At 49.9% G+C, this 120,332-nt stretch overlaps 7 protein-coding genes, 3 non-coding genes and 3 pseudogenes across 21 annotated transcripts, besides 41 other annotated features; 3 read left to right on the forward strand and 10 right to left on the reverse strand.

The window, feature by feature from the left end:
- Skiv2l-ps1 (superkiller viralicidic activity 2-like (S. cerevisiae), pseudogene 1) lies at positions 5,935–7,342 on the reverse strand (annotated as a pseudogene).
- Positions 12,660–37,728, forward strand: Tnxa (tenascin XA (pseudogene); annotated as a pseudogene).
- Cyp21a1 (cytochrome P450, family 21, subfamily a, polypeptide 1) lies at positions 37,453–40,531 on the reverse strand. The gene is made up of 10 exons (NM_009995.2): positions 40,303–40,531; positions 40,149–40,238; positions 39,654–39,796; positions 39,453–39,548; positions 39,265–39,366; positions 39,090–39,176; positions 38,776–38,976; positions 38,410–38,579; positions 38,238–38,341; positions 37,453–38,153 (listed from the first exon to the last, which is right to left on the reverse strand). The coding sequence occupies exons 1-10, from the start codon at positions 40,502–40,504 to the stop codon at positions 37,885–37,887; spliced, it is 1,464 nt and encodes a 487-aa protein (NP_034125.2). The 5' UTR covers positions 40,505–40,531; the 3' UTR covers positions 37,453–37,884.
- Positions 40,318–41,034: a promoter, noted in NCBI's record as "KpnI/BamHI -700 promoter fragment". NCBI's record gives the evidence for it as "EXISTENCE:reporter gene assay evidence [ECO:0000049][PMID:3491986]".
- Positions 40,318–46,806: a promoter, noted in NCBI's record as "6.4 kb BamHI promoter fragment". NCBI's record gives its function as "drives expression in adrenal cortex and testis" and the evidence as "EXISTENCE:reporter gene assay evidence [ECO:0000049][PMID:1400503]".
- Positions 40,577–40,589: a protein binding site, noted in NCBI's record as "-65 element". NCBI's record gives the evidence for it as "EXISTENCE:protein binding evidence [ECO:0000024][PMID:8413309]".
- Positions 40,577–40,589: a protein binding site, noted in NCBI's record as "-65 element". NCBI's record gives its function as "positive regulation of promoter activity" and the evidence as "EXISTENCE:protein binding evidence [ECO:0000024][PMID:8380897]".
- Positions 40,577–40,589: an enhancer, noted in NCBI's record as "-65 element". NCBI's record gives the evidence for it as "EXISTENCE:reporter gene assay evidence [ECO:0000049][PMID:22217839]".
- Positions 40,652–40,665: an enhancer, noted in NCBI's record as "-140 element". NCBI's record gives the evidence for it as "EXISTENCE:reporter gene assay evidence [ECO:0000049][PMID:22217839]".
- Positions 40,661–40,846: an enhancer, noted in NCBI's record as "-330/-150 enhancer; XbaI/HinfI fragment". NCBI's record gives the evidence for it as "EXISTENCE:reporter gene assay evidence [ECO:0000049][PMID:2843506, PMID:2547598]".
- Positions 40,677–40,688: an enhancer, noted in NCBI's record as "-170 element". NCBI's record gives the evidence for it as "EXISTENCE:reporter gene assay evidence [ECO:0000049][PMID:22217839]".
- Positions 40,710–40,730: a protein binding site, noted in NCBI's record as "-210 site". NCBI's record gives the evidence for it as "EXISTENCE:protein binding evidence [ECO:0000024][PMID:1775136]".
- Positions 40,718–40,729: an enhancer, noted in NCBI's record as "-210 element". NCBI's record gives the evidence for it as "EXISTENCE:reporter gene assay evidence [ECO:0000049][PMID:22217839]".
- Positions 40,792–40,803: an enhancer, noted in NCBI's record as "-280 element". NCBI's record gives the evidence for it as "EXISTENCE:reporter gene assay evidence [ECO:0000049][PMID:22217839]".
- On the reverse strand, positions 45,197–59,565 carry C4a (complement component 4A (Rodgers blood group); annotated as a pseudogene). The gene is made up of 41 exons (NR_160726.1): positions 59,446–59,565; positions 59,153–59,345; positions 58,494–58,695; positions 58,215–58,285; positions 58,047–58,135; positions 57,671–57,753; positions 57,474–57,570; positions 56,835–56,940; positions 56,627–56,759; positions 56,153–56,268; positions 55,891–56,067; positions 55,564–55,749; positions 55,284–55,469; positions 54,482–54,640; positions 53,933–54,059; positions 53,646–53,720; positions 53,199–53,393; positions 53,001–53,106; positions 52,826–52,896; positions 52,497–52,636; positions 52,165–52,368; positions 51,627–51,678; positions 51,452–51,541; positions 51,131–51,339; positions 50,897–50,972; positions 50,637–50,793; positions 50,427–50,543; positions 50,167–50,338; positions 49,740–49,972; positions 49,495–49,662; positions 48,928–48,987; positions 47,875–47,968; positions 47,608–47,788; positions 47,423–47,513; positions 47,219–47,293; positions 46,603–46,705; positions 46,392–46,481; positions 46,216–46,314; positions 45,998–46,081; positions 45,581–45,713; positions 45,197–45,443 (listed from the first exon to the last, which is right to left on the reverse strand). The product of NR_160726.1 is annotated as a complement component 4A (Rodgers blood group), transcript variant 1, non-coding (transcript).
- Positions 45,705–45,725: a transcriptional cis regulatory region, noted in NCBI's record as "A element". NCBI's record gives its function as "contributes to promoter activity" and the evidence as "EXISTENCE:deletion mutation evidence [ECO:0005510][PMID:1400503]".
- Positions 46,130–46,273: a transcriptional cis regulatory region, noted in NCBI's record as "B element". NCBI's record gives its function as "contributes to promoter activity" and the evidence as "EXISTENCE:deletion mutation evidence [ECO:0005510][PMID:1400503]".
- Positions 59,516–59,653: a promoter, noted in NCBI's record as "-142 promoter fragment". NCBI's record gives its function as "minimal strong promoter" and the evidence as "EXISTENCE:reporter gene assay evidence [ECO:0000049][PMID:7877972]".
- Positions 59,516–60,310: a biological region, named in NCBI's record as "C4a promoter region". NCBI's record gives its function as "regulatory_interactions: C4a".
- Positions 59,518–59,758: a promoter, noted in NCBI's record as "BamHI/RsaI fragment for -244 promoter". NCBI's record gives the evidence for it as "EXISTENCE:reporter gene assay evidence [ECO:0000049][PMID:3464002]".
- Positions 59,627–59,634: a transcriptional cis regulatory region, noted in NCBI's record as "conserved sequence containing CpG (-121) site". NCBI's record gives its function as "required for promoter activity; demethylated in expressing males" and the evidence as "EXISTENCE:reporter gene assay evidence [ECO:0000049][PMID:7877972]".
- Positions 59,710–60,310: a DNAseI hypersensitive site, noted in NCBI's record as "DH3-DH4; the nucleotide coordinates are approximate for this feature". NCBI's record gives the evidence for it as "EXISTENCE:in vivo cleavage assay evidence [ECO:0001075][PMID:3474627]".
- Positions 59,755–59,894: a transcriptional cis regulatory region, noted in NCBI's record as "HincII/RsaI fragment". NCBI's record gives its function as "negative regulation of transcription" and the evidence as "EXISTENCE:reporter gene assay evidence [ECO:0000049][PMID:3464002]".
- Positions 60,098–73,008, reverse strand: Stk19 (serine/threonine kinase 19). Its single transcript, NM_019442.3, has 7 exons — positions 72,882–73,008; positions 72,535–72,671; positions 68,551–68,646; positions 68,118–68,257; positions 60,856–60,953; positions 60,619–60,766; positions 60,098–60,429 (listed from the first exon to the last, which is right to left on the reverse strand). Exons 1-7 carry the CDS (start codon positions 72,979–72,981, stop codon positions 60,384–60,386), a joined length of 765 nt encoding a protein of 254 aa, NP_062315.1. The 5' UTR covers positions 72,982–73,008; the 3' UTR covers positions 60,098–60,383.
- Positions 61,265–62,265: a DNAseI hypersensitive site, noted in NCBI's record as "HSS-1, HSS-2; androgen-stimulated; the nucleotide coordinates are approximate for this feature". NCBI's record gives the evidence for it as "EXISTENCE:in vivo cleavage assay evidence [ECO:0001075][PMID:3474627]".
- Positions 61,295–61,444: a protein binding site, noted in NCBI's record as "ab/bc/cd region; contains multiple RslI binding sites". NCBI's record gives its function as "negative regulator of enhancer activity" and the evidence as "EXISTENCE:protein binding evidence [ECO:0000024][PMID:22801370]".
- Positions 61,341–61,359: a protein binding site, noted in NCBI's record as "GAS 2". NCBI's record gives the evidence for it as "EXISTENCE:protein binding evidence [ECO:0000024][PMID:9671750]".
- Positions 61,368–62,130: a promoter, noted in NCBI's record as "750 bp SmaI/XbaI fragment". NCBI's record gives its function as "weak activity as a promoter" and the evidence as "EXISTENCE:reporter gene assay evidence [ECO:0000049][PMID:3165490]".
- Positions 61,368–62,130: an enhancer, noted in NCBI's record as "750 bp SmaI/XbaI fragment". NCBI's record gives the evidence for it as "EXISTENCE:reporter gene assay evidence [ECO:0000049][PMID:3165490]".
- Positions 61,400–61,888: a mobile genetic element, noted in NCBI's record as "described in PMID:3167981, PMID:9337392".
- Positions 61,466–61,515: an enhancer, noted in NCBI's record as "del3 fragment". NCBI's record gives its function as "androgen-responsive enhancer" and the evidence as "EXISTENCE:reporter gene assay evidence [ECO:0000049][PMID:12107189]".
- Positions 61,466–61,591: an enhancer, noted in NCBI's record as "C' delta9 120 bp fragment". NCBI's record gives its function as "androgen-responsive enhancer in testes, prostate, and kidney" and the evidence as "EXISTENCE:reporter gene assay evidence [ECO:0000049][PMID:1779965, PMID:1465381]".
- Positions 61,466–61,630: an enhancer, noted in NCBI's record as "C' delta2 160 bp fragment". NCBI's record gives its function as "steroid-responsive enhancer" and the evidence as "EXISTENCE:reporter gene assay evidence [ECO:0000049][PMID:1779965]".
- Positions 61,472–61,486: a protein binding site, noted in NCBI's record as "HRE3". NCBI's record gives the evidence for it as "EXISTENCE:nuclease protection assay evidence [ECO:0001106][PMID:7789609]".
- Positions 61,472–61,486: a protein binding site, noted in NCBI's record as "HRE3". NCBI's record gives its function as "promotes enhancer activity" and the evidence as "EXISTENCE:protein binding evidence [ECO:0000024][PMID:1779965]".
- Positions 61,472–61,486: an enhancer, noted in NCBI's record as "HRE3". NCBI's record gives its function as "androgen-responsive enhancer" and the evidence as "EXISTENCE:reporter gene assay evidence [ECO:0000049][PMID:1779965, PMID:12107189]".
- Positions 61,477–61,496: a protein binding site, noted in NCBI's record as "GAS 1". NCBI's record gives the evidence for it as "EXISTENCE:protein binding evidence [ECO:0000024][PMID:9671750]".
- Positions 61,488–61,502: a protein binding site, noted in NCBI's record as "HRE2". NCBI's record gives the evidence for it as "EXISTENCE:nuclease protection assay evidence [ECO:0001106][PMID:8865168]".
- Positions 61,488–61,502: an enhancer, noted in NCBI's record as "HRE2". NCBI's record gives its function as "androgen-responsive enhancer" and the evidence as "EXISTENCE:reporter gene assay evidence [ECO:0000049][PMID:12107189]".
- Positions 61,488–61,513: a protein binding site, noted in NCBI's record as "Oligo IV". NCBI's record gives the evidence for it as "EXISTENCE:protein binding evidence [ECO:0000024][PMID:10521447]".
- Positions 61,504–61,518: a protein binding site, noted in NCBI's record as "HRE1". NCBI's record gives the evidence for it as "EXISTENCE:nuclease protection assay evidence [ECO:0001106][PMID:8865168]".
- Positions 61,504–61,518: a protein binding site, noted in NCBI's record as "HRE1". NCBI's record gives the evidence for it as "EXISTENCE:nuclease protection assay evidence [ECO:0001106][PMID:8865168]".
- Positions 61,505–61,532: a protein binding site, noted in NCBI's record as "FPIV". NCBI's record gives the evidence for it as "EXISTENCE:protein binding evidence [ECO:0000024][PMID:7659085]".
- Positions 61,546–61,573: a protein binding site, noted in NCBI's record as "Oligo III". NCBI's record gives the evidence for it as "EXISTENCE:protein binding evidence [ECO:0000024][PMID:10521447]".
- Positions 61,576–61,614: a protein binding site, noted in NCBI's record as "FPIII". NCBI's record gives the evidence for it as "EXISTENCE:protein binding evidence [ECO:0000024][PMID:8865168]".
- Positions 61,892–62,265: a mobile genetic element, noted in NCBI's record as "imp1 (imposon); described in PMID:3167981, PMID:9337392".
- A 92-nt stretch (positions 73,009–73,100) lies between the features above and the next one.
- Positions 73,101–75,292, forward strand: Dxo (decapping exoribonuclease). Of its 6 annotated transcripts, none has more exons than XR_003952077.1 (7): positions 73,101–73,321; positions 73,498–73,859; positions 74,006–74,241; positions 74,331–74,550; positions 74,653–74,788; positions 74,892–75,012; positions 75,092–75,291. XR_003952077.1 is itself a non-coding variant. In NM_033613.2 (7 exons), exons 2-7 carry the CDS (start codon positions 73,504–73,506, stop codon positions 75,240–75,242), a joined length of 1,194 nt encoding a protein of 397 aa, NP_291091.2. In that variant the 5' UTR covers positions 73,124–73,346; positions 73,498–73,503; the 3' UTR covers positions 75,243–75,291. The 6 variants fall into 6 exon arrangements, 4 of the variants coding, with proteins under 4 accessions (NP_291091.2, NP_001157242.1, XP_017172700.1 ...); NM_033613.2 differs by having other exon boundaries at positions 73,124–73,346; positions 74,918–75,012; NM_001163770.1 differs by having other exon boundaries at positions 73,124–73,321; positions 74,918–75,012.
- Positions 75,293–75,330: 38 nt separating this feature from the next.
- Skiv2l (superkiller viralicidic activity 2-like (S. cerevisiae)) lies at positions 75,331–86,309 on the reverse strand. The gene is made up of 28 exons (NM_021337.2): positions 86,239–86,309; positions 86,001–86,104; positions 84,430–84,539; positions 84,213–84,330; positions 84,009–84,123; positions 83,852–83,926; positions 83,513–83,566; positions 83,248–83,429; positions 82,972–83,100; positions 82,627–82,772; positions 82,132–82,278; positions 81,933–82,017; positions 81,754–81,860; positions 81,273–81,419; positions 81,109–81,205; positions 80,720–80,932; positions 80,443–80,553; positions 78,917–79,147; positions 78,049–78,186; positions 77,776–77,913; positions 77,547–77,651; positions 77,173–77,323; positions 76,963–77,089; positions 76,615–76,825; positions 76,401–76,511; positions 76,102–76,320; positions 75,796–75,936; positions 75,331–75,710 (listed from the first exon to the last, which is right to left on the reverse strand). Exons 1-28 carry the CDS (start codon positions 86,258–86,260, stop codon positions 75,510–75,512), a joined length of 3,735 nt encoding a protein of 1,244 aa, NP_067312.2. The 5' UTR covers positions 86,261–86,309; the 3' UTR covers positions 75,331–75,509.
- On the reverse strand, positions 77,914–77,976 carry Mir6971 (microRNA 6971). The gene has a single exon (NR_105937.1). It is a non-coding gene; the product is annotated as a microRNA 6971 (primary transcript).
- Mir6970 (microRNA 6970) lies at positions 81,206–81,272 on the reverse strand. Its single transcript, NR_105936.1, has one exon. It is a non-coding gene; the product is annotated as a microRNA 6970 (primary transcript).
- Positions 86,310–86,495: 186 nt separating the features above from the next.
- Nelfe (negative elongation factor complex member E, Rdbp) lies at positions 86,496–92,477 on the forward strand. Of its 3 annotated transcripts, none has more exons than NM_001045864.1 (11): positions 86,496–86,779; positions 87,016–87,098; positions 88,449–88,518; positions 88,621–88,766; positions 89,530–89,604; positions 89,718–89,755; positions 89,913–90,238; positions 90,326–90,470; positions 90,550–90,604; positions 90,801–90,903; positions 92,193–92,477. In NM_001045864.1, the coding sequence occupies exons 2-11, from the start codon at positions 87,024–87,026 to the stop codon at positions 92,261–92,263; spliced, it is 1,104 nt and encodes a 367-aa protein (NP_001039329.1). In that variant the 5' UTR covers positions 86,496–86,779; positions 87,016–87,023; the 3' UTR covers positions 92,264–92,477. The 3 variants fall into 3 exon arrangements, with proteins under 3 accessions (NP_001039329.1, NP_001039328.1, NP_613046.2); NM_001045863.1 differs by having other exon boundaries at positions 86,496–86,693; NM_138580.2 differs by having other exon boundaries at positions 86,496–86,567.
- Position 92,478: 1 nt separating this feature from the next.
- Positions 92,479–98,619, reverse strand: Cfb (complement factor B). Of its 4 annotated transcripts, none has more exons than NM_001142706.1 (18): positions 98,157–98,619; positions 97,836–98,069; positions 97,133–97,318; positions 96,868–97,041; positions 96,629–96,730; positions 96,391–96,527; positions 96,041–96,179; positions 95,547–95,678; positions 95,335–95,436; positions 95,114–95,251; positions 94,603–94,700; positions 94,142–94,259; positions 93,773–93,926; positions 93,597–93,673; positions 93,324–93,424; positions 93,109–93,237; positions 92,985–93,034; positions 92,479–92,687 (listed from the first exon to the last, which is right to left on the reverse strand). In NM_001142706.1, exons 1-18 carry the CDS (start codon positions 98,215–98,217, stop codon positions 92,678–92,680), a joined length of 2,142 nt encoding a protein of 713 aa, NP_001136178.1. In that variant the 5' UTR covers positions 98,218–98,619; the 3' UTR covers positions 92,479–92,677. The 4 variants fall into 4 exon arrangements, with proteins under 4 accessions (NP_001136178.1, NP_032224.2, XP_006523734.1 ...); NM_008198.2 differs by having other exon boundaries at positions 93,109–93,241; XM_006523671.2 differs by having other exon boundaries at positions 92,485–92,687; positions 92,985–93,050; positions 93,109–93,241; positions 98,157–98,425.
- Positions 93,674–93,737, reverse strand: Mir6972 (microRNA 6972). The gene has a single exon (NR_105938.1). It is a non-coding gene; the product is annotated as a microRNA 6972 (primary transcript).
- Positions 98,620–98,706: 87 nt separating the features above from the next.
- C2 (complement component 2 (within H-2S)) lies at positions 98,707–118,205 on the reverse strand. The gene is made up of 18 exons (NM_013484.2): positions 118,055–118,205; positions 117,677–117,901; positions 115,987–116,172; positions 112,439–112,615; positions 112,259–112,360; positions 111,993–112,126; positions 109,567–109,705; positions 108,472–108,612; positions 102,623–102,712; positions 100,834–100,974; positions 100,617–100,711; positions 100,413–100,530; positions 100,150–100,315; positions 99,968–100,044; positions 99,729–99,820; positions 99,450–99,579; positions 99,284–99,333; positions 98,707–99,136 (listed from the first exon to the last, which is right to left on the reverse strand). The coding sequence occupies exons 1-18, from the start codon at positions 118,098–118,100 to the stop codon at positions 98,963–98,965; spliced, it is 2,283 nt and encodes a 760-aa protein (NP_038512.2). The 5' UTR covers positions 118,101–118,205; the 3' UTR covers positions 98,707–98,962.
- Positions 118,206–120,332: the final 2,127 nt, after the last annotated feature.

Below are 120,332 nucleotides of genomic sequence, written 5' to 3' on the forward strand. Positions count from 1 at the left end.
AAGTGACCATAGGTGTGTGGATTCATCTCTGGGTCTTCAATTCTGTTCCATTGGTCTACTTGTCTGTCAATATACCAGTACCATGCAGTTTTGATCACAATTGCTCTGTAGTACAGTTTTAGGTCCGGCATGGTGATTCCACCAGAGGTTCCTTTATCCTTGAGAAGAGTTTTTGCTATCCTCGGTTTTTTGTTATTCCAGATGAATCTGCCGATTGCCCTTTCTAATTCGTTGAAGAATTGAGTTGGAATTTTGATGGGGATTGCATTGAATCTGTAGATTGCTTTTGGCAAGATAGCCATTTTTACAATGTTGATCCTGCCAATCCATGAGCATGGGAGATCTTTCCATCTTCTGAGATCTTCTTTAATTTCTTTCTTTAGAGACTTGAAGTTCTTATCATACAGATCTTTCACTTCCTTAGTTAGAGTCACGCCAAGGTATTTTATATTATTTGTGACTATTGAGAAGGGTGTTGTTTCCCTAATTTCTTTCTCAGCCTGTTTATCCTTTGTGTACAGAAAGGCCATTGACTTGTTTGAGTTAATTTTATATCCAGCTACTTCATTGAAGCTGTTTATCAGGCTTAGGAGTTCTCTGGTGGAATTTTTAGGGTCACTTATATATACTATCATATCATCTGCAAAAAGTGATATTTTGACTTCTTTCTTTCCAATTTGTATCCCCTTGATCTCCTTTTGTTGTCTAATTGCTCTGGCTAGGACTTCAAGTACAATGTTGAATAGGTAGGGCGAGAGTGGACAGCCTTGTCTAGTCCCTGATTTTAGTGGGATTGCTTCCAGCTTCTCACCATTTACTTTGATGTTGGCTATTGGTTTGCTGTAGATTGCTTTTATCATGTTTAGGTATGGGCCTTGAATTCCTGATCTTTCCAAGACTTTTATCATGAACGGGTGTTGGATTTTGTCAAATGCTTTCTCAGCATCTAACGAGATGATCATGTGGTTTTTGTCTTTGAGTTTGTTTATATACTGGATTACATTGATGGATTTCCGTATATTGAACCATCCCTGCATCCCTGGGATGAAACCTACTTGGTCAGGATGGATGATTGTTTTGATGTGTCTTTGGATTCGGTTAGCAAGAACTTTATTGAGGATTTTTGCATCGATATTCATAAGGGAAATTGGTCTGAAGTTCTCTATCTTTGTTGGGTCTTTTTGTGGTTTAGGTATCAGAGTAATTGTGGCTTCATAGAATGAGTTGGGTAGAGTACCTTCTGTTTCTATTTTGTGGAATAGTTTGTGAAGAACTGGAATTAGGTCTTCTTTGAAGGTCTGATAGAACTCTGCACTAAACCCGTCTGGTCCTGGGCTTTTTTTGGCTGGGAGACTATTAATGACTGCTTCTATTTCTTTAGGGGATATAGGACTGTTGAGATCATTAACCTGATCTTGATTTAGCTTTGGTACCTGGTATCTGTCTAGAAACTTGTCCATTTCATCCAGGTTTTCCAGTTTTGTTGAGTATAGCCTTTTGTAGAAGGATCTGATGGTGTTTTGGATTTCTTCAGGATCTGTTGTTATGTCTCCCTTTTCATTTCTGATTTTGTTAATTAGGATGCTTTCCCTGTGCCCTCTAGTGAGTCTGGCTAAGGGTTTATCTATCTTGTTGATTTTCTCAAAGAACCAGCTCCTTGATTGGTTGATTCTTTGAATAGTTCTTCTTGTTTCCACTTGGTTGATTTCACCCCTGAGTTTGATTATTTCCTGCCTTCTACTCCTCTTGGGTGAATTTGCTTCCTTTTCTTCTAGACCTTTTAGGTGTGTTGTCAAGCTGCTAATGTGTGCTCTCTCTAGTTTCTTTTTGGAGGCACTCAGAGCTATGAGTTTTCCTCTTAGGAATGCTTTCATTGTGTCCCATAAGTTTGGGTATGTTGTGGCTTCATTTTCATTAAACTCCAAAAAGTCCTTAATTTCTTTCTTTATTCCTTCCTTGACCAAGGTATCATTGAGAAGAGTGTTGTTCAGTTTCCACGTGAATGTTGGCTTTCTATTATTTATTTTGTTATTGAAGATCAGCCTTAGTCCATGGTGATCTGATAGGATGCATGGAACAATTTCAATATTTTTGTATATGTTGAGGCTTGTTTTGTGACCAATTATGTGGTCAATTTTAGAGAAGGTACGATGAGGTGCTGAGAAGAAGGTATATCCTTTTGTTTTAGGATAAAATGTTCTGTAGATATCTGTTGAGTCCATTTGTTTCATCACTTCTGTTAGTTTCACTGTGTCCCTGTTTAGTTTCTGTTTCCATGATCTGTCCATTGGTGAAAGTGGTGTGTTGAAGTCTCCCACTATTATTGTGTGAGGTGCAATGTGTGCTTTGAGCTTTACTAAAGTTTCTTTAATGAATGTGGCTGCCCTTGTATTTGGAGCATAGATATTCAGAATTGAGAGTTCCTCTTGGAGGATTTTACCTTTGATGAGAATGAAGTGCCCCTCCTTGTCTTTTTTGATGACTTTGGGTTGGAAGTCAATCTTATCAGATATTAGGATGGCTACTCCAGCTTGTTTCTTCATACCATTTGCTTGGAAAATTGTTTTCCATCCTTTCATTCTGAGGTAGTGTCTATCTTTTTCTCTGAGATGAGTTTCCTGTAAGCAGCAAAATGTTGGGTCTTGTTTGTAGCCAGTTTGTTAGTCTATGTCTTTTTATTGGGGAGTTGAGACCATTGATATTAAGAGATATTAAGGAGAAGTAATTGTTGCTTCCTGTTATTTTTGTTGTTAAAGTTGGCATTCTGTTCTTGTGGCTGTCTTCTTTTAGTTTTGTTGAGGGATTATCTTCTTATTTTTTCTAGGGCGTGGTTCCCGTCCTTGTATTGGTTTTTTTCTGTTATTATCCTTTGAAGGGCTGGATTCGTGGAGAGATAATGGGTGAATTTAGTTTTGTCGTGGAATACTTTGGTTTCTCCATCTATGGTAATTGAGAGTTTGGCTGGGTATAGTAGCCTGGGCTGGAATTTGTGTTCTCTTAGTGTCTGTATAACATCTGTCCAGGCTCTTCTGGCTTTCATAGTCTCTGGTGAAAAATCTGGTGTAATTCTGATAGGCTTGCCTTTATATGTTACTTGACCTTTTTCCCTTACTGCTTTTAGTATTCTATCTTTATTTAGTGCATTTGATGTTCTGATTATTATGTGTCGGGAGGAATTTCTTTTCTGGTCCAGTCTATTTGGAGTTCTGTAGGCTTCTTGTATGTTCATGGGCATCTCTTTCTTTAGATTTGGGAAGTTTTCTTCAATAATTTTGTTGAAGATGTTTTCTGGTCCTTTGAGTTGAAAATCTTCATTCTCATCCACTCCTATTATCCGTAGGTTTGGTCTTCTCATTGTGTCCTGGATTTCCTGGATGTTTTGAGTTAGGATCTTTTTGCATTTTCCATTCTCTTTGATTGTTGTGCCGATGTTCTCTATGGAATCTTCTGCACCTGAGATTCTCTCTTCCATCTCTTGTATTCTGTTGCTGATGCTGGCATCTATGGTTCCAGATTTCTTTCCTAGGGTTTCTATCTCCAGCGTTGCCTCACTTTGGGTTTTCTTTATTGTGTCTACTTCCCTTTTTAGGTCTAGTATGGTTTTCCATCACCTGTTTGGATGTGTTTTCCTGTTTTTCTATAAGGACTTCTACCTATTTGGTTGTGTTTTCCTGTTTTTCTTTAAGGACTTGTAACTCTTTAGCAGTGTTCTCCTGTATTTCTTTAAGTGAGTTATTAAATTGCTTCTTTATGTTCTCAACCATCATAATGAGATAAGCTTTTAAATCCAGGTCTACCTTTTCAGGTGTGTTAGGGCGCCCTGGACTGGGCGAAGTGGGCGTTCTGGGTTCTGATGATGGTGAGTGGTCCTGGTTTCTGTTAGTAGGATTCTTACGTTTACCTTTCGCCATCTGGCAATCTCTGGAGTTAGTTGTTATAGTTGTCTTTGTTTAGAGATTGTTCCTCTGTTGATTTTGTTACCCTCTATCAGCAGACGTGGGAGACTAGCTCTCTCCTCTGAGTTTCAGTGGTCAGAGCAGTCTCTGCAGGCAAGCTCTCCTCTTTCAGGGAAGGTGCACAGTTATCTGGTGTTTGGACCTCCTCCTGGCTGAAGATGAAGGCCCAAAACAGGATCTTTCCCAGAAGCTGTGTTGCTTTGGCCAGGAAGGTGGCCGGTTGTCTGGAGCCGAAGATGGCGCCGCCTCAGAAGCTCTCTGGCTCTCGCCTGTCCCAGAAACTGCTGGCCTCTGTATTCCACACCCTCACCAGTGCAGCCTGCCCTCCGAGGAGTCCTGGAACCAAGGCGGCTCCCGCCAGAGCCTGAGGCAGAAACCTCTTGGGCCAGGCAGACCCCTGTGCTCTCACCAGGATGGTGGCCAGTTGTCTGGAGCCGAAGATGGCGCCACCTCAGAAGCTCTCTGGCTCTCGCCTGTCCCAGAAACTGCTGGCCTCCTAGAGTTCTTTTGAGATCTGTAGCTACGACAAAGCAGAACATTCTGAAACTTCGGCTGAAAAATAATAAAAGAAAGGGGGAGAATGCTAAATCCACTCCAGTGAAGTCTGCATGGTAGGTCTAAAAGCCAGGAAGCAGTCACATGGCAAAGAGTTTCACAGAAACAGCGTCTTGGAACCTTGGCATTCCAATAGCCCATATACTCAAACCCTGTTCCGAGTTAGTCTGGTGCATTGATCTGTGTGCTCTCTTTCAGTATTGTCTTACTGTAAGTGCCTTTAAGGATTGATTTTTACATATAGTTAAGCCTCTACCAGTGTTCCAATGGTTCCAAGTAAATCCTTGAAGCTGACCCTGAGCTTGGAATTCAGTAAGAATGTTACCTATTCAGTAACATTAGTCTGGTGCATTGATCTGTGTGCTCTCTTTCAGTATTGTCTTACTGTAAGTGCCTTTAAGGATTGATTTTTACATATAGTTAAGCCTCTACCAGTGTTCCAATGGTTCCAAGTAAATCCTTGAAGCTGACCCTGAGCTTGGAATTCAGTAAGAATGTTACCTATTCAGTAACATTAGTCTGGTGCATTGATCTGTGTGCTCTCTTTCAGTATTGTCTTACTGTAAGTGCCTTTAAGGATTGATTTTTACATATAGTTAAGCCTCTACCAGTGTTCCAATGGTTCCAAGTAAATCCTTGAAGCTGACCCTGAGCTTGGAATTCAGTAAGAATGTTACCTATTCAGTAACATTAGTCTGGTGCATTGATCTGTGTGCTCTCTTTCAGTATTGTCTTACTGTAAGTGCCTTTAAGGATTGATTTTTACATATAGTTAAGCCTCTACCAGTGTTCCAATGGTTCCAAGTAAATCCTTGAAGCTGACCCTGAGCTTGGAATTCAGTAAGAATGTTACCTATTCAGTAACATTCAAATTCTCTTCTAGTATAGACAGTGAAACTAATTAGGCATTACAATTTACTCAAACAGAGCTAGAAAAGCTCAGGGCTAGTCTACATAGTAATTACTTAGGACAATAGCTGAGTCACACCCAAACACAGGAATACACAATGAGCTAGGAAATAGATGGGTTGTCCCCTGAACCGTACTCAGTACTCGGTACCAGATAATGGCAACAGCCTACAACTGGCCACACACAGTTAAATGCAGCATCCTAACTAACAACTGTACAGGTATTTCCTGACAGCATTTCATTTGCATCTCTCTAACTATTAGTGATTCTTCCTATGCTTGCCAGCTGTGGAGGTTTCTCTTCTGAGACCTAGAGTTATGTTATGTTGTGTTATATATGTCCGTGATTGTTATGTTGTATTATATACATGCCCATTTAAGGTTTAGGGGAGAAACCTAGAGTTCACCAGGGTTATGGAGCTGGGATTCGATCCCAGGTAGCCTGGATCTTAACCACTGCACTGTCCTGCCTGAGTCCTGGCCCTTCTACCAGGGGCCGCTTACCCACCCTGCTCACCTTGACCAGACCCCTGCTGAAAAGCATTTCCACAATCTCCTTAAGGATGGGCAGGATGCCGCTGTGGTGCACACCCAGGCCACAGCGAAGGAGCTCCGACATGTGCAGGACCTGCAGCTCGAGGAGGGAGGAGAGGGCAATGGTCAGAGAAGATGCAGATGGAACCCCTTGGCAGGAGGGGCATGTCTCAGATCACCACATCCCTACCTGCATCAGCAGGAGGGCCAGGTTTCAGATCAACACATCCCTACCTGTATTTACAGACACACACCTGGGGTAGCTGTCAGTGAGAGCCTCAGAGCCGAGCAAGGCAGCACTGCAGGAAGAGGTGGATCTCACTCTTCTCCAAGCTTGTCGTGAGGTCTAGAGAGGTGAGGCCCATCACAGCGTCCTTGGGAGAAGGTGAACACTACCACTGGCAACTGAGCCCGGGTCCGGAGGGAAGCCAGCAGGAACAGGTACACCCCGCGGTCCTGAGGGAGGAGGGGAGGGGATAGAACTTATGTGGAGGTGGTGAAGTCAGGTTCAAGTCAGGTTTAAAACGAGCAGTGCACAGACCTCAAGTCCACTCCCTCCCCGCAGGGACCGGTGCTGAAAGAAGTGGATAGGATGCAGGCTTTGGCAGAGACTGAGTGCTCCCAGCCCTCACCTGTGCAGGCCCACCCTGGTGCATGGGCTGCTTGGCCCTGATGGTCTGGGTGTGCTTTCTCATCCTCTCTTTCTTGGCCTCCACTGCAGCATAGTACCTGAGCACAGGGTGGGTGGCGTGAGACCTCGCACAGGCCCAGTCTCTGCCCCCAGCCCTGAACTTACTCCTGTGTGTGGAAGGCCCCTCGAGAGTCCAGCAGCAGGAAGAGTTCACCCTCCATCTTGGGGCTGTTCCCTGTGAAGAGATAGTGTTCCAGGGGGACCGGCCAGGCAACCGTGCTGATCACATAGATCTGCCTCTGCTTCAGCCGCGTGCAGGGAGGAGAGGGCAGTTTCTTCTGAGGCCCAGAAGTGGGGGCCATGACCTGCAGCTTGATCTCCACTTCTGATCCCACCAATTCAAGACCCAGCCTCTGCCCTGTCCCTTCCTCACTTAGGACCATGATTGTGCCTGTTCTTGCTCAGAAGTTCGGCTGCCACCATCCCATCTCAGCATGTCCCAAGTGGACTCGACACCCATCCAGGTGGGGCTGTTTCCTGGCTCCCAACCCTGACCCCTCTCCTCACTGTAATGGCCTGAGCTGCTCAACCCCAACTGAGGAAGACCACAGTCTTCATCTCTCAAGCACCCAGGACATGGGTCTCACCCAATCCAGTCAGCAAACTCCAGGGCGTTGGGGATGGTGGCACTCAGAAGGATGATGGAGACGTGCTCAGGAAGCATGATGAGCATCCCCTCCCACACGACCTCATGCTGAACACACCGGGAGGCAGGTCAGTCAGGGGGCGAAGCCCACAGAGGATCACGTGATCACCCAGCGTTGGGACTTGGAAATTCCTTCCACAAACAGCAAAGATTCTGTTTTATGTCTTCCCCAGACCCCAAAGAGGAGCCTACTGATGCCCCTTACCTAAAACCTCGCCTGGAGGAGCTGACTGTGACAGATGCCACCCCTGACTCCCTGAGCCTCTCCTGGATTGTTGGGGCCGGCCTGCGGCTCTCATGTCCAGGTTTGAGCATGGAAGGCATCTTGGAACTGAAAGAGAGGGAAACTAGGCAACAAGAGAAAGATGGAACCAAGACAACTAGTCTGATCAAGGTTCAACTTTAATGTCAGGGAACACACTTTATAAAGAAGAGGGGAGGTCCATTCCCAGTCACCTAAAGTTCCTTTGAAGTTGTCAGATCCGCCTTTTAGTAGGAACTCGAGAAGATCACAGTTTGGTGCTAACTCCAGAAGATCTTGGAGAGCTGGTTCAGCCTCAGGCAGGTGGCAGGTAGTGGCACATCAAAGGAGAGGGATGAGAAGCAGCACAGCAGGTGGCTCCACCTCAGTGGTGGATGGTCTCAGCCAGCCTGGCTAGGCTGGAAGGAGGTAACATTTCCCCCCTTTAAATAATATTAAACAAAACTAGACTGAGGCACAAAATTTATTTATGCACTAAAGTCCTGCCTGGGAATTATGGTGGCTAGTGGTCCCGCCTGTCTTAGGATCTCAGATCCTCCCAAACCATCCAATTCCATCATAGGAGGCTACATGCAGCTAGGATGTGTAATAATTTACACAAACATGGCTCTATGGTGTTTTATCAACAACCATGGCCTTTTGGCATGTACCCCTGTCTTAGATTGGTATGATTCCATGATCTGGTTGCCTGTCACTGACTGTCAGGGCCTCATTGCACACCATATTCCCAAATCAGACAAAAGCCACACTGTGTACTAGAATGCTTCTTGATGGACAATAATAATAACTGCCACCTGCGTTGTTGGAAGCAGATTTTACTCCTGTAGCAATCAGGCTGAAGGGTGGCGTTAACTGACCTGCCAGCTTGTCCCATGAATTAACCATCATGCTTCTACAGCGTTCTGTGGAGAGAACCTATGTTTTTCCCTTTCCTAATAAGGTAGCTGTTCAGGATCAAACTATATGCCAATAAGTAGATCCTTTTAAGATACTACAAGGCATTTATTAAGTTCTTTGACATCCAAATTTTAAAATTCTAAAATAAAAGTATGATTAAATAATGTGCATGGGAATGCACTAAATAATATGCACAGGGATATATTTTCCCCCTTCTTTGTCTTTTAAGAAGTTAAAGTATTAAAGTTCTACAATACCTTGTCCTTGAGAATTAAAATTTGTTGATAAAACATATCAAATACTTGAATGTTATACTCAGCATTCATGTAACATGGGCAGTGACTAATAGCACTTTCAATTGCTTCTCTTAAAGAGCAGTTGTAACTAGAAAGCTTGAAAGGTTATTAATAGTCACATGTGCCTAAATTATTTATTTATTAACTTAGAAATAAGAGTATTTATTTGCAGCAATTTATTAAGTATAAGTCCTCAAGAATTAACACTATTATGTGGAAACAAGTAGTAACTGAGGATGCCAATAGCAAAGAAATTGACATGCACAATTTCCAAGAATATTAAAATATTATCTTAAACCATAACTGTTTTGAATATATAAAGAATGAGATTATATATCCAATCTATCTTATATGTAGGACCTATAGATTGCCTGAGATATAAATCTAGCATGGCATTGCTTTAAGATGTCCAGGCAATCTAGAACAATTTATTAAATGTCCAAAACAGCCTTCTTAAAAGGATAGCATTTTTTCTTATGAGTTGTATATGCATAAGCAATTGCAAATTTGAGAATTAATAGCATCTGAGGGATGAACAATCTTAAGCAATTGTGAGCTCTGAGATGTAATATTGACTATTAATATACAAATTAAGGCTTGATTGTTCAGCATTTTAAAACACCATCCACAGCACACAACTAAATTATCTGTGCTGAAACAGGGGAAAGCTCAAAGAATAAGCGTGTGATCCAATTCACATCTACTTACTTCCCATAGAAGGGTTGTTTTTAAACACAATAATTGGGATGCATGAATGCATGAATTTATAGAAGATACAAAAGCATGCATAAAAACAATTTTTAGCTTATCTTTGGGATATTGATTGTCAATCTTATTTAAAATGATGATATGCAATAGATCAATTATTAATATTCTGTAATAAACAAATTAAATGCTGTTTGGAACAAGGAACAGACATTTTGTCAGGTTCCTAAGGCACAATTTTTGTTATAGGTTTTTCAAGATACACGAATATATCTTACAATTCTTTATTAGCACCACAGTAGTTTTAATAGATTTTTGAAACTGTGCTTTGAGGTTAGTGCTACCTCGGCCCCGCCCATTTGCCTTGTCATGACTCCGTGGTCTCGGGCCTGACACCCACTGGGTACCCTGGGGGGGGGGGCGTTTGCCCTAAGTCCTCCTTGGCCCTGGCTGCCTGCCACCCTGGCATTCAGAGTCACTCCGAAAAGGACTCTGGAGTTTAACCCGCTATTGAGCCCCACATCTCTGAAACGGAGGTGGTGCACACCTGACCTGCCTGACGCGCTGCACTGGTGGCAGACCCGGCCCTACTGCCACAGCCACTTCTGTCACCACCACCGCCACCTCAGCCTTCCTCTCAGGCTAAGAAACTCAAGCGAGTGTGACGGAGCACCCTGGGCCTTAGAGGGAAAAATATGGCTACCCCAGCAGGGACGGGGGAGGAGGGGAGCGAGGCTCATGGGCCAATAGCAGGCAAGGCCTTCTCCTGAGTTGGCTACAAAGCCGCCTGCTTTTTGGCAGCTTCTCGCATCACCACTCCCAGGGAAAGCTGAGCACCCAAAGGCCCCCGCCCTGCAGCTGCCAGCAGTCGCTGGAGCCAAAGAATACAGATAATAAAAGGGGGTAGGAAGTCACAGCAGGCAAAATACTAGAAGTTACCTGACTCAAAACAAAGGAATGACTTCAAAAGGATTAACAGGAACCAGATAAATGTTTACAGTAAGGATAAAGCAGCTCTGCCTAGGGTCAGCTAAGGTTTTAAGTAAACTTCCCTTGAGAGGCATTAGCTAATAAAATACTTTCTACTTAGAAAACAATATACACTGAAAAATTCAAACTCTTGGCTTCTTGTATAGAAGCAGAAATGATAAAAATTTCTCACATAATATAGATCTATATTTAGCCATACCTAGAGGCAAAATATTCCAGTTATTACAAACTCACTAGAAGCAAAACCTTTACAATTATTAAGATGCAAAGGAAAAAAAACCAAACTTTTGGATCTATAATAACTATATAAAAAGTAGGCAAGCCAGATTGTAATACCTTTATAAATTCTACAGTCTGATTGACCCTTTATAAATTATGAATTTGAACTTTATTAAAACAGCATCTGGCTAGATCTGCAATAGTGTTCTTTCAGCTAAAAGAAATTTCCTCTGGAGGCAAAGGGGGGCAAGGAGAGCCTTTTTAGGTACCGTTTGTAAGACAAAAGAAAGTCACACAAGTCTCGCTGAGACTGCTCCCAGCTTACTTCCTCCTGCCATGAGATTTTAGAATTACTAAGTTTCTTTTGCAGCATTAGATTATAACTATAACTTTGGGAAAGCAAAACCCAATTTCCAAACAATTTATCACCTTAAGAATCAACATTAAAACTTCACTACCACATTTCGAGATTTGGCTGCCAATTTATACCTATGAATGCATGACAGTGAAAGCCTTAATGCTTCATTAACGAGACATTGCTTTAAGTCTTATCTTAATCTTACTTTCTAGGATAAGAATCACATTAAATATTATCTCAGCTAGAAGTATCTTAGGAGGCCCAGTTTTTTTGGCCTGCTTATGTCACATGTTTGAAAAACTCCTGAGTTGCCCATTTAAGGCTAACCTTCTGTTACCAATGTAACAATTATTTATTCATAACCAATACTTATGAGCTGATTGTGAAGACACGCAGAGCACATTACCAGTAAAAACCAAATGAAGCAGTTTCACTTAGACCAATCAGAAAATATTAATTTTTCTAGCTATAATTATAAAATAAAAAGCACTTTGTCATTAGCTAAACACAATAATCACAAATGCAGAGAATTTTCTTAGGAAAAGAACATCTATCAGCTTTTTCTGCCCCAAAACCATGAGGCTGCAGACTCCCTTTTTTCTTTTAAAGAACAGTTTTTCCAGCAGGGGCCCTCCTGCTGTGTGCCTGATGCTGTGACCACTCTCAGCTTTGCTATACCAGCAGAAAAAGTTTTAGTCATCTTTTATCTTCCAACATGAAAACACAGAACATTCATTCATTCAGACTAGACCTGAACATACATGAATTTAACACATGGAAAAACCGGTGCACTGGACATTAGACAAGACCTTAGACAAAAACACAAAGAGGTAAGAGAACTTTGGCCATAAGGCTCAGAGAGAATAAAGCAGGGCCTACCCCATACTCTCTGCTTCTGGGACATTTTCCTCCCACCTGATGCAGTTTCAGACTGCGGCCAATCCACCTGATTATAAAATCCCTTTTATTAAACCCTATTATTTCTCTCACTTAAAAAAGCAGCTTCTGGAAGCTATGGCCGACTGCCTCCCTGTTGAGTTCCTAGTTCCCGATAACACACTGCTGAACCTAAATGAATCCAGCGCATGCGGGTTTAGCACCATTCCAGCTTAGCCCATACCAACCTTCTTTGGTACGAATTTTCTTTAATTCTTTTCTTCTTTCATGGAGCTCCAAACCAGCAGTGCTTCTTTCAAATGTCCTCTGCCATTCCCAGGCCCCGAGTTATTTCCCCAAATTGTTGGGGCTGGCCTGTGGCTCTCATGTCCGGGTTCGAACCTAGAAGGCATCTTGGAACTGAAAGAGAGGGAAACTAGGTGACAAGAGAAACATGGAACCAAGACAACTAGTCTGATCAAGGTTCAACTTTAATGTTGGGGAACACACTTTATAAAGAAGAGGGGAGGCCCATTCCCAGTCACGCAAAATTCCTTTCAAGTTGTCAGATCAGCCTTTTAGTAGGAACTCGAGAAGATCACAGTTCTGTGCTAACTCTGGAAGATCTTGAAGAGCCGGTTCAGCCTCAGGCAGGTGGCAGGTAGTGGCATATCAAAGGAGAGGGATAAGAAGCAGCACAGCAGGTGGCTCTGCCTCATTGGTGGATGGTCTCAGCCAGCCTTGCTAGGCTGGAAGGAGGTAACACTGGATGGTCCCGGAGGGACAGTTTGACCAATTCATGATCCAATACAAGAATGGGGATGGGCAGTCCAAGGTGGTGCAGGTGCCAGGGCATGAGGACCAGGTCACCATCTCTGGCCTGGAGCCAGACCACAAGTACAAGATGACCTGTATGGCATCCACAGTGGTCAGCGTGTAGGTCGCGTGTCTGTTATTGGGGTGACAGGTGAGTGGACAATGGAAAACTCAGGTAAAACTCAAGAAGAGGTAACCTTAGCTCCTTGGTGACAGGAGTGGGGATGAGGGCCTTGGATGAGAGCCATGGTCAAGGCTGTGGCCCACTTCCTTTCCCCTAGAGCTAGCTCCTAGACAACAGGACCATGGAGTGTTTTATTGTGCTGGTAGCCTTCCAGGTCACCTGGTAGCTATGGTCTCTGCCTCCTGCCCAAGACTGGGGACACAGAACCCTGTTCACTTCTCTGTCTTCTTCTCAGCTGCAGAGAAGAGTCCCCCCAGCCTAACAGAGCCCAGCATAGAGGCCCCAGAGCCCACCAAGGAACCAAGCCTGGGAGAGCTGACAGTGACAGGATCGTCTCCCTGAGCCTCTCCTGGACCGTCCCCCAGGGAGACTTTGACTCCTTCACTGTCCTGTACAAGGAAAATGATGGGTGGCCCCAGCTGATGCATGTCAGGGGCCAGAAGAGGGAGGTCATCGTGAGAGACCTGGATCCTGGGCGCAAGTACAAGATGAACCTGTATGGGTTCCATGAGGGACATCTTGTGGGCCACGTGTCTACCATAGGTGTGACAGGTGAGTGTGAATTGGGGCTTTAGCATATCTCCTTCCTCAGGGATGTGTGGTCAGCTTCTCGGTTGTTTTCCCTATTTTACAAGGCTAAGATTGAATTCCCCTTCACAGCCTTGGCCTTTGTTCACCAGCTGCCTCTGCCTCACTCTGTTGTGAACACAGACACACATGCACACACAATCACACACACACACACACACACACGCACACCCATGACCACATTCACACATATGTACAAACATATGCACACTGACAAACATGCACACAAACCCACACATGTACGTACACACACACACTTACACTCTCTCTCTCTCTCTCTCTCTCACACACACACACACACACACACACACACACACACACACCACTTCAGTAACTTGATGGACCTGTGCTCTGTGGCATTGTTAGATGCTAATGGGAAGTAGGGTGGGCACTTGGCAGGGAAAGTAGCTCACTGGGGACATTTTCTTGGACCCGTCTCTTGGCCTGGACTCTCCTGGATTTCTTTTCTCTCCTTCCTGGCCTCCATGATGTGAGCCGCTCTGTTCCACCATACCCTCCTCCCCACCACAGTGGGCCTGCACTTCTGAAAGTGTGAGTCTGAAAGTAAAAAGCAAGAGGAAGGAGAGAAGAGGTACTATAGGCTGAGAGTCCTGTAAGGGTCCTAATCACAACCAGCCGGCAAGCATCACACTGTGGAGAACCGGAGGAAGGGAGCATAGCCCACAGCGCCCACGGCAGTGCTTTGTGAGACAGAATTCAGTGTTGTTCTGAGCACTGCTGGGCTGCCTTTTTCTGGTTTCGTCTGCTCTGCACTGTACAAATGTTCCAACGTGGCAAGCATTTCTCCTTCCCCTCCACGCATTCCTTTTTAATCACAGAAAAACAGAAAAATGCAGTGTCTCTTCCTTAGCACTCCATCTGTCTTCCTGTCACCCTGGCAATGCAATTCATATCTAATTCTCAAAAAATTAAATTTGCCAGTCCCTAAGCAGCTAGGGAACAAATCACAATGCACACTTGGGTCCCTGGGTCATTGTCACACAGCCTGCTTTCCTGGAGATGTCAAGAGCAGATCACTGTGTGGGGCAGGTCAGGCTGCTCAGCCACAGAGCCGGCAGCCTGTGGCTCTCTGTGCCTGTGACCGTCTAGGTAGAGGAGTCATATCTCACAGTCCCTGGCTTGACAGGTCTTGTTTCTGCCCTTGCTCTCAGCAGACTTCAGAAACAAGGGGCATGGGGAAGCTAGAGTTTGTGACTGGGGGTAAACTGTTAGTTCTTATTCTCAGCTCAGGGTCCTGTCTCTTGTCATTCCTCACAAGGCCATTCTCAACTCACAACAAGGGGAGTGGCTCATAAGGGACACATGTCCCTGCTTTCCCATATCCCCTCTCCCATTCCTTCGCTCATTTTCCCACCTCCCTCACTGTCCGTTCCCATTCCCCTCCCACTTACTGATATGATTCAATAGTCTCTTTTCAAGCCTGTATTTTCATAGTGTGAGGGACATGACAGGTTATGCAAAGCTTGAAAACCAGCAAGTGAGAAGCTCGGTCTAGTGTTTGAGCAGTAACCATCATTAGCAACTGTGAGTGCTTGAGTATCCCATGAGGCCCTGGACTCCATTCCTGGCACACACACTACCACCACCAAACCCACAGAAGCTGAGGTGTAAGCTGTAAGCGAGTTTCCTGCTCTGCACTCTCAGGCCACACACTAAGTCTGCAGCCTGAATGCTCCCACACAGCCTAAGTGATCCCATACAGCCTCAGTGCTCCCATACAGGCTCAGTGCTTCCATACAGCCTGAGTGCTCCCACTCATCCTGAATGCTCCACAAAGCCTGAATGCTCCCACGCAGCCTGAGTACTTCCATACAGCCTGAGTGCTCCCATGAGGCTGGCTGTGCTCTCATACAGCCTGAGTGCTTCCATGCAGCTGGCTGTGCTCTCATACATCCTCATTGCTCCCACACAACCCAAGTGCTCCCATGCACCTGGCTATGCTCCCATATAGCATCTGTGAGCCCATATAGCCTCAGTGCTCCCATGCAGCCTCAGTGCTCCCATACAGCCTCAGTGCTCCCATACAGCCAGAATGTTATCACACAGCCTGAGTAAACCCATACAGCCTGAATGCTCTCATACAGCCTGAGTGCTCCCTCACATCCTAAGTGCTCCCATACATCTTCAATGCTCCCATTCAGCTGGCTGTGCTCCCATTCAGCTGGCTGTGCTCCCAAGCAGTTGACTCTTACTTTCTGGGTGCCTGTTGGATGCTAGTCATTTACCTTGTGACCATACAGTCTTCACTAATCACCATTTTAATGGTCATTTGATGCTTTCTGATGAAAGGCCTGTAAGTAAACCAGTCATCATCCATTGTGGGTTATTTGGGTCCTGACACATTTTGCTGTCATGAAGAATCTTGTTATGAAGCCGGGCGTGGTGGCGCACGCCTTTAATCCCAGCACTCGGGAGGCAGAGGCAGGCAGATTTCTGAGTTCAAGGCCAGCCTGGTCTACAAAGTGAGTTCCAGGACAGCCAGGGCTACACAGAGAAACCCTGTCTCAAAAAACCAAAAAAAAAAAAAAAAAAAAAAAAAAGAATCTTGTTATGAATTCTTCCATGCTGTAACTTTCCCCTACTTTTAATAATTTTCTTAGGATAAATGCCCAGAACTGAGACTATTGGGTCAGAGGAAATGAGCAGTGCTTTGGCTCCTGACACACATGCTCCAGTTGCCTCCTGAGGATCTGGAAATGGGCAGTCTGACTATCAGATGGGGCAGCGAGGATAGCTCAGTCCTCTCCAGCCTCCAGTGACCAGATGGCCGCTTTGAGGCCACATGAGTCCCCAAGCCTTCTACTTTAGGTACTGGGTGTACTTTGGGGACCCAATTCTCTCGAGTCGTAGGACCCTGAGAAGGAGATTGCTGTGCAGAATCCCCAGAGAAGCCACTCCTGGAAGATCCAGTAACGATAGGATCACTACACCCCAGACTCTCCAGGACGGCCACTTTGACTCTACAAAGGCTAGGGATGGGTGGCCTCAGAGGTACAACCTGGAGGCCAGGAGGACTGTGGGGAAACTGGAGCCCAGTCACAAGTTCAGAATGTACCTGTATGGGTCCATTTGGTGCCTTGAACCCCGCTCTGTCCATCATGGGTACATCCAGCCTGGACTAAGAAGCTGTCACCTTGTCACCAGCTACCTGGAAGCATTTGTCCTTAGCAAGCACTTCCTTGTGCCTGGGTCACACCACAGAGCAGGTCAGATGTAACCAGTCCACCTAGAGTCTATCTGCATTCCTATCAAGCTACTCTGTCAGCCTCATTCTAGTGATAGTACTGGACATAATCAACTGAGAGAAGTTTTGCTTTCACCCAGGTTTTGATGGGCTGCCTTGCTCGTTCAGAACCTGTCATGGATTAGCAAACACCTCAAAGCAGACTGGAGATAAAGAGGAAGCTCAGTCTCCCCGTCCTTTTCAATGGCACATCCTAAGCAACCTGGGGAATGTCTACCAGGCCACACCTCTTAAGGGACCCTGCTTCTGCCCTGTCACCTTAGAGACCAGTCATTTAATGAGTAGCATCTGAGGGACAGATGATCCTGACTGTGAGGCCAGTGCACAGCTGAGCCTTGAATAGCCCAGCTTCAGACAACAGAGATGTTAGCACTCCCTGGGAATATGTGACCCAGGAGTCCTCACAGAGGCTCTGTCTCCATGGAAACAGTGAAGGAGGTGCTAGGATACAGTTTTACTTAACTGTACACCCATCCTGTGTATCAGCAAAGTTACAGGTGATGGATCCAGGTGCAGACTGCATCTAATGAGCCTTGAGCCTGGGAGACTGCCAAGTTCCTGAGCAATGGGTTTATTATAGTCACACCAAACATGAGCTTGTGATAGGGAAGACTAGGGACAAGAAAGGACCTAGAAGGGTCACCCAAAACCAGCTTGCTCACAGAGAACCAGTGAGACTGAAGTGTCGCCTCCGTTTCCGACCAGCAGAAAGGAATGACAACACAGCTTTCTTCTCAAAGCAGGAACCTTTCAACATGCATGCAGGAATCTCTATCCAGAAATCAATCTCTCTAGGAATTCCTATATCCTCCGCCCCTAATAGCAATCTCTTATATAACCTCTCAACCACGCCCCATCAGCCCAGTCCACATAACAGCAGTCCATTGGCCAGAATCATCACTTGTCATATGGTCTGATCTTGCATCATGGTGCACCTGCGCAGTTCACCCAGTGGACGTGGCTTATTTTCAGGTGTATAAGGAAGTCAGGTGCAAGTCATAAGACTTGGCTGCAGTCCCGGGTGCCATCTTGGGACTGTTGCCACACCCGCTCCTCACATCTCCCCCTTCTTTACTTATTGGCAGAGAGAATGCCTGTCTTAGGTTGCCCCCTGCGGCAGTGCCCCTTACCCATCCTTGGGAGACAAACAGCATTGGTTTGTTCCCTGTCTTAGGTTGATGACACACCCAGGGAGTCTTACCCCTCATTGACTACTTCTCTAGCATGCCAAGCCACACTTGAGGAGATTGTCCTGTTTCCACTGCCGCAAAAGCCTGTATCATCAAGGCTTGGGCTCTGCGCTGGTGACTCTGCATGCTTCAGATGCACCAGAAGGCGAGGATGCTGATTAATATCAGACACAGGGCAAGTTCACCAATTCTGGCCCACTCTTTCAAGCGGGAGACGGCTGTTAGCAATCCAAAGCTTCTGCAACACCCGCAGATAAATTATTCACAGCCGCGGCAGTTTGTAAGGGATGTGGCCGCAGCTGTGGCTACAGTGGCAGAGATTGCTACAGCAGTGACAATGGCTGCAGCAATGTCAAAAAACCCTCTTAGGTCTAAACAAAGTCATAGCAAAAGGAGCATGAACAGGCAAAGGTAAAAAGCAAGGCATCCTAGTCACAACAGCCAATGATATTCATATGCATTCCAGCACATACTATAATAACAAATATCACTACTACAGTTAACATTATTCTTATAAATAAAAAACACAAAAGGGGGCCACATACAAACAGGCGTAGCCTGAAAAGAAACATTCCTCCCTCCAGCAAATTAAAATACAGAAGTTTCAAACACACTAGAAGCATTCCAAGAAAATTTTTCATTGCCCCGGGCCCCTCCCACCTCCATGCTTAAGTTGGAAAGATCAGTGCAACTACCATTCACCCCACGTAACAACCATACATTAAAAGGATTACTAGCTGCTCCTTGAGCTGGATTTTGATATGTCCAATTATACCCTGAAAAGGAACTAATATGGACTGTACCTATAGAAGGGGAAAAAGAAAATAATTCTTCAGTGCCCAAGCTACTTTTCTAGATTGACAGGTGGTCCAAGGTGGAAGGGAATCACAAACACTCCTACAAAAGGGGCCCATCTAGGTTGGGAGGGTATAGTGCCATTGTCCCTGGATATACTGGCAGACCACAACCCTCACACAAGTCTGACATCTGAATCGGTAGACTAAGAGTATGGGTGAAGGGTTACTTGCAGAAAATATGGGTGACCCAAATGCAGGTGTATTACATAAAAGCCAACCTCCTCATGAATAATCACTCACAAAAGAGCCATCCTTGGAGTTTTCTCCAAATCTCCTGAAAGTAATTGCTACTGTTTAGCTAGTATTTGGAAAGACTCTGAGTTTTGTAAGTTTCAGGAGCTTCTTGAGACTTGTGAGTTTTCTTTACTTCTTGAGTAAACTTTTGTTTAATTTCTGAATATTTTGCTGTGATATGTTTTTGAGAAAAGGCCTCTCTACATAGCCATGTCTGTCCTGGAACTCACTATGTAGACAAGCTTTACTTGCAACTCAGAGATCTGACTGCCTCTGCCTCTCAAGTACTAGAATTAAAGGCACACATCACCACAGCAGACTACTTCCTGAATTGTAATGAGCTTTTCTCTGATAGGAAATGCTTCAGTTCTGAGGAAATAGCTACACAATGCTGTCTTTCTTTCTCTGGCTTTCACACATGCACACACACACACACACACACCACTTTTCTGCAGTGTTCCCTGACCTTGGAAGGAGGGGATAGAAATGCTTCATTATTTTCTTCCATCTATTGCTGAGTATATGACAGAGCAAGTGTCATTTTGTTTCAGTAATTTCACCAGTTGAGTCCCTACAGTCTACCTCTAATTGCAAGAGATGCTTCCTTCCATGATAAATTGGCATTGCTAACCACTGTAATCCATAGATGCAGACAGATTTTAGAAGACCATTGGATAGGTATATTATATCCATTTAATAAAACAGCAGCTGCTGCCTCCCCATCAGGGCCTATGTCTTCTCCAGCCACAGTCTTCCCCCCTGGTTTACAGTATGAGATGTAAATTCCCTCCTGAGGCACAGACCTAATTATGTTGTCCCCATAAAAGCCATGCCTTTATGTTGTCCCCATAAAAGCCGTGCCTCTATTGTGCTAGTTGGACCTGCAAGGGTGGCTCTGCAGAATTCAGGGGTGACAGACAAGCAAGACTGCTGGAGTGAATTTTCTGATAGCGCCCCTCATGGTGCCTGTCTGTAATATAAATGCAGACCAGCAAGAGGGGACCTTCCAGTCCAGTGTCCATCTGGTTTCTCCATGTTCTGCAGCAAGTGTGCAGGGTCTTCGGCGATAGAGATGTACTATCTAATTTAATGTTGCAAACAACAGCCTTAGCTTTGGGGGGTTCTTAACCTCAACCTCATAGGAAAGTAACCTGATCGATCCTCCTATTGGATTTCCATTCACCAAACTTATAGATTCTGGACATCTCCTTTCCCCTTGATGGAGGGCATCATCCCTAGGCTCTTGAACTTATGACTTTTCTGTTCTTCAGACGGATTTCCAGATAGTCAAAATCATTCAGAGATGGGCATGATGTTATCTATGTAACCCAGTGCTTTCATAGAGGTGGACTGAATAACAACGAGGGATTCCAAGACCAAAAGCAGGACTGTAAGGACAGCCTTGGGGGAGTGCTCTGAAGATCCCCTGTTGAGCATTCCGAATGAATGCAGATTGATCTTGGGAACCCAGCAGCAAAGGTGCTGGCAAGGAAACATTGCCAAAGCTCAACACAGTACAAAATGAGATGATCGTTTTCACTTGTCGTGACCAAGAGAGGTATGTTAAGTACATATAGATAGAATAGTTGCACCATCCTGCCTGGCCTTGCGTAGCACAAAGACCTCTTCCATACACTGTCCTCCTCATCCCAAGATACTGTTGCTTTAAGACCACTGTGTATCTCTTTGTACTTGATGGTCTTGGAGGACCAACTCAGGCCCATAGTTGTACTCCAACCTACCATGCCTTCAGTTGGACTGGGTCCCCAGTTCTAACAAGCTCCTGGCCAGCAGCAACATGGGCTGATGTAATTTGTTTGTTTGTTTAATGGGTTTTGGGGGGGGGTGTTTGGTTTTTTTTCTGTTTCGTTTTGTTTTTAAGATTTATTTATTTATTTTATGTGAGTACACTGTAGCTGTCTCTAGACACACCAGAAGAGGGTGTCAGATTCCCATTACAGATGTTTTTGAGCCACCATGTGGTTGCTGGGAATTGAACTCAGGACCTCTGGAAGAGCAGTCAGTGCTCTTAACCACTGAGTCATCTCTCCAGCCCATGAGTTTAACCTTTAAAATCAACACCATCCATGATTTCGGTCTTCTGTGGACTGCTACTTGGGAGTGAAACCTGTCATGAGTTCACTCACTAGTGCAGCATTTGGCTTTCTGTTCACTTTCCCCATAGGAATTGTCTGTACACTAATATCAGCACATTTTCTTTTGCATGACCAGAACAGATCCTTTGCTCTTCCTTGTCTTTCTCTCATTCCCTCTCAACTACTTCTGTATTTATAAAAGTCGTTTACATACTGTTCAGAGTCATTCTGAGTTCCCAGAGACTCTGACTCAGGAAGACCACATCCCATCCTGGGTCCCCACAAGCCACTGAAGCACTGTGTAGCTCTGGCTGACCTAGAGTTTGCTATATAGAACAGACTAGCCCCAAACTCACAGAGATCCACCTGCCTCTGCTCCTTGAACACTGCAATTGAAGACATCTGGCTGCAGGTCTCTTTCTTAGCTCTCCTGGGAACACACTTTTATCTGACTTGATGGGCTGGGTATCAGTGTTGCTTCTCTTACTCCTGGTTTCTTCCAGCAACACCGTCTCCATTCTGTTGCCTCCAAGGCCCTGGTATTTATGGGGACTAAGTGTCCCTGTTGGCTCCTGCGAGCCATTTTCCCTGTTTTGCCTTCAGTTATGAAGCTTTTGTCTTGGGGTGGGATTGGCTGCTATAATGCTGTTTCTCCATCTCCACTCAGATTAATCCCATCTGCCTCTGTTCCCCAGCCACACAAAGCAGGGCTGTTGGAAGCTTTCAGTTTAAGTCTTTCCCAAGCTGTTCATGTGCTGACTGGACTCAGTCATTACTAATGAATGCCCTGCCTGCATACTGAGCCACAGATTCTCTTCCTCTCTTCATGGTGAGACCACTCACAGAGGTCAGACCTAAAGTCTGTTGTCTTCCACCCTTCCCTGGCCCTTAATCATCTAGTTCCTGCCAGGGCATCTGAGATTTTGTATCCTACGCTAGGCTCTTTATCATGGGTCCAATCTGCACTCTCTTTGTCTTGCATCCTGCCATCTGTAAGAGACAGTCAACAATGCCTCCATCTTGTCTTCTTTTCTCTACTTCCCCTGGCCCAAGCCAGAGACTCATGAGCAGAGAGCATTGCAATTCCTCCCTTGTGTGGGCAAGTTCTTTTGCAGAAGGCAGCTGAGTTTCAGTTTCACATCTTTGCCTATGAAGAGGTCACTCAGCTGACACTGTAGCTTGCTTACCATCTTTCCTATGTGTTACTTTTCAGAACTGGAATACACCCTCGAGTCCCTTGACTGTTTTGCAGACAAGCTTATATTTATGTAGTGTAAACCATTCATCAACCATATCCAACTTAGGAAAAAGGAATCCCAAGTTTCTCACTTGGATTCTCTCCAGTTATGTTGGTTGACTGTACTGGGGTGACCTGAATCTATTCCCACCACATGAGGCACTGAAAACAGACCCAAAAAACAATTCAATCCAAGTCTAGCGTAGTAAACCAACATGCCCAGAGGGGTCAAATGTAGGAATATGATGATACCGGACTAAAAATAGATAATCACTCAAACCTAACTCCAACCGAGGTTACAGCCCCCACAAGCCCTTACCTTTTTTCCTGGAGTTCCTGTGCAGCTTGCACCTGCCAGATAGTTACAATTGTTATGCTTCTCTTGCACGCGCCCGACTGGCCAGTAAGAACGATGCTGCAACAGGATCCTTCCGCACACGTTTATTGGGAGAGCTTGATTGCAGAGGCGAAGTGGCCCCAAGCCCAGAACTGGTGCTGCTTATATAGACCTAGGAGTGGCGTGTCTCACACCCGGATTGGTTATGCATGGGTTATGCTTACCACCTCATTTGGATGCCTACATCTGATTGGTTAACTTGTCTCTCATCTGATTGGTTAACTTGTCTCTCATCTGATTGCTTGACTTGTCTCTCATCTGATTGGTTAACTCGTCTCTCATCTGATTGCTTGACTTATCTCTCATCTGATTGGTTAACTTGTCTCTCATCTGATTGGTTAATTTGTCTCTCATCTGATTGGTTAATTTTGGTTAATTCTCAAAACCTCATCTTAGCAAAAAAAAAAACTTTACTGCCTATGTATGCGTGGTGGGCAGTGGTAGCCAGCGCCACCCTGCAATGGCACATGTGGCTTCCCACATCTCCCCCTTTTTCTTTTAATAAAATGAGGCTGGTCTAGGCCTGTGCATTATGTCCATCCACCGTGACTCCTGTTTTAGGTCATTCCTCTAATGTCACAGCCTTACCTGTCATAGGGTAACCCTATCGCCACTGGGCCCCATGTCTTAGGTTGGTCTGTGCATGAGGAAAGTTGCCCGTCTCTGGATACCGCAGTGCCGTGTGACAATAACTGCTAAATGACCTAGGGCAAACTCTACAAAAGAGGCCAGCCAATTTTTAAAAATAAATTAGTGGGGAAATCATGATCACCCTATTGCATGCAATGAGGAAACCTCAACAATGTGCAAGGGCTGATCAATGATTGTCGAGTCTCTCTCATCCCAGTGCAATGGATCCATATATCCTTGGGGTGCAAGAGCAGAGAACTCAGATGCCGACTAATTCTTGAGCATAGATAACCAAACTTCAGGGGAGGCGCTGTTTTCAATAGCTAAAAGTGCCTGAGTTATAATCACCTTGTCATGTTTTTTTGGGGGGGTTCTGAATTCGTATACCAACCAGAGCATGAACACCAGTCCACAGCATATGGCAGCACCAAACAAAATCACTCCCACCCATTCCTTGAAGTAAGAAAATGCAGAGGTAAGCCAAGAGGTAAAGTCTCCAAGGGTCACTTGTTCCACTCTGGTCCCATTAAGGTTCAGGATCTGTATCTGCAGCCTCGTCTGCAACCTTTCTAGCTCCTGCGACCAGTTCCCCTTCAGATAATTTGATAGATCTGTACTTCTAATAAAAGAATTATTAATATACCTATTGGGAGTAATGCACACATGCTGAGTGGATGCCACACAACTCATTTGTATGACATCCATCATCTGTTCCATGTTATGTTGTAAAATATCCACTCTCTGATTCACTAACATTAACCCTGAGGCGATATGAGAATCTGCCCTTTGCAGGGTAAGCAATGCCTCAGACGATTTTTTCTGCTATCTGACTTATGGTGTCAGCAGTATTAATTTAATGTGCCCAATTAGAAATAATCTTTTTCTTTAAAAAATATACAGAGTGTAAAAGGTTTATCCACATTATGCACAAAGCATAGTGTATAATTTAAACGAAAACTAGTACTCTTATACACCCGTGGCTCTTGAGGAGTTTGTCGTGCATAAGACACATCCAAAAAACATTCCTTTGCAAAAAACAAAGGCTAGGTAGAAGAATTGGAATGTACTGGTAAAGGTACTGGCCGTGATCTTACTATGGCCCACAAAGGTATACTTATCCCGGTCTCAATCATCAGGAGTAAGAATAGCAGGATCATCTTGGGATTCATCTTGATCTTTCACGGTCCTAGTCAGTCACATCATAACCCAAAGTGGATTTTCTTCACCCTGTGGAAAAACACAAATAGCTCCCCGGTATCTGATTAATATAGGATCCGGGCCATACCATTTATTATCAAGGACGTTTTTCCATTTGACCATTTCATTGGGCAATTGAGGCCATTGTCCGTGCCTTTCAGCTGGTGATCTTCCAGCATCATCCAATTTTTAAAAATTAAGAGTAAATACTGTAAGGGATAGAGCCATCTTTGGCAGCATAGCCTCTATCCCCCCTTTTTGTTTTTGCAAATATTGTTTCAAAGTACGATGGGCTCTCTCAATGATGCCTTGGCCCTGTGGATTATTGGGCAACCCAGTAATATGTTTCACTTGCATTTGTTTAAAATTGGCTAAATTTAGAAGAAGTATACGCAGGACCATTATCTGTCTTTAGCACTAAGGGCTTGCCCCATGCAGCCCAAGCCTCCAAGCAGTGAGATATGCCATGAACTGCTTTTTCTCCTGTCAATGGAGAGGCATGTAGGACACCAGAACTGGTATCAATGGACACATGTACATATTGTAATTTCCCAAACGCTGGGATATGTGTGACATCCATTTGCCAAACATCAAGGGGTCGCAATCTGCGAGGATTAACGCCCACTGAAGGTGCATTAATAAATTCTACACATCTACCACACTGTAGGACAATATCTCGAGCTTCTGTTCATCTGAGCTTAAACTTTTGTCATAATGTAGAAGCAGGGACATGATAAAGTTGATGAAAGTTCTTAGCACTGTCTATAGAGCTTTGTGGTAGGAAAACCATATCTCTGGTGGCTGAATCAGCAATTGCATTTCCCTTAACCATAGGTCCAGGTAATGATGTATGTGCTCTAATATGTTGAATATAAAAGGGGTGCTCACGCATCAAAATACAATCTTGTATTTTCATGTAAATTTCAGATACTGGACTAGACTGCTTAAAATTTCCGGCAGTCTCTAATGCTAGTACAGCATTAACCACATAAACAGAATCAGAGATAATATTTATGGGCATAAGAAATCTTTTAAAGACTTCTAAAACCACCAAACATTCTACTAATTGAGGGGCTCCTGGTGTAAATTGCAACCTTACAGCCTTTTCATTTATCATATAACTTCCAATTCCTGTTTTGGATCCATCGGTATAAATATCAACGGCTCCCTTTATAGGAGCATTAGTCATTACCTTTGGATATATCACTGGATGCAATAGCATAAAATGTAATAAAGGATGTTTAGGATAATGATTATCAATTAAACCAGAATAACTGCATCTAAAAATGGCCCATTCATCTATAGTCGCACACAACATTTGCATTTGTGCGGCAGTATAGGGAATAATTATGCTATCAGGCATTTTTCCAAAGTGAGTAATTGAACTTTTTATACCTTTATGGGCCATATTTGCTACCATGGTAGGATAATACTCTATAGTCTTATTAGGGGATATATGTGGATGTATCCATACTAAAGGGCCATCTTGCCATAACACAGCAGTTGGCAAATTTATGATTCTTAATATGCATAGGTACAAAGGTTCTTGCTCATTTATACGATTTAACTGTGCTTTTTTGATAGCTCTTTCCACCTTCCTAAGAACATCAGAAGCCTCAGGTGTTAATTGTCTCAATGAGGTGATATGTGATTCTCCTTCTAAAATTTGAAATAAAGGTTTTAATTCCGAAGTAGGGATCCTTAAATAAGGTCTAATTCAATTTATATCTCCTAATAATTTTTGAAAATCATTTAATGTCTTTAGATGATCTTTTCTTATACTAATCTTTTGTGGGGTGACACACTGTAGAGTAATAGTGGCTCCTAAAAAAATGACTAACATTAGACTGCTGTACTTTTTCTGGTGCAATAATCAAGCCATTATTTTTTAAAGTTTCATTAAGCAATTCATAAGCTTGCTGTATACTTTTTCTTCTTCAGTTCCACAAATCACAATATCGTCCATATAGTGACAAATTTTTAAGGAGGGGAAACCATCTCTAACTGGTTGCAAAGCTTTTCCTACATATAACTGACATATAGTAGGGCTATTTGCCATTCCTTGGGAAAATATCCGCCATTGATACCTTTTGTCAGGCTCCATATGATTAATAGAAGGCAGGGTAAATGCAAATCTAGGTTGATCTTTCTTATTCAATGGAATGGAAAAGAAACAATCTTTAATATCTCCTACTATAATTCTCCAATCCTTAGGTAGAGCTGAGAGTAGGGGGAGTCCTCTTTGTACAGGACCCATAATTTGCATTTGTGCATTAATGGCTCTTAGGTCATGTAACAATCTCCATTTACCTGACTTTTTCTTTACAACAAAAATAGGGGTATTCCAGGGTGATTGTGTGGGTTCCACATGTCCCAGGTCTAATTGTTCTTGTACTAATTCTTTAGCTGCTTTTAACTTCTCAGAGGGGGCTGGTAAGATGGCTCAGTGGGTAAGGGCACCCGACTGCTCTTCCGAAGGTCCAAAGTTCAAATCCCAGCAACCACATGGTGGCTCACAACCATCCGTAATGAGATCTGATGCCCTCTTCTGGTGTATCTGAAGACAACTACAGTGTACTTACATATAATAAATAAATAAATCTTTAAAAAAAAAAAAAAAAACTTCTCAGGGGGTAAAGGCCACTGAGGCACCCACACCGCATCCTCCGTATGCCATGGAATAGGCAAAGGCTCCTCAGCGGCCCCTAGAAAAAACCCAGCCCTTTCTTATCTGCTTTTTCTGTGGCTTTAACTGGTGAAATTCTACCTTGTAAGTTTTTTCCAAAACCTAGTCCAGATATATATCCCATTCCTTTCATCGTTTCCTTGCTTTTCTGAGAGTAATCATTAGTCAATATAAAGTTCATGGCTGACAACACATCTCTTCCCCATAAGTTTACAGGTAAAGGGAGTACATAAGGTTGAAAAAGCCCTGTCCTTTCTTCTTTATCTTTCCATTGTAAGGATTTTGCACTTATAGTTGGGGTAGCCTCATATCCTAATCCTTGTAAGCTATGTGACGATTGATTAACAGGCCAAGAAGCAGGCCACCAATTACTGGATATAATGCTTTTATCTGCTCCTGTATCCATTATACCTTGAAAGGTTGTTCCTTCTATTTGTAATTGTAAAGTGGGACGATTATCCAAATCTAAAGATAGGTATGTCACATTAGTTCCTGTAGAACCAAATCCCTTATCTCCTCGGGAATCCTGGCTACTAGGGAACATGTTATGCAAACTAGGAAGAATCAGCAATTGAGCAATGCGATCTCCAGGAGAAATGGCTACGATACCTCAGGGTGCAGAACACATAATCTTAACTTGTCCCTCATAATCTGAGTCTATAACTCCGGGATGTATCATCAATCCTTTCAAAGCAGAAGAGGACCTACCCAATAGTAGGCCCACTGTATCCTTTGGTAAGGGACTTCTAAAATCTGATGAAATAGGTTGGCACCCCATTTGAGGTGTAAGAATTACTCTGGAGGTGGCACAGATGTCCAATCCTGCTGAACCCAGAGTGGCTCTCCTTGGACTCTGGGTGGCCTCATGGACACTGTGGTCTGAAATGCCCCATACATTTGGGGGCCCTGGGGATGGGGGCCCCTTACTCCGTTTTTTGGCTGTTGTACTTTAAACTGAGGTATTGGCCTTCCTTTTATATCTCTGACTGATCTACATTAATTTGCCCAATGTCTTCCTTTCCCACATTTTGGGCAAGTACCTAGTACTGTCTTTTCAAACCTACTCTTTCTACCCTTAGTACACTACTTTTGCATATGACCTGTTTGTCCACAATTATAGCAGGTTATTTCTTTTGTTTGCACCATCAAAACTGCGGCAGCCAATCCTGCATTTGAAAGGGGTCCTCCTATTTCTCTACAGGCTTTCATCCATGCTTGTAGTCCTTTCCCTTTCCATGGCGTGATAGCATTTCTGCATTCTTTGGTACATTGCTTGTAAACTAATTGTTCAATTAATGGCATTGCGGCCTCAGAATCACTAAATATGCATCCTGCCTCTTCCATCATGCGAGCCACAAATTTAGAGAACGGCTCATTATTTCCCTGAATAATTTTTGTCAAGTTACTAAATACCTCTCCTCAATTAGGCAATGCTTTCCAAGCTTCCACTGCTTCCTGATTGATTTGATCATAGACCTGCACTGGGTATGCTAATTGATTGTTTGTCCATATACCCTGACCTGTAAGCATTTCAAAGCTCCATGCTGGTTTCCCTGCAGTAGCATTAGCACGGGCCTGACTCAAACACAGATCATGCCATATAGACTTCCAATCTAGATACTGACCCATCGTAAGACATGCCTTTACCACACTCATCCAATCAAAAGGAGTCATGGCATTGTGAGCCAGTCTATCAATTTTGGACTGAGTAAATGAGGCATTAACTCCATAGGTCCTTACTGACTCTGCTAACTCTAACACCTGTTTATGTGATATTGGCTCATGATATCACTGTTGAGCATGATCCTGAAAAACAGGAAAAGCCTGGCATATTTTTTGCAACCCTCTAGGAGTGCAAAAAGAGTGACCGTTGCCAATTGCTTTCTTATCTGCATAAGGCAGAGTAGGTGGGGGAGCCCCGAAACTCCTCCCTATTGGACCAGATCTTTCTGCCTCATACTCCGCAGCAGCCTCCTTCAAGTCTTCCTTCTCCCCTGCTGGTAATTCTGAATCCTCTGAGCTAGACAATTCTAACAACACAGAGTCCTCGAGAGGAGGGTAAATTAACTTAATTTTCTGCTTTTTATTTTTTATACTATCTTTTGTATCTTTACATTTTGGGTGTTGACAATTAAGGAAATGGCATAAAATCAAGGCAAGAAAGATAGCAAGCAGCACAACCCCAGCGCCAATTATCGGATCTATTTCGTAGGGGAGGATGCCTCTCAGAGACTCACATTAATTTCTTTATACTTACCGGTACCACCGTTCCCCAGCTGAAGAGCTCTGAATCCACGCTGGATCCTTCTCAGCAGTCTGTTTTACAGGAACACTTTATTAACCACTCCTTCCCCGCGATGCAGTTCTGAATCCTCCCTGTTGCAGGAGGTCTTCGCTCGTGCCTGAAGATGTTTCTTTTCCCGGTTTCAGCACCACTTCTTGCACACGCCTGACTGGCCAGCAAGAACAACGCTGCAACAGGATCCTTCTGCACACATTTATTGGGAGAGCTTGATTGCAGAGGCGAAGTGACTCCAAGCCCAGAACTGCTGCTGCTTATATAGGCCTAGGAGAGGCTTGTCTCACACCCAGATTGGTTATGCATGGGTTATGCTTACCACCTCATTTGCATGCCTACATCTGATTGGTTAACTTGTCTCTCATCTGATTGGTTAACTTGTCTCTCATCTGTTTGGTTAACTTGTCTCTCATCTGATTGGTTAATTTTGGTTAATTCTAAAAACTTCATCTTGGCAAAAAAAAAAAAACTTTACTGCCTATGTATGCGTGGTGGCCAGCAGTAGCCAGTGCCACCCTGTAACAGTACATGTGGCTTCCCACATGCTTCCATAACCATGCTGAGGCCTTTTAAATCCTGTAAGCTTCAGGACTTTCCTGAGAGAGACTCAGAGGGGATGTTTCAGTTGGGAGGAAACAACTACACCAACTTCTGCCAATCCCACTCAGACCCAGCAGGGCATCCAGAGTCTGCTATCCAGTCAGGATCCCGAGGAGCAGGCTGCCTAGAAAGGCCCACAGCAGAGGCAGCAGCCTTGGAATTGTCCCTGAGCATGCACTGTCCCAGGACTCCTTACAGAGACTCTGTCCTTGTCCGGTGCACCCAGCCCACGAGGGAATAGCAAAGAGCCTGGCGTTTCACTGTCACCTATAAATGCACTCCATTGACTTAATTTTGTTTTTAATTTTTGATTTTCAAGACAGGGTTTCTCTGTATAGCCCTGGCTGTCCTGGAGCTCACTCTGTAGACCCAGCTGGCCTCCAACTCAGAGACCCGCTTTGCCTCTGCCTCCCAAGTGCTGGGATTAGAGGCGAGCTCCACCATATCTGGCTTACTTATTTTATTTCATTTTATTTTTGATGCAATGTTAGATTTTAATTCCAGTGCATCAATTAGTTCACTCCACAAAGAACCCTATGCCCTGATCTGGACGCTCTGGAGCCAAGTGTCAGTTGTTCCCAGCCAGAGACCTCCAACAACTAACTCATCTGGAAGGACTGTGTCTGGGAGGGGTGGGTCAGATTGCTAAGGAGCTGTTCCAGCCCAGACTGGAGCAAAGTTGTGAATCCAGTGAGGAAGGAAATGGCAAGGAGAACCAGCAGAGGGAGGCACAGAGCAGTGGCCACATGGGGTACAATCACGGGCATCAGGTGTTGGATCAAGGGAGAAATCACGTGGGCATGGGTGGACGGAGCAGGAGTGGAAAGCCCAGGTGGGAGCTAGGAATGGCAGGGTAGAAGGCACAGAAAAGAAATGTCACTGTGGCCAGTGCAGTTCTGCTCCTCGGAGCTTTGATTTTATAAACGTCCTTTGTGTGGGAACTTAGGAAATAACCTGTCCCCGTAATTGTCTATAACGAGAGGAGGAAGCTACGACCACACAGGCAGAGCCCATCGTGACCACTGAGCCTCCTCCTAAGAAGCCGCACCTGGGAGAGTTGACTGTGACAGATGCCACCCCTGACCCCCTGAGGGGCGTCTCGTGTGCCCCATGTCCACCGTGGGCATGACAGGTGAGTAAGGAAGTTTCCAAACGAGGTCAGGGTAAAGATCTGAGCCCAGCAAGCAAGCCCAGCAAGGATAGCCAGTTTGGGGGGGGGGGTGGCAGGGCAGGAGCTATGTGGGGCACGTTCAAATGAGACAAGGAATGGAAAGAGAGAAGTCATATGGGTGTTGGCAGAAATCTGGGTGGGGTCTAGGAATGGAAGTCTGGAAAGACAGAGGTGATGTGGTGGAGTCACTGCTGCTCGTATTGTTTATAAATGCTTCTTTATATTCCAAGAACAGAGAAGAGCTAATGTGGTGTGTGTGTGTGTGTGTGTGTGTGTGTGTGTGTGTGTGTGTGTGTGTGTGTGTTCAGCTCCAGAGAAGGAAGCTCTGACCACACACGTGGTGCCCACCACAACTCCTGAACCCCTCCTAAGAAGCCGCACCTGGGGGAGAGAGCTGACTGTGACAGATGCCACTCTTGACTCCCTGACCCTCTCCTGTACAGTCCCCGAGGGACAGTTTAACCAATTCCTGATCCAGTACAAGAACGGGGATGGGCAGCCCCATATGGTGCCTGTGAGCGGAGACCTGGGTGAGGTCACCGTCTCAGGTTTGGAGCCGGCCCGAAAGTACAAGTTTCTACTCTTTGGACTCCAGGATGGGAAGCGCCATGGCCCTGTCTCCACATAAGCAAAGACTGGTGAGTGAGGACCTGGCATCAGCTCCCGTCCGCTGCTGCCCCTTGTGGCAACTGTTGGAATTTCACATTTCAGTGTCCCACATTCCAAACCTTTGCTGACCCATTTCTTTGTCAGATCTACCCAAATTCATACCTCCCTCTGGTCCTTCTCCTTACTGTCTTTAGAATGAGGAAGGCACACTTGCCTCCTTTGCTGGCGGCTCTTTTACCCCTACCCCTGCCCAATAACCCACCAAAACCAGAGGACCCAAACCAGAGCCCGTCACCCCTGCAACTGTCTGCTCTACACTCTCTAAGCAGTCTCCTCTCCTCTCCAGTCTCTGTTGCAAAGCTACTTCCTCGTCTTGGGGAGCTCACTGTGACAGACACGACCCAAAACTCCGTGGGTCTCTCCTGGACTGTTCCTGAGGGTGAATTCGACTCTTTCTTAATCCAGTACAAGAACAGGGGAGGGCAGCTCCAGGTGGTGCCTGCAGCAGCAGACCAACGTGAGGTCACCATCTCCAGCCTGGAGCCCAATAGAAAGTACAGGTTCCTGCTCTTCGGCCTCATAGGCCTCAAATGGCTGAGGCCTGTCTCTGTGGCGGGCACCATGGGTGAGCCCAGGGTCCACCTCCCGCCTTGTGAAGCTCCCATCCCCAGGGCCTTCCAGGGACTAATTTTGTCTTCAGTCTGGGACTAAAGGTCTTATCAGCAAAGGCAAATCTCTGCTCCTGGGCCAGGCAGGACCTCAGCATTTTGTTCACACTGTTTCCTTCCACTTCTGCTGCCAAGGGAAAGCAGCTTTTAGGCTTGGCTAACCTGGGGTCAAAGACCAGGCCAGTCCTTGCTAGCCACATGGTATGGGTAGGCCACCTGCTGTGCATCACTACCTACCTCCTCCCCTGTGTGACCCACAGCCCACTGCTTCCTGTGTCACTTGAACTGCTCCTTGTGTGACAAGTATCCCACTGTCTTCCTTCTTCCCAACCCTAAGTCAGGAGATAGAAAGGGAGGCCATGGCTACAGAAAGACTATGGAAAATTCTGGTACTTTTGTGCCCATGACTCAGCACCAAGAAAGGGGTAGGGTGGGCCCATGACCCAACTCCCAGGTCCGTGATTCACCCAAGCCGACTTCAGGGCCTGGAGCCCTCAGATATACGTCTGCCCCACCAAACCCTCATTACACTAGCTCTTCCAAGCATTGTCTGTCATCTACGAGCTGGGTGTCTGTCCCCAAGGCCACACATGTATCCTTGCTTTCCTCTGAAGACTGTGAACTGAATCTTCCTACCCTCCTCTCAGCTCCCGTGGAGAAGACACCACAGCCCCGCCTCGGTGAACTGTCAGTGACAGAGGAGACCCTCTGACTCCATGCACCTCTCGTGGACTGTGGTCCAGGGTCCTTTTGACTCCTTCCTGGTCCAGTACAAGGACAAGGACAGACAGCTCCAGATGGTGCCCATGGCTGCAGACCAGCAAGAGGTCACCATAGAGGGTCTACAGCCAGGCAGGAAATACAAGTTCCTGCTCTATGGGCTCACTGGACGAAAGCGCCTGGGACCCATCTCTGCCTTGGGAGTGACAGGTGAGGCTGTCCTGCCTGGTCTGAAGACCACGGAATTGACTGGAGTGAACAGGAGAGAGGGGGAGAGGCCTGGCCAGAGCCAGAGAAGGGAGAGTTTGTGCCCACCCCACCCCAGGCGTTGATCGGTCATTTGAAAGAACAGGAGGAGCCAGGCCAAGCAGGAAGGAAAGGCCTTGAGGATTCCCTGCTTTCTCTCTCAAGCCCAGCCATCCCCTCAAGGGCTGCTTCCCACTGCCCTGTTGCAGCAACTTTAGCTCCTCCTAGGGTAGGCTTGCCAGGTCAGTGCACACCTCCCATGCTAGTGAGCCAGAGATGTTTTCTCAAATGGAAAACCACCGAGAAAGCCAGTGGGCAGAGGCCACTGACACCCACCTCAGAAGGGCGCATGGCTAGTGTGTCTTGCCAGGCACATACACCAGCCAGTGCCACCTTCAGCTGCTTTCAAAAGACTCTACGGGTGGAGCCACTGCTGAGGCGGGCTTGATGTGCCCAAGGCTGGGAGAGCAGAAGTGAGTCTCAGGTCCAGATACAGTGAGAGGTAGAGGAAGGACCAACAGCTTCCCAGACAGGAGACAGACCCTGGGGCTCTTCTCAGAGAGGTCTCCTGGGGCACACTGCTGAAATGAGTTCAAGAACTGGAAGGTTCTAGATGATCTCCTCCCTCCCTTTCCTCTCGTGGGCTGCTCTGCCAGGACTGTGAGGTGTCACCAGTCTCAAGCCAGCCTTGCCAGCTTTTCTCTGAAGGGCACGATGGGAAGGGAGGGCCCCATGGCATCCCCGCGTAGATTCTGCTCTGGTTTCTCCCATGCAGCCTCAGAAGTGGACATATCATCCCCAGACCACACCGAGCCCCCTGAGGCTTCCTGCCTGGGGATGCTGGCAGTGACAGAGGCAACCCCAGACTCCCTGCGACTCTCCTGGGCTGTGGCTCGTGGCCCCTTTGACTCCTTTGTGGTCCAGTACCAGGACACAGAGAATCAAACCCAGGCCCTGCTTGTTGATGGAGACCAGGACAAAGTCCTCATCTCAGGCCTGGAACCCAAAACTTCCTACAAGTTCTTCCTCTATGGCCTCCGTGAAGAGACACGCCACGGACCTGTGTCTGTAGAGGGCACCACAGGTAGGGCCAGGCCTGTACCATCCTAGTCTGGAGTAGGAAGGGTGGAAGGTGGCACCCTAAAGTGGCTGACACAGGGAAGGCCTGTGGAGTTTTTCACCCAGAAAGAGTTGAGGCCATTTGCCCTCCACAGCCCCTGCCTCTGCTCCCATGTCGGGCCACTGAACACCCCTCCTGTGGCTCTGTTCCTCACTAGCCCAACTTTACTGACCAAGAGGATCAGGATAAGATGACAAAGGGACATGCTCTAAACCTTAGAACTGGTATGCATGTCTCCAAACCCTTTTCTCCTACCCACTTCCCACATTTCCAGTTCCTGCTGGTCAGGGCCCTGGAGACCCCAGCCCTGCCTATCCCAGCTCTCAGTGTCAGATGTGACCACCAGTTCTCTGAGACTAAACTGGGAAGCCTCAATTGGGGCCTTTGACTCTTTCCTGCTACACTTTGGGGTCCCCCTACCGAGTATCCTGGAGCCGCATCCTCGACCTCTCCAGCGAGAGCTTATGGTGCCAGGCTTGCGGTACTCGGCCATGCTCCGGGACCTGCGTCCTGGGACCCTGTACAGCCTTACTCTATATGGACGGGGTGGGCTGCACAAGGCAGACAGCATCCAGGGAACTGCCCGAATGCTAGCCCAGATGAGGGCCCACAGGAGCACCAAAGAAAGGGCTTCCTGCTTTGCGGGGTGGGACCCAGCATGTAACAACCTGTGTGGTAATGGTGGGGGTGGGGGAGGGAAGGGTTGAAAACACATAGAGAGTGACACCTGTCCTGAGGAACCTACCAGAGAAGGTAACAGGCCTCTCTGGAGCCAGAGCACCCAAGGAGAAAAGGCAGGAGCCTGCCTATCCGTGCCTTAGCGGCTCTACCCATCCCTTATGCCCCCAGTTCTGGAGAGCCCCCGGGACCTGCAATTCAGTGACATCGGGGAAACATCAGCCAAAGTCAAATGGGTGCCGCCAACGTCCAGGGTGGACAGCTTCAAAATCTCCTACCAGCTAGCAGATGGAGGTGAAGACCCCTTTCCTTGCCCTCATGACCTCCTTGGCTCTCCTCTCTTGCCCACCTGCTGACAGATGGATAGGAGGTAATGCCCCTCCCACTCCTAGCCCCACCCCTTCAGGCCTCAGCACCTGGCAGGGCTGTGGACTACCCACTGACTGACCTGGCACTCGACACCAATTACAGACACCGTGCGTGTCTTCAGAGTCCTAACTTCACCTCCCCAGCCAGCATAACCTTCACCACAGGTATAGCCATGGCTGCGTGTGGGTCACAAGAGATTGAGGAGAACAGACATGGGCCTCATTTCTGTCTCTTTCCATCCTTCTCCTTCCAGGGTTAAAGCCCCCCCAGGACTTGGAGGCCAAGGAAGTGACTCCTCGCACGGCCCTGCTCACTTGGACTGAGCCTGAAGTCCCACCCACAGGCTACCTGCTCAGCTTTGACACCCCTGGAGGACAGATTCAGGTACCCCACTTCACTGGCCATCAGCTTTCCACGCAGCTCGATTTGGAGGTGCCAAATCTGGCTCTCCTAGAGAGTCTCCATCTGGACCTCCACTGACATGTCTGTCCCTCGTCTGTCTCCAGGAAATCCTGCTTCCAGCAGGAACCACCTCGCACAGGCTTCTGCGCCTCTTCCCCTCCACCTTCTACAGTGCCCAGCTGCGGGCCATCTGGGGCGAGAGCCTTACACCTCCCGTGCTCACTTCCTTTACTACTGGTACTGGCTCTGGGGTTTGAATTGGGGGGCGGGAGTGCTGGGGTCTGAGGTTTGGGGAGGAGAACAGACAGACTCTCCACCTCCTCTCCGCAGGTGGGCTGCGGATCCCCTTCCCCCGGGACTGTGGGGAGGAGCTGAAGAATGGGCCCAGTGCCTCAAAGACCACCACCATCTTCCTCAATGGCAACCGTGAGCGGCCTTTGGATGTGTTCTGTTACATGGAGACTGATGGAGGCGGTTGGCTGGTGGGTTCCATTCAGAGCCCGGCTCCCTGCTTATCACTGTGTAGCACAGGAGACGATGCAGGGGAACCACAGGCTGACTTTGGCCTTGACTGCTTTCCAGGTGTTCCAGCGCCGCATGGATGGACAGACGGACTTCTGGAGAGACTGGGAGGAGTACGCCCATGGTTTTGGGAACATTTCCGGGGAATTCTGGCTGGGTCTGTGCTTCATAGGGCTGGGGAGCCAGGGAAGGGATGGCAGTCCAGTGAACCCCAGTACCCTGATGAAGCATGCTCCACCCCAGACAACGAGGCCCTGCACAGCCTAACACAGGCTGGAGACTATTCTCTGCATGTGGACCTGCGGGCCGGAAAGGAAGCCGTGTTCGCCCAGTATGACTTCTTCCGTGTAGACTCAGCAAAGGAGAACTACCGCCTACACCTTGAGGGCTACCATGGGACTGCAGGTAAGTGTGGGCACAGATGGGGTGTGAGCAGGTGGGCATGAGGCGGGGTGATCCTCACCATGCCTTCGCATCCCCTGCCAAGCAACTTTATGAGCTACCACAGCAGCAGTGTCTTTTCTGCCCGTGATCAAGACCTCAACAACTTGCTCATCTCCTGCGCTGTCTCCTATCGTGGGGCTTGGTGGTACAGGAACTGTCACTACGCCAACCTCAACGGGCTCTATGGGAGCACAGTGGATCACCAGGTGGGGGCCGTGGGGACCACAGGACTCCACATTGGGATCTGGGTGACCCGGGATGAAGTCCTCTCACATGAAGGGCTGAACTCATGCCTCAGAAGCTCAACTGTGAAATGAGACACTCATGCCAACCTTGCTGAGGAAATCTGAAGAGACCATTTATTACTGGGCAGAAGGCACCAGCTCAGGGATCATGGGAGAGATAGCTGGACCCTGGGAGTCACCTACAGGAGCAGGGTGGGGCTGGATTAGGTGGCATTGATATGGCGCTGTCTTGACTCTCTTCCCTTGACAACCCTCTCCTCAGGGAGTGAGCTGGTACCACTGGAAGGGCTTCGAGTTTTCTGTGCCCTTCACGGAAATGAAGCTCCGACCCAGAAACTTCCAGGCCCCCACCAGGGGCACCTGAGCCTGCTGCCTACCTCACTCACACCCCAGTAGAGAAGAGCCACCGTGCCTCACCGAGGAAGCCTTCTCTGCCACAATCTCACAGCACCATGTTTACGGGGGGGGGGGGGGAACTGAGCAATAAAGGAGAAACTTTAAAGAGACTCGTCCTATCCTGTCAAGGACGCTCACCCTGGTCTTGGGGCGCCAGGTTTCTGGGCTGCAGCCGCACCTGGAAAGGAGGAATCGGGAGATTGATGCCAGCATAAGGCTGGGGCTGCAGGGAAGGCAGGGTTCCATCTGGTGGAGGCAGCAGAGTGAAGGCCTGCAGCAGACGAGCCAGCACCACAAAGAGCTCCAGCCGTGCCAGAGGCTCTCCCAGGCACACGCGTGCCCCACAGCCAAAGGATGGTGTTCTGGGATTCTTCCCAGGTTCCAGGAAGCGATCTGTGGGTAGTAGATGGAGAGCTAGAAAAGTTTGTCCCAGCAGAGGCCGGCCCTCTCCCGCTCCCTTTCCTGTGTGCCTCATACCTGGCCAGAACTTGCTGGGCAGTTCCCAAACCATCTCATCCAGGTTGGCGCCTTGGATGTTGGGGATGATGACCATATCCTTAGGGATGTCATAGCCGGAGATGCTGAGGGAAAGGTGGAGTCAGGAGCTGTCAAGGTCTTCCTCCCTCAACCCTTACCCCCAGGGAATCACCTGCTAGCCCTAGTTGCACGATGGGGCAAGGCCAAGGGCACCACAGGCCGCAAACGCAGCACCTCGGCAATGGTGGCCATGAGCAGAGGCAGCTGCATTCGGTTCCTGTACAGGAGCTGGGAGCCTGGGCCCAGCTTGAGGTCTAACTCTTCCTGCAGTCGCTTCTGGATCTGAGAAGGAGGGGCAAGGCTGAGCTCTAGGGACCAGACTTTGCCCAGGTGGCTCACAGCTGCCCAGCCTGCAGCTCCTCCCTCCTGCCATCTAGCTGACCCTAGAGCCCCCTCTGTGAGCATAGCCCAGGCCAAGCAGTCAAGAGCAGGGCAACTGGATCAAGGTTCCAGAAGGAGCAGTCTTCCCACAGTGCACCTCAGGGTGGTGAAGCAGGAAAGCCACAGCCCAGGAGAGCGTGGTAGCCGTGGTCTCGGTGCCGCCGATGAACAGGTCCACCACCGACATGTGCACGTGCCCCTCGTGGAGCCGCTCTTCGTCTTTGCCATCCCTTTGCTTCTCCACTCCCTGGAGCATGTAGTCAATCATGTCTTTCCATTGGCCTGCAACCAGGCTGTCCTGCAAAGGCAGGGGAAATTGTGTGTCCAGCAGTGGTGGCGGTCGGTGGGGGTGGGGGTGGCAGGCACATCACTGGCTGAGGCCAGAGGAGCTGGTGCCACTGCAACGCCCACCTTGTGCCGCTTCAGCTGCTGCTTGACAATATGGTCCCGACTCTCTTGGATCTGCTTCAGCTTCTGGAGGCCTGGGTTGGGGAGGAACTGGGGCAGGAAAGAGAGTCAGCTGCAGGGTGGAGACTGGTGGTCCCCTCCCCCACAACCCAGGGGAGACTGGGCTGCAACTCCTCACCCTGAGAAGGGGAATTATCGTCAAGATTTGGATGGACCAGTGGTTCCAGGCTTGCAACAAGTCCTGGACACAGTCGTGAAGGGTCTGTACCAACGTGCTGTCCTGCCGGAACAGGAGGGCATGCTTTGAGTTCAAGACCCGCAGAGGGCCAGAGGGGGGTTAGGGGTGGGCAAGAGGGTAACATGGACCTTGTCTCCAAAAGTGAGGCAGGAGATGATACTACAAGTGAGGAAGGAGAATTCCTTATGGATGGCCACGGGGGTGCCAGCCTGGGCTCGCATGCGCTGTGGAGGAGAGACAGGCTGCAGAGGCTGTGGAGTCAGAGTGGTACTGGCGGGAGAGGGAGGCTGACCCCAAGAGAGTCAGGCTACTACAAGAGCTAGCCCCACCTCACAGAACTCCTGGGTCAGCTGCTCTATCAGAGGCTCCATGGAGTCTCGCATGCCCAGCATCAGGGCTGAGCGAGAGAGTTTCTTGTGGGCCTTCCACATGAGAGAGTAATCCCCCAGGGACAGGTCCAAGTCCATCTTTCCTGCAGGAGAGATGGTAGAAAGAAAGACATGACCACAAGCTACCAAGGAGGCCAAAGGCCACACCAGGTGGATCTCTGTAAGTTTAAGACTAGCCTTTTCTACATAGTGGTTTTCAGCCCAACAAGGGCTCTATAGTAAGACCTAATCTTAAAGAAGAGGGAGTGGTGGAGGAGGAGGAAGAACAGGAGGAAGAGGAGGAAGAGGAGAAGGAGAAGGAGGAGGAGGAAGAGGAAGAGGAAGAGGAGCCATCGTGCCTCACCGAGGAAGCCTTCTCTGCCACAATCTCACAGCACCATGTTTACGGGGGGGGGGGGAAGGGAGGGGAAACTGAGCAAGGGTCCTAACCCTTACCATTTAGCATATGGGGTCGGCCAGCAAAGTCCACCCACTTTTGGATCAAGGCCTCCTCAATGGTTCTGTTAGAATTTAGCACCACCACATCTGAGGGGAAAGGACAATGTCAGGCAGGGAAGAGGGGTCACATCAACACAGAAGACTGGCTTACCTTGCATCCCCAAGCGGATCCTGTAGATGGGCCCGAGTTTCTGAGTGAGGCCAAGCAGGTAGATGGGAAGGTTAGGCTGTAGGAAGTGCAGAAAACCCGGGGCCAGAGGCGGGAGGTGCAGCTTCCGGAGCTTCCATTGGCCCCACAGCCAGCGGGTGCCAGCTAGCAGCAGCAACAGCAGCAGCAGCCCAGGTAGCAGCATGGCCCAGCACTTGTGCAGGGCCCTGATATGGCCTTTTATAGCCCCCAACTCCAGTCCTTTGTTCTGCTGTGGCTCTGACCTTTGCTTCAGGTCCCTTCCTGTTCCCAACACAGAACAGTATGTTTTCACATTGGCACAGTCCCCATCAGCCTTGGAGAATCTGTGGATCAAAGATGGGACCATCCATCAAGAAGAAAGGAAGGGATGCAAGACCCTGACCTCTCTGTATCGCAGTCAGTTTCCTAACTCTGTTTCAGCCAAGTAGGCGGAGAGTCCACTGGAGCCGGCCCCTCCCACCATACCTCCCCTTGGACCAGCTGAGTGGAGTGCATTTGTTCTAGAGAAAAGAAATGAATAGCAGTCTCTGCCCAATACGCCTTTTGGGTATTATATTTTATTGATTTTATTACCACTACTGTTAACTTTATTTTTGTGATGCCCGGCCAGCCCTCCACTGCCAGCTGCATCCACAGTCCTAGACCCTCTTTTGTTAGTTTGAAAAAGAGCCTCACTAAGTTGCCCAGGGTACCTTGAACTCACCGTGTAGCTCAGACAGGCAGAAACTTTGCACCTTCCTTCAGCTCCCCAAATAGCTTGGAATGCAGACATGAGTCACCTGGCTCCTTGTGCAATTCTTTGTTAGACTTCCCTTTGGTTTGATGTCTGGGTAGGGGTGGGGCATGGCAGAGGGTGTTGTGCTTGTGTGTGGTAACCACAGGTCAGCCTCAGTTGGTCTGTCCAAGGTACAAGACCCCTGAGGGCTCATTTTCCTGAACCTCCCTGATTCATCCAGGCAAGCTGGCCACTGAGCCCCGGCTATCTTCCTGCCTCTGCTTCACCATTTCTCGAATGATGAACATATACCACAGGGCTGGCAATGTGGTTCAGTGGTTAAGAGCCCTGGCTGCTCTTGCTGAGGACCTGGGTTCAGTTCCCAGCACTTCTGTGGCAGCTCACTACCTTCTGCAACTCTATTTCTGCAGTTCCACTGCCCTCTTCTGGCCGCAGAGTGGTACTGCATATTCACAACGTTCACATGCATGTGTACTAACAAAACACAGAGGGGCTTCTTTGGTTGTTTAGCGTTACATTTACTTATATTTCTTTTAATGTTCTAGTCATCTGCTCTACCTGTCCTGAACTCTAGGGTCTATAAGCACAATGTAACTTCCAATTGATCCCCAATTGTCTGGCTAACCCTTGGCTTACCTGGGCAACAAAGGAGGGGCCATTGTCTGACGAAAGTACCTTAGGGATGCCAGATCTTGGGAAATTTTCCTCTAATATCTTCTTTGCCACGATATTGGCTCACTCCTTCTTAGTGGGGAAGGCTTCGACCCACCCTGAAAAAGTGTCTATCAAAACTAATAGATATTTATTACCGTACTTGGCTGGTTTAACTTCAGTAAAATTTACTTCTCAGTATGCCCCTGGCCACTCACCTCTTAGCTGCTTTCTGGGGGCTTTCTTGTGGTGCCCGGCATTGGGGAGGGCACAGGCTTGGCATTTACTAACAATCTCCTGGGCAACGTTGGGCAATCTTATAGCATAGTAGCTTGAGCTCTTAACAATTTCTTTGAACTTCTTAGTTCCCAAGTGTGTGAGCCAGTGTAGATTGGCTCCATATTGTTGTCCTTCTTTGGTAGGCAGAACCGAGTGACCATTTTGGGTCTTAGCCACTCCCTGGGGAGTATACCCACATATCTCAGGTATTTTGTCTATCAGTTCCTGATCTTCTGGAGTGTAGTCAACGCCTGCGTCTTTGAGTTCATAATGGTCTAACAGTTCTTTTTTTTTTTTTTTTTCTCTAGCTATGAGGAACCTTGGGCAGCCTGTTTGGCAGCGAGGTAAGCCATCTGATTTCCCTTCGCTATGGCATCATGGCCTTTCTGGTGACCAGGGCAATGTATGATGGCCAGTTTTTGTTGTTGTTTGTTTGTTTGTTTGTTTGTTTGTTTTTGGCAAGTGTATGGCTTCTAATAGGCTCAAGATTTCTTCTTTATTTTTAATATCTTTCCCAGCAGATATGAATAGCCCCCTTTGTCTGTAGATCGCCCCATGTATGTGAGCGGTGGCGAAAGTATACCTGCTGTCTGTGTAGATATTAATGTTCTTCCCTTCTGCCGGCTGCAAAGCTTGGGTGAGTGCAATTAGCTCTGCTCTCTAGGCTGTCGTCCCTTCAGGCAAGCTGCTGGCCAAGATGGTTGTTTTCCGTTGACCACTGCAGCCCCTGCTTTTCACTTACCTTCAACCAAAAAGCTGCTACCATCCGTGTACCAGTTGGGGCAGCCTGGCCATGGCCGGTCAGTGAGGTCTTTCCTAGTTCCAGTTTCTTCTGCCAGGATGTCCACTCTTCTTCTTCTTCTTCTTCTTCTTCTTCTTCTTCTTCTTCTTCTTCTTCTTCTTCTTCTTCTTCTTCTTCTTCTTCTTCTTCTTCTTCTTCTTCTTCTTCCTTCTTCTTCTTCTTCTTCTTCTTCTTCTTCTTCTTCTTCTTCTTCTTCTTCTCCTTTCTCCTCCTCCTCCTCCTCCTCCTCCTCCTCCTCTTCTTCTCTCCCCTCTCCCTTCTCTCTCTGACATAGGTCTTACTATGTAGCCCTGACTGGTCTTGATGTAGCTAAGGATGACCTCACCCTGACCCCTCCTTTTCCATCTCCAAACGCTGGGATTACAGGCATATTCCACAATGCCTGGCCTGGTAGCATTGCTTATATGGTCTCTTTCAGTGTCGTAAACACGTTGTTAGGTGTGGTGGTGCTTGCCTATGATCTCAGCACTTAGGAGGCAATAGCAGAAAGACTGAGTCTGAGGTCAGCTTGGGCTACATAGCAAGACCCTATCTCAGAAGAAGCAAGGTTTAGTGTTAGTGTTTGCCTCATAGTGAGAGGCCCTGGGTTCTACCCCTGCACCACACAAAAAGTGCTCAGAAGACAAGGGACCACGTTTTGGAACAATGTGTACCAGCTCCTACCTGCTTTGCTCTGCCCCCACCATGCCTACCATGACCCACAGGCTACACCATATACCACTGCCCCGGTTGTTTAATGAAGTCAAGGCTGAAGAGCTTACACATGTGCAGAACTGCAAAGAGGCAGAACCAAGCTTCAGCAGGCACCCGGGTGCAGAGTCTGTACCTTTAATCATTTGGCTACAACAATAGCAACAAAATGACCAACTGGAGATGACTTACAAAAAAAAAAAACAAACAAACAAACAAACAAAAGCTGAAAACACAAATGTGAAGGAGTTTGAGAAAACCTTGAGATGAGGAAAGGAGAAAAGGAGGGGGCCTTGCTCGTAGGCCTGAGGACAGGAATAGGACAGAGAAGAGGGCTTGCTATGTGCTTGCTAAGGCAACCTTGAGGGTCAGGGCCCACAGGTTGCCAGCTCAGGGAGAAGATGGCTCCCATCATGATAAAGACAGTCCTCCAACCCCAGCCGCCCCAGGAGGGACTGGGAAGACACGGCTGGTTCAGAAGTTACAACTGTTAGAGATGGGGTTTCCCCAGGACCATCCCAGGGGCACTTGATAAGGGAGCAATTGGGAATCTCATAGAGTATCTGGGGTGAGACTATTCCAATTAGGGGGGTGGAGCTTATGGAGATAGGTGACAAGTCCCCCAACTGCCTATCCCCAGACTCTCTCTGCCCAATTATTGCCCCTTTCTATCACAGACTAGACACCACAGATGCTGGGATGCACCTGTAATTCCAGGGAAGCTGAGATCAGGAGTTCAAGGCCAGTGCTGGCTACATAAGACCTGGTCTCAAAAAGTAAAACAAGAAAAAAATAAAATAAATATAATTTGTTTCAGTGATATGGTACGGTTGGCAAAGTGCTTGCCTGGTGTGCACAAAGCCCTGGGTTCAATTCCTAGCACTGCAAAATCCTTGGTGTGGTGATGTGTGCTATAATCTAAGCACTCAAATGTCCAGGTTCCATAGTAAGTCTGAAGCCAGGCTGAGATGCATTATAACCAAACAAAGCAGAAAAACATGTGAAATATCCACAATTCTCTGATGCTCTCCTCACTGATGTGAGCTCTGACATCTGACCTCCTCAGGGCACAGGAACTACCTGGTCCTATTGTGTTCCCCAGTGATGAGCCACTGTGATAAGAGGCTATGGTTCTGGTTGTGGTACCACTCACTGGGCAGAACGGGGAAAGAGACAGACCATGGATCTCTGCAGAATGGTCAAATGGCAGATTCGTCTGACCTTGCTAAATTTCCTTGGTAGAACTAGGTTGCCTTGAATAACCAAAGATAGGCAGACAGGGTGGGGCTGAGTTGACCCTTCAAGATTTGCTTCCCCTTGAACATTCAGGAACAACACAGTCAATCTTTGTCCTGTCCTTTGCCTGGATGATCATCTGGTCAGACCTGAAGGTTGCTCAACTGCAGAGAAGTTGCCTAAGGCCACTGATAACAGAGTCAACAGACCATGACACAATTCAAGCCACCAGACCCCAGGACTCCAAAGGCATGAAGACAGTAGGCTAAAGAGGAGAGATGGCCTGAGGGTGCGGAAACTATGACACCCAGCAACAGGCACCTGGGACACTGGCTACTGGGTCCCAAGATGGCATGAGTCCGAGGCAAACCTCAGGGAGAGCTTTCTGGTCCAAGGCTCAGGCCTGAAAACCCTGGGTGGGTGGCAGACTGCCACACCTACAGACGGACACGCAAGAGGACTTGGCTGTCAAAAAGCTTTTCTTTTATTTACCCTGTAGAGCAGAGCCCCTCATCCAGCGAGGCCCTGACCCTGAGCTGAGCTCAGAGAGCCAGAGTCCTAAGGCCTCACACCTGGCACCCCCGGCTGCTGAACTCCATCAGGAAGTCTTTGAGCTGGAAACAGGCTGCCCGATGGCGGGTGCTCTTGCACATTTGTTCCGAAGGCATCTCCTCAATCCAGGTATTTGAGTCCAGCAAGTACTGGGGGCTGCAGGTGACATAGTAGGGTAAGGACATGTACTCAAGGCGTTTGGCTTTGGAGAGGCAGAGCTAGGTGCCTAGGATCTGTCCCCAAAAGGAAGGTCACAGGTATGAGGAGAGCAAGGGAGGGACTGGGGGACTCACTCTCCCTTGTTGTCACTGGTTTCCCCGTCCATCCCCATGATCAAGTACTCTTTGTTAGGCTCCAAACGAAGGCGGCAAGAGGTCCGGCTCAGGAAGTTGCGGGTCTGACCTATGGAGGCCATGGTGTCCGTTCCTGAGGGAATAAAGAGATGGAGCCATCAGAGGAAAAGAAAGGGCCAGGAGAAACCTTGGGCAGGACTCTGTGTAGATCCTGCTGTTTAAGCCACGTTGCTCCCTACAGAACTTGTTGCTCACTATGAGCAAGCCCAGGTTCCCAATGACCAGGGTCTGGGGAGACAGCAGGATGGTGGGGGTCACATTCAGACTTTGAGATTTCCCATTTCCAAGAAGCCCCACACCCAGACCTCAGCCTCCACCACTCCCTAGCCTGCTTGTCTGCCCATTCCTCCTTCCTACTGAAATGCAGGACTTGGGTGATCTTGGACTCAAAGAAACGGAAGGCAGCTCTGCCATCTTCTCGAAGAACCTTAACCGTGAAGCCTGGGAGGGACAGGGAAGGGGGAGGCAGTCAGGGCAAAGCAGGGAGGCCACAGGTGGGGGTGGGGGAAGAGCAGGCAACCCCAAGAGCACAAGGAGCCCGTGCCAAGGGGAATGGAGGCCGAGGAGGGACTGACCATACTCCACTTGGTGATAATAGCAGGCGAACCTCATCCGGTAGCCGTCCTTGTCCTCCACCCTTCGCTCCAGTGACCTTAGCAGTCGAGGGCACTTCCCTGCAGGAAGGTGTCACATGAGACCAGCTTGCCCTCCCAGCCAATCCCCCTTTCCCCCAACCTGGGTCTCCTCTCACCCTCGGCACACTGGCATACATCTCCAGAGCACAGTGTGGCCAGGAGCTGGCTCTTGGTGGGTGCAGCATAAAACACAGAGCACTTGTGATCTAGAGAAAGGCGGCAAGACATGAGGGCCTCTTGGAGCCCAGGCCTCCCCCACCCCGCGGTGTCCCCGATGAGAGGGCTAACCCCCACAATCATGCTTGCCAAAGCATCCCAAGTGCTCACCAGGGCTGTAGTAGTCATACAGGACAGCGCTGGCTGGCTGCACCAGTCCCACAACCACCTCCTGTGAGGCTCCAAAGCCCACACACTCCCGGGTGGTAGGGACCTGGCCCCAGGATGGAAGATGGAAGCCTGCTCAGGGCCAAGCCAGGGCTGCCTTCAATGCCTTGCCTTGGACTGCTTGCCATGGCCTTGTCTCCAGGATCCTTCATGCTGTCACTTCTCTGCCACTAGACTCTAAAATCTGGTCCCCAAGGCCTCTGATGACTTCACTGCCAATAGGGAGACCTTGTCCCAGGACCTCTGTGTGCTACAGGCACTTCCTGTGAAACCCTCCATGATGTGGGTCAGACTCTGAATCAGTCCTGCCTCCCCTGCTCCCTCCTTTCCCAGGAGCAGGTGCCCGAGCAGGCCCTCAGAGTCTCCCAGTGAGTGTCCACGGTGGACTCCACCTCTCCGTGGCTCCCCATAAACCTTGCTAAGCTGAGGTCACAGCCCCGGCCTCATGGTGACATGTGGGAGAAGCTGTGAGTTCTCTAAGGCCACCTGACACATCTGACCCTTATCATACAGACTCAAAAACCCAGTGTCCCCTTCTGTGAAACTTCTCTTTACTCACCGAGTCAAAGTACAACAGGACATGGGGCCCGTCAGTCTCAAAGTGACTCACGTAACGGTCAGAGAGAGAGGTCAGCTGCAGGAAAGAGGAGGTAGCCACAGGTCAGGGACCCTGGTCATTGTGAGACTGGGTTCAACACTTGGGGTTGCTACAAAGAGGGAGGTCGGCTCCTAAGGATGGAGAGGTGTCTGTGGGTGACTGTACCTTCTCCAGGTCAGCCCTCAGGGCGTGGAATCCACTCAGGAGGGTGATGTCTGCGATGGCCATGCCAGACAGCCCCAGCTTGCCATTGCGCCTAGTGGGAGGAGAAGCCGGATGTATAGACTCTCAGACTGTGCCACACCCCGCCTCTTCCCAACACCATTCTCCCTAGAGCTCTCAGCACTCACCAGATACACACAGTGTAGTGAACTCTGGACTCCCGCTCTTCAGCCACCTTGGGGGCCTCCCTCCTGCGGCGGCTCCGACGACCCTCAAATAGCTGCAGGGGCGTGACAGGCTGCAAGGGAACGCTGGGATCATCTGTGGCTGGCATGTTATAGTCGTCTTCATAGTCTTCGTAGGCGCTCCCTGTGCAGTACAGTGGTGAGGAGGCAGAAGCCCCTGTCAGACCCCCCTGCAGGGGTCAGTCAAGGCCCCCTGACCCCGGGGCTTACATGCATATTCCACAGCGTCTGTGACCTTCACTTCTATCTGAAGGTCCTGGCATGTGGTGTTCTTCATGTCCAGGACGTTGTAGGTACGAAGGATCTGCCTCAGTCAGAGAGGGGGAGAGACACAGGACACATATGGCACAGATTTGAAGGGGTGCCTGGGCTGAAGGATCTGAGGCCCCAACTCTTCCCTTGCCCCATCCCGGACCCCAGTGAATAGCAGCACACCAGGCAAGGGGTGGGATGCAGCTGCAGTGAGGGGTGGAGCCGTCCTGAGAGCCCAGCCTGCCAGAAAGCTGCCTGCTCCTGGCTTCTCTCATAGCCTGGGCTCACACTGGGCACAGCAAAGATGACTTTGGGCCACTGATCCTCCTGACTCCACTTCATTCTGGAAGGGGCACATTTCCCCAGGCTGTTGGCCTCACTGCCATGCTGGCAGTGATCAGAGGGATTAGTGTGACAGGAGGCAAGAGTTACCTGGGCCAGAGGAGGGAGCTACCAAGACATCTATGGGTGCCCTGGGTCAAGTGAGACATAAAGGAAGAAACGGGGGGGGGGGGGGAGCTCATGGGGACCTAGGTCTGAGGTACTCAGGATGGAGCTGAAGGAGACGTCAGACACCCAGAAATGGAGGGAAACCAGACCAGAGCAAAGATGGAGGCTCAGGGAAGGAACAGGGGACACCAAGCCAGGAGATGGCCTCCTCCTCCCCAATACACATGCTACGCCACAAAGTCCCAGTCAAGGCCCAGCTCCCCACCCCACCCACCGCCCATGCCTACCCCTGCACCCCACACCTCCACTCCACCTCTTCTCACCTAGCTGTCCTACCTCACTCAACCATGGTACTCCATGTCCAACTCCCCACCTCACCCTACATCCTCCACCCTTCCCCATTCCCTACACCCTCCTAAAACCCACCCCTGTACACTTTACTCCCTTACCCCCACTGGCCCCTACACCCAAGCTCCCCAACCTGCACCCCACCCCAGTACCCTCTCCCTCCTCCACCTCTGCACCCCCTCCCTTCTCACCCCTGCACCACTCTCCCCTCACCTTCAAGGTGCCTTTGCTGTTTCCTTCCACCTTGACACTGATTGTGCTGCCCAGGGAGAACTGCCAGGAGGGAGAGGCAGCAGGTCAGATGGCACAGGGGAGCAGACCAGTAGTAGCCCCACACACAACCTCTATCCCAGAAACTTGTGCTTGGCTACAGTGTCAATCTCCAGAACAACTAGACCAGCGGTTCCCAACCTGTGACCCTTTGGGAGTTGTGTATCAGATATCCTGCATGTCAGATATTACAATTCATAACTAGCAGAATTAGGGTCATCAAGTAACAATGAAATATATTCATGGTTGGGGTCCCCACAACATGAGGATCTGTACTAAAGTGTCACAGCGTTCTGAAAACTAAGAAACACTGACCTAGACCCTGGTGTGGACTCTATAGACACACTGTTTTACAGATGAAGGAAGAAGAGCCCAGAGGTTTGACCAAACGGCCAGAAGAAAGTCAGTCTCCCCACCACACCCTCAGGAGAGGGCTGGACTGGGCATTGGACAGAGGCTTCTACCTGGGCCCAATACCCCAGCAACCCCATCAGGGATGGAGGAGGTCACCTTCAGCTCCTCCTCCAGGCCCTTGACTTGGTGGTTGTTCAAGTGTAGCACGTGGGTTTTGAGCCCATTGCGGCCCATGGAGCTGAGCGTCACCTTCAGTGCTTTCTCCTCAGTGGTGTGCGAAGCGATCCAGTAGGCAGACAGGGCATCCAGGGTGACCACAGTGTCCTGAGGAGGTTAGGGTGGGAGTGGGGCACTTGGTCTCAGAACCACCTACCCTGAGCGAGCCCTGTGGCTGCCCCTACCTGGGTACTGCGGAATGCCCCGTGGAAGTTTCCCTGGTGGGTGAGCCAGGATGCAGCCTTGTCAGCCATTTTTCCCTTTCCCTCACGCAGAAGCAGGTGGAGCAGGGCATAGGCTGTGGTTTCGATCCACAAGGCTGGGGCCTGGGGCACAGGTTCTGTTGGGCTACGGGGGTCTGCGGGGCGCAACACAACTTTGTCCTGAGAGCCAAGGACTAAGCCCCAGTAGAGGTTTTCTGGAAGGGAGGGAAATACATATTGAACAAGGAAACTACAGGTGAGGAGCTGAGCCGCCAGGATCTCTGGCGCCCCCTGTCGGCAGCCCCTGCTTCCACTCCACAGCCATGAGAGGCCCCTTCTTTTCAGCCCTTTTCAGGCATCCCAAGGGCCCCAAGTCCCAGGTGCTCTGCCAGGGTGCCCTCGCCCTCACCCCCCGTTTCCTCAGCCATGGCCATCAGGCTGTTGTGGGCAACATTCCGCAGGTCCTCCGAGGCCTTGGTCAGCGTAAGGGCATAGGCTGTGATGGCGGCGGCATGGGCACCCAGGAGCCCAGCACTTGCCTTCTGCCCCAAGAAAGAGTTTGCCTTGGTGATGGAGGCTTCCTAGAAGAGAGCAGAGGCCTGAGCCTGCATGCCCGGGCTCCCGGGGCAAGGATGGCCAGGCAGGAAGAACAGAGCACGGCTTCCTTACCACTCTGTTCTTCAGCTGCTTCGCATGCCCCTCCCGGAAGACGTTCAGCCCGTGGTGAAGGGCAATGACCACAAAGGCGGTCAGTGCCACCGTCTCATTGGACCCCACCAAGCCCCCCTAGTGAGGAGAGAGAGAGAGGCTGTCAGGCCAGAGTTGTGAGGAGCCCGTCTTCCTGCTGACATCCTACACGTGCCTCCAGCGTGTTCACACCTGCATTGCTCTGTGGATGACTGGACATGGGTCGTGGAAGGAGCCATCACCCAGCTGCTGGGCCAGCAGCCAGCTAGCCGTCTCCTGCAGCTTCTCCGGGGAGTTGCCCACCTGTTCCTGGGCCAAACTCAGAATCTTCAGCACAAAGGCAGTCAGCCTAGAGCGGAGGGGGCTTGGCTGGAGAAAATGCTAGTCTCTCAGGAGACCTGGCTGGTTGCTTTTTGACCTCTGGCTGCCCTGAACAGAGTCCCCAGCCTCACCAGGTGCTGCTGTCCCGGTGTAACCAAGCCCCAAAAGAGCCATCTTTCTTCCGAAACTGCTGGATCCGAACGTGGCCTGGGAAAAAAGAGGTGCCAAGGTTCCTACTCTCCTGCTGTTTGGGCCAGGACTGTACTCCCAGCGCCCTACCCTTGACCCCAGCTTCTCTCTCTAGGCTCCTGGCTGCCTTTCATGCCCTCCCTGGCTCTGACTCTTGCTTTCCCTTAACCCAGAACCTTTCTGGATCAGATGCACAGCATGGTCCTTGGTCTCAGGGGACAGTTTGCTCCACTGTTTTGTCCTGTCCAGGTAGTTGGAAGCAGTCAGGGTAGGAGCCAAATAGATCATGGTTTGCTCTGCGCAGCTCCGGGAAGCCTCAGGAGGGAGGCCACGCCTCCTGGGGACAAAGCTTCTTCAGAGCCCAGAGTCTCCAAGGGTTCAGAGGCTAAAGGACAGAGAAGTTGAAGATGAGACTGGGTCTATGCACTCAGCACCAGAAGACTACAACCATGGACTTCAGGTGAACACAGAGGCTCATGGGAAAGGTCTGGACCCACCTGTAACCTTGACAAAGGTGCTGAAGTCTCCTTCAGGGACTATGTTGGGATCCGAGCTGCCAGGTATCTCCAACATCTGACCTAGGTTATCTAGGCAGAGGAGAGGAGCTGGTGGGTGAGCCCCTGTGCCCCATAACTCTACTAGGGTACTAGTGGCTGGGGGAGCCCTACTCACTTAGGGGGTCGAGGTTGTAGACTATCTCTTCTCTGTGGATGGCTCCTTCCTTCTGTCTCAATTGGAAAATACAGTGGGGGATTAGCCATGGCTACAGCCTCCCCTCTGGGTGAACACCCCTGGGTCTTGGCATGTGAACTTCGCAATCAGAAACAGGGACTAAACTCACTTCTCTACCATGTACAAGGTCCTGGACTTAACCCCCATGACCAAACAAATAACATAAAAGAGAACAAACTGTTTCAGAGACAGCCGGCTAGGTGTGACAGTGGTGCCTGTAGACTAGTAATTCCAAAGGCAAAGGCAGGGGGATTACTGAATGTTCAAGGCCAGCCTGGACTACAGAGGGAGTTTGAAGCAAACCTGGGCTACATAGCTAGCCTCTGTCTCAATATAAGTAAACAATTGAGTCACAATAGTGGATTGTAAGTTTATCCATGCACTGGGTTTGAGTGCAGAACCATGGCCTGGCCAATGGAATGTTAAATGGCTAGGAGCCCGGGGAGTGGGGTGGCTAGATTTCCATGCAGTCATTCACCTCAATTTGGAGAATCTTAGACACAGAATCGCTTGAATCCAAAGTCCCTTTAGCCACCAATTTCAGGGGCACGTTGGTAGAAGCTGTGGGTACCACAGAGAAGGCCACAGGCAGGGCAGAGCCTGCAGGCACTATCACCCACTGGGCCATCATTCCACCACCAGCCATGCACAGGCCCTCCACTGGGGTCACATGGACACTCACCTGGGGACAGGAAACAGAGATGGACAGCGATCCCTAATGTGATCAGGACCACTGCCTGACCTGACCTGTCCCTGGCTGCACCCCTCCCTATGCCCACCCTGGATGCTCAGGCTCCCCTACGGTCTCACGTTCTTGTCATCATTCAGATAGTTGTAGAGAACAGGCCGTAATTCAAGCTGCTCAAAGCGGCGGACGGAGATGGGCAGGCGCAGGTGAAGGTGGAATTTTCTGAACACTCGAACACGAGTTGGCTTGGCTACACACAGACCTGTGGACAGGGAGATGGGGCAGTGACAGAGATGGACCTCAGGCCTCGGGGAGGAAGGGTTCTGGAATGACCGCCCTCTGCTCTTGCCTGCAGGCAAGCCAGGGAAGATTTTCCCCAGATCCATGCAGAGAGCAGAGGGAGGGTCAGAGCATGGAGGGATGAGAAGACGTCTGGACAGCACCGCCTCACCTTTGCTTTTGGACAGGCTCACACCATGAATCTCCCATGTGGTCATAGAATCAGGAAGCCGCACTGTCAACCTGTGGGAGGGTCGGGGGGAATGCAGAGAAGCCCTGTTGCTCACAGCCTTGTCACTCTCCCCAGACCCAGCCCAGAGGCAAGATCAGGCATGCCAGGCCCTCACAGTTTGGAGCTGTCTACAGGTTCCACTCTCCAGAGCCAGTTCTCTGGGAAGGAGGTGCGCACAAGAATGTCATCTTCCTCTATCAAATTCACCATGTCCCGGACCTCTGGGGGCAGTGGGGACGGCATTGAGGAGGGAATGTGTTGCCCTCTCAGGCGTCACCGCCCATCCCTCCCTCAGCTTCATCTGGCTGCTCACTTCGGGCAAGGGGTGCCTGGCTCCTGGTCTGGTTCCTGCGAAGGTCCTCAGCAAACTTGCAACAGGACAAGAAGGGCTCACGGCAGGCCTGCTGAGGCACACGGGCAGCCCGCTGCTCACAGGTACGCTTCATGGGCAGCTTCGTCATCCCGTCTTGGCAGCAGCGCTTGGCATCTGGAGAAGAATACTGGCCCACTGCTGGGCCAGGGAAGGCTAGGCAGGTGGGAGGGACTGAAGCCTCAGCATCCATCAAACCTAGAACCACCAGCACGTGCTCGGGGAGAAGTCAGCAGGCCGATGGACTGCACCAGCCAGCCTCCACCTCAGCCCTTGGCCTCCTCACCCTCCATACCACAACTGGCCAGGGGGCTGCAGAGGGCAGAGAAGCAGATCCCACCCTGACCCCAAGACATGGCTCCCAGTGCTCCATGGGCACCCACAACATACACTTCTCACTAAGAGCCTTCAGGAAGTTAACATTTCTCTTTTGCCGACTTTTCTTCTCCTTGGGACAGCTCAGGTCTGGTAGAGAGCAAGAGAGTCGTCAAGCCTCCTCTTTCTCCATCCCTCAGCCCACCCACATTTAGACCCATGAATCTCACACACCCAGACACCCAGACACACACATACACACAGAAAGACACACACACACACACACACGTGCACACACACACACACACACACACACACACGGCCTTTTCTCCTTCGTCTGCTCCCACTCACTACGTTCTTACCCTCTCTGGTTTGAGTTAGTCGATCACCATCAGAAAAGGCCAGACCAGCATCCTGGAACACCTGAGGGGCATCATCCCCACCTCCAGGACCACAGCCAACATTGTAGCTGTTGATTACTTCAAAGACCTAGCAGGAAAAGGCAAGAGATGCTGGGAGATGTGAGCAACTGAGGAGCAGGATCTGCCACTCAGCTGAGGGTATTAGGGTACGGCTCAAAGATGAGAGAAGCGAGTGGGGAGACCAAGAACATCTAGGACGCAAGGGAAGACTGGGAAGAGCCTATAGGGACTGAGACCTGAGAACTAAGCCCCAGACCTTAAGCAAGGAGGAGGAGAGGGAAGAGGAGAAGGAGTATGAAGATGGGAGGAGGATTAAGAGGAGGGGGAGGAAGGGGGAGGAGGAGGAGGCAGAGGAGGAGGGAAGGAGGAGGAAGAGGGCAAGGAGGAGGAGAAAGAGGAGAAGGAAGATGAAGAGGGAGAGGAGGGGGGAGGAGGAAGAGAAGGACAAGGAGGAAGAGAAGAAGGATGCATGGAGAAGGTTTGACAAACCTTGCTCATGTCGAGGGGTTTGTGAGACCAACCGCCCACAGCATACAGAGCGGTGTCCACAGCTCCCAGTGCCACCAGGGCTTTGGAGTCAGTTTGAATTCGGAGCTTCATCATGTCCCCATTATGATACTCCTTGGCACCAACTACCTTCAATTGCAGCTGGCAGAAATGGGAGGAAAAAGACAATCAGCACATGGAGAGTGGGCTGGGGACATGGGTCAGTAATTAAGAGGTGTGCCATCCATGCATGAGGACTGAACCCCAGAATCCAGGTGGGGGTGAGGGCATGCCTGTCATTCCAGCCTGGAAAGGCAGAGACAGGGTGGGTGGGTGGGATCCCCAGAACAAGGTGGTTAGAAGATGAGGCTTATCAGTGAGCTATAGGCTTGAGTGAAAGAAACTGCCCCAATGACTAAGGCTGAAGAGTAAGACAGATGACCCCCAGCTCTCTACAAGCACATGCACCATGCAGCATGCAAAATGTGCACACACACATGCCCACCTCACATGTGTGAAGAGGAAAAAAGAAAAAGAGTGAACTCTCACCTCCAGCCCCATGCACACTCAGTGGCTAAACCAGTCATCCTGTCCTCCTCTGAACCCCTGGGTGCACATGCACACTTGAACATGCACACACACAAGCATACATGCACATACATGCATTTCAGCACACACATGTACATAAACACGCATGTGCATGTGTGCACACACATGCACATGAACATGCAGGCTAACAGGCATGTGCACACACATGCACACACACACAAACCACAGCCCACACCACCTATCCAGACCCAGTCACCTTGCCCTCACAGTCCCTGGGCTGGATGTTGATGAGCAGAGAGTTGGCCACCGGGTGTCCTTGGTGATAGAAGTAAGCCACGAAGTAGAATGAAGGAGCCAGCTGATGGTCCACCAACACGGAGACAGAGGTCACGGTCCTCCGGGCCTCCCGACTCATAGCCATGATCTGGCCTCTGGAGATGATCTGAGCCATGGGGAGGCAGTGAGTGGCTTCCTGCTTGGTATACACCCTGCCCCGAGTCCAACCCCAGCACTCCTATACCCCAAGTCCCACATACCATGTAGTAGTAATGAGAGAAGGTAGGTGCAGGGATGCCCACAGCTTGTAAGTTTAGGATAAAGGTGTCCCCCACACGAGGGGACCGAGGGTCTAGTGGCTCAATAGAAAGAAAGCCAGTGCCTCTTGAAGGTGGGGATTGCACGGTGAGCCTGGCTATCATTGGGTAGAGGGAGCCCGCAGACACCTGAAGGCATGAAGGGCAGGGTCTATGCCAAGGACCCAAATGTGCCATCCCTTCTCCCAAACTCCATCAGAAGCACCCAGGAAACAACTCATGCACCCTCCCTGCCTCCATGCCCATCCCCAGTCCTCAGGGAAGCACTACCAAGAGCCGAAGTCCTGTGACGGTTGGTGGGATGGGGAAGGAAATGCTGACTTGGCCAATTCTATTGGTGCTCTGTTGAACGTTGAGGACTTGGGAATCAGAGCCTGACACCAATGTGGGAGAAACTTTGACAATAACGTTAGAGGCTTCAGAGCCTGATATTTCTCTGACCAAGGCCTGGAGGAGACAGTCAGAAAGAAGCGTCATTAAGACTGTGTGGCCCATACCCTCTCCCCTCCAGCCCTGCCCTTCCAAGAGGAACCTGCAGCAGGAAGTGGGCTCCAGGCACGAGATGCCGCTTAGTGCGGCTGAGATCCAAGGAAAAGGCAGATGATACAAAGCGCCAGGACGTGAGTTCTGCCTCCTCCATCTCTCCTCCTGCAAGACAGAGAGCAGAGAGATGGAGGGCAAAACCCAGGGAAGGGGAGGCAAGAGCCAGAGGGCAGAAACTAGGGAAGGGAACCAAGAACTGGTTGTGCACTGCTTCATCTGCACATGTGTGCACGGCCTATCAGATGTTGAACCAAGAGGAGAGTGACTGGAAACAGTTAGATAAAAGGAGACAGGAAAGGACAGGACTGTGATGGGAGGACCTGGGTCTGTGTTGGCATCAGGAGCTGTACTGGATGGTGAGGACCAGAGGCTGTCTGATGGTGCCATTTGCATTTTTAAACTGCCCCTGAGGGTGTTCTCTCAAGGGCAAGGCTTGAAGTGCCAGCAGAGGGAAGCCACCCACCTGGAGACTCAATGACAGCTGTAGCAGCATAGAGACGCAGCCCCTCCAGGTCTCTGACCCCAATATTGATTTTATCCAGGGCAGCCTGGAACTGGTCCTTTGAGATGGAAATGTGGGTCCGGCCTTCCACCAACTAAGAAGAAGAGAAAAGGCTGTGAGTTATGCTAGGTCCCCACTTCCCCTTGTCACCCCCTTGACGCTACCCTACCTTGGCCTGCGTCTCTAGGCCCCGAAGGAAAGTCCTCTTCCCTTGCTCATCCATGAGCGCAAACCGTGTGTATGCCACGCCCTGCACGGGCTTCCCATAGATGTACCTGTTGTCATGGGGAGACAGGAGGAGAGCTGAGGGCTGGGGCAATAACTCAGGTGGTAAAGTGTTGCCAAGAAAGCACAAAGACCTGAGTTCGGTGCCCCAGGATCCCTGTAGAAATGCCCGGTGGCGTGGCAGCATCCAATGTGATCCCAGCATTGGGAGCACAGAGGTGGGGGTTCTGAGGGTTGCCTGGACAGCCAGCTTAGCCCAGTCAGTGAGTTCCACTGCAATGAGTGTGTGTCTCCAAGGAGGACACCATAGGTTTTCTCTGGCCTCCACAGATGTACACACACACATTCCCCTGCACACATAGACACACGCATGCACATCCCTAATCCCAGCACTCAAGAGGCAGAGGCAGATGGAGCTCAGTAAGTTCAAGGCCAGACAGGACTACACGGTGAGTATACAGTGGGTGTGAGACTCTGTCTCAAAAACTCTCAAATAAAAGAGGAAAAAAGAGGAAAGCCAAGGGTGCAAGGAAGCTGGGCTTTGCAAAGATGGAGGAGTGAGGCAGGGCAGGAGGGTGGGTACCTGGCCTGGATGTCTAATTGGATTTCATCACTGTTGCTGGGCACCATCAGGATATATGGCTTCCAAGGAGTAATCTTCACCTCGAAGTTGGGAAGGACTGAATAAGGGTGAAGAGATGGGTGGCCAGGTACTAGAGACAGGGTCCTCCCCTCAGGCTGCCCACCTCACCCTCCTCTACCCCGTACTTCAGCACTCACCATACTTCTTCACTTCAAAGTGGGTGCTCCTATTGGACTCCAGTCCATCTGAGAACCTAGCTGAGATCTTCCAGGTCCCAGGCCTGAAAATGGACAAGGGAGGGAGTTGAGCTACCCACCGACAGACAGCCATGGCCTGAGTGAGTCCAGGCTACCCACCCATAGACAACTTTAGTGTGAGTGAGTCCAGGCTACCTACAGACAGCTATGGCCTGATTCCTCCAGAAGAAAGCTGTGGTATGACCAGAGATCTGGGAGGGGCAGGGTCAGAACATCTGGAACGTGCCTCTGTCTGTCAGAGGTGGTGGACAGTGCCAAGGGAAGCAGGCCTTGGGGTGGTACAGATAAAGGGAAACCCTAAGGTGGGAGAGCTCACTCTGAGATGTCTGGAATGGTGAAGGTATCTTGTAAGATGGATGTGGAAGTAAATATCTCCTTCTTGAGTACACGGAGGCCATGGGAGTTCTGTGAGGGGAGTCGATGTGGTCAAGTGGGAGGTCACATCAGTGCACAGTGTTGGGAGGGTCAGAGGTCAGACACTCACCTCCACTGTGATGGTGAGGAAATCAGTGGATGGGCGCATCTTTTGATCCAGTGCAAAGACCCGATAACGAACTAAGAGAAGGATGAGGGAAGGTGGGGGTGAGAGGTAAGAGTCCTGAGCAAACAGAACTGAGCTGTTGCAGGGAGACAACGGGGACCTAACTGCTAATCAAGCCCCCAGGGTGGCTCTATCTGTGAAGTTGCCTTACATGGAAGGCACCAAACATGCCCTGAGCAGCCTGGGAGAGACAGAGCAAAGGCCCCGGGGCTGGAGGCTCACCCCGCTGCCCCGGATTATAGATAGGCTGATCGGTCTGCACAAAGATGTGGCCTCGTCGGGAAGAGTAGAGCAAGTTGACACCCTGAGTCTCTGTGGCTTTGAAAGCTGTGTTCCTTAGCCACGGAGACTGAGCTACCAGCTGGATGTAGGGGGCTCTGCGCAGGTCAAAGAGGCCACAGCTCCTCACATCTTCCAGTGGGACCTATCAAGACAGAAGGAGACTATCAAACAGAGCAAAAGGAACACAATACAGAGCCTAAGGTAGGGACAGCAAGGCCATTGTGCCAGAGGAGAGAGAGGTAGGAAGTCATTGAGGGGGACAGGGATGGAAAAGGCAACAGAAGTGCCAGGCACAATGGCTCCCGGCTGTAATCCCAACACTTGAGAGGCCCACAGTAGGGTCACTGAGCAATTTCAATCAATCTAGGTTACACCCTGAAATCCCGTCTCAAAAGCAAAACTAAACAATAAAACAAAAGGCAACAGGCAAACCAGGTGTACTTGTAAATCTTAGCACTTTGGGGGCTGAGGCAAGAGGACAGCTGTGAGTTCAAAGCCAGCCTATGTCACATAACAAGCTCCTGTCTGCTGCTAAATAAGCAGACAATGGGGTGCAGCAGAGAGACCTGAGAAACAGCAGGGGTGCTGGTACTGGTTACCTCAAGGCTGAGCAGCACAAAGTCATCTCCCGAGCTCAGCTTAAAGTCCTTCTTTGGGGAGCAGGAACCACCCTTTGGGTTTCTGAGGAACACTGATCCTTTTACCTCCTGTCCTGGAGGGGCATCCAGGAGCTGTACCCCCACTGACAGGGGAGTCCCCAAATTAACCACAGAAGGGGAAAACAGGAGCAACCTAGGAGAACAGTGAGGTACATCTTCAGACCCAGCCGAACCCCACCACCCCACTCTCTCTCACCCCTGGCCCACGCAAACGCCAGTGTCTTCCCCGGGACCTGGGCTTCTGCAGGGATGAGGCACAGAAGCTGAACACCCAAGCCAGCCCCCAGAGGAGCCGCATGGCTGGAGGATCCAGGAGAGGTCAACCTGTCTGGTCTGACTGTCTGCTCCCTTCTGATCAACCTAGGTTTGGGGCAGAGTTTGATCTGGACCTTGCCCCTCCCTTTGACCCCATGAGCCCGGAAACCACGTGATGGTCAAGAAACAGATCTGGTCCTAGGCCCAGAGCTGGGGAGGCAACCCAAACACCAGGGTCTCTGAAGAAATCTTGGTCCCAAATTGAATCTTGTACTTGTTTATTCCCAGTACCAAGTACTTTTGTGTGTATGTGTGTGCACGAATACATGTGCTTGCCAATGTGTGAGTGTATTCAGCTCCAACATGGCACACAGATAGGACAGGTAAAGTTCCTAACAAAACTCGAATGGGTTCCCCAGTCGTTGACCTCATATTCAAGGCAGTCCTCTGCTTGGTATGGCTCTAACAGAAAGCCTATAGCTCAGAAGATGGGGTACACTCACACCCCCACAGGGAAATTGGGCTGAGTAAGCCTTGTTCTCTCTCTAAACTATGGTGAAATGCTTAGCCCTAAGTTGGGCTTCACACAGCAGTACATACACCACACTGAACAAAGGACACAGAAAGAAGTACAGGCACAAGTATTTTATTTGGCAATTTCAGCCTGACGTGAAGGGCAGAGTTTTCTACTCCCTGCTCCAGTGTCTCCAGCAACCCCACCTTCTCATCCCCTTGGCACGGCTCCTGACTCCACACGCACAGAAGCAAGAGCTGCAATGCCCACAGCCCAGCTCAGGTAGAAGCCCAGCTTGCAGCAGCAGAGCCTGGCACCCACTGCGGTGACTTGCTCAGCCACCCTGGGGTGGCACTTCCAGGAACCTCACTCAGTGAGTTGCAGAATCCAAGCATTGGCTCCTCATGTATCTGGCAGGCGAAGGAGGGTTCCAGAAGTGGTGGGGACACTGTGTAACAGAAAGACAAGACTGGAGTCAGCTGCCTAGACCCAAAGTGTGCAAATCCAGAATTTAGTCCAGTCTTCTCCCGAGTCCGGGAATGAGAGAATCTCGGCTTCACTGATGACAGAAGCAACACTTACAGGGTCGCCAACCCTGGGTCCCTGCACGTTTCCCAAGTCTCAGGACTAGACTCACCAGTCCACCAGCTGGGCTCCAATGAGGTCGTGCACATGGTAGGCAAGACCTAGCCGCACTGCCAAAGGGGCCCTGCGGCCCAGGAGCTCTGACAAGGCAAGCTCCCGGTACTTGGCCTTCCGCACCATGCTCAGTACAGCCTGGCGCCCTGGAGGAGAAGGTCCAGGAAAAGGAAGAAGTGAGTCAAATTTGGAGACCTAAAGACCCCCCATGGGTGTTGCTCCTCAGGCATCATACCTTTAACAAAGCACTTGATGAATCTCCCAGCTCCAGGCACAGCCAGCCACCAGCTTCCAGCATCTCGGACAGTGAGGACCCCAGCGTTCACCAGCTGCCTGCAGGTGGTAGGCAGCCATGATGATGCAGCCTGGGCTGAGAACCCTCCCTTCCCCAACTGCTGATGCGTGGACATTGAGCTTCCAGAAACACAGGCAACCCAAGCAGGGACCCACTTACCCTGTTGGGTCCACCACTGCTGCCTGGGTGTGGGGGAGTGTGTGGGTGTGTGCGTGTCATATACTGTCTGGGCAGGTACACAAGCATGTAGAGGCTACAGGTTTACATTAAGTATGTGCAATAACTGTTGACTTCTATAAAGATATTTTTTATGTGTATTTGTGCTTTGACTACATGTTTATGCACATGCATGCAGTGTCTGTGGTGGCCAGAGAGGGTACTGGGTCCCCTGAAACTGGAGTTATAAACTATTGAGCGCCATTTTGTGGGTTCTGGGAATTGAGCTTGGGTCCTCTAGAAGAGCAGTCAGTGCTCTTAAAACATTTGTAAGGTAAGAAATTTAAGTTTGACCCCCATAGACCAAGTTAGAGCCAAGAAAGAAAAATAGTTGGGCCCTGAAACAGCCTGTTCTGAGAACTGGCTGACCACAGAACAGATAATTACATAAGCAGGTTCAGTGACCTTGTTCCAGGACCTGGCCAACCACAAAAGTTAGATTAAAATCTTGAGAACCAGGGAGTTTCCCCTTGTGATTTTTAGTTCCCCCTTGTGATTCTTCACTGGTATTTTCAGTATTTTCCAATAACACCCTCCCTACCCCCTTGGGTTATAGTTTTTCCTTTAAATACCCACTTTCCCAGCTGCTCAAGGTTGAACTCCTCTACCCCTGCGTGGGATACAATTCGGCCCCAGTGCGCTGGTTCCTGTCAATAAACCTTGTGCAATTGCAGCAAGGACGGTCTCTCATGAGTTCTTGGAGGGTTGCATCATCCAGAGACTTTAGTGAGGGTCTCCCCTCCTTGGGGGGGTTTCATCTTGGGGGCTCATCCCAAGATTTGCGACCACCGTCATCTCCAAAGACCCACTTGAAGGTGAGACGTTGTGTCTTTGTGTTTCTGTGCCAGCTGAGTTCTGTACTTTCAGTTTCTCGCAGTAGCTCATGTCTCATGTTTCAGGTCTCCGGAGGAGACGGAGGGTGTGATCAGCAGATGTGCTAGGAGATCACCAACTGCCGCCTGTCCCAGGAGGTCAGGAGGGACCCCATGGACGCCCGGGAGATTCCTACCTGGGTGCTGGTGAGGATACGGTAGTTCTCCTGGATTGGAGAAGCTACATGCCCTCCCGGCTGTCTTTTATTTCTGGAGTGGTTTTATCTATCTAGGTGGAGTCGGACATCTGTTAGCCTTTCTGTGTCTTAGGTCTCTGTTTTGTCTTACTTGTGACTTTGATGATGGGACAGACTGTGATGACTCCTCTGAGTTTGACTTTGAATCACTGGACTGAAGTTAGGTCTAGAGCACACAACTTGTCAGTTGAGATTAAGAAAGGATCATGGCAGACTTTTTGCTCCTCGGACTGGCCGAAGTTTGATGTCAGCTAGCGTCCAGAGGGGACCTTTGACTTAACCATCATTCTTGAAATTAAAGCCATTGTCTTTTAGGAAGGGCTGGGATCCCATCCCGATCAGCAACCATACATCACAGTGTGGCAAGATCTGGTTCAGAACACACCACCACCACCACCACCACCACCACCACCACCACCACCACCACCACCCCGTCTTGGGTCAAACCCTGGGTGCGTGAACAAAAGCTAGGCTCCCCAGTCCTGGCTCTCTGTGAAACACCAAAGGATAAATCGAAAGTGAAGGCTTCTCCCCTTATCCACAGCCTCAACCCCCACTGCCAGGGAACCCCGAACCTCTCGGGGTGGTGAGAGGTAGACCCGCTGCAGGTACACAGAGCTGGAGAGCGCAGAATATGGATGGACCAGACTGTACCGTGAGTCTGTGCTGCGTACCTACAGAGCTCCGGTGGGCCCGAGAACCTTCAACCCCTTCAGTACTGGCCATTTTCCTCTGCTGATCTTTGTAACTAGAAAACTAATCACCCATCCTTTCCAGAGAATCCCACCAGCCTGACAGGATTGGTGGAGTCTTTGATATTTTCCCACCAACCCACCTGGAATGATTGTTCCAGCTTTTACAGGTCCTCTTCACTACAGAAGAGAAAGAGAGGATCCTGTTGGAGGCCCGGAAGAACATCCCCGGAGCAAATGGGGCACCAACCAGTCTTCCAAATGAAATAGATGCCAGGTTTCCCCTTAACCAACCTGATTGGGACTTCAATACAGCAGCAAGTAGGGAGCAGCTGATGGTCAACTGCCGGGCTCTTGTGGCAGGGCTGAAAGGGGCTGCTAGACACCCCACCAATTTGGCTAAGGTAAAAGAGGTTCTTCAGGGCCTGTTGAACCACCATCTGTGTTTCTTGAACGTTTAATGGAGGCTTATCGGCGTTATACTCCCTTTGACCCAACCTTTGAGGGTCAGCAAGCTGTGGTGGCTATGGCCTTTATAGGGCAGTCAGCATCAGATATTAAGAAAAAGTTACAGCAGCTAGAAGGGTTGCAGGATTATACCTTGCAGGATTTGGTTAAGGAGGCAAAGAAAGTGTTTCATAAGTGGGAGACTGAGGAAGAGAAGAAAGAGAGAGAGAGGGGCGGGAGGCAGAGGAAAGAGAGGACCAGAGGGATCGTAGGCAAGAGAGAAATTTGACTAGAATTTTGGCCGCAGTGGTAGGAAAGAAAGAAAAGACAGGACCTAGACAGACAGGAAACCTGGGCAACAGAAGACCAAGGATGAGTGATGACGGACAGAGGCACCCTTGGATAAAGACCAATGTGCTTATTGCAAAGAAAAAGCATACTGGACAAGAGAGTGCCCAAAGAAGAAAGGGAGGGCCCCTAAGATAATGGCCCTAGAAGATGATGATTAGAGGGGATGGGACTCAGACCCCCCCTCCCCGAGCCTAGGGTAACCCTGACTGTGGAGGGGACCCCTATGGACTTTCTGGTAGACAGAGGGGCAGAGTACTCTGTGCTTCCCTGTTGGGGAAGTTAAAAAACAAGAAGACTACAGCAATAGGGGCAACTGGACAGAAACAATATCCATGGACCACCTCATAAACTGTAGATTTGGGGAGAGGACAAGTAACCCATTCCTCCCTGGTTATTCCTGAGTGTCCTGCCTTTACTAGGAAGAGACTTGTTAACAAAGTTGAAGGCCCAGGTCAGGTTTATTCGAACTGGGCCAGAGGTGACATGGAAAACTCCCACCTCCACAGTATTGGCCCTGAGGCTCGAAGAGGAGTATGGACTGCATGAGGAGTCCTTACTCAGACTTTGGGACCTTGGAAAAGGCCAGTGGCTTACCTATCCAACAAGTTAGACCCTGTTGCCAGCGGGTGGCCTTCTTGCTTGAAAGCTATTACTGCCATAGCTCTGCTTGACAAGGATGCTGATAAGCTCACTCTGGGACAGCAAATAACTGTAGCGGCACCCCACGCTCTTGAAAGCATTATCTGACAGCCCCCAGACCGATGGATGACCAACACTCGTATGACACATTATCAGAGCCTTTGGTTGACTGAACGACTGAACGAGTGACCTTCGCTCCACCACCCACCACCCCCATACCACCACCCCCACCACCACCACCCCCTGCTGTCCTCAATCCTGCTACCCTACTGCCCGAGACTAATGACTCTTCACCTACTCATCACTGCGCTGACATCCTAGCAGAGGAAACTGGTACTCGAAATGATCTGAACAATCAGCCTTGGCCTGGGAGTCAGAGCTGGTACACGGATGGCAGTAGCTTCGTGGTTGAAGGTAAGCGGAAGTCAGGGGCAGCAGGAGTGGACAGGAAGCAAGTGATCTGGGCCAGCAGCCTCCCTGAAGGGACGTCGGCCCAGAAAGCCAAACCTGTGGCTTTGATACAAGCTCTACAAATGGCAGAGGGGAAGTCTATCAACATCTACACTGACAGCAGGTATGCTTTTGCCACTGCCCATATACATGGAGCAATATAGAGACAAAGAGAGGGCTGTTGACATCTGCAGAGAAAGACATAAAAAATAAAGAGGAAATTTTGAGCCTCCTCGAGGCCATACACTTACCAAAGAAGGAAGCCATTATACATTGTCCAGGACACCAGAAAACTGGTATGGCTAAAGGGAATCAGATGGCAGACCTAACCACCAAACAGGCGGCCCAAGGAGCAATGATCCTGGCAGTCAAAGAGCCTAAAGATTATATGATGTCAGAGAGACCAGCTTTAGATACACCCCTGAGGACAAATTAGGACTGATAAAGGAAACCCCATATGGGGTAGTAGAAACAGAAGAAGGAAAACTAGTCGTCCCACGGGAAGAAGAACACAAGTATGTTACCAACTTACATTACCTGACCCACTTGGGGGCCAAGAAATTAAAAGGTGTGGTTAGGTCCTCTGACTACTATGTTACAGGACTCTCTGACTTGGCAGAGGAAATAGTCAAAACTGCAAGGCCTGTGCTATGTCTAATGCAGGACACTCCATATATACTCCTAGGAAGAGGCTCAGGGGTTGCCAGCCTGGGGCCTATTGGGAGGTAGATTTTACAGAAATTAAGCCAGCTAGATATGACAACAAGTACTTATTAGTGTTTACAGACAACACCATGTAAAGTGAACCAATACATGTGTGTCTTCAGGCTGGGTAAAAGCTTTTCCTACCAGGACTGAGATGGCCAACGTGGTAGCCAAGAAGATCCTAGAAGAAATCTTCCCAAGGTTCGGAATACCCAAGGTAATTGGGTCTGATAATGGACCTGCCTTTGTTGCCCAGGTAAGGCAGGGACTGGCCACTCAACTGGGGATTAATTGGAAATTACATTGTGCTTACCGACCCCAGAGCTCAGGTCAGGTAGAGAGGATGAATAGAACCCTAAAAGAGACCCTAAGAAAATTGGCCTTAGAGACCGGCAGGAATGACAGGACAGCCCTCCTTGCCTTTGCCCTGTTCCGAGTTCGGAACACTCCAGGGTGATTTAAAGTCACCCCTTATTAGATCCTGTGTGGGGGACCGCCTGCTCACTGAGTCAGGTGGAGTACATGATCCTGATGCTGTTCTTTCTAAACCCCTGTTTGCCCATTTAAAGGCCCTTGAGGTGAGACGCCAAGCCTGGGAACAACTGAAAGAGGCCTATGAGACTGGGAGTCCGGACGTGCCCCACCAGTTCCAGGTCAGAGACACTGTCCTAGTCCGACACCATCAAGTGGGGAATCTGGAACCTTGCTGGAAAGGGCCATACTTGGTACTCCTGATGACCCCTACAGCGGTGAAAGTTAAAGATATTTCCGCTGGGATCCAAGCCTACCTCGTGAAGTGGGCCCCGGAACCATCTAAAGATGAGTTTGACAAGTGCCCAACCCGTTTTCAGAGAGAGCCTGTCTCTTTGACACTAGCAGTAATCCTGGATCTCGGGGTAGCCACCAGTGTTGTGACAGGCACCGCTGCCCTAATACAGGCCCCTCAGTACTTTAATGAATTAAGAATAGCCTTGGATAAAGATTTGAGGGCTCTGGAACAATCTATTTCCAAGCTTAAAGAGTCTTTAACTTCCCTTTCAGAAGTAGTCTTACAGATAGAAGGGGATTAAATTTGTTATTCTTAAAAGACAGAAGATTATACGCTGCTCTCAGAGAAGAATGTTGTTTGTTGTTTTTATGTAGACCATTCAGGAATAATTAAAGACTTAGAGAAAGGTTAGACAAACAACAGAGAGACAGAGAAGCACATCAGGGATGGTTCAAGAGCGGGTTTAGTAGATCTCCTTGGATGACTACTTTGATATCTACCCTTATGGGACCCCTTTTGATTTTGCTTCTGCTTTTAATAATAGGTCCATGTGTGTTAAGTAAGTTAGTTACCTTTATTAGAGAAAGAGTGAGTGCTGTTCAGATTTTGATGTTACGCCAACAATATCATACTTTAGAAAGTCAAAAAAAATCAATATTGTAAAGATACTAAAATTTAGTTCTATGATTAGAACTAGCCACTAGAACTGGGGAATGTAAGGTAAAAAATTTAAGTTTGACCCCACAGACCAAGTTAGAGCCAAGAAAGAAAAATAGTTGGGCCCTGAAATAGCCTGTTCTGAGAACTGGCTGACCACAGAACAGATAATTACATAAGCAGGTTCAGTGACCTTGTTCCAGGACAAGTTAGATTAAAATCTTGAGAACAATCTTGAGAAGCAGGGAGTTTCCCCTTGTGATTTTTAGTTCCCCCTTGTGATTCTTCACTGGTATTTTCCAATAACACCCTCCCTACCCACTTGGGTTATAGTTTTTCCTTTAAATACCCCCTTTCCCAGCTGCTCGAGGTTGAACTCCTCTACCCCTGCGTGGGATACGAGTTGGCCCCAGCGTGCTGGTTCCTGTCAATAAACCTTGTGCAATTGCAGCAAGGATGGTCTCTCGTGAGTTCTTGGGGGGGGGGGGTCGCGTCATCCCTACAATTGAGTGAGGGTCTCCCATCTTCAGGGATCTTTCACATTGACCTATTTTTTTTTCCTTTTATTTTTTGAGACAGGGTTTCTCTGTATAGCCCTGGCTGTCCTGGACCTTGCTCTGTAGGCCAGGCTGACCTCAAACTCTGAGATCCACCTGACTCTTCCTCCCGAGTGCTGCGATTAAAGGTGTGCAACATCACACTTAGCTGGACCTTATTTTTTGTGATAGCGACTCTCACTGAACCTGGAGCTCATTGGCTTGGGTGCACTTTGCTAGCCTCTCTCCTGACTTCCAGCACAGGGGTCCCAGGCACCTCACTGTGCTCAGCTTATGGGGGTGCCGGAACTGCAGCTCGCTCAGGCCCCCATGCTCACACAGCATGGACTTTTCCAAGCAAGCCAGCTCCCCAGGCCTCTTGGTGGAGACTGCTTGGTCATAAAACAGTGTCCTTGGGAAGCCCTCCCTGAGCAAAGGCTCTGAAATGTGCCTGAGGAGTAAGCGTCATCTCTGGGCTCACCATGACCTATGAACTCTCCCCACTCTGTCCCTGCTACTTCCCAGGGGAGATCAGTGAGTTCCCATACCAGCAAGTTAGAAAGCAGGAGGCCTGACACAGGTGTGGTACCCTAAAATCCTTCTGTACTGAGACCTTGCCTAGTACTTTACAGGGGACCCTGTGAACTTTTACTGACCCCACCACATCTCACGTGATCTCCGGGTCCCTGAAGCCATAAGTCTGTGTCATCTGATCCTGCTGGAAACTGAGGTCCCCACAGGCTGGGAGCACTGAGGCCAGGAACTTCTGCACCGCCCCAGCACATGGTCGGCCATCACAGGCCTTGAGGACCTAGAACCAGAGTTGATGTCGGTAACCAGCATGAGCCCATCCCCCACCATGGCTCTCTATCTCTGACCCCACCCCCAATCCTGGGTCCTTCTACTGCCCTTTTTCCCTGCTTCCTTCTTCCCTCTCCCACTCTTCCTTCCTTCCTCCCCATCTTACTAATTACCAGAACTCTGTGCCCTCTATGGGTTATGTGGGTTAGACATAATGTCAGTTATTTCTATGCCCAGCTTCCCTCCTGAGACCACCACACTGGTGTACTCCCCACCCCCACCCCTCCCTCCTCTCTCACAGACCCGGGTCCTGTAGTCTTCCGTGAAGACAATCCCATGAGCATCCAAGTCAAAGCCTAGCTGGATAATTCGGATCTCTCCCAGCTCTTGAAGCTCCTTCTGTCTCCACAGAGATGAGAGGGGAAAGAGAAAGACAGGGTAAGACAAGCAGCCATGTTCTGAGCTCTGGGGCAGAGAGTCTGATTTCGGGGAGGGGGGATGGGGAGGGAGGATTAGGACATTTACCACGAAGACACTCAGGTGACCATCAAGCAGCTGCTTCCAACCAGTCACCTACTCACCTTATGAGCTGCTAATAATCAATATACATATTTTCTAACATCAGACTTATCAGTCACTACAATTAAACAGTGATGCAGGTCGTGCCTTTAATCACTGCACTTGTGAGGCAGAAGTAGCCTGGTGTGGTCTACTGTCTAGCCAGAGCTACACATCGAGAGCTTGTTTCAAAAGGACAAGACAAATAGTGATAAAGACAGATCCTACCCCCGAAGACTCATCAGTCTAGATGTTGGGTGGAGGTGTGTGAGAAGCACTGGATAAAATACTTAAATAAAAATGGAGCTGGCCATGATGGCACATGCCTGTACTCCGTACTGGATAGGGGAAGGCAGAACTTGTGAGTCTGTGGCCAGCCTAGGCTATGAGATCCTGCCTAAATGCCAGGCAAGCAAACAAGAAGTAAACAAAAACAACAAACCCAAATAAACAAACCATCCAGGACTTCTGTGGGCAGCAACACAACAGAAGCCAGAGTGGATAAAGACACCTCACCAATCTTTCGACCTCAGCTCAGGCCCCGGGACAAACACGCGCTGTGGCATGTCTACATGCTCACACACACATAAAACACATATCTGTCTGGAAAAAAAATCTTTTTAAGGGATTAGAGAGATGGCTTAGCAGTTAAGAGACTGGCTGCTCTTCCAGAGGATGCTGGTTCGATTCCTGGCAACAACGTGACAGCTCACAACTGTCTGTAACTCCAGTTTCAGGAGATCTGACCCTGTTCTGACCTCTAGAGGCACAGGGCACGCATGTGGTGTGCGGACACACATGTAAGCAGAACATCCATACACAGAAACAATGGGTCTTTTAAAAGTTTTTAATTGTTTAAGTAGCGGGCATGCTGGCTTCCACCTTTAATTCCAGCACTCAGGAGACAGACAGAGGCAAGCAGATCTCTGAGTTCAAGGGCAGTTTGGTCTACAGAGTGAAATTCCAGGGCAGCCAGAGATACAAAATGAAGAGGCCCTGGTTCAAAACAATAACACTGAAAAGCTCACAGGATCACAAGAACTACCAGACAGATATATTAAAGCAAGCAAAGACTCTGGGAGAAGGGAAACAGGGAGGGGGCATTTGCTGATCTGAGCAAATCTGCCCAGCACATGGCCAAAAATAAAGGGCTCACAGGAAGTAAAGCTCAGAAGACATGCAGCCCGGGCTGCACCTTTAATCCCACCAGGACAGCCACCAGGAGGAAAAAACTCCTCCCCAGGGAAGAGCAGAGGGTGTGGACACATCACAACACTTTGGACTGTTTTATTTAGCTTTTTGAGACAGGGTTCCTCTGTCTCCCACACCAGCCTCTAACTAGTAGGATCCCTCGGCCTCAGCCTTCTGAGTCCCAGAGTTACCTATCTGAGACGCAATGCCTGGCTAATAACAATTTATTTATTAGGCATTTTAGAAACAACGAAGAGGTGTTTTAAGGTTCTTGACATGGGTAAATGATAAATGATGGTAAAGACACTGATTCATAACTGGTCACTCCACGCTGTAAGCTCTCCCACTACACCTTAGCAAGATGTACGACTACATGAAGTTCAAACGACTTAAAATAATGCTGCTAATGCTGACGTGTTAAAAAAAAAAACAAGATGAGAAACTACTGGTAGGAAATTCTAAAAAGACATAGCAGGCTTAGGGCTGGTGGGATGTTTCAGTGGGTCAGGTGGCCTGCTGCTGAGCCCCAGGGCTTGAGTCAGCCCCTGAGATCCACGTGATGGGAGGAGGGAATTCAACCACACAATACCCTCTGACTTCTACACACACATGGTGGCATGTACACATGAACTTGCACATGCACACATATAATTTGGAAATAGAACATTAATAGGTAGCCCAAGCTGGCCTTAAGCTCACAGAGATCTGTCTGCCTTTACCTCTAGAGCAATGGGATTAAAGCCATATGGCAGTACACATGGCCAAAAATAATAATCAAATTTAAAATAATCATAAAAAAGATATAGGCTTAAATATGTCCCAGTCAGTCACCGTGGTGCATAGCTTTAATCTCAGCGCTCAGGAGGCAGAGGTAGGTGGGTCTCTATGAGTTCAAGGGTAGCCTGGTCTACAGACTGAGTTCCAGGTCATCTAGTGCTGCATAATAAGACCCATAAAAAGAAAAAAAAAAAAAAAAGTCCCAGTAGAGAATTTAAAACTGAGAAATGAAGACAATAAACTAAGACTTCAATGAGTGTGAAATACTTTAGTACAGCTGAATAAAAGACTATCGATCTGGGGTGGGAGCAATGCTCGGTGGCAGAGTAATTCCTGCTCTTGCAGAGCTCCCACATTCAGTTCCTAGCTCCCACATCTGGTGGCTCACAACCACCTGTAACTTGTACCTCCCCAGCTCCAGGGATCAAGTGCCATCTTCTGGCATCTGAGAGTGCAAACCCACATGTACACACACCCATGCTCACAAGCACATAGCCACAAGCAAATGAAATTAAGCTTTCTGAACAGATTATTAATCTAAGATGAAACTAAACAGTACAATTATAAAAGAAAGCCCAAAACTATTGAACATGGAAGTGTCTGAAGGGGTTCAAAGAGAAGATGTCTATGTAATTTCAGTGCCAGAAGAAAGCAATGAGAGAGGACAAGAGAAATTTCTTAGAGCTGGTGACAGGGCTGAGGAGGTGACTCTGCTGTCAAGTCTGCTGACCCAAGTTCAATCCTCCCCTCTCCAAAGAAAGAAGAGACTCCCTCTAGTTAACCTTCTGACTACTGTAAACCCCAGCATTAGGGAGATGAAAGCAGGAGAATATCAAGTTTAAGGCAGTCTGGGCTACAAATTAAGACCTTGTCTTAAAACAAAACTTGTGCAACTCTGAAAGCTTTTTGTTTAAAGAAAAAAAAAAAAACAGTTATAGAAAAGGAAGCACAGGGGCCATGGCCTGAGGAGGAGGTCAGAAGTCACCTGCAGGAATCAAGGTCAGAAACTCTGTAACAATATAAGGACAAAGCTAAGCAAGAAGGATCTGTGACAGCCTCTAAGGAGGAACTGCCCTAGTTAAAAGGAGCCCAGAGAGGTATGTAGCAGCAGAGAGCCGTTCACAGTGTTCTGACCTTCAACTCAGGCAGAGGTCTGAGAGTTCCTATAAAACAGAGACTGAAATCTGCCCACTGTGGATTTTTTTTGTGTGAAGAGACATGGCCCTGGCTTTCAATCGCCTTCTAAACTTGGCCACGAGGTTACATCACTCCTCTAGTCTCCCTAAGTATCTCATTTAGCCCCTATGCCTTGTGCACCACAGCCTAGAATGATCTGCAGCGTCATAGCCCACTGTCTCATACATCTATAATCTGCAACTCAGTGTACGCACATCAGGCAAGCAGCTACTCGGTGCCTCCCTCCTCTAGTCAATCCCCTAATCACTAACTGATCACTTGGGAAATCTGGGAATTAACACTAGACTCATCTCTCTCCTTCAGTCAATCTCTCTCACCGGTGACCTTCAGTACACCTTTGTCCGCGCTCACTAACCTTCTCTAACAGCCATCACCTGTCAGATGTGACATCTGCCTGCAGTTCCAAACCCCTGGGATTTGCTCTGCATTTGCCTTGGCCTAACGCCTGCTGACGGACGACTGAGTGTCTGAGCGACAGGGACTTGGCGAGTGCCCTCGAGGCTGCGGGTCGGAGGGCCGGGGCTGGTGGGGGGGGGACACGCCAAAGGTCTCCAAGGTGCTCACCAGTTGTAGGTCGGCCACCGTCCGGTCTGGCACCAGACTGTACACTTGGCTCCTCAGCGCGATGGGCGGCAGCGCATCCTCGAACAGCCCCCGGGGAAACAGCTTCACGAGCTCCTCGATGGCCTCGCGCGCCGAGCCTGTGGTGGAGCAAGCGCGTGGTCAGGTCCGGGTGGAGAGCGAGGGTGGAGACAGCGCGGAGGTTCGGACGCCCCAGCCCTCAGAGTCGCTGCCCAGCGCCTGGGTTGCCATGGTTACTACCCTAGGTCCTCCTCCTCCTCCTCCTCCTCCCCCCCCTCCTCCAAGGGTGGATACCCTCGGGCTTTCCGCGCCCAGGTTGCCATGGTTACCTGCTCTTGTTCTTAAAGGATCCGCTCTCACGGGCCCCGGCGCCCGCCTCCGCTTCACCCCAAAAGCCTCAGACGCCAGGAGCCGTCTCTTGCGATTCATAACCCGGATTTCAGGATTCCGGGAAAGGAGTCCCGAAGACCGCGTCTTCCGGCACAGAATAATGACGACGGGCCCTCTGGCTGGTCGTCTGAGTTTGATGACGAAGGCAGCCTCACTTCCGTCGCCCGCACCGCTGCTGATTGGCTCCCGACCAGAGCGCTCACTGGGGCGCGCCGAGGCGCGAGTGGCCCGCCTGGGTTCCCGCTCCGGTGCAGACGGACCTCGCCCACTCCGACGCTGAGGGCGGATGAGAGCGTCATCAGAAACAGCAACTCCGTGTTTGCATCCTTCTCCGGCTTCTGACGTGCGGCCCTGACGCCGTAGCCTCGAGGAGGTGGAGGTCGGTCAGGGTGGGGAGCTTTGAGGTAACCAAGTCTTAGCTTCAACCCCCAAACTCCTCAAGCTCGCCGCGTTCGTTGGTCCGTGGGTGGGAACGAGGCGCCCGGCTCCTGACACGCAGAGCCCAAACCTGGAAGCTCACTCGCTCCTTATCCACTGGAAACGCTTTCCTCGCAGGACCTCATGGAACCCAGAGGGACTAAGAGAAAAGCGGAGAAGACAGAGGTGGAAAAGCCTTTGCACAAACTCCCCCGGGCAGTCCCTTTACTGCGGACACAGCCCTCTCTGTACTCGGGACCCTTCCCGTTCTACCGGCGTCCATCCGAACTGGGCTGCTTCTCCCTGGACGCACAACGCCAGTACCATGGAGATGCCCGAGCCCTCCGCTACTACAGCCCCCCTCCCATCAACGGCCCAGGCCCGGACTTTGACCTCAGAGATGGATACCCTGACCGATACCAGCCCCGGGACGAGGAAGTCCAAGAGAGGTTGGACCATTTGCTGCGCTGGGTCCTGGAACACCGGAACCAGCTGGAGGGGTGAGCCCGGTGCAACGCAGAAGCTGACCTGGTGACCCGGCTTTCTCTTCTGAAGTTGGGAAAGCCAAATGGTCTTTAGTGGGGACTTTGAGTCAACAGAAGTAAAACTCGAGTCAGACCATAAACCCCGCATTCTTCCCTCCCAGGGGTCCCGGCTGGCTGGCAGGGGCCACGGTGACATGGAGAGGGCACCTGACAAAATTGCTGACCACGCCGTATGAGCGGCAGGAGGGCTGGCAGCTGGCAGCCTCCCGGTTCCAAGGGACACTGTACCTAAGTGAGGTGGAGACCCCGGCTGCTCGGGCCCAGAGGCTTGCACGGCCACCCCTCCTCCGGGAGCTCATGTACATGGGCTACAAATTTGAGCAGTACATGTGCGCAGGTGAGAGTCGTCGCAGCCGTGCGGTCCCTCTCCCCTTCCACAGAGGTCGAGATCCCCTTCCTCTGCTGCTGCCTTCTCTTCTTGTGCAGACAAACCCGGAGGCTCCCCAGACCCCTCTGGGGAAGTTAACACCAACGTGGCCTACTGCTCTGTGCTACGCAGCCGCCTGGGAAACCACCCTCTCCTGTTCTCCGGGGAGGTAGACTGCCTGAACCCCCAGGCTCCTTGCACACAGCCTCCCTCCTGCTACGTGGAGCTCAAGACATCCAAGGAGATGCACAGCCCTGGCCAGTGGAGGAGCTTTTACAGGTTCTGGCCGGGGCCGGGACTGACGGGGGGGGGGGTTGGGGGGGGGTTGGGGGGGGTTGGGGGGGGTGGAGGGTCCTGCTGACCCTTTGCCTCTCCCGTCAGACACAAGTTGCTGAAATGGTGGGCTCAGTCGTTCCTCCCGGGGGTCCCACATGTTGTTGCCGGCTTCCGGAACCCAGAAGGTTTCGTCTGTTCCTTAAAGACCTTTCCTACCATGGAGATGTTTGAAAATGTCAGGGTAAGGCAGGTGTCAGAGTGGCCATCTGTTTCCCCACCCCCTGTACCAAGTCCTCAGACCCAGTGCCCCTTTGCCACCTGCCTTTTCCTCTTTCCACCCCCAGTCTTCTGCCTCTTGTGCCCCCTCCAGAATGACCGAGAAGGCTGGAATCCCTCTGTGTGCATGAACTTCTGTGCTGCCTTCCTTAGCTTTGCCCAGAGCACAGTAGTCCAGGACGATCCCAGGTAAGGCCTTCATGTTTGTGCACTGCCTCTGGATCCCGGCTCAATCTCTGGCTTCACCCCACACCTCTGTCTTCCACAGGCTTGTCCACCTCTTCTCCTGGGAACCTGGTGGCCCTGTCACTGTGTCTGTCCATCGTGACGCACCCTATGCCTTCCTGCCCTCATGGTATGTGGAGACTATGACCCAAGACCTCCCACCACTCTCAAAGACTCCCTCTCCCAAGGACTGAGGACAAGTCTGGGCTCCGTGCAGATAATAAAGGCGTGTTTCTAAGTGGGTCTCTTGCTGTGTCTGAATGGAGTCACCTCTGTTCCAAGTTACCATACTCCAAGCACTCTGGTTTGCTCTTTATTTATATTTTTGGGTTTTTAGGGGGTTTTTTTTGTTTGTTTTTAGTTTTTTCAAAACATGGTTGGCATCAAACTCAAAGAGATTTATCTGCCCCTTCGCTGCTACTACAACCCAGCTTATTGTTACATTTCTATCCACACATCCTTTACTGGGTGTAGAGGCTGGCTGCGAAGACGATGTCCCGCCGTAACAAGGTGGCTGCCGTCTCCATCTTGGCACCCAGCACAGGCTCACCCACCAAACGTGCTGCTCCTCGAAGCGAGCGACACATCTCAGCCAGACGCTGGATGCAGCGGACGACCAAGCCCTCAGGGGTCCCTGAGAGCCCTGCCAACTCGGAGAAGGGCTATGGGAAGAGCAGAGTGAAGACTAAATGTGCCAGGTCTTGCATGGCTTCTCCCAACCAGCCAACTGCCAAACCCGGCACTTACCATACCCCTAGCCCACTCATACACAACCTCTACCAGCCCAAAATTCAGCTCTCCCACAAACTCCTCCACTGTCTGGTTCAGGCCACAGGCCACCTGAACCTCGCCAATCCGCTTGGCCACAGCTTTGACTCGTTCTACCCCCTGCAGAGGAGGAAGGAAGGGTTAAGACCTCCAGCATCAGGACCAGGGAGGCCCCTATTGAGGAGGAGATCAGACACACTGTGGGAGGCCTTTACCAAGACTGAGAAGAGGGTGGAGGGGTGGGGGTGGCAATGTATAATCCAGGAGAGGGGTGATGGCCCCTACCTGTTTGAGGGTACTTGGGAGCTGGTCGCCAGGGTCCCCGGGGCTCTGGCACACCAGGCCAGAGAGCAGAGCTGCGATTTCCTCTGGTCGCAGAGCGCTCAGTGCATTGTCAAACATGAGTTCAGTGAGGAGCAGCTCATGGCTGCTCATGGCACAGGCCACTCGGCCTGCCAGCTTCACTGTGCCAGCCTCATCCACATAGCCCAGAGTCCGGAGCACCTGCACAGAAGGGGGAGGTTTGGGGAGCCTGCTGTCTCCCTGAGCTTCCCTAACCTCACACACCCATCCTGCCCACTTACCTCTACACGCTGGTGGTACTCAGGGAGCAGTAACAGCGACTGGTCAGACAGGAGGAAGCGCAGCCTCTCCATTTCCTTCTGAATCTGCATTCGCTCCCGCAGCTTCACGTACTGAGAAAAGCCACAGCAGTGACCGTTACCACCCCTCGCCCTCAGCACAAGTGCACTGGGCATAGGGTTGGGGGACTTGGAGCTGGCTCTGCCTAGGAGCTACCTGGGCAGGAAACCGGGGGCTGTGCACACACTGAGCCCCGCGGATCAGCTCCTCCAGCTTCCGGGCCCGGAGCCCACCTTCTACCACTGCCACATCCTTGAGTTGCAGGTCGTTGATAGGGTCAAGGGTTGGGGGTCCTGCTGGATAGGACTGAGCCAGACGCAGCAGCTCCTGAACAGCAGTGGTCACAGCCGCAAGGGGAGGGTCCTTTCTGAAGGGGGGACAGATTTTGTGATCTGAGCCAAGAGGCTTTGCCCTCAGGCTGAGGAAGTCCCTCCAACACCCCATTTCACGGGCCCTTTTTACATACATACTCATGGTACATTCTCCATGGAATAAGCCTCTGACCTGAATTTTGGTTGCTGCCTCTTGCTAAAGTCCTCAGAGATCTTCTCCCCATTCACCCGGAGCACTTTGGTAGAGATGGCAGCCACATCTCCTGGCTGGAGCTTGGCCACGGTGTGCTCACAGGGCCCTGGGAAGTGACTCCGGTCAGGCCAGGCCTCGACATGACTCAGGCCTCACTGTGGCTCAGGCACTGCCTGCCTCTCACCTCACCTTCAGGCAGGAACAGCTTGAAGCCTATAAGGTCATCTGGGTGGGGCACATCTGGAGTGGCTGGCCCCTTGTCCCTTGGGTTATCAGACACAACAGGCTTATCACACAAGACCAATGTTGTAAATACCCTGCTGGTGGAGTTTGAGGAGACCTATAGAAGGCAAAAGTCCAGGACAGGCTTTGGGACCCACACACAGAGCCCTTGAGTTGTGGAGGGGTGGCCACGCCAAGCAATTAGAGCAGCTTGAGGGCCAGGCACAAGGACAAAGTGGTAACAAGAGCAAAAATGAGCACACCAGAATCATAACATGCCTGAGCCAACGGAACGACAGTGCCAGGCCTCCCACTGTGGTGCTGAGCCCTCTCGTCCTCACCTGCAGGATCACACCCAGTGCATTGTGATGTTCCTCATTCTTCACAACTACCACCCTTCCCACTGAGAGAGATTTCAGCCCATTCACAGACTCCATGATGCGTCGCTGGAGAACAGGACAGGCACAGGGGGACATAGGAGGATGCAAGATCAGGACACATGGACTAAGTTTAGGAGCACCAGTGTGACCCAATGTCCCTTCTACCATCTCCACATCCCCACTCACTCACCTGGATCATGTTCTGGGTCTCTGTCAGCTCCTCCGCCCAGCTGTAATACTCAGGTAGGTCAGCCAACTGACCAGTCACATCAGGCTCCTCCAAAGCCCCCAGCCTCTTGGTGAGGTCAGCCAGAGCCTGCTCATGGGCCTGAGAAGAAGCAGAGGCTGTGATGAGTCTGCCAGCCCAGCCTCTACACCCTCCCCCACCCCACTGCCTCCGCATGCCCACCTGGCCAGCCCAGACTGCCTGTCTCAACAGCTACGTTGCTCACCCTAACCTCACCTTGCTGTCCTTGCGGGATGGGAACTCTGAGAAGCTCCTCTTCATCATGTCCTCCACTCTGAGGGCATCCACCCGCAGCAGGTTGAGGATCATGGTATATGTGAGGCGGAACTGGGACTGAAGTTGGGATGGTTTCCCCTGGAAACAAGCCAGGAAGTCAGTGAGACCTGTGCTCCCCAGCCTGTCCTCTGTGCTCCCCAGCCTGTCCTCTGTGTTCCCAGCCTGTCCTCTGTGCTCCCAGCCTGTCCTCTGTGTTCCCAGCCTGTCCTCTGTGCTCCCAGCCTGTCCCCTGTGTTCCCAGCCTGTCCTCTGTGCTCTGCAACCTGTCCTCTGTGCTCCCCAACCTGTCCTCTGTGCTCCTAGCCTGTCCTCTGTACTCCCAGCCTGTCCTCTGTGCTCCTAGCCTGTCCTCTGTACTCCCAGCCTGTCCTCTGGTCCTGGCTCTGCAGCCATGGGGCCTCAGCCAATACCCTGCTCACCTCCTCAGTGACTGAAGGGAACAAGAGGAAAGACAAGGACTCGTAAGGTCCTCGTCAGGCACCGCACCCACAGTGGCAGTAAGAAAAAGGAGGTGGTATCCCCCTTGGACTTGTTTGGTTTTGTTTGTCAAGACAGGGTTTCTCTGTGTAGTCCTGGCTGTCCTGGAACTCACTCTGTAGACCAGACTGGCCTCGAACTCACAGATCTGCCTGCATATGCCTTCCAAGTTCTGAGACTAACAGGCATGTGCCGCCACCGCCCAGCTGGACTGGCTCACTTTTAACCTGACTTCTTCCAGGCAAAGCATCAGAAGGGGGCAGAACAGCAGCTGGGCTGAGGACTTGGAGCTGTGCTGCTCCCAGCTCAGCCTCACGCCACTTCCTCTCACCATCATCATGCGGTGTAGATCTGCCATCTCAGGCACTCGGCCCTTACAGAGAAGGATGACGGTGCCCGTGGGGTCCAGGCCCCTCCGGCCTGCCCGGCCTGCCATCTGCACGTACTCCCCAGGCAGCAGGTCCCGGAAGGTAGAGCCATCATGTTTGCGCATGGAGTCAAACACCACCGTCCTGGCTGGCATGTTTACCCCCATGGCAAAAGTCTCGGTGGCAAACAAGACCTGGGACAGAGCAGGAGAGACTGGATGAATAGAACGGTTCTGTGGCCCGGCTCTGGCAGAGCTCACACGACTATAGCTGTGGGTTCTTTTTTCATCCACCGTCTCAATCCCCTAACACTAGAGAAGAGAGAAGAAAGGATAGAGGGGAAAGGAAAGAGATCCCTGAATAAAGTCGGGTGGGAAGGGGGCGACATTATCATCTGATTAGGGCCTTCGAGCAGGAGGCAAGTGGCAAGTTTGATCTTCGCTGTCAGAATATCTAATTTCTTCATGTTCTTTCTTCTTTGTGCACAATTACTTAACAAACTACAACCAACAACCCACCACCTCTCTCAGGGCACTAGCATTTATCTACTCTCGGAAAAATCCCCAGAATTCCAAAAGTCACGCAATCGCAGAAACTATCTGCAGCTGGCAAAACCACGCCCCTGGCAGAGCACCAGGCAAATCACAGTCAGCAGCTGTGGACATCGGAAGCCGCCCCACATCCCACACCTGGGATAAAAAGGAAAGCACATTCTGTGTTTTTTAAAGAAACCAAAATTCCAAAATTGTCACTACACGCCACTTGGGAGCCCGGCCTCAGATCTGTCTGCAGGACTTTGTTTACCCGTCCAGGAAGACCAGAAGTGCAGGCATTATCATTTCCTCATTCCTGAAATCCATCACTGATTTTGAGAGAGGCAGGTGATGTGTCTCTGTACGGGACACCCCTACATTTACCTAGCCACTGTCCCAGTAAAGGGCACCTGCTCCTCAGCCAGCCTTCCATCCCAGGTCCCCAGGAGCAGAGAGCCCCGTCATCATAAACAGGACCTTGAGAACAAGCAAACGCAATGTTCCCTCGGAAAGGTAGAATTTCCTTTTCTACTATATTTAATTGGCTTAAACAGTGCCAAGGTGGAAAGACAACAACAGTACTCGGGTGCCAGACAATGGCAACAGCCTACAACTGGTCACACACAGTTAAATGCAGGCATCCTAACTAGCCATTGAACAGCCGTTTCCTGACAGCATTTCATTTGCATCTCTCTAACTATTAGTGACTCTTCCTATGCTTCCCAGCTGTGGAGGTTTCTCTTCTGAGACCCAGAGTTATGTTATGTTGCGTTATATATGTCCGTGTTTATTATGTTGTATTATATACATCCCCATTTAAGGTTAAGGGGAGAAACCTAGAGTTCAGCAGGGTTATGGAGCTGGGATTCGAACCCAGGTACCTGGATCTTAACCACTGCACTGTCCTGCCTGAGTCCTGGCCCTTCTACCAGGAGCCGCTTACCCACCCTGCTCACCTTGACCAGGCCCCTGCTGAAAAGCATTTCCACAATCTCCTTAAGGATGGGCAGGATGCCGCTGTGGTGCACACCTAGGCCTCGGCGAAGGAGCTCCGACATGTGCAGGACCTGCAGCTCGAGGAGGGAGGAGAGGGCAGTGGTGAGAGAAGGTGTAGAAGGAACCCCTCGGCAGGAGGGGCATGTCTCAGATCACCACATCCCTACCTGCATCAGCAGGAGGGGCAGGTCTCAGATCACCACATCATTTCCTCATTCTGTATTTACAGACACACACCTGGGGTAGCTGTCGGTCAGAGCCTCGGAGCCGTGCAAGGCAGCGCTGCAGGAAGAGGTGGATCTCACTCTTCTCCGAGCTTGTCGTGAGGTCTAGAGAGGTGAGGCCCGAAGCCTGCTCATCACAGCGGCCTCGGGAGAAGGTGAACACTACCACTGGCAACTGAGCCCGGGTCCGGAGGGAAGCCAGCAGGGACAGGTACACCCCGCGGTCCTGAGGGAGGAGGGGAGGGGATAGAACTTATGTGGAAGTGGTGAAGTCATGTTCAAGTCAGGTTTAACAGGAGCAGGACACAGACCTCAAGTCCACTCCCTCCCCGCAGGGACCGGGGCTGAAAGAAGGGGATGGGATGCAGGCTTTGGCAGAGATTGAGTGGTCCCAGCCCTCACCTGTGCAGGCCCACCCTGGTGCGTGGGCTGCTTGGCCCCGAAAGTCTGGGCGTGCTTGCTCATCCTCTCTTTCTTGGCCTCCACTGCAGCATAGTACCTGAGCACAGGGTGGGTGGCGTGAGACCTCGCACAGGCCCAGTCTCTGCTCCCAGCCCTGAACTTACCCCTGGGTGTGGAAGGCCCCTCGGGAGTCCAGCAGCAGGAAGAGCTCGCCCTGCGTCTTGGGGCTGTTCCCTGTGAAGAGATAGTGCTCCAGGGGGACCGGCCGGGCAACCGTGCTGATCACATAGATCTGCCTCCGCTTCAGCCGCCTGCAGGGAGGAGAGGGCAGTTTCTTCTAAGGCCCAGAATTGGGGGCCATGAGCCTCAGCTTCATCTCCACTTCTGATCCAACCGGTTCAAGAACCAGCCTCTGCCCTGTCCTTCCTCACTTAGGACCATGAGTGTGCCTGTCCTTGCCCAGAAGTTCGGCTGCCACCATCCCATCTCAGCATGTCCTAAGGGGACTCGACACCCATCCAGGTGGGGCTGTTTCCTGGCTCCCAACCCTGACCCCTCTCCTTACTGTAATGGCCTGAGCTGCTCAACCCCAACTGAGGAAGACCACAGTCTTCAACTCTCAAGCACCCAGGACACAGGTCTCACCCGATCCAGTCAGCAAACTCCAGGGCATTGGGGACGGTGGCACTCAGAAGGATGATGGAGACGTGCTCAGGAAGCATGATGAGCACCTCCTCCCACACGACCCCACGCTGTACACACGGGGAGGCAGGTCAGTCAGGGGGCGAAGCCCACGGAGGATCCCGTGTTCACCCAGCGCTCACCTCAGCATCATTGATATAGTGGACTTCATCAAAGATGACCCACTCCAGGTCTCGGATGACGTCGGAGCCACTGTACAGCATGGAGCTGGGGAGAGGAAGCTCAGACTGACCCCAGCAGCTAGCTCTGTCACCACCCAGCTTCTGCAGGGAGACTCACTCTCCACCCAAAACCCCACTGGGAGACAGAGCCCTCTCTCACCGAAGGATCTCCGTGGTCATGATGAGGCAGGAGGCCTCTGGGTGCAGCTGCACATCCCCTGTGAGCAGCCCTACATCCCCAAATGTGTTCCGGAAGTCCCGAAACTTCTGGTTGCTCAGGGCTTTGATAGGAGAAGTGTAGATGGTACTAGAGATGGGGTGTAAAGTCAGGCAGTCTTTCCTCACAGACTCACGGATGGGGCATCCTGCTTTCCACTTGGAGCCCTCCCAAGGCTCATGTCCTGTACACTAATGACTCTTGCATACTCCTTCATGACACCATCCTTTCCTAAGTTAGCCCAGGTCTTCTCTCTGCCCCTCTTCTCTGGCAGACCTTTTCATGTCTCTTTGATGCCCCATCTCAGCCTCTCTCCTGAACCACTTATCTACAGGGTAAGGCATAAGGCAGAGGGGTGGGAGGTAAGGTGAGGCCCAGGAAGGATGCAGGAGGAAGGCAGGCAGGCTGAGGAGGGCAGGCTAATGGAGGCATGTGTACCGAGTCATGTGTTTCTGGGCCAGGGCGATGGCATATTCAGCCACCACTGTCTTCCCAGCAGATGTGTGAGCTGCAACAAAGACAGAGTCGTGCTGCTCCAAGTGCAGGATGGCCTGCTTCTGAAACACATCTGGCTCAAATGCCCACTGTGTGAAAGAAACAGACAGGGCTGCAGGGAGAGCCTCTCTGCCTCCTCATAGGCATGCAGGGCAAAGAGGGAAAAGCCAGTGTAGGGCTGGGACTGAGGGGCAAGACAGGCCTGGAAGATATGTGGCCTCTGGCTGGGCTGTCCTGAGGGGCATGGCCAGGTCTACCCAGAGGTGGAATGAAGCCTGGCCACAGTACCTGGAAAGCTGGCTGAGGGATGAGACGGTAAAAGTCGCCCACAGGGGAGGTGACGTCCACAGGCACAGCCCACTGTTCCTGAGGTGGAGGTTTGGGAGGCTCCGGGGTAGATACGACTGTGGCAGCTTCCTGGAGAAGTTGGGTAGGAGGGACAGAGGTAGAGCCAGGGAGATCTTGCCTGCAGCTCATGCCCCAGAGTATCTCACTGTCACCCTCAAACCCAAGCTGGGCATCAGAGCTCCTTCTTACTTGCCTCCACCACTGGTAACTACCAACCTTCAACACTAGATCCTCCAAGCTGCTTGCTCGGACCAGGGGAGTACCAGAGGGGGAGGGGGAGGCATTGTCCCCTCTAGGGCCTCCTGCTGCCTCGCCTTCATCCTCGTCACCTCCACTCAGATCAAGAGGCTCCAGCAGACGGCTGAGGCTGAGCAAACCTGGCACAGGAGCTGGATGATCTGAGGACCAACAGCCAGCCACCCTGTCACAATTCACATGTCTGCCGGAGCAGGGCGCCCCTACAAACCCTTCTCCAACTCACCTTTGGGGGCAAAATCCACCCCTTTCTTGAAGCCAGGTGGGACAGTGAGAAGATCTGAAGGATGAGAACAGAGAGGCAGCATCAGCCATTGCACTGGCATCGGCCACTGCCCAGCTGTTCTGTAAACTATACATCATAGGACACAGACATTCACAGTACTCTGTGCATGTTCATGGCAGCTGTGGCCAATTTCTTAAGAGCTACTAGAGAGGACACCTTTTCGCTTGTGGGCAAGGAGGCTTGTTTCCCTGACTTGTAAAAGTACAGGAAGCCTAGCAGCAACCTGCTGGGCTCTCCCCAGACACAGTAAGCCAGGCAGCGACCTGAGGGCCACTTCACCTTTCTCAAAGTCTATCTCCTCCTCAGCTTCCTCCCGAGTATGCAGATCAGTTATGCTGGGCTCATCCATCCCACCTGGGGAAATATGAAAATTCGGTATGAGCAGGGGCCCATCCCCTAGACATTCTCCCTTATACCACCATCAAAGATGACTTACCTGGCCAGAAAGGGTACTGTGTTGGATTGCCCCATAGCGACTGGGAGGCTGGCCCTGGAGGCCGGCGAAGGGACAAGGAGGTTGTAGCTGACAGATTTGTGTTCTCCAGCAGGACCTGAGACAAGAGGTTGGATAACCAGTGAGACCAAGCCTGCTTCTGACCCTTCCTCCCAATTCCATTTCTTGGGGCCTCTGACCTCTCACCTCCTTATAGCCCAGTATATGGCCTGTGGTTGGGTGTCTCTGGGCCTGAAGGTCAGATGGGACTGGAGTCTCCACGGCAGCCAGGAGTGACCAGGGATCCGTCTTCCTCTGCCATTTTCTGGAGAGAAGGAAAGGAATTTTGGAGTCGGCTTTCTCCCTATCCCAGCTTCCTTCCATTGGTCCATCTCTCCAATCTGGGAGGCTGCAGACTTCTCACCGAGCTGAGTGCTCTACACCGTGTAGAGGAAGCCAGGCTGGAGACGACAGAAACAGCTGCTCTGCTTCCTGGCACAGATCTGGGGCGCATGGAGGGAGGCCATGGGGGAGCTGGGACAAGGGCGAGATAGGAAGTATTAAGTTGGGGGCTGGAGAGGTGGCTCAGCAGTTGAGAGCACTGACTGCTCTTCCAGAGGTCCTGAGTTCAATTCCCAGCAACCACATGGTGGCTCACAACCATCTGTAATGAGATCCGATGCCCTCTTCTGGTGTGTCTGAAGACAGCTACAGTTTACTCGTATATAAAATAAATAAATAAATTGAAGAAAAAAAAAAAGAAGAAACCTTAAGTTGGTTAATAAAGGATAGCGTGTAGACAAAAGAGGCGATGGAACTTGTGTTCAGATCCAATGGTAGATGTCCCAGGATACCAACTAAGGTAAATCACTGATTTCAGACACACAGAGGCCAGACACAGCAATCTGCATTCTTATTTTGAGAGAGGCTCTCATGAAACCCATGTTTGCATCCAACTTGATGTGTGTGTGTGTGTGTGTACACATATCCCTCCCCCTCTCAAGTGAGGGGGTGACAAGCATGAGCTACCAACACCTGACTATCATGCAGAGCCAGGGATCAAAACCAGGGCTTTGTGTATGCTGAGCAAGCGCTATACCAAGTGAGCTATGTGCTCAACTGAGAATTCGCATTTTAGAATTCTTATTATTTGTAGTAGTATGTGTTAGTATGTATAGGTCTGTGTGTAATGGGTGGACATGGGTACACGCATGCACACATGGCAGTCAGAAGACCACATTGTGGAGCTGGCTCTCTCGCTGCCTTTACGTGTGTCTCATCAGACTTGCATGGGCAAGCGCTTTAATAGGCTAAGCCAGTGATTCTCAACCTTCTCAAATGCTGCCACCTTTTAATGCACCGGTTCTCCTGTTGTGCTGACCACAACCGAAAAATAATTGTGTTGCTACTTATTAACTGTAATTCTGTTACTGTTATGAATCTTAATGTAAATGTCTGGTGTGCAGGATATCTGATATGTGATGTGACCCCTGTCAAAGGGTCATTCCACCCTCAAATGGGTAGTGAATCAAAGGTGGAGAATCTCTGGGCTAATAAGTCATTCTGCCAGTCTTAAATTTTCTGCTTCTTTTCTTTCTGTTTTGGGGATGAGATCTCACTACATAGCCCTGGCTGGCCTAGAACTTGGTATGTAGATCAAACTGGCCTCCAATTCAAGAGATCTGCCTGCCTCCACCTCCCAAGTGCTGGGAATAAGGGTGTGAGCCACGCCAGGCTTCAGTTTAAAAGAGCCAAGTGCTCTGAGCTATGCAGAGAGAAGGAACCTCCTAGGAGGAAAGATACAGGTGAAGGGGCAGCTCTGAGAGCTCGCGTCTCCAGCACTCCCCGCTCCGACCTACTGGAGTTCCAGTAGAGTGGGATCTGTCCAGCATGAGCCGGAGGCCAAGATGACAGTGTCAAGCTACATCCTCCTGTGAGCAGGGTGGAATTTCTTTTAGGCTCATAGGTCAAAGGTGAGGGTCAAAAGTCACTCACAGTGCTCTCTGGAGGCCCTGGCACGTTCAGCAGCTCCCAACGGCCAGTGCACCCCACTTCCAGAGCTCGAAGGGGTAAGTTCAGGGGATCTAGGGGAGGCAGAACTACAAGGGAAAGGTCACAGGTTAAAAGCCACAAGTCATTCCTGTCTACTAACTAGTCCTTTCCGCGGACCCCCCTCCCTCCCCTCCCCTCCTCTCCTCTCCTCTCCCGTCCACTCTCCTCCCCTCCCCCTCACCGAGTCGCTCCGTCTCCATCATCCTGGAGCCGCGGCAGCTCCCGAGCAGCCCGGAAACTCAGAGTAACCACGGAGCCGGCCCCGCCCCGAGAAGGGCGGAAGTTGAAATTACTTCCGACACGCCCCCTCCTCCACCACTCCCCGCCGGGAGCGTGGGCGAGAGCGGCGCCGAAGCCTGACTCGGAGCCGGGCAAGGCCGGGCGGAAGTCACTGCGACTCGCCGCCTTGGTTACCGCGTGTCCCGCCCCTTTACGTCATCGCCGCGAGCCAGCGCGCAGTAGCCCGCGCGGCGGCGCCGGAGACCGCGGGCCCGGGCGCCGCCCCCTCAGGTGAGGGCTTCGTCTCACATCTTTCGCGCCTTCCCCGCGCGGCCCCTGGTTCTTCTTCCTCCTCCTCTGGTTGCCCAGATAGCGCTACGCGGGCCCGGCCGCCTTCTCTGCCCATCGGACCCCGAGGTTGGCTGACCTAACCCCATTGGGCATGGGGGTCGGGAGCCATCGCCTTGGCGTCGCAGGGAGTGCTTTCCCTTCTCCGGGCTGAGGTACCCCAAGGCTCTAGTGTCTGGACCTTGGACATAGGCGGGAATGCCGGTTGATTACCATAAACAGGAGGCTGGACAAGCAGCCTCGGAGGAACGAGGGGTTAGGGAAAGGCCAGAGGCTGGAGTAGGCGGGCCTGGAGGTTGGGGTGCATACAGGATGGACGCAAGTTGGACGACGTGTGAATTTTGAATGGTGACAGTAGAGAATGATGTCTTGGGTTCTGCCCTTGAACCAGGAGCCAACATGTTGGTGATACCTCCGGGGCTGAGTGAAGAGGAAGAGGCACTGCAGAAGAAGTTCAACAAACTCAAGAAGAAGGTAGGAGTTAGTTAAGCGTGGTGGCCCGGCTTCTCCAGACTCTGGGGACACCTGGGCTGACTGTAAGGCCATGGGAGTCCTCCTGCCTCCTACCGGAAGGGGACCTCTCAGTGGAGCTTTGGCAGCATCGTCCAGTCTTATTTGAACCCTCCCTCTTCTCTGGTCATCCCCAATGGAATTATCATCGTCCCTGTGGCTTCAGTACCACCCAGAGCCTTGTGAACCATCAAATGCCCAAGTAAATGTGCTCCTCCTGTCTGCTCTACCTCCCTCCCTTCGCTTTTAGATAACCAACTGCATTTAATAGGCCTTAAAATCTCTCATCTCTGACACACCACTCCACCTCAGACAGGGTCTCACACTTAGCCCAGGCTGGATTGAAAATATGTGGCTTTGGGTAGCCTGGAATGGCTCTGCCTCACCTCTGGCTTCTGTACTATTTACACAGCAAAACATTTGTCAAGTCTGTCGATGGTTTCTAAGTTCCTCTTCCACTTTGTCCCCTACCACTACCCCTGGCAAGGATCTCAGTATGTGGCCGGGTTGGGTGGGTTGTTTTGTTTTGTTTTGTTTTGTTTTTTCAACTCCTGGGCTCCTGGTATCTTCCTCCCTAAGCTTCTCTCAGGAAGTGGAACTCTAGGTGCACAACACCGTCCTCAGCACTCTCCTTACTAGTGAAACCTCTGAGTAATTTCTCATTGACAGGGTCTGGCTTTGCTGTTTTGAAGGCACACCTGATCCATTGAAAACACTTCCGAGGTTTCACATCATGTATAGAATTGAAATATCAGCTCACCATACCTGTCAAAAGAGAGAATTATTTTCTCTTAAAACCTGCCTTCCAAAACCTCCTCTGCATTTTTGCAACCCCAATTTCTTTGTCTAAAGTATCTTTTCTGTCTGTGTTGGGTAATTCTGTGAGGTCTCAGTTTACTAGCTGCTTATGCATCAGAAAGTGTTGCTTATACTCAGCCCTGAGTGATTAGTGCCCTTGATTATTCTTGGCTGTCAGTCTAGCCATTGTTTCCTGGGTTCTGAATTCCTTAAGGGTGGGAACTATGTGTTTTGATTCTGCATGGCCTCATTAAATGTGCAGAAGATGGGAGATGGGTGGATAAAATCCCCAAGGATTCAGGTCTTATTTGCAGCTTATATGGTAGGGCTTAGGTGTTTTTGGTTTTCAGTTTCCAAAATGTGAGACTGGAAGGCCTTGGACACCATAGTTTGGTTAGGTTAAGTACTGTGGGCTTCGTGAGGATGTGGAAGCAGGATGAGCCACTCCAGGACCAGGATGCCACACACACTGGCCCTGGAACCAGACCCTGGTTGACAGACCTCTCTCCTTTCCAGAAAAAGGCATTGCTGGCTCTGAAGAAGCAGAGCAGCAGCGGCCCAGCGAGCCAGGGCGGTGTCAAACGCTGTAAGTGACAGAGACAGAGAGTCCAGGGGGCAGCAGCAGAGGGCTTCCCTCCACAGCCAGCATAATGAATGCCTCTCTCCTTCCCCCTCCCTCTCTCCCCAGCACTGTCAGAGCAGCCTGTGGTGGACACTGCCACAGCAACAGAACAGGCCAAACAACTGGTGAAGTCAGGAGCCATCAGTGCCATCAAGGCTGAAACTAAGAACTCAGGCTTCAAACGTTCTCGGACCCTGGAAGGGAAGTTAAAGGTGAGCACACAGGAAGATTGTCTGGAACGTCCTGGCATCAGCTGGAAGGGGGTGGGTGGGGGAAGTCATGCATGCTCACATATGAGCAACCTGTGCTGTTCTGAGTTTAGGGTGTTTCTTTCTTGTTCCTTGAGACAGGGTCTGACTGTACTCATGGAGTCAAGTGATGCTCTGGCCTCAGCCTCAGAAGTAGTTTTTGCCACTGCAGCCCACTGGAGCGCTAGGTTTCTGTCTATCACAAAGAAACCTGAGCCCAGTGTGGTGGCACATGCCTTTAATCCCAGCACTTGTGGGGCAGAGGCAGGCAGATTTCTGAGTTTGAGGCCAGCCCGGTCTACAGAGTGAGTTCTAGGACAGCCAGGGCTATACAGAGAAACCCTGTCTCGAAAAACAAAACAAAAAAAAACAAAACAAAAAAAAAAAGCCTGGGTGATGCCCACATCTCTTTTCCATATTTGTGCTTCTTGGATTGAAGGGAGGTTTGAGTAATGAAACCAGTTACTCACATCAGCTGATGTAGTGGCACACACCTTTAATCCCAGCACTTGGAGCAGACAGGCCGAGAGCTCTAACATAAAGGACAGCCTGGTTCTACTGCGCAAGTTCAGGATAGCCAGGGCCACACAGAGAAGCACTATCTTGAAAAACCAGTCAACCGGTCCAGCACATCATCATAAGAGTGACAGGAGCAAAAGAGAAGCAGAGAAGAGAGAGGGAAGAGCTCTCCTGATCCACGCTAACATGGGTATCTGCCCTTTTCCAGGACCCAGAGAAGGGGCCTGTCCCCACTTTCCAGCCGTTCCAGAGGAGCATGTCTGCTGATGAGGACCTACAGGAGGTAATGGTTTCTGTGGGGCCAGGGTTGGGGACAAGAAGAGACCCACACACTGTGGACCAACTCCGGCACCTGGGAATCATTTGAATTGTTCTCTGTCTTTTCTTTCCCCTTAGCCATCCAGACGTCCCCAGAGGAAATCTCTGTATGAAAGGTCAGAGAGAGCACCGTTTGGTGTGGGGTCAGAGGCCAGAGTGACTGGAAAGTTCAGGGCTAGAGTGGGAGGAGCCAGCTGCAGAGGCAGTGTTGACTCCACAAGGTTTGGAAGAAGGTCGAACCCCCTTTGGTCCTTACTGTCTGCCTCTCCCCAGCTTTGTGTCTTCTAGTGATCGGCTTCGGGAACTGGGACAAGATGGAGAAGAAGCAGAGGCCCCCGGGGCTGGTGATGGCCCACCTCGAGGCTTTGACTGGAGCTATGAAGAGCATGGTAGCGCCCGCTCCTCAGCCTCCCCTCCCCGAAGCCGCAGCAGGGACCGAAGTCATGACCGGAGCCGAGATAGGGATCGGGACAAAGAGAGAGACAGAGACCGAGATCGAGATCGAGACAGAGACCGGGATAAAGACAAAGACAGAGACCGGGATCGAGACAGAGACCGGGACCGAGATCGGGAACGAGACCGAGAGGGCCCTTTCCGCAGTGAGTGATCTTAGCCAGGGTTTAGGTGGGTCCTGCTAAGTAGAAGGTGAGGTGGACCCAGTAATGACTGTGGTTCCTAACCCACAGGGTCAGACTCATTCCCCGAACGGAGGGCCCCTCGAAAGGGGAACACACTGTATGTGTATGGAGAGGACATGACGCCCACCCTCCTCCGCGGGGCCTTCTCTCCCTTTGGAAATATCATCGACCTCTCCATGGACCCACCCAGAAAGTAAGCATGAGCAACATCCCGGGGAGGGAGCTGCCTGGTCTCCATGGAGTTTCCTGACTCTGCTTTCTCTCTCACCCAGCTGTGCCTTCGTCACCTACGAGAAGATGGAGTCTGCAGATCAGGCTGTTGCTGAGGTTGGGACTTCTCAGACCGTTCCTCCCATCCCTCCTGTCATCCTCCTGCTTCTTCTTTTCAATATCTGCTTCTAGAGGAAACTTTTCTCCTGACTGAGAAAACCTTCATCCTCACATTCCTGGTTGGTCTCCCAGGGCAGCAGCACCTGGCTCCATGTAATGCCCGTCCTCTGTCCCCTCCCCTCTTGTCCCACAGCTCAATGGGACCCAGGTGGAATCTGTGCAGCTTAAAGTCAACATAGCCCGAAAACAGCCCATGCTGGACGCTGCTACTGGCAAATCTGTCTGGGGCTCCCTTGGTAAGGATGAGGCTCCTCCCTTCCCCTCTCTGCAGCATAGCACTTCCTTGAGTTCCCTAAAGTGCCCAAGGTCAGGATCTTCACGTAGGTAGTGGATGAAGAATTGCCAGGGCATCTGTCAGGTGAGGGAAGGAGAGCAGCACTGAAATGTGCCCTCTCAGTGGTGGCACACACCTTCAGCCACAACACGTGGGAGGTGGAGCCAGGTGAGTTCAAGGCCAGCCTGGTCTACAGAGCAGAGTTCAGAACAGCCAGGGCTACACAGAGAAATCTTGTCTTGAAAAGCCATTTGGGCAGGGCAGTGGTGGCACACACCTTTAATCCCAGCACTTGGGAGGCAGAGGAAGGTGGATTTCTGAGTTCAAGGCCAGCTTGGTCTACAGAGTGAGTTCCAGGACAGCCAAGACTACACAGAGAAACCCTGTCTCAGAAAACCAAAAAAAAAAAAAGAAAGAAAAGAAAAGCCATTTGGAAAAACAGAACAGGGTCCTCTGTCACAGACAGGAAAGCAGAAGCCTAGTTGTCGCCTCTGAGCTGGAGTGTTACCTGAACTTGGTATTGTGGGTCTGGACCTCAAGTAGAAGACCAGGCATGGAAACATAGATTAGTGTTCTGTGTATCTGGAACCATCAGAGGTGGGGATTTTGGAGATTGAAAAGTGACCTGAGACTGGTTTAGAGAATCAAGAGCATTAGGAAGCTAGGCTCTACTGTCTGTGCCTAGCATACCTCCAGCAGTCCTGGCTTGCTAGGCCCAAGTTAAGTCTGCAGCAAAGGAGCCATGAAGAAGAGTCCAAGCTAAGAACAACCCCAGAAGCTCTGGGCTGTGGGCTGAGAGGCTCTGAAAAGAGTATAAGACCAAAGAGGAGGCCTGTCTCTTAGCCCCACAGGGAATCCTTGGGAGGGATGAGCAGTATGAGGAAAGAAAAGCTGAACACTTGAGTTCGGAGAGGTCCTCATGGGGTCTCTCAGTGTGGACAGCCCATTCTACCCAAAACAAACTTTTCTGAGGAAGGAGTAAGCAAAGTCCTTGCACACACTAGGAAGGAACCAGAATTGACCAGTGTACCAGCAAGGTACAGAAACATTCTGATCTTTTAATTTCCATGTATTTGTGATGTTATCATAGTCACATCTCTAACTGTGTTAACATTCTGGATTTTCTAAGCCACAGTGAGGTTATGGCCACCAGAGGGCAGAGTAAGCCCTGGTGGACCAGGGCCAGGGCTCTGGACCCCAGGTCTAACGCCACTGGTGCTTCACTTAACTGTCACTTTCCTCCCTCCTTAGCTGTCCAGAACAGCCCTAAGGGTTGCCATCGAGACAAGAGGACCCAGATTGTGTACAGTGACGATCTATAGGAAACCTTGTGGATGGCTTCTAGGACATGAAGCTGGATTCCTTGTGCCTCATATGCCCCCAAGCTGGTCTCAGTAAAATCCTGGGGTAGAAGCTTTTCACCTCCGTCAGCCTCTAGTCTTTCAGCACTTGGGATTGGAGTTAAGCCTTCAAAAGCGGCTGTCAGTGTTGATGTTAACCAGTGCACGCCCTTACCCCAAAAAGATGTGGAACACACTTGTTATTGTAACTGCTTTAATCTGTCCTCACACTCTCCCTGCAGGAAGCTCTTTATAGAAAACCCAAATCCTCATCTTTGAGCTTGTCCTTTAGCCAGGGCAGCACCTGGAAGAGGTTGATGTGGAAGTCCCGGGCATAAGAGGGTACCAGCTGTTGCCGCCTCTGGTCTCTGCAGACATCTACTACTCCCCAGCTAATCACACCAACCTGTGTAGATAAGGGTATGCCATGGGTCACTTGACACACTAATAATCCCAGAAAGCTTCCAAGCTGGCCTAAAGAAGTGCACTGGGAGCCTAGCTCCCCCTGTCTTCTGTGGTGCACATAAGCCAGACACTTGGCATTCACTGACCAGTTAAGAACATAGCTGTCAGATGAGGTGGGCCCTGTTCTGCCCCCTTTTCCAGCCCCCTTTTCCAGCCCCCTTTTCCAGCCATGTACAGCAGGCTTTCTTTTTGTGACTCCTGGGCATCTCCCTAAGGGACTAGAGAGGGGACCACTCACTTGAATGAAGCGGCTTCTCTTGTGAACAATGAGAGGGCCCCCGGAATCTCCTGTAGAAGAGAGAAGCTGTAGGGGAAAGATGCTGGGCCTGTGGACTTGCAGCATAGCCAGAGAGCCACCTCACCTTTGCATGTGTTGGGGTCAGCATAGGGATCCACCCCTCCTGTGCAGAGGAACCGTGGAGTGACCACCTCAGAGGCATCTTTGACCTTCTCATAGCCTTGGGCCTTTGTAGCATCTCTCTCACAACTGGCTTTCTGTAGGCAACAAAGGTGAAAAAGCTAGCTAGCTAAGGGAGGAATGAGACCTATGTGACCCTCTCCAGAATCCTCTTCTCACCTTGTCCCCATTCTTGATGTACACCTCCTTCCGAGTCAGGCTCTTCCCTTGCTCAGATACAAACAGAGCTTTGACATCCTTCACAGGGAGCAACTGTTCCTCTGGAAAAGTAATGGGGTCATGCCAGCTGAACCCTTACTTCTCACCCAGCAGATGTCCCTTGGGCCCATAGGAGCCAGGCCTTGAACTAAGCAGTTTAACACTTTCAACTCCCTCTTTCGACCCCTTTGTCTTGCAAATCTCATCCTTGTCTTATCCCAGACTATGCCTTACTGTGCTGCTTGCAGGTGGCTGTCTGAGGAAGCCTCAAGGCTCGTGTGGTTCCCTCCGTGCAGGGGAGACAGATGGGCCTATGGAGACAGGTACAGTAAGGAGCCACAGACAACCTGTTCTGCCCTGTGCCTCCAGCCCAACCTTTCATAGCATCTCTGAGCCCCAGCCTCACTCACCTGAGAGTCTGGCCATACTTGAGCTTGTTCTTGAGCTTGACTAGGGCCACATCATAATCATAGAACTCAGGGATCCCTTCTGCCTTTTTCCCATTAATATTGTATTTGGGGTGGAACAGGACCTCTTCAATCTCCAGGTCCCGCCTCTGACCCCCTGAGAAGAGAAGAATGGGCACCATGTTTATGGAAGCAGCCTCCTGCCTCTGGCCCCATCTCATCTTTGGGGTTCTGTTTCCCCATCCTTAACTAGTCAGTGTTAAGGGGGTCGGGGGGGGCTGTGCTGAGAACAGGTGGGCTACAGGTCATAACATGTCAGTGTTTCCTGAAGATAGATGGGCCTGGAGGTCAGAGTCTTGACTGCATCCTTACCCACGCTGACCTTGATGGAATGTTTCTGATCATCCACCATGAAGCAGTGCGCTGCTGTCAGCACGAAGTACTCAGACACCACGGCCCCCATACAGGTCTCATGTCCTTTCAGAGGGCGCTAGGAAGCCAATGCAGATTAACCTTGGTGTATGTGTACTGCTGGAGGCTGCTCTGTACTAGCCCAGACTGACCTCAGACACAAGGCAACCCTGCTCTCACTTCCAAATGCCAGGGCACCAGCATGTATGTGCTCCATGCCCAGCATCCTTCCCCTTTTTCAGGCAGTTTGATAAGTTATTGTATTGACCTTGAACTCACTGTAGCCCAAGCAGGCCATGAATCTCTACCCTACCTCGGCTTCCTGAAAGCCAGGATTACAGCTAGTGTAGACATTTCCCCTCCTCTTCCCTCTGCCCTTCCTTCCTTTCCCTCCCACAAGTACCCACTGCACGAATGCTTACAGTGACTGAGATCTTGGCTTGCCATGGTTGCTTATGATAATCGTTGCCTTTTTTATGCTCCCACACCATGCCACAGAGACTCAGAGATTTGGTTTCATCTGTCAGGGAAAGAATACTGAAGGCTCAGGTCATTGTAGTCAACTTTGTTGGGTCCCTGTGTGTCTGTTGGCAGCAGAGGCCCAGAAGGGGAAAGGGGAGCAAGCAGGGAGAGGGTTCTGTGTGTTAGATGAGGAACCCCATGGTGTAGTAAGAAAAGATTGACCAGGAGATCTGAGGACTGAGCATCTTAGCCACAGTCTTGGTGCTGACTTGCTGTGCTCAGCCTGTTTCTACATCTGTAAAACAAGCTATTAGAGTTCTGTGAGTGTGAGAAATCAGGAAGTAAGAATAGACGTGGGGGAGGCATGACGGGGCCAGAGAGCGAGCCTTCCAGGTTTTGATGGCTTTGGGGTGGGAGACGTTGGCAACCTCAGTCTGCAGCTTCCCCTTGTACACCCTTGAGTCTTCCTACCAATCATTTGGTAGAAAACATTCTCCAGGTCTTCCATATCCTTGACTTTAAACACATGATGCTCATTGTCCTTTTTGGAAGCTAAGGCATTGATGTTCACGGAGTCCACCAGAGGCCCGACCCCAAACACATACACATCTGAAGGAGAGAAGGAGAGGGTGAGAGTCCAGGCCCTGAGGGGTGAGGGTTTGAGAGTGCAGGATCCCAAATGGGCCACTCACCCAGGTAATCCTCCCTGGGATTTTTGGGATCCCTGCCGATGTCCAGCAAGGCTCGGATGTCCTGAATGACAGTGACAGGGTTTCCACCCATGTTGTGCAAGCCTGTGGGAAACATGAGGATCATAAAAGTGGGACAGAGAAGATACACTGTCTGGAGACACAAACACATGCTCAGGAGATGGGAGGATGGTGGTGTAGGAGAAAGGCCTTACCATCAGTCATAATGATGATGACATGGCGGGTTCTATTCCAGCCTTCAGGCGGGGCATCCCCTGCCCAGCTCATCATGCTATACACAGCCTGGAGAGCCCTCTTGGTGTTGGTCCCTGACTTCAGCTTGTGGTCTATAGACAAAAGGTCACCAACCTTATCTTCAAGCCACATTTGCACCTCAGAAGTCTGTGACAACTGAGATCCCACATTCTTCAACTTTTACTCTATAGACCATGCTGGCCTTGAACTCAGAGATTCACCTGCTTTTTGGATGTTGGGATTAAAGGCTTGTGCCACCAAGTCCAGACATTGTTTAACTTTTGTTATCACCCACTTGCCCTTGACTCTTCCAGCATTCTCCATTGCCCAAGGAGACTTTTCTTCAACCTTTAACCAATAGTAGTCTTGTCTGCTTTCTCCCGAAGAACCCCAAGCTTCTGACTACCACAGCCCCAAGGTGCACCTCCCGGCTTTCCCTTCCCTGATCTCTGACCTTCATAACTGATTTGGTTGAGCTTCTCTGTGACCCAGTCGGCATCGCTACTCCTCTCATCAGACACTCTGACCAACACTTTGGGGACTGTAGCATATGTCAGGAGACCATATCGTGGCCTCACCCCGTAACTCGCCACCTGTTCATGAGCAAGAGGCCATTGTGTTTAAAAAAACAAAAACAAAAACCAGTGTGGTGGGTAGTCAACACTCCTGTTGAGACAGGGAAGAGGCTGGAGGACAGCAGGACCTGGACCCAAAGGATCTGGGGACACAGGAAACCAGTCTTGTAAGGGCAGTGGGGTCCAGATAAGGTCCCCTCATTTCAAAGGGAGGGGAACTCTGATCTACCTTCTCAATCAAGTTGGTGAGGCACCGCTTAGCCCCTGTGAAGTTGCTGCTTCCGATGCTGTCTGATCCATCTAGCACCAGGTAGATATTCATGGAGCCCGAGGGGTCTAGGACAATCTTCCTCTTCTGCTGTTCTCCTAGGTGCCAGCAGAGACTCAGCTTCTGATATGTACAGTACCTGACAGACCACCCATCCTTCCCTGGGCTTCCTGCTCAGTCTCCCTCCTTGTATTCTAACCTGGGCTGTGCCCATCCTCAGCATCGGCTCCTTCGATGGTCTCTGTCAGGGAGGATAGGAATGCTTCGGCCACTTCTTGAGGGCTGTCATACATGAAGGAATCTAGGGATGGTCAGAGAGTAGGTCAGATGATGGAGTACTGAGGACACGCTGACAGGGTGATAGGATTTCAGAACGAGAGACTCTTAGTGTTGAGCCAACAGGGCAAGAGCAGACCCAGGGAGCAGGTCAAGGGTCACCTTGGCAGGAAGGCTCTGTCCCACTCCATGAGCCACCTTCTTGACACTTTCGCTTCTGGGAGCCACGCAGGACAAGTCCCCGGCTGCAGTGGTAAGTAACAATGTCTTCAAGGCGGTATTGGCTACCCACCTTCCTTGTCCCAATAGGAATACCGGGATTGGGACAGTATCCAGCTGCAGAGATATAAGACAATTTGAGGGCCCATGCATTCCCAGGGTGAAGCCCTCCAGCAGAGGGTAAAGTCAGGGGTGACCAGGTTCTCACCTCCATCATCACAAATTGCTGTTTGCCCATCCCACCGGCCATTCTCTTGGCAGGTGCGATTAGCAGAGCCCCGGAGAACGTAACCATCATAGCATTGAAAAGAAATCTGGTCACTCAGGTTGTAGAAGGGGGACCGGGGCCAGAATTCCCCATTTTCAAAGTCCTGCGGTCGTGGGCAGCGTATTGCTTTAGGAAAGACAGGTAAAAGTCACTGAGCGCTGTTTCTAGGTCCTTCCTGGTCTTAGAAATCCTGTGACTGAGAAACAGTACCTGCCTAGTCCCCTCAACCCTACTGTCCCGCCTCTTGTGTTATGGGACTATTTTGTTTGCTCTGAGGCAAGGTCTCATGTAGCCCAGGCTGGCTTCCAACTATGAAGCTGAAGATCGTTAAGCTCCTGCCCCTATGTCCTGAGTGTTAGGGCTGCAGGCACGCACCACACCTGCTTCATGCAGTACTGCTTTGTGCATGGTAGGCAAGCACTCTACCAACTGATCTACATTTCTAGACCCCCTTTCTGGTTTTCTGAGTATTGTTTTCACTGCCCGAGGAAAGCCTCCCATCACACACCTGCAGAGGTGTGCCTGTGCTCAACCAGCCCACGGGTCAGACTGCCAGTCTCATAGCTCTCATCTTACCCAGCACTGAACAGCCTCCACCCCACTCTGCCCAGCTGCCCACTGCCCACATCCCCCAATCTCCAACCTCTGCATTCCGCCTTCTGGACAATCTTTTGGTCTCGGGTCTGCAGGTCGCTCCAGGAGCCTGTGGATCTGCAGGTTCGAGTCTGCACGGGGTATGGGTAGAAGCCAGAGGGACATAGGTACTCCAGGGCCTGACCGCCTTGGAGAAGTTGAAAGGAGCCGCCTTTGATCTCTACTCCCTCCAGAGAGCAGGAGACTTGGGGCCGGGCCTCAAGCACTGGAGTTGCGCTCACACCTGAGGAGAAAGTCTAGTGAAGTCTGGCCCCAGAAGGCCAAAGACAGATGCTGGGGACAAAAAGAGGATGGAATATCCTTTGCTTACCTCCAGAGGAGAAGCCTAAGACCAAGAGGACGAGGCAGAGCTGGGGGCTCTCCATTGTCATGGAAAGCACCAGAGAGTCCAGTGGCCCAAAGCCCTCTCCAGGTCACTCTGGGTGCCTATTTGACCTCCTGTCCAAACTGAAACCCAAATGCTGGATCTGGCTACACCCCTTTCCCACTGTCCCCTAACCTTTTATGCAATCTGCTCTGGCATCTGCAGCCTGGCCAGCCTACCCTGCGCACGCAGCCACTGCTTCCCGGAACATTCATGAAGGAGGGCCCCAGCTGAACTGCCAACTGAGGAAACAGAAACTATGTGAGCCCCACCCTTGACTGACCAAGGGCCAGAACTTCCCTTTCAAAGCTCCCTCTTAGCCCCCAGACCCCTCCTAACAAGCACAGACCACCACCTCCACTACCCCCAATTTAAAAGATCAGTCTTTCCATGGACTGTGTGATGGAGCAAAGTCCATCCACTGTTTGTGCAGCAAGGACTCTGACCTTCCTGGAATCTTCCTGGCCTCCCCACCCCCCAAGACATAAGACAGACAGGATGTGGAAATCATTGATTTTTATTAATTACATAACTGGGAAATTCCGTGTGAAAGCAAAAGGAGCACGGGTCATCCACACTAGAGAGAGACTTGCTTCACAGGTGGCACAGAGGTCCCGGCACAATCCTGGGGATTCCCTAGCTTTTGCCACTGTCTCTGGGCTCCCGGGGCCCAAGATTTATGTATCCAGGAGTGAGAACGCTCAGAGGTATTAGACAGGAAGTTCAGACTAATAAAGGAGTCAGTGACCATGTTAAAGTGGCAGAAAGTCCAGGACACCATCCAGGTGCTGCCTCAGCCAGGGCTGCAGGCGGAAAAGACTAATGTGGAAGTCCCTTGGCAGAACACCACGTGGAGGTTTCTTGCGCAAGTTTTTGTTGGAGGAACCATGACAAGGGTCAAAAAGACCCCAACTCACCAGGCCCACCTGGAGGGAAGAGACAACAGGGTGGAGATAGTGGTGGCCCCACTCTAAGCCTCGACCTCTCTGGTTCCTCTCAAAGGCCTCCCACTTGCCCCCAGCAAGAAGAACTTGTGCCCTGGCAGGGAGGCCCCTCCGGGTCCTGCTTCTCACCTGGAAGAACCTGTATCTCCGTCCAAGGAAAACGGCTCCCCCAGATTCTCCTTCAGGGAAAGAAAAGACAGTATTGTCCAGAACAGTACACTAGCATTTGGAGTGCTTGCTAACCGGTTACAGGGACACCGTAGCCTTCTCCCTGGAAGTCCAGGATCAGACTAACCTTTGCAAGGATTGTCATCTTCCTCCTCCATCCCACTGCATAGGAACTGGTCTGTCACCACCTCGCTAACGTTTGTCAAGCTGGGGAAGATGTTTTTGTTTTGGGAGACAGCCTGGATACACCTTGTCCACTGCGGTGTGGGGCATAGGAGAGAAGAATGAGGACATTCCAGGAGACATTAGGCAGACCTGTAAGGTCCAAGAATCGAGACTCCAGGCAGGGCTGGACATTCTGGGAGCTGCCTCCAGGGTATCCCAGCATCCCTTACTAAGCTCTCACCTCAGGTCCTGTCCTGAGGTTGATGTTGAGTCTGTTCCCATTCAAAGCTACAAAATGTGCAGGAACTTTCTGCTGTGACAGAAGTTCTGTCTCTGCCATTGGGGAGAAGTGGGTGTTGGTACAGATTTCTTTACTCAGCTTGAGGACTGCAGCCCGGTCCCTGCTGGCACTCTGCAAGAACCTGATCCCTGCAAGCTCTGGCTGCAACCCACCAAGAACCTCAAGCCTCCAGCACTCACCATGATCTTTACAGGTACTACCTGGGGATCTCCGCAGAGCCATGTTGGCTCCCACAGTGCAAGGAAGGCAGATGGGTCTGGGGAGAAAGCCAAGTGTCAAACAGGCCCATCCTCAGTATCCCCTCTGGTGCTTTCCAGAGCACCATCCTCTATAGGGTACTCTCCCATCTGGGTTCAGGCACCTGGCATGGGTGGACATTTTCACTTTCCGAGATAGCTTCAGCAAGGCAATGTCATCAGCATAGAACTCTGAGATGCCCTGCTTCCGCTTTGCATGGACATTAAACCCTGGGGCAATTATCACGTCCTCCACAAGAAATTCTTTGCCATGCTGAGAGGTGGGATCACCTGGAAACAAAGGTGAATTAGACTGGACCAAAGGCTGAGGAGAGACAGTGGTGACTCTGGCCTTGCAGTGAGGGATCTACTGCAGCCCCTGACTTACCTACATTGACCCTCCACAGGTGGTGGTCCTCCATCTGAATGTCATGGAAGCAGTGAGCTGCTGTCAGCACCCACTGATCAGAGATGAGTGATCCCTGGCAAGTTTCCTTGCTCTTGGGCTGCAGGGAAGAGACAACAATCCGGGTTTGCTGTGCCTGGCTGTTTTTACCTCTGATGCCTAAGCCCTGTCCCTCCTTCCTGATACCTTAAAGGTGACTTGCCAAGGTGTCCTCTCCTGGTCAGAGGCATTGGCGGACATGTTCCCCACCCCACAGATGGTATCTGTGAGCTTAGAGACATCTATGGGCAAAGGAAGATGGGGAGGGAAGTGGGTAAGGGCCACTGGTCCAGGCTGCCACTGTGAGACCCCATCTGAGTCCCCACTATGCTCTCTTCTGCAGCGGGGGACAAAGCTTACTCACCCAACATGTGCTCAAAGATCTGTTGCAAGGCCTTTGCATCCTGCAAGATGAAGGCATGCCTCTCGCCATCCTTCTTGGAACCCAGCTCATTCAGTTCTTTCCAGTCCACATCCAGCTTGCCCACCCCAATAGCATAGATGTCTGGTGGGAAGGAGGGAAATCACCAGAGCCTGTGACTGAGAGGCCACCTGAGACAGGAAGTGGGTACTTGAACTCACCAGCTGACAAAGGCCTGAGTTAGATGGGCTCCATCTCCTTCACTCCGGCTCGCTTCCTCTCCTACTGCCACTCAGCCCCCCATGCCCCAGCCTCTTAGAAGCTCCTCAAACCAGCATGTACATTCCTTCCTCAGGCCTCTGCTCCAGCTGCACCTCTGGCTGGGGTGCTCTCCCCCAGGCTGCAATGCCCCAGACCCTCCCATGCCACCCCCACTTGGCTTCACATCATGTCACCACTAGAATGCTAACGGGCTGCCTTGTTTCTCTTTTGTGTTTGCCTGCAGTGGGTAGAATTGTGTGTCCCCAGAAGGATGTGTTCAAGTTCTATTCTATTGTGGATGTGACCTGAATTAGAATTAGGGTCTTTTTTTTTTTCTTTTGGAGACAGTGTCTCTGTGTAGCTCTGGCTGTCTTGGAACTTACTTTGTAGATCAGGCTGGCCTCGAACTCACAGAGATCCTCATGCCTCCGCCTCCCAAGTGCTGAAGTTAAAGGCATTTGCCCCCCCAGGGTCTTTTGCCTCAGGAGGTGGAGTTAGGAACATCAGCCTAGGCTACCTCTTGAGTTGGAGGCCAACCTGGGCCCATCCCCAAAAGAAAACAAAAGAGGGCTGAATGCTCAGTGGTCAGTGCTTGCCGCGCTTCCAGAGGACTGGAGTTCAGGCTCCAGCACCATCGACTGTAACTCCAGTTCCAGGGGAGGTGATGTCCTCCTCCAGCTTCCAAAGGCACTCACAATCTCTCACACACACACACACACACATAAAAAAAATGTCTATAATAAAAGTAAACAAAGGCCTGGGGTTATAACTCAATGGCAAGTACTTGCCTGGTAGGCAAAAAACAAACAAACAAACAAAAACTACATTCAGTTCCCAACATTGCAATAAATACATAGGCTATTTGAACCCAAACATAGCTAGCTAGACACTGTAGAAACCAAACAAAAATTGGTGTGACCACAGAGGTGAAGATTGGGGTTTTGTGGCTACAAGCCCAGGACCCCCTGCAGCCACCAGGCCTCTACAAAGACCTTGTCTCAGAAACGAACCAAGAAAAAAATCTTTAATTGTTGTCTGGTCATAGGTCAGCACAGTTTTCAGTCGCCCTAGCCCTGAAGAATTATTTGTTTCTTCAGCAGCTTTACCCACCAACACTTCACCGAAGTGCCTACTGCTGAAGGGACAGCAGAGGGACAGTCCCTACCAGGAACCCAGGCAGGTTCTTCCTACAGTTTCCTGAAATGTGAGATGCTGATGAAGTGGCGGTCGCTCTCTGCATCAGCTCACATTTTCCTTAGCTTCCTCTCCTACCTGTGAAGCAGGCACACTGTTGACTGTTTCTCACAGAGGAAGGAGTGGCCCACAGCCGCAGCCCTCTGGAGATGGAGCCAGAGTAGGGAGCAGGCGCAGTTTGGTAGCCAGCTCTTCCAGGGGATACTCAGATACAATCACACAGAACTATGGGGAAACCCTCATGGTTCAGGGCCAGAGCTAGGTCACATTGAATCCTGTGACAGAGGATCCTGTTCCTATCCCCTACTGATAGGGCTTGGATAGGGCAGAGCCTCACCCAGGTAGTCATCTCTGTTCTGTTCGATGCTCAGGAGCTCTCTGATTCTGGTGACTGCTTTCTTGGGAGAGTCACCCATGTTGGACTTTCCTAGAACAGCAAAGGAAAAGAATGATCCGTCTAGATTAACTTCAGAATCCTGCACATCCCTGGAAACATGCAGGACGTTCAGCCATTTCAAAACACACTGCTTCAGGCTGGAGAGACGACTCAGTGGGTAAGAGCACTTGTTGCTCTTCCAGAGGACCCAGGTCCAGTTCCCAGCACTTACATGGTGGCTCACAACTGTCTAGAACTCCCTTCCCAAAACATCCAAGGCCCTATCATGACCTGCAAAGGCATGATGGCGTGCTGCAAGTTAATACAGCCATTGTTAATTCCTCAACAATTAGAAATACATTACCACATAACCCAGCTATATTTTACTCCTGGGCATAACTGAGACAACTCCACACGCTACCATAGAAATATCTGCACCCTGTGGTTATTGCTGCTTCATTTACTAGAGCAAAGAATTGGAGCCAACTTTCTTGTCCATCAGAAGATGAGTGGAAGCCAGGCGTGGTGGCACACACCTTTAATCCCAGCACTTGGGAGGCAGAGGCAGGCAGATTTCTGAGTTCAAGGCCAGCCTGGTCTACAGAGTGAGTTCTAGGACAGCCAGGACTACACAGAGAAACCCTGCCTTGGAAAAAAAACCAAACAAACAAAAATCAAAAACAAAAAACAAAACAAAACAAAACAAAAAAAAGGGCTGGAGAGATGGCTCAGTGGTTAATAACACCGACTGCTCTTCCGGGAGTCCCGAGTTCAAATCCCAACAACCACATGGTGGTTCACAACCATCTGTAACAAGATCTGACTCCCTCTTCTAGAGTGTCTGAAGACAGCTACAGTGTACTTATATATATATATATTAAATAAATCTTTAAAAAAAAGGAGATGAGTGATAAAATTTGGAGTGTGTGCATATGTGTGTGCATGTAATATTGTGTAATTTTGGAGTATACGTATGTATGTGTACACACACACACACACACACACACACACATGCCAGTGACCTTCCCAGCATCTATAGGGTTTCCAAGTCTAGAAGGCAGCTATGGAGGTGTTGGCAATTGTGATGGCAAAAGTTATAATTGCTGGGGCAAAAGCAGCTTACGTTTGGTAATGTTTACCTTTCTTAAACTCTTTGCTATTCTAAGGCTAAAGTCTCTGGGTTCTGGTAGTTAACTCTTGCTGTATAGCGGGGAGGGATTGGGTGAAGGATTTATTGCTAGTGCTCCTTTCTGTGGCCTCTACACCTGGCTCATTAACCCTTTGTGAACCAGAGAGAAAAGAAAAGGAAAGAAAGAAGTTCATTTACATAGACAACACACACAGACACATATACATTCATATACACATTCTGGCTGTGCTCGACCACCTGTCTCATCTACTCCGCAAGTATTCACTCATACCTACACACAGACCAACAGACATACATTGGTGGGTGGGTGGATAAGAGAGCCCCTAAGCCAACAACTTTCTTTTCTCTAGCCTTTTTTTTTTAAAGAATTATTTATTTTATATATGTGAGTACACTGTCGTCGTCTTCAGACACACCAGAAGAGGCCATCAGATCCTATTACAGATGGTTGTGAGTCACCATGTGGTTGCTGGGAATTGAACTCAGGACCTCTGGAAGAGCAGTCAGTGCTCTTAACCACTGAATCATCTCTCCAGCCCCCATCTAGCCTTTTTATACCTTCTTAGACAAAAGTTCTTTAGAAAATTACCTCATAAATAAAATGTTACACAAAATTGGGAGTTACAGAAGGGTGTTGGTAGTTAAGTTGAAAGCAGTGTTCCTCTCTGTAAGCTCATTATAAGTTCAAAGCAACAGTTTTCACACAGCCTGGCTTTATCATAGAACACACCTGTGGCCTCTTCCTTGGATCTGACCTAGAATGAATGTTTTTCCTTGATCACAAATGTGTCCCAAGTCGATTTCTCTTCTTAGTGCAATTTATGAAAGCTCATTGTATTCCTTATTATGCAGCCTTTACTTGCTATTAGGAGGAGTGGGCATATTCTATTCTTGATTTTAACCTTTTTTAAAATATTTATTTACTTTATGTATATGAGTACACTGTTGCTCCCTTCAGACACACCATAATAGGGCATCGGATTCCATTACAGATGGTTGTAAGCCACCGTGTGGTTCCTAGGAATTAAACTCAGGACCTCTGGAAGAGCAGCCAGTGCTCTTAACCGCTGAGCCACCTCTCCAGCCCCCGATTTTAACTTTATTATATCTTTCTATCAAAGCAACTAAGACCATCTCTTAAAACTTCCTTCCTAAGATTATTTTAATTAAATCAGGAATTCTTTAAAAATCATTAATTCATGAAAGCTCATCTGTATCCTGATCTGCAGGAAACCTGCTCAATAGGATGGGCTGATGCCCAGGACTCCTTAGGCTATGTGATACTGGCAAGAAAGGTCCATCATCTGCAAGGATCAATCTTGAGATGAAGTCTCTTGGACCTTTCCTCTAAGAGTTCACCCATCTTAGGCCAGGCAAAAAGGTGGGCCACCTCCAGGAAAATCATCTGCTAACCTTAGCCTTTCCTAGATGGCTCCTGACACATATGCGCATGCGCAAGTACACACACACACACACACACACACACACACAATTTAAAGGTATTTTTTTGTTTTTGTTGTTTTTTGTGTTTTTGTTTTTTTTCAAGACAGGATTTCTCTGTGTAGCCCTGGCTGTCCTGGAACTCACTATGTAGACCAGGCTGGCCTCAAACTCAGAAATCTGCCTGCCTCCGCCTCCCAAGTGCTGGGATTAAAGGCGTGCCCACCACCTCCCAGAATTTAAAGGTATTTTAAATAAAATAAAATAAAAATACAATTATTAATCTGTGTTCCAGACACTGGACAAGGAGCTTCATAGGGGAGAGGAAGATTTGGCTTGTTTGTTTGTTTGTTTGTTTGGGTTTCGTTTTTGAGACAAGGTCTCGCTATATAGCCTTGACTGGCCTAGAACTTGGTATATAGACCAGGCAGAAATCTGCCTCTGTGCTTCCACAGAGCTGAGATTAAATGCAAGTGTCATCATACCACACTCAGCTGCTTTTTGTTTTTTTCAGACAAGGTCTCATATAATTGAGGCTGACCTCTAACTTGCCATGTAGTCAATGCTGGCCTCGAACTCCTGATCCTTCTTTCCCACTTCCCTCCCCAGCTGCTAGGATTACAGGTGTGCACTGCCACATCAGGATGCAGGCTTTCCATACTTTTCCTTATTTAATCCTCAGAAAACCCCAGGAAGTATGGCCAACTTTATTTTAAAACAGACAGAGCTGTCTGTCCCCTGCAGGATTCACATCAAGAACCAAATCAAGGAGGTGAGATCCACTCCAGACGGCCCCTTCCATCACACCCAGAGCAGCTGTATCTCCCAGGCTCAGCAAGGTTACCAGGCAAGAGTAGACATTTTAAAATCACAGACCCTTGTTGTGCAAACTGCTCAAGTGGCTTTCCATAAATCTTGTGTAAGGCAATCTGGCAGTGGTGGTACATGCCTTTAATCCCAGCATTTAGGAGGCAGAATTAAGTGGATCTCTGAGTTCAAGGCCAGGCTGGTCTACATATGCTGTTTTGAAAAAAACAATGCCCCCCCCCAAATAAAAAACCCTGTGTAAGACAAGAAAGCAGCTGTTGCTGTCCCCATTGTCATTAAGCCATCATCAACACAAGTTCCACTTAAGTAGGAGACAGAAATATGGGGATGGGGGTGGGTGAGGATGTGTGTGTGTGGTGGTGGTGGGGGGAGTCAGGAGTTCAAAGCCAGTATGGGTACTGAATGAGATAGTATCAAAACAACCGGGGTGGAGGGAGGGGAGAGAAAGAAAAAGAAAGAAACTGAGGCTTGCCTCCACAGACACACACTAAAAATTAGAAAAACACAGAAAAGGGTCAGATGGCCCTGCACCAGGATGGCAACACAGCTTTGAAGTATCTATAGTGCAGTGTTCTGATGTCACATAGCACAGCACCACAGCCAAGGTTAGTAAACAGTAGCTGGGCTACTTCAGAATCATGCTAGAGAGTTATAAGTGCTTCCAGCACAAAGAAAATGACTGAAGTGACAGATGTGTCAATACTCAGGTCACAGGCTACTCACAGATCATGACACTGAGTTTATGTACTGACATGCCGCACTGTAGCTCATAAATACTATGACTGTGAAAGAATAGAATATGTGTGTGACTGTGTGTGAGTGTGTCAGTGAGTGTGTGAAAGTGTGTATGAGTGTGAGTTCGTGAGTGTGTGTATGTGAGTATATGTATATGTGTGTAAGTGTGTATGAGTGTGAGTCAGTGTATGTATGTGTGAATGTATGAGTATGTGTATATATGAGTGAATGTGTGTGAGCAAGTGAGTGTGAGTATGAGTGTATGTGAGTATATGTATGTGTAAATGTGTGTAAGTGTGTATGAGTGTGAGTCAGTATGTATGTGTGAGAGTATGTATGTGTGCGTGTGTATGCATGAATGAGTGTGTATGTGAGTGTGTGTGAGTGTGTGTGAGTGAGTGTGTGTGTATGTATATGTGTGTGTACATGTGTATGAGTCAGTGTATATATGTGTGTGTAAGTGTGTATGAGTGTGAGTCAGTGTATGTATGTGTGTGAGTGTATGTATGTGTATGTGTGCATGTGTGAGTATGTGTATATGTGAGTGTGTGTGAGCAAGTGTGTGTGTGAGTGTGGGTATGTGAGTATATGTATGTGTGAGTGTGTATGCAAGTATATGTGTGCACGTGTGAGAGTATGAGTGTAAGTATATGTATGTATGAATGAGTGTGTGTATGTCTTAGTTAGGGTTTCTATTCCTGCACAAACATCATGACCAAGAAGCAAGTTGGGGAGGAAAGGGTTTATTCAGCTTACACTTCCATACTGCTGTTCATCACTAAGGAAGTCAGGACTGGAACTCAAGCAGGTCAGGAAACAGAAGCTGATGCGCAAGCCATGGAGAGATGTTCTTTACTGGCTTGCTTAGTCTGCTCTCTTATAGAACCAAGACTACCATCCCAAAGATGGCACCACCCACAAGGGGACCTCCCCACTTGATCACTAATTGGTAAAATGCCTTACAACTGGATCTCGTAGAGGCATTTCCCCAACTGAAGCTCCTTTCTTTGTGATAACTGCAGGTTGTGTCAAGTTGACACAAAACTAGCCAGTACATGTGTATATGAGTGCATGTATGTGTGTGAGTGTATGTATGTGTGAGTGTTGTATGAGAGAGTGTGTGTGAGTGTATGTATGAGTGCTTGTGCAAGTATATGTGTGCATGTGTGTGAGTATGAGTGTAAGTATATGTATGTGTGAGTGTGCACATGTGTGTATGAGTGTATACTTGTGTGAGAGTATATGTGTGAATCTGAATGTGTGTGTACCTGTGTGAGTATGTATGTGTGTGTGTGTGTTTATGAGCTGGGCATTTCGGCGCATGCTTGTAATTCCAGCCACTCAGCATGCTGGAGAGGAAAGACTATGAGTTCAAAGTTAGCCTGGGCTACAGAGCACAGCACACATCTTTAATCCCAGCACTCTGGAGGCAGAGGCAGGTAGATCTCTGAGTTTGAGGATGGGTTGGTCTACACAGTGAGTTGCAGGCCAGAGAAACCTTGTATACAGAGAAACCCTGTCTCAAAAACAAACAAGCAAAGATTAAGAGAATGAGTCTCACAACTGCAGAAAGACAACCAGAACACAAGACTTCAGAACCTATCCTGGCACTCTGCCACTGTTGCCAACCTCCTCCAGCAGAAAGGGAGACACCCACCGTCAGTCAGAAGGATGATGGTGTGACGGATTTCCTTCCAGGCAGAGGTCTCCATGCCCAGGCGATCCATCTGGCTTTGCATCATGGAGTAAACGCGGATGAGAACCTCATAAGTGTTAGTGCCAGTGGCATTTTCGTGATCTGGAATATTCCAGAAGAAAAATCTCTTGAAAACAAAAACGCTCTCCCTGTCACCTGGGAATGGGAAACTCTGAGAAACCACCAGAAACGCAAACTAACTGAGTTTCTAATAAACTCTGATATTTTGCGTGTCTTTTCAAACATTTTGGTTCTTCTACCGTAGAAAGTTCATTGCGAAACCAGATATGATGGTGCACATCTGTGATCCCAGCACTCAGAAGGCAGAGGCAGGAGGATCTCTCTGTGTCTGAGGCCAACTTGGTCTACAGAACAAGTTCTAGACCAGCCAGGGCTACACACTAAGACTCTGTCTCAAAAATAAATTAATTAAGTGAAAATGCTCATTGCATAGACGTCCATCTCGGGCCACTACAAGTTCCCAAGATTTAAACATGGAGCGTCCAAAAAGTTTTATGGTGTTCCAGCTGGCACCCAAACAGGTTTTACACAGTATTCGGGTGGCTAATTAAAGCCTTGAGAAGCACACCACATGCTAGTGGGCTGCAGGGAGCTTAAGTCCTGCAGGTGCATTTGAACGTGGACCTTCAGTGTGTTGTGGAAACCTATGAGCTATGGAAACTGGAATCCTACTGATGCCCTAAGAATGAACAAATGTGCATTCTCTCTCTCCCTCCCTCCCTCCCTCTCTTCCTGACAAAGGATCTCATGTAGTCCAGGCTGGCCTCAATTTTCGTAGCCAAGGATAACCTAGGACACGGGGGCAGGAGGATTATGAGGTACTAGGGTTGGAATCTAGAGCCTCAAATGTGCTAGGCAAACCCTCTGCCAACTGAGCCACATCTCCAGGCCCCTCCCCTCTATAGGGCCGTCCCCTCTTCAGGCTCCGCCCCCTCTTCTGATCCCTCCCCTCTTTTGCCCCCCCCCCCCCGAATCTGTCTATGGTGCTTGCTTCACCCTCTACTGTCCACCTCACCCAGTGGGGGACAGGCAAACCTTTGTAGCTGGCAGAGTCCAGACTGGTGATCACCTCCGTCACATCCTGGGATCTCTCACTCAGGATCGACATGATGGTTTTGGGCTGAGAGGCAAAGGTGATGATAGCTACGCTGACATTTACCTCAAAGCTGAAGATCTGTGGAGAGTGGGAGACAAGCGGTATGGGGCGGGCGCTGCAAAATCCAAGGGACACAGAGAGACAGTACTGAACCTGACAGGAAAGACCCTTCGTGAGGAGAGCAGCCTTGAAGAAACCAAGGGAATGACACATGCTGAGCTTGTGCCCCGACAGACGGATGACCCCTCCTCATTTCACCCGCCCATCAGCTCAGTGAGGGGCATAATGAGCTTGCCCACCTCACTTAGCCACTTCAGCCTGAACCATACCACTGATGAGAGGTGCAGGCAGCACTGAAGCTCCTTAATTTTAAGCCCTGGGGCAGTCTTTAGAACACACATACACACTCTCTTTAAAATACAAATCGGGTATCCCCACCCCAACTCCAGAAGGGATGGAGGAGGGACTGTGGGAGGGAGTGACCAGGAGTGGAGCAGTGAGCGAGAAGAAAATGAATTTAAAAAATTAAATTAAATAGGGGTGGGGGATAAAATATGGAATGTAAATACATTAATTTAACATTTAAAATCAGATTAAATTAAATTTAAAAATCCAAATTGGGGGCTGGTGAGATGGCTCAGTAGGTAAGACTGCTCTTCTGAAGGTCAGGAGTTCAAATCCCAGCAACCACATGGTGGCTCACAACCATCCGTAATGAGACCTGACTCCCTCTTCTGGAGTGTCTGAAGACAGCTACAGTGTACTTATGTATAATAAATAAATAAATCTTTAAAAAAAAAAAACTGCCTCCTTCTTCCCTTCGTCTCTGTGCGGCTCTACTTTCAACTGTACTGTACTGTTCTCCACAAACTCTACTGTACTCTCTTCTTCCTGCACTGTACTCCCTTCCTCCTGTCTTGTCTGTCTCTCCCTTAAGCAACTTCTCTTTTAAAAAAAAATCCAAATTGGGACAGGGCTGAAGAGATGAATCAGCCAAGCTGTGGTGACTCTCTGTGAGTTCAAGGCCAGCCTGGTCTATAGCGAAACCCTGTCTTGGAAAGAAAAAGAAAGTCCAAAGTCATTCTGGACTATATGTAAATTTGTCTCAAAACAAACAAACAAACAAACTTAGGAGAGTGTCTAGTGGTGTAGCTTAGTGTCAGAGCACGTCCTGGGCGTGCGTAAAAGTCTAGGTTTACTTTCCAAGAACAACAACAAAATTTCAATGTAGCTGGAAGAAAAAACTATATATATGAACTGTTCTTAAATAAACAACTTTTTAAAATTGTTGGGCTGGGTGTGGTGGCCTAGCCCTTTGGAAAGGCAGGTAGGTAGATCTCTGAGAGCACCCTGGTCTACGTAGAGTTCCAAGACAGCCAAGGCTATATAGACAGAACCTTTTGTGGTTTTTTGTTTTTGTTTTTGTTTTTGTTTTTTGAGACAGGGTTTCTCTATAGTCCTGGCTGTCCTGGAACTCACTTTGTAGACCAGGCTGTCCTGGAACTCAGAAATCTGCCTGCCTCTGCCTCCCCAGTGCTGGGATTAAAGGCGGGCGCCACCATGCCTGGCTCCTTTTGTGGTTTTTGTTGGTGCTTTCTTTCTCCCCTTTCCTGTGTGTGTGATGTGGTGTGTGTGTGTGCGTGTGTGTGTGTGTGTGTGTGTGTGTGTGTGTGTGTATGAGAGAGAGAGAGAGAGAGAGAGAGAGAGAGAGAGAGACTCTTAGTGTTTCTGCCTCTGTACTCAGAACTCACGGAAGCTGCTCACACACCCAGCAGTCTGAGCCTCCCATCTCCCTGGGATTACAAACACACCTATGGCTTCTGATATTTCATTCAGATTCCAGAGATCTGAAATGAAGCTTGTGCAGCTCGTGCCTTTACACACTGAGCCACTTCCCCATTTCCCCAGTCCTTTAGTCTTTCCTTGGCCTTATGCAGTCCGAGGCTGGCCTTGAACTCCTAAAATCCTCCTGTCTCTACCTTACCTAGCTTGAAATGTGAAATCAGTGGCTTGATAAAAATTGTAATTATTCAATAGGAGAGTCAGATTCTTCTGGTACACGCCATAGGTCATGTTGATAACTCTTTGGAGGCCACAGCCCTACATAGATGACATAGATGATGAGTTCCTGAGAACACACAGCTGAGCTTGGCTCCTGTGTGGTAGTGTCTCTCGGCACCTGACCCAGGGCCTTCTACACAGTAGGTGTCCCGAAACATTTATGGAATAAAGATATCTCCTATACATTGAATTCATAGTTCTGGTACCCTGGGGAGACTTCTGGAAGGAGACAGATTGTCTGGGGCTCTGAACAAGGAAGGAGAATGGATGGCACTGAGAAGCCATGTAGCCCTTGATTTCTGACCCTCTCCACCATGAGTTCGGCACTCTTCTTGAAGATGTCAAAGTCTTTTTCTGTCACACTCTGAGAAGCATCAAGCAGCAAATAGAGGTTCAGGTGACCCGAGCGCTGGATTATGATCTTACGGCCCAAACTTTCTGAAGCAAACAAGAAACAATGCATCAGATGTCCAGCCCCACCCTGTGTTCCACCAAGGGTCATCTAACCTCCTAGTACCCAGGTATCTTGCCTCTCTCCTGCTTCATCCAAGACCCTTTTCCAATACTCACTTGTCAGAAGGTTCTGGGTGGGATTGGTGGCTCCAAGCAGGTTGGTGAGGGAGGTGTCTAGGGCAGATGCTACATCCTCAGGGAAGTCGTAAGAGTAAGGCTCTGTGGAAAGAGTCATATGAGGGGCAGCCAGGACCAGGCTTGGGCATGGAGACCTAGGAGGACATTAAAGATACTCACGTCGGCAAATGGGTTCCGACCCACTCCACACTCCATTGCTCTGACACTCCCGCTCTGCAGAGCCAGTCAATACCATATTTGAGGAGGAGCAGCGGTACCTGACCTTGTCCCCAAGGTCAAAGTTCAAGCCTGTCCGAGCTGTGCCCACTGAGATGCCAGGGTTGGGGCAGTGGCTAGCTGCAAGTGAATAAAGACAGGTAGACAGGACCTGGAAATGTCTGCTGGTCTAATCGTCCTTGTCCTTCAGGCCACATTCTTCCTTATTCTAGACCCCCTAAGCCACCAGAACCATCAGGCTGGAGACCTTAAATAACCCCCAGCACTTAGAGTTCAGGTCCTCAGCCACCCACTGAGAACTGACCCAGGTGTCACGTGCACTTTATCTACCACTGGGCAATTGCCACGCACCATGAGGATGGTCAGCTCTCAACCTAGAGGCGATTTCAGATGGGGGTGGGGGGGAATGTGGAGCATCGAGAACTCTGCTAAACATCTGGAACACCCACTGGGGAAATCCTGAATAAAGCTGAGGTTGGCCAATGTATCACCTGGGAGGATGAAGCCAGGTGAGAAATCATTCCTAAAGTCTCACTCTCCACAGCCCCAAACCAGACATCACTCAAGTACCCAACAGGACGAGAACAATGAGTAATACTTTATAACGCATTCATAACAGAATACTATACAATTAAAAAAAAAAAAGGACCACAAACTCTTGTGACTACATCCATAACTTCCAAAAGGAAAGTTGCCGAGCAAAGGAAGCGGGGTCGAGGGCCGTAGAGGTGGCTCCACGAGAGGTTAGGAGCACTTGCCGCTCTTCCAGAGGACCTGAGTTTAATTCCCAGCTTCCACAAAGTAGTTCACAGCAATACGTAACTTCAGCTCTAAGGCATTCAGCATCTTCTTATGGCCTCTATGGGAGTGCATGCATGCAGCATACGTTCACATATGTACATACACACATAAATAAAAATGTTTGTTTTTTAGGGGCTGGAGAGATGGCTCAGTGGTTAAGAACACTGGCTGCTCTTCTAGAGGTCCTGAGTTCAATTCCCAGAAACCACACGGTGGCTCATAACCATCTGTAATGGGATCTGGTGCTGTCTTCTGGGCTGCAGGCATACATGCAGGCAGAACACTGTATCCATAATAAATAAATAAATCTTAAAAACAACAACTCTTTTTTAAAGGAAGCCATTTTTTTTTAAAGAAAGCGCACATCCCTGCATGACTCTATTTGTATGGTGTGTAGGATGAGGCTGGCAAGATTGCTCAGTGGGCAGAGGCAGTTCCTATCAAGCTGACAACCTGAGTCCCATTATATCAGGCTCTTCCAGTTGTCCTCTGACCTCCACACCGCCGCCATGGCATAACCATGCCTTGCTGGAGAACACAGGATAAATAAGCAAATAATATGTAAAATGAAGTAAATAACAGGTAGACTTTGTTGGAAGTTAGAGGAGGCTGCCTTGTCAAAGGAGACCTTGTGGAAGGGAAGTTTCCTGCAGTGTGGCACATACATGCGCGTGCACGCGCACGCGCACACACACACACAAATAAATAAATGTTTTGAAACAGGATCTCATTGTGTAGCCCTAGCTGGCTTAGATAGAATTCTCTACATAGATCAGGATGGCCTCAGACTCTAAGAGACCCACCTGCCTCTGCCTCCTGAGTGCAGCTAGCATTAAGAGTGTGTGGAGCTGAAGAAATTCATATTTTTTAATCTTCCTACTATGGAGTTTGGAGTATAGTTCAGTGCCAGAGTGCCTGCCTGCACTCCAAGAACCCTGGGTCCCACCTCCAGTCTCACACACAAGTTGCATGCTTTAATACAGGGAGATTACATGTCCAATTTAAAATGAATTATATTTAGGTTTGAATAAATGGCAGTTTGAGACGAATGCAAGGGAGTGAGTAAAGTGTCACTGTCCGGGTAGCTGGGTGAGGCCTGCTACCTAGGGGACACTGCTTTCTCTGTGATGGTGAAGCTGGGCATGTTGATCCGCACTCTGCCTGCTTAGGCAAGAGAATCGGGAGGAGCTCAAGGTCGACCTGCGTTTGAAGCTAACTTGGGCTACTTGAGACCCCGTGTTTATAAAACAAAGTGGTTCAAGGGGATCCTAGGAGACCCACTTCTCCCAAACACCACTCCTAGGGCTGGGAAGTACTTAAGGATCACCAGGTTCCAGCAGCTGTTCAGGGAAGTTGGGATGGCAGGACCCTGGGAAGAACCACACATGACTAAGCCAGGGCCAGGGAGGATGGGGGGGGGGGGGGGGCGGGAACAGCATGGCCACTCTAGCCCACTGCAGCCCCATTAACTCACCAGGCACTCCCTTTTTAAAGTTTTTATCTTTTTGTTTGTGTGTTTCAGACGGGGTTTCTCTGTATAGTCCTGGCTGTCTTGGAACTCACTTTGGAGGGCAAGTTGGAGTCAACCTCAGAGATGCCTGCCTTTGCCTCCTGAGTGCTGGAGTTAAAGGTGTCTGCTACCACTGCCTGGCTATTCTGATTTTAAAAATATTATTATTACTTATGTGTATTTCTGTGTGAAGACCAAGACAAGAGCATTGGGTCCTCTGGAGCTGGTGGGTGTGAGCCCAGTGTGCTTGCTGGGACCCAAACTCTGGTCCTCTGGAAGAGCAGCACGTGCTGTAACTACTGATCATCTTGAGAGCCACACTATTCCAATTTTGCAGGTGTAAAAACTGAGGTACAGCAGCTGGAGAGATGGCTCAGCAATTAAAAGCACTGACTGCTCTTCCAGAGGCCCTGAGTTCAATTCCCAGCAACCACATGGTGGCTCACGACCATCTGTAATGGGATCCAATCCCTGTCTCTGATGTGTCTGAAGACAGGGACATTGTGCTCACATACATGAAATAAATAAATAAAGCTAAAAAAAAAACCAACAACAACAAAAAACAAAACAACAACCCTGCGGCACGGGAAGGGTAGTGAGCTGTGCAGAGGCTAACTCAAAGCAGCTGGAGCCACACCAAACCCCAGAGGCTGCTCTGAGCCTAACCCGCTGCAATCGGTCTCTCCCAGGTCTTGCCTGTAATACTTTATGGAGTTAAATACAAAGTGTTGTTGTGAAGCATTTAGAAAAGCCGACTGCTCAGGTTTCCCGGTTTCCGTAGTTCCTGCCTGATAATCTGAGCACTCCAGAGACTGAGAAGGAGGTGAGTTCAAGGTCATCCCAGCTGAGAAGTGGGCCTCCCAGGGTCCCCTGGAGCCACTCTCTTTTATAAACATGGGGTCTGAGTAGCCCAGTTCAGCTTCAAAGAAAGGGAAGAAAGAGAGGGAGGGGGGAGGAAAGGAGAAAACAAAACTGAAAGTTTTGTAGAGCTGGTGAGTCAGATATGAAACCTAGACATGCTCCTAGCCGGTCAGTGATGTGCGGCCCACAGACCTCATCCCACCCCGATCTAGGAACATTACTGAACCACCAAGAACACTAGGCTCTGTCCCCACAAAAGCTTTCCGGGGCTGCAAGCCCACGCCCCCCCTCCCCCGCCCCCAACAGTCAGAATGCTTACCCCCATTGTCACACACAGCCGTCTCTCCATCCCACAGGCCGTTGGGGCGACAGTACCGCACAGGTGAGCCCCGCAAGGTGAAGTCTTGCTCACACTCAAAGCTCACGTTGCTACCCACAGGGTAGGACACCAGCCGAGGGAAATAGATGCCATTTTCAAAGGATGAAGGAGCTAGGCATCGAACCGCTGGAGGGAGAAAGAGGATCTGGGCAAGAGCGGAGGGTGGTTGACACCACAGCTACAGTTGGGGAGGGGTCTTCTGTTAGGACCCAAACCGATTAGGTCAGCCAGGTGCGAAAACATGAAAAGAGACTGATGTGGTGACAGCCCATAATACCAGTACTTAGGCAGCTGTCATAGAAGCCCTCTAGACTATATAGTGAATTTGAGGCCAACTTAGACTGTATAGCTAGCCCCAAAAAACACAAGAGGTGCTCAAGAGGCAGAGGTTGGTGGATCAATTGCAGCAAGTGTGGGCCAGCCTGGGCTATATAGCATGAACCTGTCTCAAAGAACCCAGAAAGCCAAACCTGGTGGCTCGTGCCTGTCTAGCTGGCACTCCAGGGGTGGGCGGGACCTAGGCAACATAAGCTCATTCTCAGCTGCACGGTAAGTTCCAAGCTCACCTTTGAAAGCAGCGCTCTAAGTTAGCAGATGCAAAACAAAATGAATCCAGAAGGACTAGGAAAAGGGACTCAAAAGCAGAGAGCAGGGCAAGCAAGACTAAGACCCTAATTTCTGCTCCCAGCCCCAAAGAAATCCCCAAAGTAGACTGAAACCTAAGATTATGGTTTTAGAGGTGTCTCAGCGGGTAAGAGCCCTGACTGCTCTTCCAGAGGTCCTGAGTTCAAATCCCAGCAACCACGTGGTGGCTCACAACCACCTGTAATGGGGATCCAATGCACTCTTCTGGTATGTCTGAGGACAGCTACAATGTCTACTCATATAAATAAATAAATAAATAAATACATAAATACATAAATAAATAAACAAACAAACAAACAAATAAATCTTTTTTTAAAAAGATTACAGTTTTAAGCAGTTGGTCGAATACTGTCAACTTAAAACAGTTCAACTTCCTTGATTAATAAATAGCTGTTAAGGGCTCTGGTCACCCCAGTATCTCACCAACAACATTTGTGGTTTTAGGGTGCTCTGAGGCACTTAGCATCCATTTAGAATGGTCAAATAATCCTACAGTTAATTTTAGCTAAAAAAAAACAACAACAAAAAACAAACAAAAAAAAAAAAAAAAAACAATGTCTTCTTAAGTTGAGAGCGGACTTTCCTGGTTTGTTTGTTTGTTTGATGGTTGGTCTGGGTTTGTGGTTTTCTGAGGGCCTTTGTTGGTGTGGGTTGTGTGTTTTTGGAGATAGGTCTCTGGCCCTGGGTGGTCTAGAACTCACTATGTAGACCAGGTTGCCTCCCTCCCTCTCCTCCCTCCCTTTGCCTCCCAAGTGCTGGAATTTAAGGTGAGTCACCACCACACCAGGCTTTCTGCAGTATTTTGACTCTGTGTGTGTGTGTGTGTGTGTGTGTGTGTGTGTGTCTGTCTGTCTCTCTCTTTCTCTCTCTCTCTCTCTCTCTCTCTCTCTCTCTCTCTCTCTCTCTTCCTGGAGAACCCACTGCTAATAAGCTCTGGCTGACACTGGTGGGCACTCTCCAAAGCCCAAAGTCCAAAGGGACTCACGTTTGCAGACTGCTTTAACCATCCGAGAGGATCGCAGGGTGTGATGTGAGCTAGACCTTGGTGTCAGCCACTGTCCGTTGCTCTGACATTTCCTCCAGGCTGGGGACGGGTACCTGCCCAGGGGGCAGGAGTAGATGAGGAGGCTCCCAGGGGCCCAGCCATGGCTGAGGGTGAAATTACCACCGGTGATATTGACATTCTGGTTGCAGAAGAGAGCAGCCAGGCCTGCGGGTGTGGGAAAGAACCGGGAGAAAGGAAAAACCAGGCCAGATGAGAGAGAGGCAAGAAGAGGCTATCTGTCCCTTTGACTTGTGAACTGGACCTGGCAGCACCTGCTACACCTACAGGGCCCCAATAACCCCTTTCCCAGCCTCCTACCTGGGCCCAGCTGCAGCAGGTAGAAGAGAGCCAGCAGAGGGGCCATGGTCTCCAGGACAGTAGAACGGAGAGCTAGGGGAGAGGAAAAGTCATCTGACTTCCCCGAGATCGGAAAAGACAGCGCTCGCTCGCTCGCTCGCTAGAGGGGAGTGGCGGGGAGTGGCAAGGGGATGGTACCAGGGGAAAAAGAGAGAGAAACCCGCCAGGGATTCTGAACTCAGCTTTGGGGCAGGACCTTTGCCCCAACACACACACACACACACACACACTGAAGCAAGCATATTTGGCCTTGTGTGGCTTGCATTAAGCACACAAGCCCTGCAAAACGTTTTATTTATTTTGTTTCACGTCTTTTTTTGGAGTTTGCCACATGCATTGGGGTCCACTGGGTCTTCCCCAGAATAGCTTCTGAGGACTTGAAACTGATGTTCCTAGAACTTCTTGGCGTATAGGAAGATTCACATTCTTTCCTGGGTCCTTCCCTGAAAATAAGATAAAAAGAAAGCCAACAGTTATTTGGAAAGTTGGAAAGAATTCTTAGAGGAAAAAAAAAAATTATTGGAACAACCAGCAGATTAAATGTCCAAGCTGCAAAAGATAAGAGTAAAAAAATTGGGGGTTGGTATTCAGAAGAATAAACAGCATTTTGAAGTTTGAGATACACTTTTATTTATTGAAAAAAAAAAGAACTCTTTTCATACAATATATTTTGATCATGTTTTTTCCCTCTGAGACAGGATCTCACATAACCTAGATGGACTTAGAATTTCTAAGTAGCTGAAACTGGCCTTGAGTCCTTATCCTCCTGCTTCTGTCCCCCAAGTTTGAAGATTCTAAACACTGTTTATCACACTGGCCTCCCAGCTATGGGGATTTTGTTTGTTTGTTTGTTTGTTTGTTTGTTGCTTTAAAGACAAGGTCTTACTATGTAGCTCTGGCTGTCCTGGAATTTCTCTGTAGCCCAGGCTAGCCTCTGCCTCCCACATGCACAGGCCTGGCCCAGCCATGAAGAATTTAACCTGATATATCAGCCTCTTTGTGCCTCCCAAGCCTCTGGACGCAGTTACTTTCCTTGTTACTATAACAAGATCAGGGGGAGCACCCTCCTAGGCTCACTGCCACCCCAAGAAAACCTGTCAGATCAGCAACAAAAATACCATGGGTTTCTATTTCTGGGCTCTGTGTGTGTGTGTGTGTGTGTGTGTGTGTGTGTGTGTGTGTGTGCCTCACTAATCATGGGTGTAATTTCTCAGACCCCTTCCATCTTTTGTGTGAGATGGGGGTCTCTCACTGATTCAGAATTTTGCCAAGTGAACAGTCTAACTGACCAGCGAGCTTCAGGGACCTGCCTGTCTCTGCTCCCCAGCAATCACTGCGATTACAATACTGCACCCGGCCTTTTTAACGTGGGTTCTAGGGTATTCACACAGGAATCTCACTTGCACAACAAGCATTTTGTGAACCCAGTCATCTACCCAGTCCCCATCTCCTTGAGACTGAGTTTGAAACCAGTGCTAGCCTCAAACTTGCTGTGGAGCGGAGGCAGGGCTTGACTTCCTGATCCTCCTGCCTCCACCTTCCAACTTCTGCTTTACTGCCACCCTGAGGAAGCACTTTTCACACACACAGCTCTTGGAGCCTTGGAAAGGACAATGTCAGGCTTCTGGTTCCTCCAGGCCACCTTCCCCAGAGGCTTCCCTGTAAGCCCAGACACTAGGGTCCTCACAGACCCTCCTGACATTGGACCAGCTTCCCAAGACATAAACAAAAAGCTGAGAGTTTGGTTCTTGGGCCTCCCTAGAACTAGAAGGTCTGTCCTTGTCCTGCTGTGAGGAGACACATCCCTCTCCCTCTCAGGCAACGCCTAAACCTCTAGAGACCCCTAACACTATGTGTGCACATAACCATATGTGGGCGTATGTCTGCACATGCACAGCTCTCCCTCACTGCAGCAACTCTAACCCCCTCCCCCCCAGGATCTCCACATTCCCGAGGGCCATTGGGGCTCTCTTGACACATAGGGGGAAGGCTGCCGGTATGACATGGGTGAGAGGGTGGTGACCACGGGCAAGCAGAGAAAGGATACGTGTTACAACTGCCCACACCTGCTCTGTTCTGGATTTACCCAACAGCCCCCTCTTCCCTTTCAGTGACATACCTTCCTAAGTGTGGCACACAGATGTTTCGTCTTCTCCCCTGTTCCCAGAAACTGCTCTGGAGCTCCCTACCCTGTCAACTCCACCCCTACGGTAAACTGGAGTTTCCAGATGGGGGACAG

This window comes from Mus musculus, chromosome 17 (genome assembly GCF_000001635.26).
Source record: "Mus musculus strain C57BL/6J chromosome 17, GRCm38.p6 C57BL/6J".
NCBI classification, from domain to species: domain Eukaryota; kingdom Metazoa; phylum Chordata; class Mammalia; order Rodentia; family Muridae; genus Mus; species Mus musculus.

What these genes read in the sequence shown, in the direction of transcription:
- Cyp21a1 (NM_009995.2), bottom strand. Translation starts at nt 40,504, where the DNA reads ATGCTGCTACCTGGGCTGCTGCTGCTGTTGCTGCTGCTAGCTGGCACC. An exon ending in TGACCCAGGAGTTCTGTGAG is followed by an intron (nt 39,549 to 39,653) that starts GTGGGGCTAGCT and finishes TCTCCTCCACAG; the next exon opens with CGCATGCGAGCCCAGGCTGG. An exon ending in TCCTGCTTCACCACCCTGAG is followed by an intron (nt 38,580 to 38,775) that starts GTGCACTGTGGG and finishes CCTCCTTCTCAG; the next exon opens with ATCCAGAAGCGACTGCAGGA.
- Stk19 (NM_019442.3), bottom strand. Translation starts at nt 72,981, where the DNA reads ATGAATCGCAAGAGACGGCTCCTGGCGTCTGAGGCTTTTGGGGTGAAG. An exon ending in CGGTGGCCGACCTACAACTG is followed by an intron (nt 68,647 to 72,534) that starts GTGAGCACCTTG and finishes CTGTGGAGACAG; the next exon opens with AAGGAGCTTCAAGAGCTGGG. An exon ending in GGAGCCCAGCTGGTGGACTG is followed by an intron (nt 60,430 to 60,618) that starts GTGAGTCTAGTC and finishes TCTGTTACACAG; the next exon opens with TGTCCCCACCACTTCTGGAA.
- Dxo (NM_033613.2), top strand. Translation starts at nt 73,504, where the DNA reads ATGGAACCCAGAGGGACTAAGAGAAAAGCGGAGAAGACAGAGGTGGAA. An exon ending in TGAGCAGTACATGTGCGCAG is followed by an intron (nt 74,242 to 74,330) that starts GTGAGAGTCGTC and finishes CTTCTTGTGCAG; the next exon opens with ACAAACCCGGAGGCTCCCCA. An exon ending in AGATGTTTGAAAATGTCAGG is followed by an intron (nt 74,789 to 74,917) that starts GTAAGGCAGGTG and finishes TGCCCCCTCCAG; the next exon opens with AATGACCGAGAAGGCTGGAA.
- Skiv2l (NM_021337.2), bottom strand. Translation starts at nt 86,260, where the DNA reads ATGATGGAGACGGAGCGACTCG. An exon ending in CATCCCGCAAGGACAGCAAG is followed by an intron (nt 77,914 to 78,048) that starts GTGAGGTTAGGG and finishes GCTTCTTCTCAG; the next exon opens with GCCCATGAGCAGGCTCTGGC. An exon ending in AGGCAGCAACCAAAATTCAG is followed by an intron (nt 76,826 to 76,962) that starts GTCAGAGGCTTA and finishes TCCCCCCTTCAG; the next exon opens with AAAGGACCCTCCCCTTGCGG.
- Nelfe (NM_001045864.1), top strand. Translation starts at nt 87,024, where the DNA reads ATGTTGGTGATACCTCCGGGGCTGAGTGAAGAGGAAGAGGCACTGCAG. An exon ending in CCAGGGCGGTGTCAAACGCT is followed by an intron (nt 88,519 to 88,620) that starts GTAAGTGACAGA and finishes CTCTCTCCCCAG; the next exon opens with CACTGTCAGAGCAGCCTGTG. An exon ending in CCGAGAGGGCCCTTTCCGCA is followed by an intron (nt 90,239 to 90,325) that starts GTGAGTGATCTT and finishes CCTAACCCACAG; the next exon opens with GGTCAGACTCATTCCCCGAA.
- Cfb (NM_008198.2), bottom strand. Translation starts at nt 98,217, where the DNA reads ATGACAATGGAGAGCCCCCAGCTCTGCCTCGTCCTCTTGGTCTTAGGC. An exon ending in CATCATCATTATGACTGATG is followed by an intron (nt 95,437 to 95,546) that starts GTAAGGCCTTTC and finishes TGTTTCCCACAG; the next exon opens with GCTTGCACAACATGGGTGGA. An exon ending in TGTTTTCTACCAAATGATTG is followed by an intron (nt 94,701 to 95,113) that starts GTAGGAAGACTC and finishes TTTCCCTGACAG; the next exon opens with ATGAAACCAAATCTCTGAGT.
- C2 (NM_013484.2), bottom strand. Translation starts at nt 118,100, where the DNA reads ATGGCCCCTCTGCTGGCTCTCTTCTACCTGCTGCAGCTGGGCCCAG. An exon ending in GGCTGTGTGTGACAATGGGG is followed by an intron (nt 112,616 to 115,986) that starts GTAAGCATTCTG and finishes ATTCACTTGCAG; the next exon opens with CTAGCCACTGCCCCAACCCT. An exon ending in GAACAGAGATGACTACCTGG is followed by an intron (nt 100,975 to 102,622) that starts GTGAGGCTCTGC and finishes CCTTCCCACCAG; the next exon opens with ACATCTATGCTATTGGGGTG.